At 52.1% G+C, this 138,792-nt stretch overlaps 2 protein-coding genes across 7 annotated transcripts; one reads left to right on the top strand and one right to left on the bottom strand.

Annotated features, from left to right (window-relative positions):
- The first annotated feature begins 25,229 nt into the window (after positions 1-25,229).
- On the top strand, positions 25,230-137,812 carry ECE1 (endothelin converting enzyme 1). Of its 2 annotated transcripts, none has more exons than XM_042952095.1 (19): positions 25,230-25,357; positions 77,469-77,555; positions 85,965-86,106; positions 90,920-91,132; positions 105,325-105,446; positions 107,163-107,309; positions 108,398-108,463; positions 109,499-109,690; positions 115,611-115,753; positions 117,094-117,208; positions 121,965-122,075; positions 123,331-123,429; positions 123,924-124,001; positions 125,515-125,618; positions 129,441-129,551; positions 130,242-130,309; positions 131,128-131,318; positions 134,501-134,596; positions 135,252-137,812. In XM_042952095.1, exons 1-19 carry the CDS (start codon positions 25,355-25,357, stop codon positions 135,426-135,428), a joined length of 2,265 nt encoding a protein of 754 aa, XP_042808029.1. In that variant the 5' UTR covers positions 25,230-25,354; the 3' UTR covers positions 135,429-137,812. The 2 variants fall into 2 exon arrangements, with proteins under 2 accessions (XP_042808029.1, XP_042808028.1); XM_042952094.1 differs by lacking the exon at positions 25,230-25,357 and adding an exon at positions 77,177-77,236.
- Positions 53,117-56,975, bottom strand: LOC122227526. Of its 5 annotated transcripts, none has more exons than XR_006206095.1 (5): positions 55,732-56,975; positions 55,389-55,520; positions 55,075-55,223; positions 54,628-54,758; positions 53,117-53,897 (listed from the first exon to the last, which is right to left on the bottom strand). XR_006206095.1 is itself a non-coding variant. In XM_042952097.1 (4 exons), the coding sequence occupies exons 1-3, from the start codon at positions 56,704-56,706 to the stop codon at positions 55,101-55,103; spliced, it is 1,230 nt and encodes a 409-aa protein (XP_042808031.1). In that variant the 5' UTR covers positions 56,707-56,975; the 3' UTR covers positions 54,184-54,758; positions 55,075-55,100. The 5 variants fall into 5 exon arrangements, 3 of the variants coding, with proteins under 3 accessions (XP_042808031.1, XP_042808032.1, XP_042808033.1); XR_006206096.1 differs by having other exon boundaries at positions 54,696-54,758; XM_042952097.1 differs by lacking the exon at positions 53,117-53,897 and having other exon boundaries at positions 54,184-54,758.
- Positions 137,813-138,792: the final 980 nt, after the last annotated feature.

Below are 138,792 nucleotides of genomic sequence, written 5' to 3'. Positions count from 1 at the left end.
TCCACTCCTTCACCTAGTTAACTACTCTTCACCCTTTAGATCTCACCTCAGAGATCACCTCCTCAGCGAGATCCTACATGACCCTGGAGACCCTGGAGTCTAGGTCAAGTCTTATGGTAAACTCTCTAAAAAAAAACCCATGTTTCTTTCCTGCCAGAAATTTAGTCTAGGCTGTAATTCTGCTCATTCACACAATGACTTGATTAATGTCTGTCTCTTGACTTGACTCTGTGCCCACTAGAGTGAGACCGCATCTGTGCCTGCGCACCAGCCCCTAATTCAGGCAGGGCGCATAGAGGGGGTCAATACAACCTTTGAAGGATAGAGTGAGTGAAATCCAATCTTTCCACCTAAACACACAATGATCACACCAAGAAGTATCTGAGTTATCCCATTTCCGGCCCTGTAAGGCTTTGCTTCCATTCCTTCTCCTTCTTCTTCTTTTTTTTCCTTTCCATTCCTTCTTATATTTCATTGCCTTTTACCAAAGCAATCAATGCTTGTTGTGGAAAACCAGAGAATACAAAAACAAAACAAGGAAGATATACTCCTATACTATTTTGCAAACTACTTTTTATCCTAAGCAATAAAACATGACCAGTAGGCCTCAGAAGGTATATTTCTGTAATATTGTTTTTTCGGCAAAATATCCCATTATATGTAAAGAGCATAGATTTTCTCTCAGTGGGCCTGCTGCATTAGAACATCTGGGAAGCATGTTAAGATACAGATTTCAAACTCTACACTCAGGAGATTCTGATGTGGGTCCCAGGTATTGCTACTTTTATCTATCTATCTATTTATTTAAACATTTATTTCTTTGAGAGACAGAGTGTGAGTGGGGGAGGGGCAGAGAGCGAGGGAGACACAGAATCCGAAGGAGGCTCCAGGCTCTGAGCTGTCAGCACAGAGCCTGACGCAGGGCTTGAACTCACCGACTGTGAGATCGTGACCTGAGCTGAGGTCAGATGCTTAACCAACTGAGCCACCCGGGCGCCCTAAGGTAATGCTACTTTAAAATTTTCCCCTGGAGATTCTGACAGGCATACCAGGGCTGGGAACCACTGATTGAACCAAATCCTCTATATTTTTTGCCACAAAGGGAGGATCCAACACTTTGTTATATCTTTTGTGCAGCAATTAGAATCTTATGCCTGCCCTAGCAAATGTTCTAGATTACTTCAGAAAGCTGATTCTCAGGGTGGTCTTGTACACTGATAAAGATGATCGAGCCATACTGCCAAACTGCCGTCTCACTCAACTTGGTCTCTTCTCCAGAGTTAAGTCAATATTGACTGGATCTGGGAGGGTGAGGCATTGGGTGGGGGAAGCATGATTTTCATTTTTGCTTTTTTTTTTTCTTTAATGCTTATTTATTTTTGAGAGAGAGCCAGTGGGAGAGCGAGGGAGCCAGAGAGAGAGGGAGACAGAGAATCCGAAGCAGGCTCCGTGCTGTCAGTGAAGAGCCCCATGTGGGGCTTGAACTCGAGAGATCACTGTGAGATCACGACCTGAGCTGAAATCAGGAGTCGGAATCTTAACTGACTGAACCACCCAGGTGGCCCATGATTTTCATTTCTTTACTTTATGCCCTTTTGTTGCACTTAGGATGAAATCCAAATCTTGAAGGTTGCCCACCAGGCCCCTTGCCCGCCTCTCCTGCCTTCCTTTCCTCTGGGCCGGGACAGCCCTGGCTTCCATGTGACTCCCTGTGATGCAAGGTGGAGTTGCTATTCCCCTGAATACCTTCCCACATCTCTGGAACATTCTTCTCAGCAAGCCTCCTTGGGTCCTGACACCTTCCTTGGGTCTCAGTTTGAACGTCCTTCTCCAGAGCAGCTTTCTCTGACCTAATCCTGGGTGCCGTCTCCCTCTGTCCTCTCCTACAGCTACCTGTGCTTTATAACCTGCAGGCTCCATCTGGAATATGTTAGCCGTGTGATAATTGACTGTTGTTGGCTCCATTCGCCGGAATACAAGCTCCCTGAGAGCAGAGACAGATACGGCTCTTTGTTTGCTGTGAACCCAGCACTTGCACAACACCTGACATGCGGTAGGTTCTGAGTACATCTTCATTAAAGGGGTCAAAGGAGCAGAGGTGAAAGTTTTACTCTCCCAATTTTTAAAGGGGGTACGGCAGAGGGCTGAAATGTCAAGGGCCTTGCCTGCTGTCACCCAGCGAGTCAGTGGAGCTCTGGGATCTCACCCCAGGTCTGTAGACCCTGCAGAGGGCACCCCCCACCATCCCTACTGAGGTCTCGTGCCGTACCCAAAGTCCCTGGGTGAACAAGGTAGATGCTGGATTCACAGCCTGGCTTCTCCATCTGTTCCTTCTGCTACAACAAACTACAGCATGCGCACTTTGGTTGGGTACCTACTAAGTGCCAGGGACCGTGCTGGAAGCTGGGGAAGCAGAGTGAAGCAGCAGACACATTCCCGCACTCCTGGTGCCCACATCACTTTGGGAGGAGGAGGAAACAAACAGAAAAGTCCAGTAATAATTATGAATCCTGATATCAGCCGCAGAAACTTAGCAAAGTGTCCTAGGCGCCATCCATAGAAGTCCCTGCCTCCGGGCATTTGGGAAGTTTCTTCCACCCCCAGCCTGTCCCTGAGGCCTCCCTGGCTGGCTAATGCTGGCTCCTTTCCCAAGGCCGTCCCCTCTGCCGCATTCCCAAGTGCTCCCTTCAGGCCACCACCAGGGGGCAGCTGTGCTCCGTCTCAGCCCGTTCCCTTGCCAGCCCAGCAAGGGCCTCTTTCCACCAGAATCTCCGACTTGGAGGGCGGGGAGAGGAGGTGCAGGTGAGAAGCAGAAGAGGGGAGAGAAGGGCACTAACAGGTGCCCTGGGCTCCACAGCGAGGGAATCAGCTCTGCCCAGACATAGGGAAGAGTTTCTCAGTTGATTTTCCTCCCATATCTTCCTCCTCTACTTTATCATTCATTCATTCAATAAACGTTTTTTAAATTTTTAGTTAAAAAATTTTTTTTAAGTTTATTGATTTTGAGACAGAAAGTGTGAGCAGGGGAGGGGCAGAGAGAGAGGGAGAGCGAGAGTCCAAGCAGGCTCTGCGCTGTGAGCACAGAGCCAGATGTGGGGCTCGATCCCATGAACCATTAGATCATGACTGAGGAATCAAGAGTCAGATGCTCAACTGACTGAGCCACCCAGGTGACCCTAAACTTTTTTTTTAATGTTTATTTTTGAGAGAGAGAATGCGCAAATGGGGGAGGTACAGAGAGAGAGGAGGACAGAGGGTCCGGAGCAGGCTCCCCTCTGACAGTACAGAATGTCATGAGGTGCTTGAACTCATGAACTGTGAGATCGTGACCTGAGCCATGGCCGGAGCTGAAGTTGAACACTGAATCAACAACTGACTGAGCCACCCAGGTGCTCCAAACTTTTTTTTATTTTATAATCTGAGAGAGAGAGAGAGAGAGAGAGAGAGAGAGAGAGAGAGAATCTTCGGCAGGCTTCACATTCAGCATGGAGCCCAACGTAGGGCTCTATCCCACAACTCTGAGATCACAACTCGAGTTGAAATCAAGAGTCTGACACTCAACTGACTGAGCCACCCAGGCGCCCCTCAATAAACTTTTAAAATAGCTTCATCAGGTAATGGACATTTGGTTTCCCCCCTACTTTTTGGCAACTATGAATAATGCTGCTATCAAAATTTGTGTACAGATTTGTTTTAAATGAGGTATAATTCACATATTCTAAAGTCCACCTTTTTAAAGAAAACAATTCAGTGGTTCTTAGTATATTCACGAGGTTGTGCAACCATCACCACTATCTAATTTCAGAGCGCTTCAGCATCCCCCAGAAGACCACATACTCATTAGCGGTCACACCCCATCACACCCCACCAGACCCTAGAAACCACTAATCTACTTTCTGTCTGTCTCTATGTATTTTCCTGTTCTAGACATTTCATATAAATGAAATCATGTAATATGTGGCCTTTCCTGTCTGGTTCCGTGTATTCAGTACTATATATTTTTGAGGTTTGTTCATGTTATAGCATGAATCATTACTTCATTTCTTTTTGTTGCTAAATAATATTGCATTGTAATGGCATCCCACATTTTCTTTACGTGTTTGTCAGCTGGTAGACATTTGGGCTGTTTTCACTCTTTGGCAATCAGGAACGGTGCTGCGATGAACATTCGTGAACAAGGTTTTATGCGGGCGTATGTTTTCGTATCTCTCGCCCATGTACCTAGGAGTGGGATTGCTGGATCATATGGTAACTCCACGTTAAAGTTTTTTGAGGAACTGACAAACTCCTACTGTACCATTTTTCACACTCTCACCAGCAATGTATCAAAGCTCTCGTTTCTCTACACCCTCACTTTTTTTATTATAGCCATACCAGCAGTATGAAAGGTTACCTCATTGTTCACTCAGTCAACTTTTACCAAACACCTACTGTATGCCAGGCGAACAGGACAGAGATGGTCCCGCCCTCACGGGGGCTCAAAATCCACTTTAGATTTGAATATGAAAGAGCAATGAATACGTTGACAAGTTCAGGAAGCAGTAAGTGCTATGAACATTGGAAACAGACTAATGGATGGCAGGGGAGGGGCAATGGTGGCCCCTCCATCTTCTAGGGGATCAGCGTAAGGGCCTCTCTGAGACAGTGACATCGGTGGTAGGAAATATCAGGGAAGGAGGAGCCTCCCCACTGAGACCTGAGGCTGGGCATCCCAAGTGCAGGGACAGCAGGAGCAAACATCCTGAGACCTGACGAGTTTGGCGTTTTCTGGGAACATTAAGAACACTGTGGCTGGAGCTAAGTGAGCACGAGGGAGAGGGGAGGAGAGGAGGTGGCAGAGGTGGGTGGAGGTGGGTCACGCAGGCCTTGGGAGGCTGCCATGAAGAGTTTGAACCTAATTCTGAACTTGGTGAGAAGCCACTAAAGCAGAGCATTTAGACTCTAAAAATCCCCCTCTTTGTGTAGAGAAGAGGCTCTCGGGGGACAAGGGCAGAGCAGGGGGACCGGTGAGGACCCCCTGACACAGTCCCGGTGAAGGATGGTGGAGGCGAGGAGGAGAGGCTGAGTCTGGACATCCTCTGGAGGTAGAGCAAAATGACTAACCGTGGATCGGATGCAAGGTATGAAGAAGAAACCACTTCTCCCTTCTGGCCCCGAACGTGTAGACCTCCATGTGCTGGTTTGACCCAGGGGACCCCGTGGGACAAGGACAGACATATTTTCTGCCTTCAGCCTGGAGACCCTGGACTCCCCACCGCAGGAAGTTTCAGGGTGGTGGCCAGTCTTTGTCAAGTTCCTGTGGCTTTCCAGGTCCCAGCCTCGGCACTGTGGCAGCTCAAAGAAGACCCTTGCCCTGGCCTCTGGTATTCAAGCCTCACTCCGGCTCTGTTCTCACTGCTGCTGGTCACTCGCCACGCGCCCCATTCATCTCCCCGAAGTCATGCTCCCATGAGCTCATCCAGCCCTCGCAGCCTGTGCCCTTCCCAGTGTTTCCCAGACTCGAGTGAGATGCGAACAGGCTCTCCCAGAGGAAGAAGATCCTCCCCGCCAGACACGGAGTGGAGTCGTTTTCCTCACACTGTTCCTTACAACGTAAAGCTACACACAAACTCCTGCCATGAAACCAAGTTACAACTGAATCACAAACACAGCTGCAAAACCCATAACATTCAGATGAACGCCATTCATATCATGTACCGGATGATGATGTTTCGTGGAATCAAAATCACCCCTGTGGAATTAGGAGGGTTTTACAGACTCTGCTAGTGCGTTGGGCTTTTTGTTCACTTTTGTTTTTACTTTGGAGCTTCTACAAACTTTTTTTTTTTTTTTTTTTTGGTTTGTATTCAGAGATCAAGCCTCGAGCTGAGATCAAGAATCAGATGCTTAACCGAGCCACCCAGGCACTCTAACTTTGGAGCTTCTACAATGCTGTGTGGGCTGACTCAATTTGGCCACCTCTTTCCCCTTTGGGCCTGGGGAGACCTCTCAGGAAGTGAGCACATGGGCTCATCATTGGCCTCCCTTGCTGTGGGCGTGCTGTCCTTGTACGTTTTAAGCTTTAACCGGGACTGTTTTAAGGACCTTCCCGGGCCCCGGCATTCTTACCTTGGGAGGCTCTACCGCACCCCTCGTCAAACATACTAAAATGTACCCACACTCCACAACAAATATAATTTTTTGTTGTTGTTTTAAAAAAGAATTTATTTTGGGGGCACCTGGGTGGCTCAGTCAGTTGGGCATCCAAAATCTTGATTTTGGTTCAGGGCATGATCTCACGGTTCATGGGATGGAACCCTGCTTTGGGTTCCATGCTAACAGCACAGAGCCTGCTTGGGATTCTTTTTTTTTTTTTTTTTAAGTTTATTTATTTTGAGAGAGACAGAGAGAGAGCAAGCGGCAGAGGGGCAGAGAGAGAGGAGGACAGAGAATCTGAAGCAGGCTCTGTGCTGACAGCAGAGAGCCCAACGTGGGGCTCAAACTCACGAACTGTGAGCTCATGACCTGAGCTCAAGTCAGATGTTTAACTGACTGAACCACCCAGACGCCCCCGCCTGGTTGGGATTCTTTCTCCTTCTCTCTCTCTGTCCCTCCCCCCAAATAAATAAATAAACTTAAAAAAATAATAAAAAGGAATTTATTTTTATAATTCTGCAATTGAAATTATTTCAGTTAATAGGGTGTGTGTGTGTGTGTGCGTGTGTGTGTGCGTGTGTGTGTGTGTGTGTGTTATTTCGGTTCTTTCTGTTCTTATTTTAGAGTCAATAAAATTTATTTTTTGGGTCTGAAGATCTCCTAGGCCCCTGGAATTGTCCCAGGCCCAAGGGCTGAGCTCATGGTGCTGGAAAATAAACTGGCCAGGCTGAGGCCTGTGTCTTTCTTTCCTCATCAGCCTGAGACAATTAAAGTAGCGCTGTTGGCACAAACCAGACCCGGAGCACAGCCCCACACGGGCGCTGGAGTAGGGCTGGTGGCCCTGGGCCATGAGGCCGGGTCACGTGGGGGACTCACACTATGCTTATACTCGTTTTGACATTATCACTAAACTCCTACTGGAGCCAGATTCCTGGGACTATACCCGAGGCTCCCAAGGGCCAGAGAGCCCGCGGTGAGGCCCCACGTCCCACGTGAGTCCCGCGTGTTGTACGGGTCGTGCCTTCCAGAGGCTCTTCTGCCCATCCCTCCCTTGCCTGCTACCCAAATGTGCTAGGAGCTTCTCCACGGCCGGCCTTTGGCCCTACTCTTGTCTCTGCCCAGAAGACCCTCCCTGCAGTTTTTTTTTTTTTAATTCTATTTATTTGTTTATTTATTTATTTATTTTTCAGATCTGGAAACTTTATTTTTTTATTTTATTTTAATATATGAAACTTATTGTCAGATTGGTTTCCATACAACACCCAGTGCTCATCCCAAAAGATGCCCTCTTCAATAATTTTTTTTAATGTTTATTTTTATTTTTGAGAGAGAGAGAGACAGAGTGTGAGTGGGGGAGGGGCAGAGAGAGAGGGAGACACAGAATGGGAAGCAGGCTCCAGGCTCCGAGCTGTCAGCACAGAGCCCGACACGGGGCTTGAACTCACAAGCTATGGGATCATGACCTGAGCCGAAGTCTGACGCTTAACCGACTGAGCCACCCAGGCACCTCTCCCTGCAGTTTTTAAAATTAATTAATTAATTAATTAAGGACTGTGAGAGTTATATTTTTATTATTTTTATTTCTATTATTTTTTCATTTTCATTTTCATTTTTATTATTTGTAGTCTACACAGTAGTTTCTTTTCTTCCTTTTGTTACAATACCACCACCATTTTTTTCTCACGGGAAAGCCCTTCTGAGATCCCGGTGATTCGTTCAGACATAGGCACCCGACGCAAGCCAAACCTCAGGTGTTGTACCTTCTGTTCCTCTTGAGGTTGTGATTACAGACGTGTGCGTATATACGTGAATTGCATATGTATCTATATTTGGCCCCCCTGCCCTTGGATATTTCATGCTTCACAGAGCAACAAGTTGGGAAGGTCTGAGGTGGGTGGCCCGTGGAGAGCTAGGAGCGTTCTGTCTGGTGCATGTATCTACGGGTGAGAAGTAGTCCTAGGAAGACAATGAAGCAAGAGTCCAACATCACGTCTTTCTCATTGTGAGTCTTTGGAACTTCCTATCCATTTGGGTCTTGGTTCAGAGCTGAGAGTCGGTGGAATCCAACTGGCTTCCTTACTGAACCAAGAGTGGCATCTACAGCTGCCTGCAGGTTCTTAGACTCTTACTTGCTTCAAGGTTTTAAACCATTGCACAGGTGATACATGTTCATTATAGGAAAATCAGAAAATACAGACATAGGAGAATAAAAATAATCTGTGATCTTGTTAACACAGAAATTCTTGTGATTCACTGATTATTTGCTATATACATACAATACTCTTTAAATTTTATTTTATTTTTTATTTTTTTATTTTTTTTAATTTTTTTTTTTAACGTTTATTTATTTTTGAGACAGAGAGAGACAGAGCGTGAACGGGGGAGGGTCAGAGAGAGGGAGACACAGAATCCGAAACAGGCTCCAGGCTCCGAGCTGTCAGCACAGAGCCTGACGCGGGGCTTGAACTCACGGACCGTGAGATCATGACCTGAGCCGAAGTCGGCCGCTCAACCGACTGAGCCACCCAGGCGCCCCAATACTCTTTAAATTTTAGTTCTCCGCATATGTTTTTAATGTTTATTTATTTATTTATTTAGAGAGAGCACAAGCAGGGGAAGGGCAGAGAGAGAGGGAGAGAGAATCCCAAGCAGGCTCCACGCTGCCAGCACAGACCCCGATGCAAGGCTCGAACTCACAAACCATGAGATCATGACCTGAGCCAAAACCAAGAGTCGGACTCTTAACCCACTGAGCCACCTAGGCGCCGCTAAAGAGATTTCATTTTCAAGTAACCTCTACACCTAACATGGGGCTCAAACTCACAACCCTGAGATCGAGAGTCGTGTGCTCTATCCACTGAGCCAGCCAGGCGCCCCTACCCATGTATTTATTTATATTAACTGAGTTTTGACGAATCTTAACATTTTTAGCATGTTTACCTCACCCCCCCCCCCTTAAAAAAAACACCTAACAGATATGGTTGAAGCCCCCTGGGTGGTCCTTTCCCATTCCTCCCAGGTACCCCCTCCACCCCAAGTCAGTCTCTCTCACACGTTTGGGGTTTATTCTCATGCACACTGTGGATATTGTTACTTCCGATGAACAGCAGAATTCTGCTTACATTCCTTCTGCAACTTGCCTCTGACTTTATAGCATTATGTTCTAGAGTTGTGTTCGTGCTGCTCCCCGACACCCTAGTTTGTTCATTCATGTTGCCATCCCCAGTTCTGGGGGATGAGCCAACCAGTTTCTTTCCTTACTCCACTGATGATTACTTTTGCAAACCATGCTACAGAACATTCTGGTTACAAGTCTTCTTGTGTATGGGAAGGAATACAGATCTCTCTGGGATAAATACCCAAAAAAGAATTGCTGACTTGCCGGGTATATGCAATGTCATAACCTTCTTTTTGCTTAATTCAGCCACAAATCATGAACACTTTTCCATTCCAATAGATATCCTGCGTCGATATATTTTTAATGGCTAAAGACATTCTGCCAAAACCTTCTCAGCATAATTATGATGGGCATAATTAGCTTCTATTAAAATCTACTCTGCAAGGGAATATCTTTACAGCTGCATTTTTGTGCATATTTTGTAATTATTTCTGTAGGAGAAATTCCTAAAGGTAGAACTTCTGGATCAAAGGGATATGTGTTTTCAAGACCAGCTTCCCTGAGAATTCTTTTTTTTTTTCTCTTTTTTCTTTTTGAGAATTTAAAAAGAAAATTTTTTTTATGTTTACTTATTTTTGAGAATGGGGGAGGGGAGGGGCAGAGAGGGAGACACAGAATCCAAGGCAGACTCCAGGCTCTGAACTATGAGCACAGAGCCCAACGCAGGGCTTGAACTCACAAACTGCAAGATCATGACCTGAGCTGAAGTCGGACGCTTAACCTACTGGGCCACCCAGGGACCCCTTCTTTTTGAGAATTCTTGAACCAACTGTTCCTTCCACTACCTTCCACCTCCTACAGGGGTAAGAGGGCCTGTTTCCCTCAACTCTAGCCTGCTTAGGTCCTTAAAAGCATTGGCCTCTGGAAATCTCACCCGATGTTATACCCTAACCTCTCCTGCCCCTTTCTCCTGGCCAGTGAACTCCCACAACCCCTAATGACTCCTGTATGGCACCCATCATGCCCTCATTTCCTCTGCAGCCATTTGTGTGTGACTTATCTTGCCCTCCAGATGTAAACATTTTAATACCAAAAACTAATTTCTTCACTATTATTCTTTCCTAATTTATACGCCACCAAGCAACATTTACAGCATCGACAGTAAACCACACATACAGACTGTTAAAAAAAAATACACGGACCACTGGAAATATTCGATAAAAATATTCTAAGTCAAGTTACTGTTTTTCCATTTCATTCTACCCAGCAAACATTTGCTGAGAAAGCACCCTGGGGTAGGACTGTGCTGGGCTCCAGGGAGCTGGAAGCAAACAGGCCCTGGTACCTGCCCTTCAGGAGTTCACAGTCAACCTGATGTTGCTCAGAGCATCCTCTCTGCCAAGGCAAGAAAGGAAACGATGTATTGTCTCTGATTCGTGATTGAGGAATGAAGGCCATTTCAGCTGGAAAAGATGCTCTACCCCGGCCTTAAAGTACAAGACAGATTTGTAACATAGGTGCCATGTGGATCTATGTTTGGGACGATCTCTTTAGCAGACTTTTATGGACAACGCGGAGCAGCTCTGTTCTGGGTGGAGTTCATTCCTCCACCATCTTCCAGAGAGCCAAGGGCATTGTGATGTCTTAAGACATCATTCTTTAAGGGTCCTTCTTGGGGATGAGGATGGGGGTTCCACCAATCTGGCCGTGGTATCCAGTGTTCTGCTAGTTTAATGTCATTCCCAGAGGAGGACAGCCACTGGCTGCCTCACACAGCCTCCCAAGAGCTGTGAAGTAGCACAATGTTGGGCTCCTAGTAGGGGCCCAACCACACGCTGATTCAGCCGACATTTATTTTATTCATTTTATTGAGCACTTACTATGTGGCAGGTACTCAGGCTACATCCTGGGGATAGTTTGGTAAATAAAAAGACGTGGTGCCACTTCATGCATTGCTGGTGGGAATGTAAAGTGATACGGCCACTTGGGAAAACAGTCGGGTAGTCTCTGAAGAAGGTGAACATACGCTTAGCGTATAACCCAGCAACTCTGCCCACAGGTGTGTACATTTCAGCCGAGGGAAATGAAGTATCTGTCCACACAGAGACTTGTACGCAAATGTTCACAGGGGCACGATTCTGCAGACAAAAACTAGAGGCAATCCAGAAGTCAAAGAGGTGAATGAATGGATAAAAAAATCCACATCCACAGAATACTAGCCGGCAATAAAAAGGAACAAACTATCGACACGCGACAGCAGGACAAAGCTCAGAGACTTCATGCGAAGAAGCCAGACCCAGCTCATGTATTGGATGATGTGCCATTTCCAGAAAAGGGAGAACCGAGGGAGACAGAAAGCATATCAGTGACGGCCCAGGGATGAGGGTGACAGCAGGGATGGACTGTAAGCAAATGAGGGAATTTGCAGGGTGATAGAGGTTCTAAAACTGGACCGAGGTGATGTTCACACAACTCTGTTAATTTACTAAAAATAATTGCATTATAACCTTAAAATGGGTAAATTTTGTGGTAAGTAAGGGACTCCTCGTGAAGAGACAGGACAAAACACAAAAGACACGGTCATCCCTACCTTTCTAGGCTTTACAGTCTAACTGGAGAGACAAACAGTAAGTCATCAACAGCTAAGCATAGAGTGATACATTCTTTTTTTAAAATTAAATTAAATTTTTAATGTTTATTTTATTTTTGAGAGAGAGAGAGAGAGAGAGAGAAGAGGAGGAGGAGGAGCAGAGAGAGAGAGAGGGAGAGAGAGAATCCCAAGCAGGATCCATGCTATCAGCACAGAGCCTGATGTGGGGCTTGAACTCATGAACCATGAGATCATGCATGACCTGAGCCAAAGTCGGGTGCTTAACCGATTGAGCCACCCAGGTGCCCCTTTATTTTTTATTTTAGAGACAGAGAGAGAGAGAGTGTGAGCAGGGGAGAGGGGCAGAGGGGGAGAGAGAGAATACCTGCCACATAGTAAGTGCTCAATAAAATCCAACATGGGGGTCAATCCCATGACCCTGGAATCATGACCTGAGCTGAAACCAAGAATCAGATGCTCAGCTAAACCGACTAAACCACCCAGGAGCCCCTAGAATGATACATTCTGACAAATAGAAGAACAGGGGGCATAGTGACAGAGAATGAAGGGGGAGCCTCCTGAGAGATGGTGGCCCCAGAAGGCCCATGTGAAGGTTGACAGGGGGACTCAGGCCTGCAAGCAAGAGTGAAGGGGAAGGTGCTCCAGGTGAGGACCGGCACGGCCAAAGCCCCACTGAGAAGTCTGTGAGCTGTGCTTTTACACACATATCTTGCAGTGTCTCGCAAAGGTGCCTTGACCTGCAAAGACCATGTGCACATGAGTGATGGGGCAGGTGTTTAAAACAGGGTCTGCTTGTGCCTTAAGTCGGGACCAGCTTCCCTGCCAGCGTGTTCTTGCGGCCAGTGCCGGCACCCCCCAGTTACACACAAGCCGCCCGCTGCTGCCCTGGGTGTGGGGCACAGTGGGAAATGGAGGTGCCTGGGCACGTGCTAGGTGAGCACATGGCTGCGGTATGGGTGACGTTATGCTGCCCCAACACCTGCTCCCCAAGCCGTGAGTCATGGGGCAGCGGTGGTTGTAGGATGCCCCCCGACGGGCCCCACCCAGGCTCGGGCAGTCTAGGCTGCCAGGGGAGCCACAGACTCTAAGTGGACCCGCCCACACCTCTTCTGCTCGTCCAGGACCTGATGCTCCCGAGGGCAGACCTGGGTTCTAAGCCCCACGGTACCACTTCCTAGCTGTATGACTTTGGACTTCACCGAGCCTTGCTCTCCTCATTTGCTGGATGAAGATGTTGTAGGGGAAAGAGTGGATCTGGGATTAGAACCCACATCTGCTGGGTTCCAGATAGGCCTCAGGGAGAGAGGCTGGTCCAGCGATCCCAGCCCAGAGCGTGCAATCAAACCATGTGGGAGTTTTATAGACTTCGGGACCCACTCAGAGATTCAGGGTTAACTGATCCGAGGTGAGGCCCAGGCACTGGTACATTTTAAAGCTCCTCAGACGATTTGAATAGGCTGCCAGTGTTGAGAATCACTGATCTAGCCCCTTCATTTTATAGATTAGGAGACCGACGCCCAGAGATTCTGGGTGACTGTCCCCATCCCAGGGTCCTCTGGCCTTTTGCAGCGGCTGCTGGAGCCTCTGAATTCTGCCCTCCACGTGGAGGAACCGCAGTGAGGATGTACAAAGCCACAGGTAAGAGCAGGATCTTTGGAGTCAGATAGAGGTGGGTGCCATCCTAGGTTGTCACTTACAGGCTGTGTGATGTGGGGCAAGGCACTTCACCTCTCTGACCCTCAGGATCTTCATCTATGAAAATAGGGGTTACGTAGGGGCACCTGGGTGGCTCAGTTGGTTAAGCATCCGACTTCAGCTGGAGTCATGATCTCGCAGTTCGTGGGTCTGGGCCTCACGTCGGGCTCTGGGCTGACAAATCAGAGCCTGGAGCCTGCTTCTGATTCTGTGTCTCCCTCTCTCTGCCCTCCCCCTGCTCTCTCTCTGTCTTTCTCTCTCTCTCTCTCTCTCTCTCTCTCAAGAATAAACATTTAAAAAATAAAAAAAAAATAAAAAGAAAACAGGGGTTATGTGAAGGCTAAACAAGATGGTGTAGGCAAGGAGGAGGTGCTCATTAAACAGGTTGCATCCACCAGAGGAGAACTTCAGTACAGTCTGATAGACGTTACTGAGCACCAACCCCAGTCTGGTCCCACTTCTGGGGCTACAGAGCTGGGGTCACACAGGGGAGACCAGTGGACTCAACAGAGTGAACAGACAGGGCAAGACAGAGTGGGGGCACTGCATCAGCAGGAAGCCGGTGGCTGCGAGAGCCCTAATCAGACTCGAGACACGGAAGGCAGGTGTGAGGTCCAGGGGTCCAGGGGTGGCTGCATCAGGGACCTCTTCCCTTCAGGAGTGAACATTCATTAACTATCTTACGCTAAATCTTTTGCTTTTGTTAACTCATTCAAACTTCGTTTTGCTTTTAATTTTTAAATGTTTTATTTATTCTTACAAGAGAGAGGCAGAGCACGATCAGGGGAGGGGCAGAGAAAGATGAAGACCCAGAATCCGAAGCAGGCTCCAGGCTCCGGGCCGTCAGCACAGAGCCTGACACGGGGCTCAAGCCCACGAACTGTGAGACCATGACCTGAGCTGAAGTCAGACGCTCAACCGACTGAGCCACCTACGCACCCCAACTCACTTAAACTTCTAAACGTGCCTTCAGGGAAGGTAATATCGCTCCCATTTTAAATATTTATTTATTATTTATTTTGAGAGTAGGAGAGGGGCAGAGAGAGAGAGAGAATTCCAAGCAGGCTCCGTGCTGTCAGCATAGAGCCTGACGCAAGGCTCTATCCCATGAACTGTGAGATCACGACCTGAGCTGAAATCAAGAGTCATACACTCGACCGACTGTTGAGTGAGCCACCCAGGTGCCCCTATCACTCCCATTTTACAGATGAAGTTCAGAGAAGTAGGCAGTGTGGTCCACTCTCACATGAGAATCTATTCAGAGAGTTTGACTCCGGAGTGGAAGCTCACCCCATGGTCCCCAGCCCGAGTCAGATGGTCATTTTTGTGGGTCCAGGCCCACCCACTGGCCTGGTTGGAGCCCTGAGTCTTCCTCCGTGGTTCTGAGTGGCTGGGCAGCCCCTGGGGAGTTCCCAACGGAGTCAGCAGAGCTGAGCAGCCCGGTCTGCTTTAAGGGCACCTGGGTCAAAGCCTTTGCCTGCCCTCACCTGCACCCCTGGCCCTAAGGTTGTAGCTGCATCCAGCACAGACACCCAGGGGCGGGATACAGCCCCTGGCCTGGGGCTGCCAGGCTCCGCCTCGCCTCTGAGACCAGCTCCCCAGGGCAGTTCCTGAGAATGTGAGTATTCAGGCTTCAGGATGAAAGCCGCTTCACCGAAGGACAGGCCCGGCCTGGCTCTCCCCAGCCCCAGCTCAGCACTGTCCTCACTGTTCTAGACGCTCCAACCACGGAAACTTCCTCCTGTGTTCCTGCTCCCTTCCCATGTCTGGGTCTCTGCACAGGCCCTTCCCACTGCCAGAAAACTCTTTCCTTCCTGCTGACTGGCACACTCCTTCCTCCACACCCAGCTACTCCCTCTAGCGCCCCTGACCTCCCACCATGTCAAATGTTCTGGCACCAAGCGCCTCTTCTCTATGTGACCGGTCACCGTTCCGCCATCTTCTCCCTCCTACCTGACCCACTTTCCCCCACCGTGACCCAGTCCGATGTCCTATCCTGTGTCCTCCACCATCTGGCTCTCTCCAGCTGTCAACCGACACATTCACATTACAAACTGTTTTTGTTTATAACCAATATCTCCTCCATTTACAAAAATGCAAAGAGGTAGCCTTTGGGTGTTAAAGCAAACGCTGTAAAAAAAAAAAATCAATTTAAAAAGAGAGATGGAAAGTCATTAGAAAGAGAGAGGGAGAAATTTATCAGGTGTCTGGATGGAATTAGTTAATTATGTAAATATACAACCTACCCAAGGGCTTCCTAGTAGCCAAGGCAAAAAGGAAAATGTATTAGATTATAGTAGTCTGGTTTGGGGGTGACTTGGTTCCCTAAAAAAAAAAAATACATTCTTACTTCCGTAACTGAAAGGGGCTGCTATCAAAGTGCTGCTATCGGCAAGGAAGGCCTTTGAGGATGTGGTTTTCCACTCTCTCTGCACTCCTGTCCCCTCTGGCAGTCTCCCTGGGTTCTTCTCAGCTCATTCTCAGGCATTTCTTCTGCTTCGCTGCTCCAGCCTGGCCTACTTTCTCAGCTGCTTCCCTCTGGGCTCTGCAAAAGTAGTGGGTCTGCTATACACAGAGGTGTTCAGACTTGGACCAGGTGACCTCAGGGGAGGGGGACCCGTGGGGGACCTGCCAAGGAAATCCAGAAACCGCAAAGGGGACTGGAATAGATCACTTTTCACGTCTTGTTCAGGTCCAGCCCTCAGGGGCTGTGAATTTGTGCCTGGGTAACTGAGACTCCAACACAGTTCATCAAATCCCAAGACACAACGTGAAAATTGTGTCACCCTGGATTAGTGCTGTGTCCCACTCAGCTTTGGGTGCTTAATGGAGAAAATACTGGTGATCCCACAAAGAATTGGGGGTGGGTCCTGTGACAGCGTATGCCTGCCTTTGTTTATGTACATCTCTACCTGATCACAAGCAGAAAGGGATTTGAAGCTGCTTGCAAAAAAATAGATAACAAATTAAAAAAAAAAATGACATTTACCAGAAGATTAAAATAATTGACAAGTATCTCATTTCAGCATCCCCACCTGCTGGCTGTGTGACCCCAGGCAAGTTGCTTCGCCACTCTGAGCCTCAAATTCCTGGTTTGTAAAATGGGGTAATAGTAGTACCTACCCCCATTAGTTATTATAGAATTAAATAAATTCATATGAGAGAGTCCTTAGCACAGTTCCTGGCATATAGTAAGTAGGCAATACATTTTAGCCGTTATTATTATGTAATCTCAATTTTTGTTTATAAAAAGTAGTCTGGGAAAAGCTGGACCACCTGGAGGCTAGTCTCAGCCTCCTATTGAATTAGAAACACCAGGTCCTCCTCCCAAAGAAATCTTGAAAAGCAATTTTTTTTTTTTTTGGAAAAGCAATTTAAACATGTATTCAATTCATTTGAAAATGTTAAAGTAGGTCTCATTTATAATCTCAATAAAGCTTGCTGAAGTTCGCTTTCCTCTCCCTCTTTCTTTTTCTAGCCTTCCCTCTCACCCTCTGCACACAGGACAGCGGCCCCCAAATCTGTGTTCTGATTCCTCAACTCCTCTCTCAAAGCCCAGTCTGCACTGGTTTTACATCGTTGGTCCCTTGCGCCAACTTCTCCCTATCTTTTCCCAACTCAGCCACCTCTGCCCTGGCTGTCCTAGCTTGTTTCTTTCCCTCTCTCCACCTGTTCCCCAGATCCCCAGGATAAAGCCAGGCTGCAGCTGCCTGACCTGCAGTTTCCTTCCTGAGAGTAAGGGAGGGAGGGGAGGCTATAACAGGTGGATAGTGTTTTTCCTTTCACAGACTGGACAAACATCTGTTAATACAGCTCAAGGCAGAATCACATCAAGGAGTTAGCAGTGGTTCGTATCAGAGGAGTGGGCAATGGGGGATTTTTTTCCTGTTGTATTCGTTTCTGTATTGTTTGCATTATTTTACAATGAGCATTTATTAAGTTTGAACTCGGAGAAGACACAGATTTATTATATTTTTGGAATTATGTAAGGAAATCAGGGCAAAGGGAGAAATAGTAGAAAAAGTAAAGCAAACGCAGAGTTAACGGGAGTACCCAAAATGCATTCTGTTGCTCCTATATTTAAATCATGGAAAATCCCCAGTAGGAGGCCCGGCACACACTTGATAAATAGAGGCCATTGTTGGCGATGTCTTAATGGACCTCCAATTCCTCCCAGAAACTCAAACTGCCCAACTAAATTAGAGTAGCCGGTGGCCCATGGGGAAGGGGTCAGGCTGGGACATCCTGGTCCCCAGGCGACCTCTCTGTGGGGTTAGAGGAGTCAAGAAATAGTCTAATTGGGTCTGACTGGCTCTACCTGCCCCCTCCCCTGCCAGCATCCTAGTGGGCTCCTTCCAATGTCTTCCTGACTCCACCTTCTTTGACAGGCTGGTGTGTGAGTGTCAGGGAGTCTGTTCCTGGAGAGTCTGGTGTTCTCTGCTGGGAGTTCTACACTGTAGATTCTCCTCAGTTATGGAAGAAGAAATAAAATCAAAATTTAAGAGCCCTTATAACGAGTCTCATTCTGTCTGCATGCCTGTGGGCTGTTCAGTTTGTCCAGACTCTATCTGCCTTGGTCCGTGGTATGAATCCAAAAGAAAAACCACAAGAAATTGGTCAACCGCTAAGGATTCTTTGGGCACCAAATGTATACTAGACATTACTGGGCATCTGTTCTGTACAAGATGACGGCACAGGCAAAGCAGAGAATAATACCGATAGTAATCATTACCATTTATTGAAAGCCTGCGAAATGCAAGCCTCTCCACAAATTCTGGGGCATTTTTCTTGGACCCTGGTGAATCCTGAGGTTGGGCTGGCTGGAAACCACAGTCAGATTCAAATGCCAGGTACTTCTGGGGCCCTCGCTATCTGTGGTCTGGCCAGTCAGAACCGTTGGCCACAGTGATTGGCAGAGGAACAGACACATGTCTCCATAAGAGCTAATGAGACTCGGTAGAATTTTGTTAAGACTCAGGGGAATTTTGTTAAGAAAAGGGAGTCCTGGGGCGCCTGGGTGGCTCAGTCGATTAAGCGTCTGACTTTGGCTCAGGTCACAATCTCACAGTTTGTGAGTTCGAGCCCTGTGTCGGGCTCTGTGCTGACAGCTTGGAGCCTGGAGCCTGCTTGGGATTCTGTGTCTCCCTCTCTCTTTGCCCCTCCCCTGCTTGTGCTCTGTCTCTCTCTGTCTATCAAAAATAAATAAAATGTAAAAAAAAAATTTAATAAAAAAATTTATTTTTAAGTAGTCTCTACACCCAGCATGGGGCTCGAAATCACATCCTGGAGGTAAACAGTCGCATGCTCCACCAACTGAGCCAGGCAGGTGTCCCAAGAGTCCTATTTCTGTTGAGGTTGCTGAGAGACAAGGATGCATGCCTGGTGCTGCTGGCAGCCATCTTGTGATCATGAGGAAAGAGAATGAAGCCACAGAGAGGAAAACAGTCTTGAGAGATGGGTAGTGACATTGAATCCTGACCACCTCATCTATGTTCCTCAGTGCAACTGTGCCTAAATCTAGCTGTACCTCTGTATTTTTCAGTTTAAGTTGGATTTTTTGCCAGGGTTTTGAGCCCTGATGCTCTAACTGAGCAATCATAGTGCCCAGAGACCTGAATATTTGGAGGAGGCACCCCTCGCCACTCATTCTATAGGACTATGACAAGGGAAACATGTTCTCCTGCCATACAACCACCCGTGTCTCCGTCAGAGAGCCCACAAATGCCAAAAGAAGCAGCAGAATGCCAGCAAAGGAGCAAATCTTCTCAGAGTAGCTGTGCCTTCTTAGGGAAATCGCTCTCCCTCTCTGAATGTTAATTTTTGTCACTTGCAATATGGGGTGGGGTGGGAATCATAGCATCTAGTGCATAGAATTGTTCCCAGAAGGCTGTTTAGAAGCGGTGAGCTCTGTGGGTCCCTAAGGAGTTGGGGGTTAGATTCAGAGTTGGCAGCAAATCTTTTTTCTTGTTCTTCCCTGGGCAGCATAAGATTAGAGATGGCCTCTCCTGGTAGAATGGAAAGGAGTCAGCCAGGGGTGCCTGGGTGGCTCAGTCGGTGAAGCGTCCCACTTCAGCTCAGGTCATGATCTCAGTTTGTGGGTTCGAGCCCCGCGTCGGGCTCTGTGCTGACAGCTCGGAGCCTGGAGCCTGCTTCGGATTCTGTGTCTCCCTCTCTCTCTCTGCCCCTACCCCACTCATGCTCTGTCTGTCTATCTGTCTCTCTCTCTCAAAAATAAATAAACACATTTAAAAGAAATTTAAAAATAAAAATAAAAAAAGGACTCAGCCACAACATTGGAGGCTTTGTTTCTAGTCCTGGTTCTGCCCAGGGAGTGAATTTGGGCAAAGCTCCTCCCTGCTGTCCACATGTTCCTTTCAGAAGTGAGGAAGCCATGACCACTCTCCTCTGTTTCTTCCCACAGCCAGGATCCCATCTTGTTTGTGCTGTTTCCCCACTGCTCAACCCGGTTTCTGCCTCGCTGATAGAGCATTTCAGAATGTCCATTGCATGAGTGAAGAAAATGTGGTCAGGATGCATGACCTTTCTTTTTTGTTTTTGGAACATGTTGTTGGAATAAAATATACAGGCATACCCCCTTTGGGGTTTTTTTTTATAGCTTAAATTTTTTTTAATGTTTATTTTTGAGAGAGAGAGAGAGAGAGAGAGAGACCGCATGAGTGGGGGAGGAACAGAAAAAGAGGGAGACACAGAATCTGGAGCAGGCTCCAGGCTCTGAGCTGTCAGCCCAGAGCCCAACGCAGGGCTGGAAACCACGAACTGTGAGATCATGACCTGAACTGAAGTCGAACGCTTAACTGACTGAGCCACACAGATGCCCCTGTGCTTGTTTTTTAAATTTATTTTTAAATTTTTTATTTTTGAGAGAGAGAAAGAGAGAGCTGCATGAGCGAGGTGGCAGAGAGAGGGAGACAGAGGAGCCAAAGCGGGCTCTGCACGGACAGCAGAGAGGGGCTTGAACTCACGAACCACGCGATCATGACCGGAGCCAAAGTCAGACGCTTAACTGACTGAGCCACCCAGGCACCCCAGTGTTTATTTATTTTCGGCTCTGTGCTGATAGCAGAGAGCCTGATGTAGGGCTTGAACTCATGAACCATTCATGACCTAAGCCAAAGTCGGACACTTAACCCACTGAGCCACCCAGGCGCCCCTATTGTGCTTTGTAGAGATTGCATTTTTTACAAATTGAAGGTTTGTGGCAACCCTGTGTCGAGTAAGTCTATGGGTGCCATTTTCCAACAGTATTTGTTCACTTTGTGTCTCTGTGTCCCATTTTAGTGACTTTTTCATTATTAATTTTTAAGTTTTGTTTATTTCAGTAATCTCTACTCCATGTGGGGCTCGAAATCACAACCCCAAGATCAAGAGTCCCATGCTGTTCTTCTGACTGAGCCAGCCAGCACCCCAAATTACACGTTTCATTATTTTTCATTATTATATCTGTTATAGTGAACTGTGATCATTGATCTTTGATGTTTATTGTAATGGTTTGGGGGCACCACGGACCGTGCCCATATATGACAGCAAACCTCATCAATAAGCATCGTGTGTGTTATGGCTGCTCCACTTATCAGCCATCCCCCTGCCTCTCTCCCTCTCCCTGGGTCTCCCTATTCACTGAGGCACAACAGTATTGAAATTAGGCCATTTAATAACCCTACAGTGGTCTCTAAGTGTTCAAATGAAAGGAAGAGTCACACGTCTCTTACTTTACATCAAAAGCTAGAAATGACTCAGCTCAGTGAGGAAGGCATATTGCAAGCTGAGATAGGCTGAGAGCGAGGCTTCCTGCACTGGTTAGCCAAGTCGTGAATGCAAGGGAAAAATTCTCAAAGGAAATGAGAAGCGCTACTCCAGTGAACACACAAATGATAAGAAAGTGAAACAGTCTTATTGCTGAGAAGAAGAAAGTTTGAGTGGCCTGGATAGAAGCCCACACCAGCCACAACAAGCCCTGAAGCCAGAGCCTAATCCAGAGCAAGGCCCTCCCTCTTTTCAGCTCTATGAAGGCTGAATGAGGGGAGGAGGTTGGAGAAGAAAGTCCAAAGCTGGCAGAGGTCGGTTCACAAGATTTAAGGGAAGAAGACATCTCCATAGCATAAAGGTGCAAAATGAAGCAGCAAGTGGTGATGTAGAAGCTGCCGCAAGTTAGATCTAGCTGAGATATGGATAAAGGTGGCTACACTGAATAACAGACTTCCATGTAGATAAAACAGCCTTGTATTAGAAGACGATGCCATGTAGGATTCTCATAGCTGGAGAGGAGAAGTCAATGCTGGGTTTCGAAGCTTCAAAGGACAGGCTGACTCTCTTGTCAGGGGCTAATGCAGCTGGTGGCTTGAGGTTGAAGCCTCTGCTCATGTACCACTTTCAAAATCCCAGGTCCCTCAAGAGTCATGCTAAATCTACTCTGCAGTCTAGAAAGGGAACAACAAAGACTGGGTGACAGCACATCTGTTCATGATGGTTTGCTGAATATTTTAAGCCCACTGTTGATTCCTATTGCTCAGGGAAAAAAAACCTTCATTTCAAGACATTACTGCTCATTGACAACGCACCTGGTCACCCGAGAGCTCCGATGAAGATGTACAACGAGATTAAAGTTGTTTTCATGCCTGCTAATTAATATATCATCCCTTCAGCAGCCCATGGATCAAGGTCTTGGCATTTAAGATTATTTGATGCTGTTTAATATACTTATTTAATATTGAAGATTATTTAATAATATCCAAATTATTTGGATCTGGGCAAAGTAAGTTGAAAACTGTCTGGGAAGGATTCACTATTCCAGATGCCAATGAGAACATTCAAGATTCATGGGAAGAGGTCAAAATATCAACATTCACAGGAGTTTGGAAGAAGTTGATTCCCACCCTCACGGATGACGTGAGGGGTTCAAGACGTCAGCAGAGGGATCAGCTGCCCATGGGGTGGAAACAGCAAGAGAACTAGAATTAGAAGTGGAGCCTGAAAGGGGGACTGGATGGCTGCCATGTCATGATGAACCTCAAGCAGATGAGGACTTGCTTCTTATGGAAGAGCAAAGATCACGGTTTCTTGAGATGGAATCTACTCCTGGGGAAGATGCTGTGAAGATTGTTGAAAAGACAACAATGGATTTAGAATATTACATAAATATTACTTGGTTGATAAAGCAGTGGCAGGTTTGAGAGGATTGACTTCCAATTTTGAAAGAAGTTCTACTGTGGGTAAAATACTATCAAACAGCATCGCATGTTACAGAGAAACTGTTCATGAAAGGAAGAGCCCATCAATAAGGCAAACTTCACTGATGTCTTATTTTAAGAAACTGCCACCAACAAAAGACAAAAAAAGAAATTGCCACAGCCACCCCAGCCTTCAGCACCCTGAAGGTGCTGACCTGACCATCCTGATCAGTCACCAACCATCAGCGTAGAGGTAAGACCCTCCACCAGCAACAGATTATGACTCATCGAAAGCTCATAATGTTTAGCATTTTCCAGCAATGGAGTATCTTTTAACTAAGGTATGTACATTGGGTTCTTTTTTTAGGTATGATGCCTTTTGCACACTTAGCAGACTACAGTATAGTGTAAACATAACTTTAAATGTACTAGGAAACCAAAAAATTCATTTGACTTGCTTTACTGCGGTATTCGTTTCATGGTGGTGGTTTTGAACCAAACCTGCAATGTCTCCAAGCATGCTTATTTCTGAACTTTGTATAAATGGGACGATGCTTAACATTTTCCAGTGGTTTGTAGTTTACAAGGGACTTGCGTGTACATTAACTTGTTAAATCCTCACATCAGTACAGGGAGGTGGGCAGGAATACAGAGGAGAAAACTGAGGCCCAGAGAAGAGAAGGGAATCCCCCACGATCACATTGTTGGATAACTGGGTTCCAATTTTGTGTTTTCCTGGATCTCAAAATCCAGGCCTCAGGCTACACCTCCCAGGAAGATACTTGAGGAATTGCCAGGAATCTGAGACTGGCTCAGGCCTGGGCAGCTGATGGTATGTTACCCAACCTCCAGGGTGGAGAGAGTGTCTGGGACAGAGACCTGGGCAAGGCCCAACCCGCCCCCCTCTCTACCATGCTTCCTGTCTCCTGCACTCAACATGCTACGTGAATTTTGACAGGTGGCCCTACTCCTTACATCCTTCCCTCCACCTGAAAGAATTCAGAGTACTCTTGAAGGGAAGGGGGGAGATTTACGTCCACAGAGCCCCTCCCTGCCCTCTAGGTTGCCACACACACTGCCCAGGAACAGATGGTCCCCTAGAAATCCTGGCATTGTGTGCCTAGACCTTCCCTCTTCTGCACGCGCAGTCATTCTGAGCCAGCTCCTGAGCAGGGGTTGCTGTCCCCTGTTCTTACCCTCCCTCCTGGCACTAGATGTCCTCTCTCCCAGAATCCACCTGTTCCCAGCCAATTCAACGCCCTTACCACCAGTCTCACGGCTGGTGGGCAAGATTCCGCACGTCTTTCCTTCTTGCCTTATGAACGGCTTCTACCTCCTTCAAAGCCCAAACCCCATCTCCTCCAGGAGGGCTTTGTCTCTCCAGAATACACATTCATTACACCCCTTACACCTTGGTTTCTCTTTCTCAACACAACATGAATACAAGTGATCACAAAGTCACACAAACAAAACACTTTTGCTGCACACACAAGGTTTTTATCTCTTTCCACAAACTAGGTAGGCTACATCCACAGTGTACCGAATCACAGCCAAGCCTCCTTGTGTGTGCACATGTACACATGCACCCACAACACCACAAAACCACAGGGATTTGGTCTCTGTAACAGGGACACAGTCTCTACCATATCACATGCATGTACAACAGGCCCATAAGGCACAGGTCACACATCATACAGATACACAGACACCCTGCCGCTCCCTCCTCCTTCACTCACTCTCTTATACAACACACATGTAGAGACAGTCTCTCCCCCGGACGCCCAAAATGCACAGGCATGGAGAGCCATCGGTCCTCCTCGCTGCTTCCCTCCCACTCCTTCTCTCGCCCTGCTCTCTTAAAACACACACACACACACACACACACACACACACACACACACACACACACACACACGCAAGCTTGAAGTAACAAACCCCAAATATAGCCAGTCTGCCTTTCGGTCGCAAATAAACACACAGGCACGCGGGATCCACGCCTCCCCCGCTTTTTCTCTGTCCTCTTCTCCCCCTCCTCCCCTCTTGCGCGCGCGCGCGCACACGCACACACACACACACACACACACACACACACACACCCCACATAAATACACGCGCAGCTGCAGCGCCCTGGGTCACACTCCCGAGCAGGCGCCAGGCAGGAGACAAAGGTCGCCGAGGCTCCTGGCGCCGCGCACCCGCCGCAGCGGAGCCGCTCCCTGGGCTCCGCCTGCCCCCGAAGCCTGGCTCAGCGAGGGCTCACCCCGCACCCCGCACCCCGCAGCCCGAGACTCCGCCCGCGCGGGCCGCGGGGTCCCCACGCAGCCGCGCTCCCTGCCCGGCGCGCCTGGGGTTAAGGAGGTTGTGCGGGGCGGGGTCGAGGGCAGGCTCGGGGCGTGATTGGCTGCGCGGCCCGGCCCCCGCGTCCTGCCATTGGCCGCTCGGCGGGCCCGCCTCCCCGAGTCTAGGCGCCGGAGCCGCGCTCGCCCGCGGGGAGCCGAGCGCGCGGCCGGGGCCAGCCAGCCGCGCCGACCGAGGAGCGCTGCCTGGAGCCGAGAGCTGGGATCCGGCCCGGGGAGCTGCGCGGTGCAGGAGCGGAGCGCGCGAGCTATGGTGAGTGCCCCGCCCCGCCTGGACGGCCCCGGCGGCGGCGCAGCGGTGGGACTCGGCCGCGCTCGCGGGGGGCTGGGCGCCGGCTGCGGCTCTCGCTCGGGAGGCGAGGAGTCGGGGGGCGCGCGGGCCGGGCTCGGCTGGCCGGGCGGCGCCGCCTCGGTTCCGTCGGGGGCCGCGCCGAGCTTGCTTCTGGGCGGCTGGCCCCAGCCGGGTTTGGAGGGCTCGGGGTGGCCGATTCGCTTCGGGGACACTTGGTGCAGTTGGGGTCTGGGGCGTCCGGAAGTCCTGGCTGGGCGTGGAGACCCCGGGCATTCCGGCTGGGTCCTTAGCGGGGTCGGGGTTGGTTAGGGAGCCGGTGGATCCAATTGGACCTGAGTGTCCCGGGACGCTGAGGTCGGTCTGGTGCTGAGGCTCGGCTTGGGGCATCGTGGGTGGCCGAGCCCAGCGCATTCGGAGGGTTCGGTCGAGGGCACTCGGGGACTGTCTATCCCACTATGGCCTACGGGAGTGGAGAATGGAGGCAGCTAGATTGGCGGCTGTCAGAGACCAGGGGACACTTGAGGACCCTGCATTCAGTGATCCGGTCTCCCCAGCATCTCCCCGTAATGGGTCCTCGGAGGAGGGGGTTGCTGAAGGGGTTAGTCAGCGACACCAAGGAGAAGGGACATGGCTGGGAGATTTCATGGGGGTTTCTGAAGCCCCAGAGAGAAACTCATGTGGTTGAGGCTGGGCTTTTTGGAGCTCTTTTAGGGAGGGGTGTTTTCTCTGGAAGGAAAAGCTTGGACCTTTCAATCACCTCCCTAGAGAGGTGACCTCCCTAGATCACTTCTGCATCTTGGGGGCGGAGGCCACCTACTTCTCTTTGCTTTCTTTCCCCTGGGCAAGCCCTTCTGATTCTGTCTCCTAGTCCTGCTCTGTGCCCTGTGAAGTGAGTACAGGTCACCATGTAGGGCCTGAGGAGGGCATGTGCCAGCGATGATGGCTGCCAGTCCCAGCGGTACAGCCACCTCTGTTTCTCTGTGATGCTGCTGCCAAGCCTGAAGGGGCCCAGGTGGGGGCAAGATGGGACCCCTGTAGACATGAAGAGTCCCCCAGTGATTCCCCAGGACCAACCTCTGCTCCGCCCAGAGCTGGAGTCCCCTTACAACATCCCTTTCCCTTCCTCTCCCTCTCCTCTTCCTGCCAATATCTGCCTCCCCCTTTGCCATCACTTGCCTGTTCAGAGTCAGAAGTAATGAGATTATGGCTTAGAGACCATCTTGGATCCAACCTACCTCCTTGGTCAGGAATCTCTCCCCTGGAATGCTCTACTTGGATGGTTCCAGTGGCAGGGAACTCGCACCCTAAGGCCACCCTATGGCCTGGCCCTTGATTTAAAGTCTCAGCACATAGGCAATTAAAGGGGGTGAGACATTGAGGTCATATCATTTGCTCTGCCTCCAAACCCACCCTGACGTACGTTACTCAGAAAGAGAATTTTTTCCTCCTTAGAAACCACTAAAGAAAGAGAGGGCACCTCACCTTGGACACACTTTTCCGAGCCTTACAACCAAAAAACCTGCCAGGTTTTAGCATCAAACGGATTCAGGTTCAGAGCCCGGCTCTTCCACTTCCCCACAGGGACTTGGATCAAGTCAAACCCTCACCTTTAACTATCAGTTTCCTCATCTGTGAGAAGAGTTGAAAAGTCTTACTTGCAGGGGTGGAGTGGGGATTTGGTGCGATAACACAGCGGGAGTGCTTGCTCAAATACAGCTTCGTTTCCTTTCTTGTACAGTCTTAAACTCAAATTGGGAAGTTGTGTGTGACATCTGTTTGTTAGTCTGGAAGAAGGATTACAGTGTATCATGTTGTCGGGAGAAGAAGGGGACAGTGAGACTTAAGAATCACTTCTTTGTTCATCATTCAGTGAAGATTCATTGAACACTTACTATATGCCCTGTGCGGAGGAGGAACAACTGTCACAAATACTGTTAGGGGAGCTTCTGCCAGTGTGTAAATGTTTGCCAGGATCCTCATGCTAGGTGGCATATCTTCGGGAGGGGCAGAGGTATCATGCCAGGCGAGGGCCCCCTCCTGGCTGGAGAGATGAGGGAAAGCTTCACTGAGCAAGTGACATCTGAATTGGAAAGAACATCCAGGTAGAGAAACCCGTGTGAACAGAGGACCAGGGCGTGAGACACAGGAAATTCTCTCGGAAAGGCCAGAAGGGAGCTTGCCTGGCACCTGGGCATGAGAGAGCCAGGAAGGAGGAGAGAACGTGGTCAAGGGATGTTGGTGGGGCCAGATGGCCAAAGGCTTAGGCTGAGGAGTGGATTGTAGACCCAGTGCGCACGCGTGTGTGTGTGTGTGGGGGGGGGGGGGTTGGGTGGCAGTGGGGGAGGGGGAGATGGGGTGGAGGTGGACATCAGGCCTCTTTGGCCCCTGTCATTTGGTTTCCCCTGAACACTAGTTCCTGTGCTCATTCCTGAGGTGGGGGTGATTCAGGGCAGCTAAAGAGTTTATTCCTTGGATCTCCTGCTCCATGAGTTTTAAACAAACCCCGCATTCCCTCTCCTCCAGTGTAGCCAAGTTTCTTTCCCCTGGCCCCCAGGTTCCAAATGGGGCTCCTTTGGAGGGTGGGTGGGGCTGTTCCCTCTTGTCCTGGCTGAATCTCCCCGATGGTTCCTAGCTACTCACCCAGGGTAGTTCTTAAAGTCCTCAGGTGGACCTCAGTGCAGGCTTGGCCTGAGGGTTCTAAGAAGGCTTTTTCTATCTCCTGTCTTCAGTTGTTTCATACCACCCAGCAGCAGGCACAGAGAGGTGAAGGAGATTGCCTAGAGTCACACAGCAAGATAGGGTCAAACATACCTCCTATATATTTAGAGGGTTACCAGGCAGACAGGTTGGGGAGAAAGAGACTCAACCCAGTGTTCCCAGTCTGCTGTTGTGGCTTCTTGAGAATGTTCCTTCACATTCCAACCTAGGGGCTGAGCTTAAAGCCACGGCTGAGGGTTGGGAATCATCTTTACTGTGAGTGGCCGGGTTGAGGACAGGGTCCAGTGCCTAGGTTTGAACACTGGATGTACCTCCAGCTTGCTGCATGACCTTGGATCAACTATTCCCCCTCTCTGCACCTCCTTTCCTACCAAGTGGGGCAGATTTGTTTTCTTAGTGGGATTATCATGAGGGTACAATCTAGGATACTATGTGGAATGCTTAAGAACTTAAGGTAAAGTGTTACTATTTGAAGATGCTAGGCCAGCCACATGTCCCCTGAACCAGTCTCTACTGGCTTCCCAGAGCCCGGTGGTACCCTTCCACGTGCAGCCAGCATCTACGCTCATAACCGGATTACTCAGGTTTCCTGACGTCGCTAAGATTTTTGGTAGACAGACCCGTTGTTCATTTTTGTTAAAGAATAAATAGGTGGTTTCCTAGACAGAATTGGAGAGACCAGACCCCATCAGGGGAGCGACAAGATTTGAGGAGTGAGAGGGCTACAGGGTGGGTTTGACAGAAGGTTTCGGGCATTAGCCAAGACATAACCCGCTTGGCTAAAGTCCACACTTTGATGTCTACAGCCAGGGAGGAACCATCAGCAAATGTTTATGAGTTTTTGTGTTTCTGCCCCATTTTTTTCCTTTTTTAGTTCACTAGGTGAGCACCCCTAGCACATTCATTCGTTCATTCACCAACCAAGTCCGCCTGGCACAATACCAGGCATCGGGGCTGCAGTCAGGGTGAAAGAGACCGATAGGTCTCTCTTCCACAGTGTGGCAGACAGGCAGGCAGATAAGGAGCAGGAAATTAGCAGTGCAATTGCTGTTGCCAAGGGGACACACGGTACTGTAGAGCAGATAAGGGAACCTCACCTGGGGATCAGACAAGGCTCCTCGAGGACATGGCATTAAAGTTGTGGCCTGAAGAATGAATGGGACCTGGCAGAGCATTCCAGGCGGAGGGAGCCGTCTGTGCAAGATGGGACAAAATGTGTGTTCCGGAATTAATTCGTCTGGGGGCTCAGAAAATGATGCTCGGGAGGTGGCTGGGGCAGGTGCACGCAGCTGGGGTCTTGTTAAAGGTTTGGGGCTCGATCCTAAGGACAGTGGGGAGCCACCCTTGAGTTCAGAGCGAGGGGAGTGATGTCGTCAGAGTTGTGTTCTAAGATGGTCACACAAGCTGCTTCGGGGTAGGAGTGGTGAGGCTGGGAGCTGGAAAACCAGTTGGAGTGGCCCTGGGAGAGTTGGTGGTGGTCTAGACACTAGTCGCTGCCCCCTCCACGCCACCCACACCCCCAGCATGCTGCCCAGAGTGGGCGGTGAAGAGAGGTTGCACAAAGCCCCTTTCCGCGTGGACATTGACCGTCCTCCCCACCTCCTTTCCTGCAAATAATGTGTGGGGCTCCTGGCCTCAAGGAACTTTGATCTAATAGAGGAGAAGGACGAAGTTCCCAAGTGGCTCTAAAATAAGGTAGAATATGACATTACCAACCTGGGGATACAACTGCAGAGTCACCCCGGCCATGAGTATCAGGGAAAGCTTCCCAGAAGAGGTGGCATTTGTGCTTCCTCTGGCAACAGTTAGTGGAATGGAGTGCTTCGTAGGAGCCAAGTTTTAGAGTAATGAAAATAAGGAGGTGCTGTCCTGTCCTTAAAGAGTTTTGCTCTGGGCCAGGTTTAACGAACAACCAATGTTGATTGAATCCCACTGTCAGTAGGGGTCTAGAGCCTGGGGATTCTGCCCTTTTCCCAGATGCCCCAAGGACAGGGGTGGCAGAAATATCCACAGGCCTGTCTTGGCTCACTGACAAGCCTGGGAATGACTCTCTCCTCCCCACAGAGCTGTTGGGGGATTCCTTGGGGGGAGATGTAAACAGGGGAACAAGTTTCTGAAGACTATTCAGGAAATTAGCTGAGGGAGGATCTAACTTCGGGGCTCAGAGACGGAGAGGGGGCCCTGGCTGCTAGATCTTACAACTGTAGAGTGCTTGGTTGTAACCATCTGATGCAACTTCCCCATTTTATAGGTGGAAAGATCAAGGGGCAAGATGAGGATCTCCTGTGTGCCTGGCACTTAAATGTAAACCTCTCCGACCTTCACGTGAACCCCAGGAAGTAGGTTTATCTCCGTTACAGAGCTGTGGAAGTTGACACTCAAAGATCACTTAGGGAATTAGGGACTGGAACCAGGCAGCGGCCTCCTGATTCCTCAAGATTCTGGCTTCAGTCCCAAGTTGCCACCCACTTCAGAAACTCTGCCCTCCTAGGAAAGCCCCCCTGGGGATGGGAATGGGGCTGTTGGGCAGTGGCCAGAGGCAGTGGGAGCTGATTGGGGCTGGACGGTGGCCAGGCTGGAATGTTGATACTTATCTTTCACCTTTGCACAGCACTTGACAGTTACTGAAGCCCTTTCCTCCCCATTCACGGACTGTTCTTGGGTCCCAGTGCCAGTCAGTGGCAGAGCTAGGACGGAAACTCAGCCCTGTGACTCCCAGCTCAGACCCCAGCTCCCCAGCTCCCCAGCTCCCCAGCTCCCGGCATTGCCCTGTGGGCCGCAGCCCAGGTCTCCAGCAGCCCCCTGACCGAAGATGTCCCGGGCTCCCTGCCCACTTGCCCCTAGGAGCATATGAGCAGCAGCTCCTGGCCCGCAAGCCTCCTCCCCTCTGGGCAGGATGGAACGGGACAGGACGGGGTGAGTGTGGGGTGGGTGTGGGGCGGCCGCCAGGCGGAGTAGGGTTACAGTGTAAACACTGTCATGTCAATATTTACCTCTGCCTGGAACCAGGCCTCCCTGCCTCCCACACGCTGCCCATCCAGGTGCACGTGGCCTGCTCCAAGGCCCTGGTCACTGAAAGCCAGGCCAAGGGTGGACATGGAGCTTTCAGGCCAAGCTCTGCCACCAGCTTTTTGTGTGGCCCTGAGCTGGGGGCTCTCCCTTCCTGGGCCTTAGTTTTTCCATCTGTAAAGCGATGCGGCCGGAACAGACCTACTCAGGGGGCATTTTCGGTGATAACGGGCAGGATTACAAGCATCACACTCCGGTTCAGAGCCCAGGGCTCAAGGCCGGGCAGACCTGGGTTTGAATCCCAGTGCTATCACTTCCTCCCCGTGAGACCCGGGAAGCCACCGCACCCCATTGAGTTCCAGTTTGTGTGTACAATGAGATCCTAACTAACTGTACCTGTTTTAGGGTTAGGGTGAGGCTTCACGAGACAGGCTCAAGCCCTTGGCACAGGCTACGAACTGAGTAAGCGGTGGCAATGGAGGTGGTGGCTGTTATTCCAAATAAACATTTCATGATTCTCTGAGTCCAGACACTGGGTTACGTCACTCGTGAACTGGAGCCAAGGGTGGGGTCTCTGACCGCAAGCCCGCCTGGCACTCTGGGGCCGCAGGCCGGGTCAGGGGAGCCCAGGAGCGGAGAAAGCCGCTCGGTCCACGCCACCACTCACCCCTCGCCCCCAACACATAGCTGCCCGGCCTCTGGGGCTCCTTCTCATCGGGCAGAAGTCCAGGGCTGAAATGACCTCAGAGATATGTGGCAGTGAGGGGGTGAGGGAGAGTGGAGGAGGCGGAAGGCGGAGGAAGAACGCATTTCCTAAGCAGCTATTTCACAGAAGTTCAGTGCTCATGCGGTGTTCGGTGTTCAGCCGGAGAGGAAGGGGTGCAGGGGGTGCCTGGGACCAGCAACCTCAAGGTGTGGGGAAGGGAGACGGGGGGGTGGAGACTGCTCCCTCACGTTTTGCTGTGTCACTTCAGACACTCGGTCACCTCTCCGAGATTCGTTTTCCTCACCTCTGATCTGGAGATAGTGGGACCTCTTCTGTACAGTGGTTGGAAGTGTTAATCACACGCTGTTTCGGAAGAAGCCAGCTCAGTCCCAGCACAGCCTCTTTCATGGTCGTGGTCATGAGGACGATATGCCAGTCCTGTTCCGCGGGTCTGTGTGCTTCCCGAGGGCAAGACTGTGCATATTTTTAAATTGTGGTACAATTTCTTAAGTAAGATGCACACATCTTGCGCAGCTCAGTTTTTACAAATGTATATGCCTGCAGGGGGACCTGGGTGGCTCATTTGGTTAAGCATCGGACTCTTCATTTCCGCTCAGGTCACAATCTCGAAGTTCGTGAGTTCCAACCCCACATCGGGCTCTGTGCTGGCAGCATGGAGCCTGCTTCAGATTCTCTCTCCCCACCCCCTCCCTCTGTTCCTCCCCTGCTTGTGCTCTCTGTCTCTCTCTCCCCCTCCCCCTCCCCCCCCAAAATATATACACCGGCAGAACCAGGACCTAGATCAAAACATAGGACATTTTCTCCTCCCCGGAGAGGTCCCATATACTCCCTTCCATCCCTCTCTGTGACAGGTGGCCACTAATCTGCTTTATGTCACCCTAGTTTTGCCTGGTTTTGAACTTTATCTGCATGAACTCATAATAGGTACTCTTGGGTCTGGTTTCCTTCAGCCTCAGATAACAGTGAATGGTGTTCAGTTTGCCCACGTTGCCGCACATGCCGGAATGTGCTCCTTTCAGGCTGCACGGTGTCCCATTGGGCAGAGGCACACGTGCGTCCACGGATGACACTCCTGCCTGGGCAGCTGTGACATTCCTGTTTTTCTCTTGGTGGACCTACACACTCCTTTCTCGTGGCTGGATCCTGGGAGTAGACCTGCAGAGTCAGAGGGTCTGTGTGTATTTCACTGTCATGGGACCCACCACGTGGTTCTCCAGGGAGGTGTCTGTTTCTGCGTGTGCTGTTCACCTCTGCCGACAGGCCCAAGATCTAGCCTGGAGTAGACTCTTGATGAATGTTTTTTGAAAGGAGGAAGGAATGTGAGTCTTTTCTTTGTCCAGGTGGTTCAGATCCACTCTGCCAGCCCTCCTCTGCCCTCGGGGCCTGGCAGTGCTCTCTCCCTAGAACCTGGGCTTTGGGTTTCCCCTGTCATTTCTCAGGGGAGGGAGGGGCCTCTGGCTCTGGAGACCCCAGACCGTGAGGTTCTGCCGGGCTGTGTAACCTCAGGTAGATCCCTTCCCTGCCCTGTCCTAGGTTTCCCCTTCTGCACAACATGGGGTAGATTGAAGGTTTCCCCAGCTCCCCAGTTTCTAGTGGGCTCCCTTTATTTGGGAGGCATTCACGGCATGCTTCTTCATCTCCAGGATTGTACCTGCCCCACTGGCGAGCCCCAGCTGCCCCGTATCTCCAAAGAAGGACCATTGAGGAAGTAGGCAGGCCCTTCATTCTTGCTGTCCTTGGTAGGAGCCTCACTGTGAATAAGTCCTCTCTGGGTGAGAGCCCCCCAAAGTGGGCCCCTGGAAGCCTTGTCCACGGAGGCTTTGCAGAAATGGCCTTGGTATCAGGAAGACCTGGGTCTGCATCCTGTGTGACCTTAGGCAAGTCAGTCCACCACTCTGAACTGCAGCATCCTCACCTGCACAGTTGAAAGGATGAAATGAGGTCCCACCTCATTGTAGGGACCAAAGTGGATGAGGCAGTAAAATCCCTGCCCTTGAGGAGAGGTATTCTAGGTGAGGGAGCCAGAGACTACACAAGCAAACCAACCAACCACAAAGATCACTTCGGAGAAAGGGAAGAAAACAGAGTGATGTGGTGGAGAGTTAGCTGCGAGGTGGGGAGGGAGCTCCTCAAATGGGTGGGCAAGGAAGGAGGTGACATTAAGCCGAGTCCTGAAGGATGAGGAGAGGGCAGCTGGGCAAAGATGTGGGAGGGGAGAGTTCTGAACCGAGAAACAGCAGTGCAAAGGGCCCGAGACAGGGACATGCGGTTTGGATGTTATGGGCAGTAAGAAGGCTGACGTGGCTGAGCAGAGAGAGCAAGGGAAGAGGGGTGGGAAAAGGTGGGCATGGAGGGCCTTGTCAGGTGTGGGGACAGGGGCTGGAGGAGTTGGCATTTCATCCTAAGAGTGATGGGAAGCCACTGCTGGGCTCCAAGCTGGTGTGTGTGTGTGTGTGTGTGTGTGTGTGTGTGTGTGTGTGTGTGTGTGTAAGAGAGAGTGAGAGAGAGAGAGAGTGTGACTGGTTTTGGCAAGGTTCTGGATGCTGTGTGGATGAACCGCAGGGGCAGGAGTGAGGCAGGGAGGCGGGCGGCAGGTAAAAGGGGAGCAGGACCCTAGTACTTTGACCTGTCCTGAAGGGGAGACTTCTCTTACGCTAGGATCTGAGATTTTAGCAACTACTTAGAAGGATGGAGAGAGGGAGACAGGGTATCTCAGATGGCACAGGACCTTCTGGCCGCAGAGCATGGTGGGCAAAAATCGCCTTTGGAACCCAACAGAGGTTCTCGTCTTAAAACTTCCCCTTGAACTTAGCCCTCCAGAGTGAGATCTCGGGATTCTCCCAGAGTGACCGCTTTCCCACCACCCCAGGTCACGGGGACCCAGAGAAATGAGCCGGAAGGGCACAGAGCCAGAGCCTGCCTCCCCCACTTCCGCACACCCTGCCGAGAAGTGAGGGCAGAGGAAGTGGTGGCTGCCCCGGGGATGCCCGGCCCCTCTGCCCTCTGGGCTCCCGCTCCCACGGCCCGGCGCGAGGGAATCTTGTGGCTTTGTGGTTCTGGGTGTTCCAGCTGCTTCAGATCATAAGGCAGCCGTGAGAAGGCACTAGCTCATCTTTTTCTGCATGGCTGCTCCACTTGCTGCTGGGCTTCCCAGAGTGGGGTGGGGGGGGGAGACAGCGAGAGGGCGTGGCAGTTCGCAGGGTCACCGAAGGGCTGAGACACCTTCTGAACCAACCTCTCCTGGGGAGACAAAGGCTCAGGACGGAACAGGGAGGAGATTTGCCTGAGGCCTCACAGGGAGTTGGAAGCAGGACTTAGATCTTCATCTCCTGGACTCCTAATTCAGTGCTCTTTCTGTTTAACATGTGGGTTTTACAGTCAACAGACGTGGCTTCTAGTCCCAGCTGGGTGACCTTGAGCCAGTGACTCTCTGAGCCTCGGTTTTCTGCCCCGCGGAAGGGGATAATAGTACCCCCTTTCTCATGGATTGGTTGAAACGATTCATATAAAGCTCCTGGGATGGTGCACATAGTAGGTCCTCAGTAAGGGGGAGCCGTTATTAACATTATCACCGTTGTGGCTCTGTCATTCTAAGCCTGGTGACGTGCTGGGAAGAACAGGTGTGTGTGGCCTTCTCTTGCCCTGATTTCTGGTTCTGGTGAATGCACTTAAGCAGGGGAGGGGAGGAAATTCCACCATCACCCCACCCCACTGCTGCTTGCTTATTTTACTTTCCCATATAGTTAGGAGACCCTTTAACAAGGTTCTTAATTACCAACACCACCCCAACACACACACACACACACACACACACACACACACACACACACACGGCTCAGGTAGGCTGGAGCTGTTGTGTCTGCCTCCAGCCTGCACAGAGAGCCGACATAGACTAAATGCAGGCCTAGGATGGAACATCGCGTGGCTTCCCACCTTCTGCGACAGGTCCCTACCACACACTCGCTGATTCCTGTTTGTACGGTGGGGCCTAAGGGTTAAGAGCAGGGGCTATGGGATTGACTTGAACTTGAACCCAGCATCCACCCACCACTTAGTTGTTGTAAAGGGCCTTTTAGCAGGTGAGTTTTTCTCTCTGAGCCTTGGGCTTCCCGCTTGTGAAGTGGGGGTCACAACTTCCTCCCTGGGTGATGGCAGACATGAAATGAGAGACGATGCCATCGGAGCATGTGTGGTGCATATACTCAGTGCTTGACTCAAAGAGGCGGGTGTCACTCAGAGCAACATTGACACATGTCCCAAATCCATTAAGCCTATTCCTCTTTCCACAGCTATCCTTAGATGTTTTCTCGATCACCCCCCACCCACCTGTCATGCACTCCCACAGCCCCTGTCACTTCCCACCCCGACTGCCTTCTGTCAGGGCGTAAGTCACCTTGGATGCAGTTTTCCACCCTGTCACATCTCCCTGCGTCGACACAGATCAAGAGCTTGAGCTCTGGGGCCAGCCTGCGTAGGTTTGAATCCCAGCTCTGCCAATTACCCAAGGAACCTCAAGCAAAGTCCTTAATTTTGAGCCTTTGTCTCTGCCTAAGGAAAATGGGAACCATAATAGTACCAAACTCAGAGTAATTCCTGTGCAGTGTAGGATCCAGGCCTACCATACAGGAAGTGCCTAGTATATGTTAACTGGTTTTATTCCCAGATGGAGTTCTAGTAGTGCCCCTGCCTTTTCCGCTCTGTATTCCTAGCGCCTGGCAAGGGTGGGATCGGGAGGGATCTGGGGCGATGTGTAGGGGTGTGCGTTACGGGCAATGGGGAGTTGCCTTACCAGTGAAATGGGCCTCCCTGGAAGGACTGTGCTTGGGGCCTTGGTCAAGGACTCAGGTTACATGGCGAGCTTGTTTGCTTGGCAGAGATCCCCCACAACCCTGCTCTGTGTCACCCTTCACTGGGAGGACGTGCAGACACAGCTCTTCCTAGGGAGCCCCAGTCCATGAGTGAGACCGGGCAACACGGCTCTGATACCGTTAGACCACGATCGATCAGCACAGGGCCGGGCCCGCTGCTTCAGGGGAGACCTTCTGGGCCCGGCGACACCTGGTGATTCCGCGGGCGGAAATGATATAATATTAACTTCTGCCTACATTAGGGTGTTCTTCAGTAATCTTTAGTCTTTTCCTGCCAGCAGTGTTTAATAGCTTAGCTATCATGTGATGATAATGGTGTTTATTGAGTTACTTGCTGTGTGCCAGGCACGATGCTGAATGTTTTATGTGACAAATTCACTTAGTCCTCATAGCAACCCTGTGAGGTATTTATTATCAGCCCCATTTTATAGGGGGTGAGACGAAGGCACAGAGAGGCAGTGTATCTCTTGGAGTCAGTAAGTGGCAGAGCAAGATTTGAACCCCAGGCAATTTGGTCACACAGCCCATTCTTAGCTACTGTGCTAGAGTGCTTCGTCTATAACTGACTTTGCCCCACAGCCCTTATGACCGACCAGGCAGTCTCATGGACTCTGAGCACTTCCCCTTCCATGGGAGGCCTTGCAGTCAGCACAGGTGGAGGAATTACTATTAGGTCTTTCTGCACAGCCTTCCTTAAGCATCAGCTCCGCGACGAGCAGATTCAGACCTCCAGGAGAAAGGGATCTGGAAGTTAAAACCCTAAAAAAACAGAAGAGCCTGTATCAGGGAGAGGCACAGGGAGTCAAGTAGGAGGCATTCAGTGGGGAAAGGAAGGGAGCTCAGAAGGCTGAGAAAGTTGGAATTCAAATGGAATCAGCATTTGCTGAGTGCATCTTTTGTGCCAGGTGTGAGGGTGCCCTCAAGGAACTCCCAGGCCTGTGGCAAAGATAGACAAGTCAACAGGTAAATTCCTGAATAGTATTTGAGTGTGTGGGCAGGAGCCTTTGAGGGCCCGGAGAAGTGGATGACTAAGTTGGCCCTGGGAGGTGATACTTGAGTTGGGTCTCGAAGGATGAGCAGGAGTTTGCCAGCCAGGTGCAGCCAGTAGTTGGCAGAGCGAGAATTTAAACCCAAACAGCTTGTCTTCAGAGTCTGTGTTCTCACCCACCATGGCTTGCTTGTCTCCACTACTCTGCAAGGCCTGACCCTGAGAGATGTGACCCTTCTGGTCCCAGGTCCCTCAGTGTGGGCCCTGGGCAACTATCTAGCCGTTTCCCATACAACCCCTGCTTCTGTTCCTTGGAAACCTGGCCGACTCTCCTTTTCTGCAAAGGAACTGGGTGGTTGACCAACCTTTCAGAGAGGGTCTCTGCCTGTTCTAGGTGGCCAGGAATTGTGGTGTCTGAGAAGGACCCAGATTCCACCACCAGTGCTCTTGTGGCGGCCCAGGAGGCTTGGGGAGGTAGTGAAGCACTTCCTGTTTTGTTTTTCACCCTCCCCCCTCTTCCTCCCACTGAGCACCTGAAATGTACTTTGCATAAGGCACTTCCTCAGATTATCCCAACAACCTTGGCAGGTCGAGGTTGTTTGTCGCCATTTTAAAAGTGAGGAAGGCAGCTCAGAGAGGTTGGGCCACATGTCTGAGGTCCCACAGCTAAGCAAGTAGGTAGAAAGACCAAAATTTATACTGTGATTTGTCTAAGCCCAAGGCCTGTGCTTCAGCCATTAGGAAGCATACCAGTTTCTGATAGACCGTGTGCCTTTCTGCTGACTGATGCTTTAACCCTGTTATAACAGATAACCTCTGGGCTTAGAAGCAGGGCCCCCAGGAGTTGCCGGTTCCAGGTAACAGCGATACGATTGCATTAGTTGCCATGCTTCTCAAACTCGAGTATGCGTGAAAACCACCAGAGATTCTGATTGCTAATGCAAATTTCATTGCCCTTGTCCCAGACATTCTGATTCAGTAAGTTTGAAGTGTAGGGACCTACATTTCTGACACACTCCCAGATTCTGATGCTGGTGGGCCATAGATCACACTTTGGAAATCCTGACGTATTACCTTGTCTGCTCTGGGCTCCGTGTTGTCCTGGGCATTTTATTTTGTCTTTCAGCCGTCAGAACATTGCTTGGTGGCAGAAATTGATGCAAAAGGAGGCAGGGTGTCCTGAAAGAGATTTCTGCCAGTCATAATGAAGACATTTTTTTAAAAAATATTTATTTTTGAGAGAGAGAGAGAGAGAGTGTGTGTGTGTGTGTGGGGGGGGGGGGGGGGGGGATGGGGCAGAGAGAGAGGGAGACAGGATCCAGAGTGGGGTCTGCACAGCAGTGAGCCTGATGCAGGGCTCGAACTCACTAACCGTGAGATCATGACCTGAGCCAAAGTTGGACGATCAACCGACTGAGCCCCCCGGGCACCCCATAATGAAGACATTTATAACCAAAGTGTCCAAAGTTTTAACTTAATCCTCAGATTAACAGAATCAGCCTGGCTGGCTCAGTTGACTGAGCACGAGACTCTTGATCTTGGGGTTGTGGGTTTGAGCCTGATGTTGGGTGGGGAGATTATTTAAAAATAGGATCTTAAACAAACAAACAAGATTAGGAAACTGAGGCTCAGAGAAGTTAGGTGACTTGCCCAAAGACAGTTTGTAGTAGCAGAGCTGGGATTATAACCCAGATGCCTCAGCTGCCAAGGCTGCCAAAGTAACCCCCACACTGCCTCTTTTGCAGACTCTCGCATACAGATTCTTGGAAGCACAGAATCTAGCTCCTCCCACCAGGTAAATATGGGAAGATTAATGGTGACAATAGCTACCATTTATTGAACACCCGTTATGTGCAGGCATAAGGTAGAGAATGGTGAGCACACAGACATGGTCTTAGGTAATCTCATGGATCTCTAATTATCAGCAGGGTGCTATGTGAGTTTATATCAGAGGGGCCCCTCCAAGGCAGAGGCTCAGGGGACCAGCATCAGGGAAGACATCTGTGAGGAAGAAATATTTGAGAAGAGATCTGAAGGATGGGGTAAGCTAACCAGGTTAGAAGATGGAGAGAAAGATTCTAGGCCAAGGGAATAGCATGTGCAAAGGTCTTGAGGTAGGTGACCTCTATAGCACGTTCATGGTAGCTGGAGTAGAAATCAAGAGCAAGTATGACCCAAGGTAAGCTGAGAGGTAGTCAGGGGCTGGGCCCCACAAGCAGTGTAAACCAGGTAAGAGACTTAGGCCTCATCCCAAGAGCAGTGGAAGTCTCTGTGTGTATGCGTATGTATTTTCAAATGAATAAATTTTAGGCTTTTATTTTCTTTGACACCAAAGACCCCATTTGAGCTGGAAAAAGAACAGAAGGCAAACATTTATAACCAGCAGGGTGGAGGGTTCAGCGGGGCCTGGAAGGGGTGCCAGCAGGGAGGCGACAGGATCTGACTTGCCTTTTTATCAAACTCACTCTGGCTGTCCGCTGGGGATGAGGGGGCAAAAGTGGGGGTGGGAAGTGGTTCAGCCCAGGCCGGTGGTAGTAGCGGTAAGAGAGAGAGGCAGACGGAGACACTGAGGGGTAGGATTGACAGGGCTTGGCGATTGGTTGGGGTGGGGCCGGGGATCCAGCCCACCGCTCTGACAGGTGGGAACAGAGCCTACAAAGGTGTGTGAGCTGCCGTGGGTCAGGGTCACGTAGCTCAGCATCAAAACTCCTGACTGACCCAGGGCCTTCCAGGAAAACTCTGACTCAGGGCCCCGATTCCCGGCAGCTACTTCAGCAAAGTTCTTCCAGGCTTTCTGGTGGCTGTGCCCCCTCTCCGTGTCCCCCCCCCCCCCAAAGACTCTGGTGGCTTCCAGGGAGGGGGATGCTTTGTGCGCACAGATTCTGTCTTTGAAGCCTCTGTTGGGGGAGGGGAGAGGGGTGGTGCTCTGACCTCCAGATTCTTTCTCTGTGACCTCTGCACTGAAGCCCTCCCCAGGCTTTTGAAGGAGCCCACAGAACCCGGGCTGGGCGGGGGCTGGAGCCACTGTGTACAAACAGCCCCTCACTGGGTGGGGTGGGGTGTTCCAAGGCTTGGAGGAGATGCCCTGCCATGGGGAGAAAGGAGTCACAGAGCCAAAGCCTGGGCCTGCCTCGTTGCCCAGTGGGGTCTTCCCAGAGGCCAGCAGATGCCCTTTCATCCAAACCTCTGAAAGTGGAAGCTGCTGGCTGCCGTTTTAAGATTTCTGTTTTCTTCCCCTAGTTAACCTTGTCTGGCACATAAGACCACTGAGATGTTCAATTAAATGACTTTCCAGCTCTGCAGGTCCCCCCCTCCCGCCCCACCGTGGTCTAAACCCTCCAGGGATCCAGGATCCAAGATAACTCCCCTGTCATGAAACTCATCCCCTCTGTTTCTGAGCCCCTATTTTTCTTAGGATTTGGAATCTCTTTGGGGTTCAGGCTCCTTTTTTTCTCATCAGGGTCTGGAGCCCACTCACCTCACCTTATTCCCTGAGCATTGCCCTGGAACTTGGACTTGGGCCTGATCTCTGGGGGCTGGGTCCGCTGCTGTCCTAGAGACCCAAGACCCACAGTCTTCTGGGTTCCTGAATCTCCCCAGGGACTGGCCCTTTCTCGCCCTGACACACAGTAGGCACTCAAGAAATGCCCTCTCTTCCTCCTGCTACCCCACCCCCCAGGCCCTCGCTTTGTGTTGTCTCCTTAGCCTCCTCCCCCTCCCCAACATGGGTATTTTTGCTCAGGGAATAGTGTTCTGTGGGGCAACTGAGCCTGGAAAGTAGCTATTGTTGGCTCAGAATGTTGGGTGGAAGAAGGATGAAGGCTGAGAAGGGGCAGGAAAAACAGATCTACCCACTCAGCCCCCTGGTCCTGCTGGGTCAGGGTGAGGCAGGTTTAGGACAAGTCTAAGAAAGTTCCCTTCCCACATTAGGGAGCTGCGATCTGGAAATCACGGCACTAGTGTAAAATGGGCAGCAGGTTTGGAAATGAGGTAGGTTAGTGCAAGAGCCACGAGTGGCTTCATGGAGAAGCCAGGATCTCCTTGAACCTCTGGCCAACATCAGGAGGACAGTACCGGGACCCCTTTATAACTCTTTGTAACACCTGTTCTCATTGTTCTCCGACCTGTCTGCTCCATGGAACAGGACATAGGAACCACGGTTCCCTGAGCATTAACTTTTGAGGGCCATGGGGGAGCAGCACATTTCATTTCATTAGGATGGACTCTCAAGAGATGGGTCCTGTTGTGTCCCCGTTTAACAGATGAGGAAGCTGAGGCTGGGTGAGGCAAGGCGACTCCACAAGGCCATGCTGCTTAGAAGCGGCAGACCCAGTATCGTGGCCGACTCCAGAGCCAGAATTTCTTGTAGGGTCCCGTGGAGTATCCAATATCAGGGTGGAGGCTGGGTGTGCTTATGGCCTAGGAAGGCCACTGGGAGGGACAAGAGGAGGCCGGCAAAGGAGGACGAGCAGAAGGCTGCTCTGGAGCCCCATCTGGGGGTCTCCCTGGAGGGGAGCAGTTGGTACCCTCGGGGGAGGCAGGCAGCCGGAAGCACATTTGGAGCTGCCTCCCAGCCACTCACACCCTTTTGCCTCTTGTCTCTCCTGGAGGGGAAGTCCGCCTTGGCACGCCTGCCCTCGGCAGATGCCAAGCAAAGGATGAGCGGAGGAGGGCACAGCTTCATGGGGCCGAAGTAGAGAGGGGCTCGGGATGGAGGACAAGCCTTCTTGTAGCCAGTCTCGTGTTCATGTGGTCCCTGGGGACACATCTCTGCGTGTTGAATGCCAGCTAAAGGAGAAGTAGAATTTAACATCTAAAATTACCCTTTGCAGTCAGTTCCAACCCCCAGCTGCTGTGTTGTGCTTCTTTAAAGAATAAAACCCAGAACGAAATGCGAGTGAGCATTTGCACTGGTGGTCTCTGATCCATCCACCGAAGAGATTTCTTAATGGGAACCGTTTTTCCCTTCTTTGGTGGTTTGCGCGTTCACCCGCTGTCCCCAGGTGGCGGTGAGTCAGCCGTAAAGCTCATTCAGGAAGGTCCAGAGGAGTTTTCTTCTGCATCAAGGTCCGTTTGAGCAATGCCAGGCGACACCCAGTGACATGCTCCAGGGTGGGTTGGGAGATCCTCTGGCTATTTGTGTGTGCCACCTCCGCCTCCGTTTGTCCCCTGACTTCCTGGGGCCCTGAGCCACTCAGCCACCGCGGGCAAGCTGATGAGTGATCCTCGGGTTCCTCCAGCCTGACTCAGCCCAGGCCTGGCCGTCTCTGGGGAAATGTGAGTCATTGCTTCAACCCTGAAATGTTTCTCTTTATGTGGAAAGAAGGGGGAAAGGTTCGGGGGTGAGGAGACCCCCTCTTGGTCCCCTCCAAATTTGTTTCTCAGCTACGAAGAGTGCCGTAACCGTGGATGGAGGGGGCAGCCTGACGCGGTTAAGTCACTAAACCGAATCTCCGCGGCCATCGAGGTCATCCTGGACAGAACCGTGCTGGGCTGAACAGGTGGAGGGACCCTCCTGTCGACCAACACTGGCCCCTCTCCCCCTTCCTCTGCCCACCCGGTGCCCTCAGGGGGGCATGCGGCCCATTCTGTCCCTTAACCTCTCGAACCTGATCGAGTTAAGAAGGTACATGGAGGGAAGGTACGGCAACACCCTACTAATTAGTAGCGGCTGTTGGAAGGGTTTGGCAATCTGGCTTCAGCAAAGGAGTGAGCCGAGGTGGGTTCCATCAGTTAGTGACGTCTGCCAGGGCCCGGGGTGGGGCGGTGGGGCTCCTAACCACCTTCCCCAGAGAGGAACCGAGGGGCCTGTGTCCAGTTGTAGGTCTGGGAGCCCCCATTCTTTTCTAGGTGACCTTAAGTCAATTGTTTTAACCTCTTTAGGGCTCACTTTCTCATCTGTAAAACAGGGCAAATAAATACCACCCACAGTTGTGAAAAATAAATGAGAAACCACCTGCAAAGTGTTTCCTTTGAGTCTTTACTTAGATGTCGCTTGAGGGTGACATTGGGGCCACCCTGATGAAAAATGCCCACCCTTCCCATTTTCCGTCCCCCCTCCCCTGCCCCCCCACTTGATTTTTCTCCTTAGCACTTACCATAATTCGGTCCCCCTGCCTCTGCCTTCTCTCCAAGTTAGCGTATCCACTCTTGAGGCTTCATGCTTAACTTTTCTTTATTTAATTACTATTTTTTAAATATTTATTTGTTTTTGAGAGAGAGCACGCACATGCGAATGGGGAAGGGGCAGAGAGAGAGAGAGAGAGAGAGAGGGAATCCCAAGCAGGCTGTTCACTGTCAAGCTCACTAATTGTGAGATCAACACCTGAGCAGAAATCAAGAGCCGGACACTTAACTGACTGAGGCACCCAGGCTTTTGTTTTATTTTATTAAAAAATTTTTTAAATGTTTTAATTTTACTTTTGAGACAGAGAGAGACAGAGCACCAGCAGGGGGCGGGGGGGTGGTTCAGAGAGAAAAGGAGACACAGAATCGAAGCAGGCTCTAGGCTCCAAGCTGTCAGCACAGAGCCTGACATGGGGCTCGAACCCACAAACCGCGAGATCATGAGCCAAAGTCGGATGCTTAACCAACTGAGTCACTCAGGTGCCCCTGTTTTTGTCTTAAATAAGCATCTGATTTTGAAATGATTGCAGATGCACAGACAAGTTGCAAAGATGATAAGAATTCTCGTGTACCCCTCACCCAGTTTCCCCTAATGGGAACGTGTACTCGACCACAGTGCATCTGTCAGCGCTAGGCAACCGACAGGGGGACATCACAGTTCACTAAACCACACACTCTACTTGGATTTCCCCGGTTCTTACAGCGAGGTCCTTTCTCTCTTCCAGGATCCCATCCAGGGCATCACAGGACATTTAGTTGACCAAGTTCTTTCAACATCATGCTTCCCTCCCTTCCTCTTCCTCCCACTCCTCACCCTTGCTGGCCTCTGTCGGCCACCTTTGCCTGGATTAGGTCAGAGCCTGCTTTCTGGCCTCCCGGCCTCCAGCCTGGCCCTCCAAGCTTTCCTCCTCAGCCATCTTTCTGAGACACATGGCTAGCCCGGTCACTGCCCTGCTTCAAACCCTTCCATTGCTCCCCATGACTCTGGGAGCGAGTCAGACTCCTTCATGGGAATTCTGGGGTGTTCGAAGCCCGATTCCGTGCCTGGGCCTTGCGTGTTTCTCTACCTGTTCTCTGGCCTTCCCCCAGCCTGTCCTCCCTGCTTCTCCCACACAGCCTGCTCAGCATTCCCACCTCCACCCCTTTGCCCTCTTTGTCAGTTTCCTGCCGTCAGGCTGTGAGCCCCACGAGTGTAGAGACCTTGCCTGGCTTGTTCGCCACTGTCCCTGTGGCACCTTGGACAGTGTCTGGCATGTGGTAGGCACCTGACAAATACCTGTGAGGAGGGCGTGGGGGCAGGTAAGCTCTTGATCAGATCATCTCAGACAAGCATGAAACTGCAGCAGTGACAAATGCCCTGAAGTCCTGGGGCTTGGGGGTGGGGTGGGGTGGGATTTGACCTCGTAAAGGTCAGAGGGGGCTTCTCTGCAGACGTGACACTCACTGTGATCTGAAGGAGAGGTGAGGTTGATTAGGTGGGAGGGGAGGAGCATTCCAGGCACAGGGAACAGTGTGTGCAAGGGCCCTGGGGCTTAAGGGATTGGAAAGGACGAAAGAAAAGCAGAGTCACTGGGGCCTGGGGTGGGGAGGCTGCAGATGTTGTGAAATGAGGCTCACCAGGGTGGCAAGGCCAGAGCCTGGGGTGCCTGTAGTTTTATGTTTAATTTTGGAGCAATAAGGGACCATTGAATGGGGTCAGAGAGTGAGAGAGCGTAGACAGAGAGAGAGATGGTGGGAAATAGAAGGAAAAGACAGGAAGAGAGGAAGAACGGTGACTTTGTCCCTGCATCCAAGCTGCATGACTCCACACACGTCGTGTCATCTGCCTGAGCTTCGGGCTCCTGGTCTGTAAAGTGGGGGCAGCACCACCTACTTTGCAGGGTTGTTGGGTGGATGAAATGCCAGACACGGAAAGCCCTTTACCGGAAAGCCCTTTACCCCCCGTCATGGTGCCTAGTCCAGCGTCTGATAAATATCAGGTCTCCGCCCTCCCTCTGTCACCCACCCCCACTTACAAGCAAGCTGTGACAGTCATTAAAAGGCCCTCGTTCACAGCTCAGCTGTCCTCTTTGCTCAGGGCTCTTCCTGGCTCTTCCCTTCTTCCCTCCTGTCTCAGGAGCCAGGTGGGTCTCAGGAGCCCAACCAGACCTGCCTCCTGCTCTAACCAACAAGACCCTGGGATCCCGACGGCCTGTTTCTCCCAGAGTGCTGCACGGACCAGTGAGCTATGGGAAAGCCAGCTGGTGTGGAAAGGTGGTTCTGATAACTCACGCGTCCGCCCCGCCCCGGCCACCTGTCCGCTTGCTCTGTGCTAGCAATGACCGCATTTCCCAAGGACGCTGCTGTAGATGCTCTGTCGTTGTTACCCTGTTTAAGCCACAGGCAGTCATACAAGGCACAAATCAGTGTCTGCTTTTCACGGATGAGGAAACTGAGGCCCAAAGAGATGACATGATATCTCCAGGTTCCCGTAGCTTGTTGGTAGCAGAAATGGATTGAAAACTGGTCTGTGTAACTCAGAGACCCACCGTCCTGCACTGCCCCCTGTTGGAGATCGTTGGAGATCAAGGACACTGGGATTAGCAATCAGTGTTTCTTTTTTAAAAACTTTTTTTAAATGTTTATTTATTTTTGAGAGAGAGGGGGGAGCATGAGCAGGGGAGGGACAGAGAGAGAGAGAGAGAGACAGAGGACCTGAAGCAGGCTCCATGCTGACCACCCTGAGCCCTATGCGGGGCTCGAACTCGTGAACTGCGCGATCACGACCTGAGCCGAAGTCGGAGGCTTACCTGACCGAGCCACCCAGGTGCCCCAGCAGCCAGTGTTTCTTAATGCAGGTGCTGTTGGCATTTTGAGAGAAGCAGTTTGTGTTATTTTGCAAGACTGTTGCACACACTGCGGGAATTTAACAACTATGGCCCCTGGGATTAAATGCTCGTACTCCCCAGTCATCTAACAACCAAAAATGCTGCCATGTATATACTGAAACTCCTCAGAGGGGCAGAACTGCCTCAGATTGAGGCCCGCTGATAATCCAATAAAAGGTACGGTAACCTTAATACCAGCTAATATCGAGGGTTTCGTATGGGCTACGTGCTTAACCTACATACTTTCATTTAGTCTTGTCAGATATAGATACCATTAATAGACCCATTTTACAGACGAGGAAATCAAGGGTCAGAAACAGGTTAAGTGATTTGCCCAAGGTCACACATCTCATTAGCAGTAGGATTTGAACTTGTGCTTCTGTCTTAAAGAAAAGGCCCAGAGAAGGCAGATGCTTTACCAAAGGTCACACAGCAAGTGAGTATCAGGGATGAGATTTGAACTCAGGACTTGTAGAGCAGTGTTCTTTTCATTCTATACGATGCTTAGAAGGACAGAGACGAGCCCCGCTGACTGGCTGCTGGCAAGAGGAGCCACTGGCCCGTGGATGAGGGAGGATTTCTGCCACCCTCAGCCTGGGCCCGGGCCCTGGGGACCTTGAAGTCTTGGGTCCACCACTGTCCCGTCCACCTAGACAGCTCTCTTGTATTTGCTTGCACCCCAGTTCCCTCATTCTTCTCTGTCCCTCTCTCACCCCTGACCTTGTGCCCTGGCCTGGGCCCATCACCTGCATCTCTGACCTCACTCCCCTCCGTCTCGGGAGCTGTCCTTATCTTTTGTGGGGTGGGACAGTGCAGAGGCTCAGGTGACAAAACTGGTGTGCCGAAGTGCTAGCTTGACACCAGCCATGGCATGCAGGCTCAGGAAGTGTTGGCCGACTCTGAGCCCCCTTGTCCTTCCTGACTCTGTTCTCTGGCTGTCCCTCTGTCTGTCCTTCCTCTGATTCTCCTCACCGTCTCTAGCTGGCTCACCGTCTCCTCGCCTACCCAGCTGTTTAGGCCAGCCTCACTCCCAGGGCTCAACAGCACCACCTCCCGGTCTTCTGTGCTGACAGTTGGCACTGTCATTTTTGTCGCGAGGTCTGGAGCCTTGGAATGGGGCGCATGGGAGGAAGGTCCCTGGCATAGCCCCACTTTGAGCCCTTGGCCTGCCTTGTGCACTGGCCTGGTGAGAGAAGCTGACTGGCCTTCTGCCCTCACAGCGTCCTCTGGTGTTTCCATGGCACCCGTGCCGCCAGGATCCCCTGGCTTCTGCCGGGCAGAGGACCACCGAATTCCCCACAGGGTGCCCGCAGTCATGGAAAGGAAACGTCTGTTAGGAGGCCAGAAGTGGGCAGCACTGACCTGTCCCTAACCCTTACGGAGGGGAGCATTTCTCAGCTCAGCGAGGGTGTGGGGTCTTGTGGCTTCACCCCCACATACCCCTGCCCCCAGCCCGTCTCCCTCGAAGCCACCGTGAGACTTCACTCTGAGCCTTGGTTTCCTCATCTGTAAATGGAGATACGATACCCATCTCAGAAGTTGTCCAGCTGCGCAGGTGAGCCATGTGGGGGCAGTGGTCAGTGAGCCTGGGGAAGTGCCCTGGGAGCCTCAGGGAGGCGGGGACACAGGTCCAGACCAAGGAGAGCTAGCCAGGGACACAGCTCTGTTCCATTCGGACTCGGGAATCAGGCGGATCTACCCCTTTTGAGCAGAATGGTCTTGAGGAAGCGCCCTTCCCTCTCTAAGCCTCAGTTTCTCTTTCTCTAAAATGAAGATAATGCTTCCCATGTGACAGGATTTCTAGGAAAACAGAATAAGAAAAGCCCAGTGCCTGGCCCAGTATACAGTAGGTGCTCATTAAGTGTTGATTACTGTTGAAGGCACTGACTGGCCACAGGGAAGGATATCTCCCGTGGTCAGCCCTGTCTGCCCAGGCGTAGATCCCTAACAGACCCCCTTCGTGGGCAGGGCTGCTGGCGCCCCCAGGACTTGTGTCTCCCATGAGGGATTCCTCTTGTGTTACTCACACAAAGACTTCCCCAGGAAGGCCGAGCCCCTCTCTGTAAATGTCCCAGCCTGTTATCTGGCCTTCCCTGAAGGTCCTTATCGATTTCTGGTTTGTGTTAGGTTGTTTGTGTCGTGTCTTATCTCTCTCAGGAGACAGGGGCAGCCTGGTGAGTCAGAGTGGCCTGGGTTTGAGTCCCCAGCTCTGTCACTGATCGGCTGTGGGACGCCACCGGGCAAGTGATATCACCCCTCAGAACCTTGGTTTCCTCCTTTATAAAGTGAGGATAATAATACCTCCTGCACAGGATGGTCACGAAAATGCCTGCCGGAACCTGGCACGGGACAGGTGATGCAACGCCGAGGGCTTCTCCAAGCCTTCTTCCCCTTCTCCAAACCGGGAGGCCCACAGCAGCAGCAGGCCCCTGTGCCCTCTGACCCAGGGCAGGAGAAGAACGTTGCCTGCGATCTGCCCCAGACATTGGGGTAGTGGTGGCAGCACAGCTGAGCCCCAGGCTGCTGGCAGCTCCCACTACTCCCGTGGCCTAGAGGAGGCTGGGACCTCAGGAAGAAGCGTCCCCACAATGGTGGAGGGGTGGAGGGAAGACACCAGTGAGGTTCCTGCAGGGACATGGGCGAGTGTGGAGGTCAAGGGCACAAGCTGTGGATCAGGCACACACTTCCTCCAGCTGCCAGGGGGCTGTGTGACCCCGTATACATGACTCAACCTCTCTGAGCCTCAATTCTCCACCTGAGAAATGGGACTAATAATGCACCCTATCTCCTCAGGTTGCTGTGTGACGTGATGAGATCATGCATGGAAAGTGCTTGGCACGATCTGGCCAGGAATTTCCTATTATTTATTTTTAAGACGTGCTCTCGGGGCCCACTGACTTTCTAGCTAAATTCCTGAATTACCCGTAAGACAGTAATCATTTTTTTCTTTTCTTTTCTTTTTTAATTTTTTTTAACGTTTATTTATTTTTGAGACAGAGAGAGACAGAGCATGAACGGGGGAGGGTCAAAGAGAGGGAGACACAGAATCTGAAACAGGCTCCAGGCTCTGAGCTGTCAGCACAGAGCCCGACGCGGGGCTCGAACTCACGGACCGTGAGATCATGACCTGAGCCGAAGTCGGCCGCTTAACCGACTGAGCCACCCAGGCGCCCCCAGTAATCATTTTTTAAGAGCTTAGTTTTTCAGTACCTTCCATGAGCCAGGCACTGTGCTTTGTGCCTTCCTCACACTACCCCGTTTAATTTTCACTGTCCCTGTTGTCCCCACTTTATAGGAAACCGAGCCTCTGAGAAGTGGGGTGACGTGCCCGAGCCAGGAGGAAGCCCGAGCTTCCCTGAGTGTTCTCTCACTTCGCCCCGGCTCTAGAGACAGCTGTGGACTGGCTTGGGGTATCTTGCCAGGTAGCAGCTGGACGCAGCAAGTCCCAAACACAATTCATGGGGAGAATCTATAAACAGAGGATCTGGAGTAGGGTGGAGGCCTGAGGAATGAAGACCAGCCTGGGAGGCAAGCGGTCTGCGGGAAGCCGGAGGCAGGAGCCGTGTGACTGTGGGTGTTTATTCAGCCTGTTCCAGGCAGGCAGGGGGCCCCGACTGGCCAATGTAAACATCCGGACTGCTTGTTAGCCTGGTGGGGGGCTGAGCAAGCCGGGGAACCAGCAACCAGGATCTCCTGGTGCCAGCCTGGTGCCAGGGGTACCGTGCTGGACAGACGGAGAGGCAGCATGCAGCCAGCATTTATTGAGCACCTAGTATGTGCCGGCTCATTTACACACATCTTATCACATCTTCACAACAGCCCTGTTTGGTCTGTCTTATTATTTGTACTTAGCTGATGAGGAAACTGAGACCCTGGAGTTGTATGGGCTCAGCTCCGTCAAAGCCTGCAAAATCTGATGGGCCGAGAAGGGGTGTGAAAGCGTAGCATGGGCAGTATTCCCCGTGCAGCCACCTCTGCTGGGGGCACGCTTTCCACGCACACTGTTAGGATCCTGATTCACTTTCCCACGGAGACGCGTCCACCTGGTAGCTGTAATTACCTCCTTCATTGACTTTTGAGCACATCACGGTGTGTGGGACTGGCCGGGTGGAAGAGGCCTTGGGGGGACTGGCCACATCACCCAGGGAAGGGGATTTTGCCGGTTCTGGTTATGCAGGCATGTGGAGCAGGTCTGATAGATTGGGGAGAACTTAGATATCATCCACCCGTTTTGCAGATGGAGAAATGGAAGCCCACAGAAGGGAGAGGTTGGCTCCCAAAGATTCACTGAGTGGCTGAGACAGAGTCTCAGTCTCCAAGTCTGCAGGGAGGATACCCCTAGTCCAGGCTGCTCTTTATTTTTTTAAAAATTTTTTAAATATTTATTTGGAGACAGAGAGAGACAGAACATGAATGGGGGAGGGTCAGAGAGAGAAGGAGACACAGAATCCAAAACAGGCTCCAGGCTCTGAGCTGTCAGCACAGAGCCCGACACGGGGCTCGAACCCACAACCCGTGAGATCATGACCTGAGCTGAAGTCGGACACTTAACTGACTGAGCCACCCAGGCGCCCCGGGCTGCTCTTTATTAACGAGGGTGGGACCGGGTTAGGACGCAGCGGGGATGAAGTCAGTGTGTTATCCAGATGCATCACAATCTCAAATAAAATGTCACAGCCACTCGCCCCCCACCCCCCTTTGGCTGCCCTCTTGGGCCCCAGAAATGTCCCTGGACTCTCGGGAACTACGATAAACTCTTTCACGTGTGCCGGCAGGGTAGCCTCACTGGGTTCGCGTGCCTGAGGGTCTGTGTGAAGGATCCTTGCTCCTGTCTTCCTGCCGCTTTCTGCCCAGGTCCTGCCCTGCCCCCTACACGTGTCCCCTCACCCTACTTCATCTTGGAGTCCCAACAGGACTGCCATCTTAGGTTGTACCAAAATCGGGAGGAATCGTTTAAATACATAAATCTTTAAATATCAATGTGTCTGGACACCTGGGATGTGCCATCGGACGCCTTTGAGCTGCACCTTTGGGACGCAGACCCTGTCCGCAGGTATCCTCCATCCCCGCTCTTAGAAGGAGGTGGCACGGCGGCCCTGAGTTACAGTTTGAGGTTACATTCCGAGCCTGGATTTGAACCAGGAGACAGACGCCTGGGCTCCGTGCTCTGGGCCGTACCTGCTGATACCTGGGACCTGTGAGAGTTACTCCAGAGGATTTATTTGGGTACAAGGTGGCTAAGACTCCCCCTTGAGAATGATGAGCGGGGTCTCAGGAGTGGCTGGGGAGGACTGGGCAGGGAGGAGGCCAGCTTTCCTGCCCAGCTCACAAAAGGGAGGGGTCCCCAGAAGCCCAGGAACAGTCTGAGACGAGAGTGGGAAGTTAGAGGGAGTCCAGCCAGCCCAGGCCTGTGACTGTACGTATCCTGGTCAAGGGATCAAGGTTGGCCAATCCCCAGAGCCCCAGATGCGTCACCAGTTAAGAATCACTGAAGGCCGCTCTGGCCTCGAGACAAGTAAACCCTCCCCCCCCGCCCCCCGCCCCCAGTCGGAGGCCTGTGGACTGATGCTTCTTCTCTGCCTGTTCATTTTAGGAGATACCCCCACCCCCACCCCCGCCAGCAAGAACAATAGCGGCTGTCATGTGCCAGGCCGCCCTACTGTGCACAGGCCCTTTACAAACACAACCTCAACAAACATAACTCTTCTCAGAAGAGTCCTGGGAGCTGTTACGATCCCCACTTCACAGAAGAGGAAACTGAGCTCATATAACAGCAAAGCACTGGTCTGGCTTTGAATCCCAGTCTGCCTGTCTCCAAAGCCCCATGCCTTCTTTTGGTGTGTGACACAGTATTTCAGACACATAAAAAGCACAGCGTTCAGTAAAAACAAACATTGGCCAACCAACCATCCAGTTTAAGAAATAAAACATTCCAAATGCAGTTTAATCCCCCAACATGTGCCTACCTGATCCCATTCCCTACCACCCTGTCTTCTAGAAGAAACTACTTCTGTGAACGACTGCCTTGCTACCTTGACTGGATGTTTCTGCCTCCCCAAATGGTACACAGTATTGCTCACGTGCTTTAAAACTTTGCATCGTTAGCAGGAAGCTGTGTTTCCTTCTGCAGCTGGCTCTTCCCTCTTCTGTCTGTGTTTGAGTCGTGTGCAGTTCGCGTTCAGTGCTGACTAGTATTCCACTGTGTGCACCTGCCAGGGCTTATCCGGGCTGCTCTAGACAACCGGGGGGGTTGTTTCTCACTCACTACTTCTTTTCTTTTTCTTAAATGTTTATCTATTTTTGAGAGAGAGAGAGAGCACACAAGTGGGGAGGGGCAGAGAGACGGAGACACAAAATCCAAAGCAGGCTCTAGGCTCGACGCTATCAGCACAGAGCCTGATGCGGGACTCGAACCCACAAACTGCCTGGTCATGACCTGAGCTGAAGTTGGATACTTCACTGACTGAGCCGCCCAGGCACCCCTCTGGTTCACTATTTCGACGATGCTGTGGGGCTTCCTTGTCCATGTCTCTTGGTGACCACAGGAAAGTTTCCAAGGTGTATATGGGTTATTGATGTTAAGGAGTGGGACAAGATCAGATAAGCCCCCCATATCATAGGACTCTTTGCTGAGAGAATTGGCCAACAATCTGAAGGGGCCCCTGCTCTGAAAATTAAAGGCCTCTTAAGAACTCTGTTTCGTTTGCTGCTGTGAACAGCACCATGAACAGTGCCTGGCACATAGTAGGTGTGCAGTCACGATCTGTCGAGTGAATGAGTGGACGTGTGGCCAGTGTGAGACGTGGTGATGATCTCAATAGCCCGCTCTGAGGATGTGAGGAGGGCTTCTTCCATTTGACAGCTGAGCTGACGAAGGCTTTGAAGAGGTGGAGTCCCCATAGTGCCACAGCCCGTTCCCAAGTTGGCCAACTCCAGAGCCTGTACTCTTTCCCCAGCCTAGTTCTCCCCTGGGGCTGCCCATGTACACAGAGAGCATATTCTCAGAAGCCAGGAATACAGAGCAAACAGGAGCTGCTTCTAATGGCTAGTCACCTGGATACAAATGTTTAGGGCTTTCGAAGTCATCCTGGAGGCTGGTCGAGTGAGGCAGGGCCAGCTGATTGTCACTTTGGTCTGAATGCCACCATGGGGTTGGTGGTGAGTGGCACCTCCCGTCTGGGGCCGATCCACGGGGGAACTGCAAAGGTTGGGACCGTGCTAAGCTTAGGATCCAGATGCATGTGGTGGGAGAGCCCCATCACGCAGGAGGCAGCCTGATCTGCCTGGAGCATGAGCAGAACTGCCTTCAAATCCCGGGCTTGCCACTTACTAGCTGTGTGACATTAGGTAAGTCTGTCAAGCTCTCTGAGCTTTATCATCTCCATCTGTTAAATAGGGATAGTGACTCTCTCTTGCAGAGCTATTGATAGTTTTAGAATTGAGTATAACAACCTTAGCACAGTGCCCACAAGGTTGTTATTACAGTATGGCGGGGGGGGGGGAGGGTATTTTAACTAGAGATACATACAGATCACTAAAGGTGCACACAGTTGGGACAGCTTAGGACACAGAGGAGGACTTCATGGAGGAGATGACATTTGGTCTGGGTTCTGAAGGGTGAGTAAGAGTTCTCCAAGCTAAGAAGTAAGTTATGGGTCAGGCAACCTCTGTATGTCCTGTATTAGACTTGGTGTTGAGAAGGGTGTCTTACAAACAAACAAGTGCTAGTCAGTTTGATAGAGATACATGACCCTGTGAAGTTGGTGCAGGCCCGGTGCTGACTAAATAGACAAATTGAGAACCAGTGATGCCTGGGTCAGAGGAGCACGCCAAGACTATGGGCTGGCGCATTCGAGAAGTCTTCCTGGTGGGGGTGGAGGGTAAGAGTCAGATGGGAAAGGAACACACGACAGAGAGGGGTGCCTCACACTTGATTTCCTGGTTGGACTGGGTCAGGAAAGGGGTGTCCCCAGCCTGGCAGGGATGAAGGACAGACCTCAAGGGTCCTGGGGGTGGTCCCGCTGCATCCCTGTCACCAAGGCTTGTGCTGTTCTCTCCCCTGGAAGAGAAGAAACGTTCCCAATTGTTAATTGTGCAGTTGCAAATTGGCTCCTGGGCTGGCTGAGCAGGAGCCAAGCCCTAGGGTGAGGAGGAGGAGGAGCTGGGCTGGACAACTATAGAGCCAGGAGTTCGGGGGGCCCAGGAGGGGGTTTGGGAATGCCGCTGGGTGCTGGTGACTGCCCCAGGCAGGGACACCTCCCGGGCCAGAATTCCCACGGTGTGCCGCAGGATCCTGCGGTGCCTAAGAGCTGGGTAGACCTGGTTTTGAATGATGGCCTCTCGCCGGCTGTGTGGCCTGGGCCTGGTTACTTAACCTCTCTGTGCCTCCACGTCTCGCCTGTCATGCGGGGTAGTAGTTGGCACAGGACCTTGGAATGAAGTCCTTGCTCACGAAGTGGTGTTCGTGGCTGCTGCTGTGGCTGCTGTTACTCGTTCGCAGCAGCGGGGCCTTCACTGCTGCCACCTGCATGACACAGGTCACACTCAGGTTGAACCCTGGGGTCATTCTGGCCACCCATACTGCCTCTCCAGGAGCCAGAACGCTGCTGTGCCCGTGCCCTTAGAAGGTGGTAGAACTCGAATTCCTGTGTGCCTTTGTCTTTTTGTGAGTTATCTCCTTATTTCTTACCAGCCAGCCCCACAAAGTAGGTTTGCATCCCCGTTGGGTAGGTGAGGAAACATGCTCAGAGAGGTGAAGCCACTCTCCCAGGATCACGCAGCAGTAAGTCACAGGGGTCCACAACCTTTGCTCTTCCCACTGCTAGATGGGGGGGAGAGCTTGTGCCGCGGAATCGTGGCCTGCGCCTTCCCGCCCTTTAGTCACCCCTCCGCTCCCTTTCCTGTCGTGTCCCTGCCTCTGGTTCTCCGCCCCCTCCTCGGCTCCGCTCTGCGCCTGGGGACCACTCTGGGCCAAGGCTGCAGATGGGGCAGCATGTGTCCTCTTGAGCCAGTACAGCCCCTGCTCCCCCCACCGTCAGCAGGAGTCGGGCCTCCTCTCCCTGCTCGGCATTTCCTCCCAGGCTCCCCCCAGCCTCCCGGGCAAGCACGACACATGTGTGGTGAGGGGGGGTAATGGGGACCAGATGCGAGGCCGAGCCTGGGGTGGGCTTTGTGAGGCGGACATTCCTGGTCACTGAGGCAACGCCAGCTCGGTAGCATCTGGTTTGGCAAGAGTCCACCCCGATTGGCCGGGGCTGCGTGGGGGCGTCACCCTCCCACGAGGCCTGGGCAGTGTGGCAGGTGGGGACCAGCACTTCCTGCTGAGACAGGATTTCAAAGTCCGGGAGGGAATAGCGGGGGGCAGAGCGGCGGAGGGAAAACAACAGGGGGTTCAGCGGCAGACAGGCTTGGCGTCTGGCCTTGGCTCTGCCAGTGGTGGCACCCACCCCACGGATGTGCGCCAGAATCCAGCAAAGAGCAGTACCGAGTGCCTCGGGCTTTCGCTCTTTCTCCTGCCACACGTGAGAGCGGTGTTCTTGGTGTCCCGTTCTCCTGATAAACTGAGGCACAGGGTGGTCGTGCCACTTGCCCAGGTCAGACACGTAGGAGGAGGCAGAGCTGGGATCCGAACCCCGGGCCTCCTGGGTCCCGAGTCCACCGCTCTCCTGCTGCCATGCCGTCCTGCCTCCCCGTGAGGGTGACGATGTACAGGGAAAGGGCCGCGCCACCTGGCGATGCTGGCTTGCCCCAGAAGCCCGTGTCGTATGGGCCTGCCGAACGGAGGCGCGGATGGACGCCGGGAACGCCCCTGCACGTGCGGTGAGGGGAGCTGCCGGGCTTGTGACCCTCTGGGTCCTGCAGGCGGGCAGCCGGCCAGACCCACTGTGGCCCTGAGAGGGGCAGGGAGCCCCACTCTGAAAGCCGTGGCCCCCATCCCTCCAGGCCCTACCGCACGCCGCACGCTTGGTCCACGTTCTCTTACTCCTCACAACCACCCGCTTGACCATAGTATCGTGTGTCTTCGCAAGAAGCTGGTTGGAACGTCGGTCCAACTCACCGCAAAGCTGGAGTCCTTTCCCACGGGTGCACCAGCTTCCTGAGGGATGGGTTCCAGTGTCCTTGTCACAGGTTTTTTTTTTGTTTTTTTTTTTAAAAGATGATTTAGACGATTGCAGGCAGAGGATCCGGGTGGGATCAAAAGATCCTGGTTGGCCCCGTGGGCAACTGCCTCTTCTCCTTGTGTCTTTTCTTCCTCTTTTTTTTTTTTTTTTTTTTTTTTTTTTAGTGTTTATTTATTTTTGAGAGAGGGAGTGTGAGCGGGTTAGGGGCAGAGAGAGGGGGAGACACAGAATCCGAAGCAGGCTCCAGGTTCTGAGCCGTCAGCACAGAGTCCGACGCGGGGCTCGAACCCACAGACCACCTGGGCTCAAGTCGGATGCTTGACCAACTGAGCCACCCAGATGACCCTCATCTTCCTCTTTTGTTGAAAGCGGTTTACCTTCAAGGGGGCAGAGCTGAATGCCGGGAGGCCAGGGTAACTAGAGCCGTGGCCCTTTAAGACTGCCTGGTCCAGTGGGTGGGACAGCCACGTACCCAGTCCCAGGTCATCCGGCAGCATGGTGGGATCTGGTGGGGGTGTGCAGGGTGCCATGGGAGCACAGGGCAAGGAATTTGCAGAGCCAGGGTGCCAGGGCCACGGCATGGACACAGATGGTGTCTGTCTAGCTGCTCTTCCCTCTCCTCCTGCTAACGGCGGCCCCTTTGGGAGTAGTCAGTGCCAATCATAGGGCCTTGCCTCTTGCTTCTTCACCAGGAGGACACATGAGCCAGGCCTGGCCAATCAGACTTGTTCCCTAGGACTGTGTTTCAACACAGGGAGAAAGAAGGGTTCTCTTCTCTAGAAGAGAGGTTCTAGAAGAGGGTTCTCTTCTCTAGAGAAGAGATCGGGTGAGCCTGCCTGATCTCAACTCAGGAGGTGAGAATGAGGATAACACACCAAGGGGAGGAGGGGGAGGGGAGAGAACCCACCAGCATCATCTGAGCTCCTGGGTCTCTTCCTGTCTCAGGCATGAGCCTCCCTCCTTTTCAGGCAGTGCAAGTCAGGGTGTTTGCTTTGATACAAAACCCAGTTCTTTCTGGATTTCTGTCACTTACAAGGCTGAGGGTCTTGAGCAAGGAGGCTTCACAGAGGAGGTGACATTTGAACTAGGTGTTGGAGGGGTTTTGGGAGACAAACAGCAGTGGCAAGGTTTTGCCAGGCAAAGGAAGCTTGGGGGAAAGACGTGATCATGACCTGTCTAGGGGGTGGCAGATGATGATGCCTGGGCAGATGTTAAAGGGCCTCATGTGCAGAGCTTGGATGCATTGATCCATCCATCCACCCATCCATCCATCCATCCATCCATCCATCCATCTAAGCAGTCCGGTACTGTGTATCAGGCACCGTTGTGAGCACTTCACAAAGAACAAATTTCATCCTCCTAACAACCCAGTGAGGTAGGTACTGTTATTTCCCCAATTTACAGGTGAGAAAATGGAGGCACAGAGAGGTTGAGTAACTTGCTCAAAGTTGTGTCGTGGGTAAACAACGGAGCCAGAATTTGAACCCAAGCAGTTTAGCTCTAGAGTTTATCTTCTTAACCACAGAGCAGGGGTGACCACCCCTGACTCCGGCCCAGAGTTCTTTCTGTGGAACTTCTGTGCCTTGCGCCCCAGTGGGGACGGACACATGCCCATGCCCAACCCGTGGGAGCCCCGGTGTAGCTGGATGATGAACAGGGGAAGCCAGGAGGGTCCTGTGGATTCTCTCACAGGCGGTAGGGTGCTCCCCTGGCCCATTTCCAGTCCCGGCTAGCCAGGAGCTAGGGCCAGGCTCCTGCTGGGCACTCCCTGTCCTGCAGTTTCCAGAAACAGTGAATGACAGGCTCCAGCTGGGTCTGGCTAAGCCCTCGGCAGGAGGTCGATAACATGAAGGAGCTCTGGCTTCCAGCCCAGGTACTGGAGAGTTTTTAAAGCCGTTTCTGACAGGGGAGGCCCTGGGTGGCAGGAAGGGGAGTCCTGGGTATTGTCAGCATCAGTCCGTGGCCCCTGCTTGCCTCAGGCTCAAGCACCTCCCACGTGCCAAGGGCTCCCCTTCTATTTAATGGAGGCAGGGAGTACCAACCCCATTTTACAAAGGAGGAGTTTGGGGCTCAGTGAGTCTAAGTGACTTGCCCAGGGTTGCACAGCCGCATTCCCTAGATCCATGTGACAGGCTCTGGACAGCCTCACTCCTGCCTCTTTAGCCTCATCCCTGACCTAGGGATTCTGGAACACACACCAGAGCTCAGGTCTTCTGGCCCTTCCCACAGGACACCTTTCCTCATCTTATCTCCAATTTACAGAAGGAATTTTCCCCAGTGAGAGTGTTTTTCCATTCCTCCAAGGGAGGAGCCCAGCAGCCCCTGGGAATCCTACACGAGTGGTCTCTGGGGTCAGAGACTAAGGGGACTAAGGCTTCTGATTATGCCCCCCTTTCTGGCCCTGGCAGGATATGGGAGAGAGGAGGCCAGTCAGTCTTGAGAGCCTTCATAAACGCTTGTAAAAGGAAACCACTGAGGAAGGAGGCACTTCAGCCGGGGGCAAAGGAAACACCATTTAGGTTGTGCCTCAAAAGAAAAAGATGAGGCCTCTGTGACTAGAGCAGGGAACAGGGTTCTCCAGGTGGAGGAGACCACGTAAGCAAGGGCCCGGAGTTAGAGAAGTAGAAGGCGCACTCTAGGGGAAGGGTGGCGGTTCCCATGTGGGTGGGAGGAGCTGGGTGATGGTTCTGTGCGGGAGTGGGGCAGGCAGATTTCTAGAGGTCACCCGTTCTGAACCCTCTGGGAGGAACCAGAAGGGATGTGACCCATCGGGGTCTTGGGAAACCAGTGAGCCAGCCTCCTCCTCTCTTTTGAACCAAGATCTTTCTCCCACATCTCTGCCCCACAAGGATGCTCACGGCAGGCCCGGGCTCCCAAGTGGGCGGGGGCCTCTCCCCTGGGCCCACAAAGGCTTATCTGTCCCTTCCCATTTCCTGTCTGGAACGGCAGCCCCCCCTCCCCCAAAGGGGGCACCACCATCGAGGCAGGGCTGGGCTGGGCTGGTGAGGCAGAGCTCCCGGCCCCAAGTTGTTTTCATCAGTGGGTCAAAGAATGCCACACTCTGTTCTAGAACTGGAACCCCAGAGCTGGTGGCGACAGTGACCAGACTGGCTCCTGGGGTGCAACGAAAGGTGCCCCCATGCTCCCAACATCCTCATGTCAGTGGGCACAACGATGATGTTTGAATGCCATCTTTTATGTTTGAACAGCCACTGCGGGTGACACTTTCCACACAGTGTCTCAGTGGCCACTCCTGTCAACGCTGCAAGGAAGCTGCTACTATCTTCATGGTGTGGAGGGGGAAACTGAGGCTCCAAGAGGTGGCATGACTGGCTCAGGGTCCCAGTTCCCGAACAGCTAAGCTGGATGTGTCCCACTTCAAAATCTGTGTTTCCACCCATGACATGGAGATCCTGACTCCCACCCCTCGGAGTTGCTGTGAAGAGAAAAGCGAATTAAGGGGAGTGAACCCCCATGAGGAGAGATAAAGCGCGGCAGCCAGTGTCGCACGACCCTGGCTGTGGAAGCGTGGACAGGAGTCCTGAGCAGCAGGTGGCCCAGGAGCTGACACCCCGGACCTAGAAGGGAGAGGGTCTGGATGCAGGGACGCAACGGGCCGTCAGCTGCCCTTGGCCATTCTAGGCCCAGGCAGGCTCAGTCCTCACTACACGGCCCTTAGCATTCATGGCGAAGGCATGCAGGGCTTTGGAAGGAGCACTGGACTGAGGGTCCAGAGGCCTGGCTTCTGGTCCTGGCCGTACCCCTGATTCAGCTTACTCAGGGGGCTTCCTCTTGGGGCCTCGGTTAGTTCATCTGTAGGATAGGACAGGATGCTCCTTGCACACAATGCTTGGTGCTCTCTCTGGGGCTTTGCTCTTGCTGTTCCCTCTGCCTGAAGTGCCCTTCTCCCAGCTGACACCTGTCATTCTGCTTTCAGTCTACATGTCACCTGCTCACAGAGGCCTTCCCTGACCCCTCCCCAGGAGTTCACTACCACGCCACCCTGCTGTATGTTATGACCCAGCGAGGCAGTCGGTCACCGCCTCTGCAGTGAGGCATTCAGGATACTGTGTAGGATTAGGGACTCTAGAGTCGGATCGCCTGTGTTCAAATCTCAAGTGCCACCACTTAGAGCCACACGATCTTGGCCATAACCTCTCTGTGCCTCAGTTTCGTCACCTATAAAATGGGGTCATTAATAACACATATTATTATTTTTGTTAAGATGAAATAAGAAATGCATTAACAATTAGCACTTGTAGAGCTTGGCACACAGCACTCAATAAACGCTAGACGCTGTTATTATAACTCTTAGCAACATTGTTTAGCGTTGGTCTCACCAATTAAAATCCACGCTCCTGACAAGGACTTTGTCTTGTTCAATGGTGTGCATGAAGCACGGAGCTCATTCCCTGGCACACAGTAGGTGCTGAATAAAGATTTGCTGAATAAGCAAACAGGTAGATGGGCACTGACATCCCCCACTTCTGGCAGCTCCCGTGTGGATGAAGAGGGGGACAGATGGGTGCTGGGAAGACGGACTTCGGCCAGCACCTTGCTCAGGGCCCAGCCAGCCCTCTCCGCTCCCGACAGAACCCATGGTGGGCCCCATCCTGGCCTGCCCTGATAGGGGTCCGCACCCTGAGGATAGTGGAGTCTCTCTAGGGATCCAGGCAGCTCCTGTCTCAGCCACCGTGACCACAGCAGTGTCGGTGGGTGTCTGATGCTATTTCTCAGCTCGAGTTCTGGCAGCCAGGCGTGGGGGCTAACGTAGATTTTTCCCTATGCTCAGCAGCCCTCCCTCCTGAGCCCGCAGAGTTGGGCCCAGCCTGTTTCCTTGATCACTGCCACCCCCTCCCCAGGTTCAAAAGCTACTCTCACAAACAGAAACACCCCCAGCGGCCCCTCCCATCACTCCCACGCCTCCCACCTGTTCTAGACTCCAGAATGGGCCTGCTGGCACATCAGTTCTCCCGCAGGCCCCTGGTCCTCTGAGCGGCCGTGAGGACACTGGTTTTACGTGCCCAGGTCTGGGAGGGAGATAGTGCTGTGCCAGCGTCTCTGCACAAGGCTCACAGGGGCTCACAGGGGAGATTTGCTGGAGGCCCCACAGTCGTCAAGGACCAGAGTCCTGGGTTTCAAACCCGGGCCTCACTGCTTGCTTCTTCTGCCTTCATTCGTTCATCCAACTCATGTTTACTGAGCACCTAACTCTGTGTCGTTTGCTGTGAGGCTGTGATCACGGTGCCCACCCTGGCGGGTGATCCGGAAGTTACTGCAGCTTTGTAACTAGTGCGTACCCCAGTGCTGTTCAATAGAACTTTCTGCGATAGGGAAGTGTTCCGTGTCTGTGCCATCCATCAACCACGCATGGCTGTTGAGCCCTTGAAACGTGGCTGGTGCAGGGGCACGTGGGTGGCTCAGTCCGTTAAGCGTCCAACTTCAGCTCAGGTCCCGACCTCACCGCTCCCGAGTTCGAGCCCGGCGTCGGGCTCTGTGCTGACAGCTCGGAGCCTGGAGCCTGCTTCGGATTCTGTGTCTCCATCTGTCTCTGCCCTTCCCCTGCTCATGCTCTGTCTCTCTCCTTCTCAAAAATAAATAAACATTAAAAGAAAAAAGAAAGAAACGTGGCTGGTGCAAATGAGGAATTGAATTTTTTACTTTAATTTTATTTTAATTGACTTTAGTTTCAGTGCCGCATGTGGCTTGCTGGCTTCTGTGTTGCACGTCACGGGTCTGTGTGCAGTTCTTTGAAGATCAGTCATGGCCTTAGACCATAGGTCTCCAGCTCCAATATGAGCAGGGGAACCCACTTGTCTTCCTGGGGACACCTTAGGCTGTGTCTTCTTTGGCGTGTTTCAGTATATTAAATTCACGGGTGTTCTCTTTACACCACAAAGGAATCACTCACCGTTTGCTTTGAAACATGAGACCCTCCTGCCCCATCTTTCCGTTTTCGCTTTTTTCTTCTTATCACGGTGTAAGTTTCATAGAGTGAAAGGCACAGACCGGAAGCAAACAGTTTGATGAGTTTTGACAAAGGTAGACACCCGTGAAAACACAGTGGGCTCGAGATACGGGACATTTCCAGAGCATTCCATTCCCCCAGAAAGTTCCCTCCTGCCTCTTTCCAGTAAGTCCTGTCCTCAGAGGCAACGGTTATATTCTAACATCTGTCACCATAGATTTGTTTTGCCCTGTTTAAGCCTCACGTAAGGTATTTTCCCACCTTTTTTTTTTTTTTTTAATTTTTAACATTTTATTTATTTTTTTGAGAGAGAGAAAGACAGAGTACGAGCGGCGGGGCGGGGGAAACACAGAGAGAGAGGGAAACACAGAATCCGAAGCAGGTTCCAGGCTCCGAGCTGTCAGCACAGAGCCCGATGCAGGGCTCGAACTCACAAACCGAGAGATCATGACCTGAGCCCAAGTCGGACACTTAACCGAGTGAGCCACCCAGGCACCCCGGTATTTTCCCACTTTTGACTAAGACAAGGGTACAAGAAATTCTTCTCTTTCTCTTCGTTACAAAAAACAGAGCACTAGCATGATGACAAGGGGCAGCTGACCCCGGGCCACATTGCAGAGGAGCCAGGAAGGGGTGGGGTGGGAGGGCTGTGGTGTCCCGGAGACTCGTGGCCTGTGCCAAGGGGGCAGCCACTCCTCGGCTCCAGGGGAAAGCTGAAAATACTGATTTTCATGTAAAGTCTCCTAAATGTTGATATTTCAAAACCTTGTACTGCACCGCAGGCCGAATAATTCACATCTGTGGGCCAGACCTGTGGGCTTCCCGTGTGTGAGTCCTGCCTCGGGCTAATCAGCATGTTAGTAATAGTAATAGCTGATATTTGTTAAGTGATTCCTTTGTTTGAGGTCCTGTCCTAAGTGCTTGATGTTATTAAGTCATCTAACCCCCCTAACAATTTATTAATAAATCCATTTTACAGATGAGTAAGCTGCACCATAGGAAGGGATTAAGGGACCTGCCCAGGGTTACAGAGAGTGAGGACTTGGCTGGGCTTTGACCCCTGGCTGATTCCCAAGTCTGCGCTCCTCACCACCGCCCACATTCCCCTCGGGAGGCAGGGTGCAGGGGAGAGGCCAGCAGGGGCGGGCACACCACTTGGGGTGCAGCGTCGCTAGCCACCCTGGACAGGCAGTGAGAGTGCACCTCGGCCCCGCCTGCCAGGACTGCCCTGGCACGGGCAGTTTTCAAGTTCAGACACCTTGGCTGTCAGTTGGTGGAGTCCCGATTTCAGGAAGTGCCGGGAAAGCAGCCAGGGGCGGGGTTGGGAAGACAGAAGGCTGGCTGCCCCTTGATGAGGCTGTCAGGGAGCGCTGGGCAAGTGGGGGCAGAAGTAGCAGGAACCCGGCAGGGGGAGAGCCCGGGCTCGGGGTGGGGGTGGGCAGGGGAGAAGGGAAGAATCAGCCAGGGGAGCCTACGGCCAGGCCAGGCTGCTGCCGCCCTGGGGAGCTGGTGGCAGGAGCATCCTGGACGGTGCACCCATGCCCCCCCCCCCCGCCCCGCCCCCGCCCTGGCCTCCTTTCTGCACATCATCGTCCAGACAAGCCTATCACTTGGGGAAGGAAGATAAGAATCATCAGGCAAAACAGTGCTGCGTTTCCATCATCCCCTCCCACCTTGGGCGGGGGGGCGGGGGGGGGGGGGAGCGGTGCACAAGAGGAACCTGAGGCCCAGAGGGCACAGCCAGGAGCCAAACCCGGACTGGCTTCTTTCTACTCCAGTGCTCTTTGTGCTCCGTTTGGTCCTGTCCCTCAGGACTTGGTGTGGTGGGGAAAGAGGGTCTGTGGTCCCTGGCAGGCAAGTGTCCCAGAAGCTTGACGGGAAGGGCAGGGACAGGCCAGACCCTCCTGTCTGTTGTGTGTGTCACTGAACCAGGCTGGCATGAAGTAAGTGATAAATAAGCATTTGCCATTGTTTTTGTTTGTTTGTTTTTTCCCAATTTGATCTTCACACCCACCTTTGAGATATGTATTCTTTTTCTTTTTAATGGTTATTTCTGAGACAGAGAGAGAGAGAGAGCGCACACACACACACACACACACGTGGGGGAGGGGCAGCGAGAGAGGGAGAGAGAATCTAAAGCAGGCTCTGCCCTAACAGCAGAGAGCCCGACGCGGGCCTCGACCCCACAAACCGAGAGATCATGACCTGAGCCAAAGTCGGACACTTAACCGACTGAGCCACCCAGGTGCCCCAAGGTATGTGTTCTTATCTTATGTCCCCCATTTTACCAGTGAGAAAGCCAGGCTCAGAGAGGTAGAAAGTCATTGGCAGGAGTAAATGAGTGATGTATGTAGGGTGCTTCACATCATTCTGGTGCACAGCAAAGGGCTGTGGGCCATGGGCCAGAGCAGGGATGAGGTGGCAGGACTGGCTAAGGAGGACCTCTCGGAGGAGGTGACATGGCCCAGCCTCTCGGGCTGCTGGTTCTCCTCTGGGTAAGGTGGTTTCCTGCATAAGACGTGTGCTGGTTGGGTGTCCTCACTCTGAGAATGCCACCTCCCACCAGAGCAGCAAGTCACATGGGCTGATACCCCAGGCCTTCACAAGCCTTCTGGCAGGCTCCACACCAAGGGAGACCTCTGGGCCTGGCTCCACATCCCGTGCATTGTGAAGGGGCAGCCTGGCCTTGGGGCGGTCACGTCACTTCTCTGAGCCTCAGTTTCCTCATCTGTCAAATGGGGACAGTGCTACCCACCACGCAGAGCTGTGGTGGGGGCCTGGCATATGTTAGGTACTCAGTAAACAGGTACTGCGGAACCGCTGGGAAACAGCTATTGAATCGAACTGGACTTTTTTTTTTTTTTTTAATTTTTTTTTTCAACGTTTTTTATTTATTTTTGGGACAGAGAGAGACAGAGCATGAACGGGGGAGGGGCAGAGAGAGAGGGAGACACAGAATCGGAAACAGGCTCCAGGCTCCGAGCCATCAGCCCAGAGCCTGACGCGGGGCTCGAACTCACGGACCGCGAGATCGTGACCTGGCTGAAGTCGGACGCTTAACCGACTGCGCCACCCAGGCGCCCCCGAACTGGACTTTTAAAGTCAAAGGACAGACAAATCCCCAGTCTAGCTTGATCCGTGCTTGAGCACAGAACCAAAACCTGCCAACTGCTGCGTCTGAAGCTGCGTGCTTCAGAGGATCAGGAGTCCCTCACCCTTCTTCAGCTGTGTCTACACTGGATGAGGGCGCTAGCGAGCAAGTTTGTCTTTAGTTATTCCTCAGACTCAAGAGCTGCCAACACTTGCTGAGCACTTGCTGTTTGCCAGGCACTATGCTAAGGCCCTTACGTTGTCATTTGACACAGGAGGAAACAGGCTCAGTATCTGAACCCTGGGGACTCAGCCAGTACGTGGTGGAGTTGAGACTTGACCCTGTGCAGCCTGGCTCCAGACTCTGTGCTCCTAGGAAGAGAAAATAATCTACTAGAAATCAGCAAAAAGGGTCAATTTGGGGCAGTCTTTCACAATTGCAAGGGCTTTACATGCGCATGATTCAGTTCTGGCCTGATGTCACCAGATGACAACGGTGTTATCACTTCGTGTCTTCCAGTTGACGACAGTGAGGCCCAGACAGGTGGGGCTGGAATGTGGGTCCAGGGCTGTTTCCCTTCTTCTTCTTCTTTTTTTTTAAGATTTTATTTTTAAGTGATCTCTACACCGAACGTGGGGCTCAAACTCACAACCCCGAGATCAAGAGTTGAAGAGTCACGTGCTCCACTCAGGCGCCCCTTCCCCTTGTCTCCCAGCCTCCACTGGGGGGAGACAGCTATCGGCTTGAATGGTGGCAGGCGGCAGGTCCCTGTGAGCTCCACTGTGGGCACGGCCCAACCTGCCCCACGGCCCCCACGCGCCCACCCCGCGGGGCAAACACCACCCGAGCCCCAGGCCACCACTTCCTGTATCCACATCATCTTCGATCTCAGAGCTTTAGAGCCAGTAGTTCTCAGAAAGAAATATAAATGAGTGATTTTCAAAATCCACCCCGTGGAGCCCTTGAGGAAGCCGGTTTGGGGTCAAGATACGGGATCATTGAACGTAAGTGGCAACTCCGCTTAGATCTCTTTTGTAGTTTGGGTTGGGTTGCCATGGCAACCTTTTAATTAATTTATTTTAAGTTCGTGTCTTTATTTTGAGAGAGAAAGAGAGTGTGCCTGTGTGCATGGGCACATGGGGAGAGGAGCAGAGAGGGAGAGGGAGAGAGAGAATCCCAAGCAGGCTCCGCACTGTCAGTGCAGAGCCTGATGCAGGGCTCCAACTCGTGAACCATGAGATCATGACCTGAGCCAAAATCAAGTCGAATGCCTGACCGACTGAGCCACCCCGACACCTGGCAATGTTAACTCTTCAAAATAAAGGGCTCTATGGGGTTAAAAATATATGTGCTTGCGAACCACCGTTCTAATCTAGCAAACTGCCTCCCCATTTTACAGGTGGAAAAACTGACTTCAAAGCCCATGCTTTCCCCATAGGTAATAAAAATATTCAGGCACCGTTCTAGGTTTTTTAGCTTGCTGAACCCTCCCACCCCTTTGAGGGCAACACTTTTGTCTTCATTTTACAGATGAGGACACTGAGGTTCAGATGGCAAAGTGGTTTGCCCCAACATTAGAATCCAAGGAACCCAGCTCCCAAGTCCATGCTTTCAGCAATGCCCAGCTTGACAGGCACACCCTGTTTGTGTCCTGAGGGGAAGTCAGCATCCGACTTGGGGCCAGAATGTAGATCTCCTGCCTCCCAGCCCACACCCAAGCCTACTGTCTAGAACACCACCTGGGCCGGATGGGGAGATGAGCAGCCCTGTGTGAACCTTGGCTCTGTTCTTCCCTGGCTGTGTGACCTTGGACAAGTGAATGGACCTCTCTGAGCCTGTTTCCTCGCTTTAGAAAAGGGAGAATGGGGGCCACATCACAGGGTTATCATGAACGTTAAACAGGATCATTCACCTGAGTTGGTTGGCACGGGGTCTGGCACAACTGTGAGGGCCCCAGCCACCCTCAGTTCATGGATCCAAGGAGTCCCCAAAACCTCCAGCCCCACCTTCTTCGCCCTCCCTCTTCCCTGCCCTCACTACCCACCTCTGTAACACAGATACTAATTACAGCCATTTCCACGATCTGCTTCCTGGTTGAGCCTAATTATGAGACAGCTCCGTCATTACCATTACAAATATCATTAAGTGAGACGGATTAACTTTGTCCTAAGCTTTATGTGATGAGATCAGCAAATTGTTCAGGCACACTGGGTTTCCTCCGCTTGGGACTTACCCAGACTGGTCACCCTGCGCAGCTTAGGGCCAGCTGCAAGGTTCTGGTCTGTTTTGATCTTGGTGCTTAGAGAAGATCGGAGTGAGTGAGCTGGCCCGTTAACCCAGCCGAGAGGTGAGGCCTGTGGCGGGAAGGATGGAGCGGGTTGGGGCTGCCATCTCACGTGTTGTCATGGCGAAACCATAAGCTCTGGGCGTCGATACAGCTGGGCTGCAATCTGAGCTTCGTTATTTACCAGGTGTAGGGCTCTGAGCCTGTTCCCTCCCCACCTTACAGTTGTTCTGCGCTGGGCAGTGGGGAAGAGTCAAGGACATTCTGTGTGCCAGCAAGTGCCAGGCCCGGCACCTGGCATGTCATAGGTCCTTCTAATTGTTGCTTCCCTTCCCGTCTTCTGTCATTTTCAGTATGACGGGGTTCAGGGCTTTCTGAACCCACCCACCAACCACCCACGCTCGTGTTTACCAAGCTGCCTCTCTGCAAGCACTGGACAGAGGACTTTCTGTGTCTCATTTGAGTTGATATGTATAAAGACCCTGTGGGGCAGGTACCATCATCATCTCCACTTGATAGACGAGAAACCCACAGAAAGGAAGTGGCATGACTTTGTGAAGGTCACACAGCTGCCCTTGGCTGCCAGTCACTATGTTGGGATGAGATATTAGAAGGTCGTGCAGGGTGCTGCTGGGGAGCACAGAGGAGAGGTCACAGTGAAGTCCAAGAAGGCTGCCTGGAGGAAGAGGCATGTGAGCTGAAGAGTCGGTGGGGAGGAGGGGGGAATGAGAGAGAGGAGAGGCCTGGCAGGCAGAGGGCAGTGGCTATGCAGAGGCCTGGCAGCAGGAAGCACGGTGTGTTTAGGGGACTGACCATACATATTTTACTGAGATTCGAGTATGTGAGGGGGGACTGGTAAGAAAGAAGCCCAGAAGGAACCAGGAGCCAGACCCCAGCAGGGAGGGCAGGTTGAAAGCCAGGCCAAGGCCCCTGTTTTTTTTCTGCCAGTTCCAGAGAGCCAACCTGTGAAGGAGGAGGCTGACTGGACCATATCAGTTAGTTTAGAAAGTTCGGCTTGGAGCCAGCTGGGAGAGGAGACACTAGGGGGAGTGATAAGCAGAGCTCAAGCTGGTTAAGGGGCCAACCAGGGAAGGCTTCCAGGGGGAGGAGGGGCAGACCCAAGCCCCCCACCCCCAAAGGGGCAGAGGTGACAGACGGAAGCTGTCCCGTGCAGGGGTGGAGAGAGGCCACGTACCTCGGTCAGCAGTGTAATGTGCGGCCCGTGTCAGGGAGGAGGGAGGAGGTTACCGGCCAGCTCTGGGGCTTGGGCGTGGGCTAGCCTCCTCAGCAGCACTCAGGCGGTTGGTTGGCAACACCAGGTAGATTCTGAGTGCCTCCCAGGGCCCCCAGGCAGGTGAGTCAACGTGGGGCCAAGTAGGAGAGTGTTTTCCAGCTCCCTACATGTGTAGGCACGTCTCTTCTGCCAGCACATTAGGGGAGCTCGGCCTGCGACTCTGGTCCAGACCAGGGCGATTGACTCATGGGCTGTTAGGGCTGCTACCTTCTCTGAGGAGGCGGTGAGCAGCCTTGGTCTCCCATGTACATTCTGTACCCTCGGCCTCCTGTCTGTTGCAGAGTCGCACCTGTAGGCCTCCCCTGCCTCCAGCTCCTGTCTACCTTTCCATGTCTGGCCTCCAGCACCAAGTGAAGTCTCCTTCCCCAGCCTCCACTGCCACTTACATCATCCCTCTGTCTCAGAACACAACCAGGGCAGGCTGTAGTCTCCAAAGGAGACCTCCAAAGGAGGTCAGCCTAGGGAGCCGGGCCCCAGGAAGGTGGCCCAAGAAGGGAGGAAGAGGCCATGAGAGGGTCAGGAAGATCTGGGTTCAAGTCCCAGTTCTGTCACCAACTGGCAAGCTGCTTCCTTTCTCTGGCCTTGGTTTCTACATCTGTAAAATGGGGGTCCCAGGGCTTATTCCACAGGGTGCTCATGAGATACATATAAGATAAGGATATAATAGAGCCTTGAGACCTGGGCAGTGCTGGGCTTGTGTCCACGTCGATGACTCTATTTTCTGTTTTAGAGGGCAGCAGTTGTGGTTTTTTAAAAAAATAAACATTTTGGGGCACCTGGCTGGCTCAGTCAGTTAGGCACCCAACTCTTGATTTCGGCTCAGGTCATGATCTCACAGTTCAGAGTTCAAGCCCCACCTCAGGCTCTGTGCTGACAGCACAGAGCCTACTTGGGATTCTCTCTCTCCTTCTCTCTCTGCCCCTACCATGCTCACACTCTCTGCATCTCTCTCTCTCTCTCTCTCTCTCTCTCAAAAACAAATAAACATTTAAAAAATATTTCGTTTTAGGGGCGCCTGGGTGGCTCAGTCGGTTGGGCGTCCGACTTCGGCTCAGGTCATGATCTCACGGTCCATGAGTTCGAGCCCCGCGTCGGGCTCTGTGCTGACCGCTCAGAGCCTGGAGCCTGTTTCAGATTCTGTGTCTCCCTCTCTCTCTGATCCTCCCCTGTTCATGCTCTGTCTCTCTCTGTCTCAAAAATAAATAAACGTTAAAAAAAAAAAATTAAAAAAAATATTTCGTTTTAGAACAGTTTAGATTTATAGCATTTTTGAGAAAATGGTTGAGAGAATTCCCTTACACTGCAATATTGATGCATTATTACCAGCTGAAGTCTGTACCTTATTCAGATTTCTCTTGTTCACTAATGTCCCTTTTCTGTTCTCGGATCCCCACCCCAATACATTCAGGAGTCATGGCTCCTTAACTCCTCTCGGCTGTGACAGTTTCTCGGACTTGCCTTGTTTGTTGACAACTGCCTTGACCTTGACAGTTTTGAGGAATACTGTCAGGTATTTTGTAGAATGTTTCTTAGTTGGTATTTGTCTGATGTTTTTCTCCTTATTAGACTGGCAATAATATGCCCTGGGGAGGAAGGGCACAGAGGTAAAGTACCCCTCCCATCACGTATCAAGAGTGCCTACTATCACGCTGGACTTACCACTGATGTTAACCTCGATCAGCAGGAAGTTGGTTATTTTTGTCCTGAGTACAGCAGCACAGCTAAAGTAGGGCCAGTGTTGGCTGAACTACGGTTGCGATCAGAAACAGGGGCAAAGGCAGAAGTAAATGGAAAAGTGGTGAAGAAAAATAAAGAGGAGCAGGTATGAGGTGAAATCACTTGGGGATGGGATATGATGCTTACATGCCAGGCAGTTCACAACAACCCTTTTTTACAGATGAGGAAACTGAGGTCCAAAAGGGGAAATGAGCTCAGGAACCTGGGATTGGACCCAGGTCTGTGTTGGCTGCCTCACCCACACTGTTGAAAAAGTTCCTTGGGGTGCCTGGGTGGCTCAGTCAGTTAAGCATCTGACTCTGGGTTTTAGCTCGGGTCATGATCTCATGGTTCATGGGATCAAGCCCCATATTGGGCTCTATGAGGAAGTATGGATCCCACTTGGGATTCTCTCTCTCCCTCTTTCTCTGCCCCTCCCCCACTCGCATGCATGCTCTCTCTCAAAATAAATAAATAAACATTTTTAAAAATTATAAAAAAAAAAAAAGAAGAAGAAGAAAGTTCTTGAAACTGTGTTCCCCGCAGCGTGGATGAGGGAAGGGGCGTTCCTGAATCAGGTTGTTTATAATTCACTTTATTCCACAAAGGATTCATGATGGATTATGACTAAAACTCATTCAATAAAATACTATACAATAGAAATGGAAAATCAGAGCAGAGAAAACAGACTGAAAAATGTGGACAAGGAAGAAGCTGAACATAAAGACCAGGAAAGTACCCATAGCTGAGTTTCTGATTTGCCGGTCAGCTTCCTGGCAGCCAAGGCGAAAAAGGGTCTGGGACAATTGCTATGATGCCTATTATCAAAAAGCAAAAAAGCTGTTCATTCCTTTAAGAACTTTGTGGTAAATTTAAAAAGAGATTAATCATATGGAAATTTCTCCTGTAAAAGACCAAGCAGTGTAATAGATGATACAATAGTAATAAACGTCATGTAGCATCGTCTTTAGGAGGGACAGTCCTATTTTCACTATCTTGTTCGTGCCCATAACTGTTCTGTTTGATTTTACTTGATTGTCATCAAGCAACTCTACTCTTTCTTCTTTGTTGCGGTCACAGATGCTTATGCCCTTGTGAAAATCCAGGATACAAATTAACCAATTAACTGGGCGCCTGGGTGGCTCAGGGTTGAGCGTCTGACTCTTGATTTCAGCTCAGGTCATGACCTCACGGTTGGCGGAATCAAGCCCCACGTCTGCTTGGGATTCTCTCTCTCTCCGTCTCTCTCTGCCTCTCCCCTGCTCGCTCTCTCTCTCTCTCTCTCTCTCTCTCTCAAAATAAATAAATAAACTTAAAAAAAATTTAACCGGTTATCTATATACCAGGTTATGTTCTAGGCACTGGGGATGGAAAGTAGTAAGATGATTGTTGCCTACTCCCCTAGGTCCTCTCCATCCCAGGGATGGAGATGCCCAGACAAGGCCTGAACATCAGTGCAGTTGCCACTTGGTGGAGGGGGTGGCGGGCACACCACAGGGAAGGAGGCAGGGAGGACCAGATGTCAGAGGAGATTGACCAGAGATGGAGAGCACTGGTTGGGAGGGGGCCCAGTCTTGGGAGAGGAGAGATCGGCTGCTGGTCCCTCGGGGGTGGGACCAAGTCCTACCGGGAGCTGCCCCCTCAGCTTGCAGCACAGGCCTGACCTGCGTCAAGGACTCGATGGACTCCTGTGGGTGGTCAACGCCTGCAGGGCTGGGTCAGGGTTGGGGGACAGCCGCTCACCTGAGGGGCATATGGAGGATGGACCTGGAGAGGGAGGAGTTTAGAGTTTGTTCTTTCGGTGGTGGGGGTCAAGGGAAAGTTTGCAGCCCTCATGTTTTGTAAGTAATGAAGAAGTAAATAAGGGCAATTCACACTTAGTGAGCACAAGCTGTGTGCCCGGCCCGCTCTAAGCACTTCGTCTGTATCAACTCACTTAAATATGTATGACAGCAGTCCTGCGAGAGAGGTATTACAATCACCACCCCCACTCGCCAGATGAGCGACTGAGGCACAGAGAGGCTGTCACTGGGAATCCAGAGCACAGGTGCAGATCTAGAGCTCTTACCCACTCTGTGGTTGTGTCTGTTAAATAACAGTATTGAACTAACACACAGTGCAAGTGTGTATTAGATGACATATAAGGACAGCACGGATCCCAGCCAATTATGAGCCCCCGAGGCAGGAACTGACGGAGCCAAGGCTTAGAAACAACACGAAAACAGCTTGGAGGGTGTGGCCAAGGAGTCGCGGGCCTCGGAATGTCGCTCGCGACTGCTCTTCCTGCCTCTGACACACTCCAAGTCTCCATGAAGATTCCCCGCCTTGGGCAAACCAACCACAGAACCATCTGAGTGACTAACGCGGTCACAGCACGCAGGATCACACCCGTGTGTCACTGGGCCAGAGGCCTTTGTTGTCAGAAACGTGAGGGTTCTCCAATATTCCTCGTTTCTGTTCACCCCCGGGGTGGGGTTTCCAGAGCGGGGCACCAGCGCCCACGCCTCTGGCTTTCATCGCCTTCTGTGTGCAGCTGCGGGCCTGGGGACGAGCTGTGGTCCCCACTCCTCCGTACTTGGTCTCCACCGAGCCCTTCTCGTGAACACTGAGGGGCCCGGTGAGGAAAAGCAGATCAAGGCAGACTCCCTGCAAAGCAGTTGTGTTCTTCTCCTTTCCCGGAAGCTCATGGGGTGGGGCGGGACACCTGCAATGAGACGGAATAAGCACGGCCACCCTGCCGGCTCGGGGCCTGGACTCCACTCCGTGAGGGCCCCACCTGAAGGAGCAGCTCCCCCTTCCACAGGGAGCACGGGACTAGGAGCACAGGGCCAGGTGCAGGGCCTTACTAGCCGTGAGGCTGGGGTTCCTGGAGGCGGCAGCATGAGCTGAGGCATCTCACTCTGCAGCCGGGCCGACCTGGGCCACCTGGGCGGCTGGGGAGGGGACTGTCACATCCCGCCTCCTCCCTAATCCTCAGTCTTCTCACTGGGAAAGTGGAGGTGATGGTTCCCTGCCCCCGCCCCCAGCAGGGCATCTAGGGGTCAGGAGAGGCGCTTTTTTTGTGCAGCACAGAGCAGGTGCTGTTTTCTCCCTGCCCAGGGCCTCCGCTCCCTCTGGCCTCCCACTTCTCCTATAACATGGAAGTGATACCTGCCGAGGCTGAGGCTCCAGGTAGTTGTGGGGACCCAACAAGACCGTGAAGGGAAGGCCCCTTCCGGCTCCGGGTGGGGACAAACATACGGCTGCCATTGTTGTTGGGAGTGCCACTCACTCACTGACTGGAGCCTCTGTGCTCCTCACCGAGCCAGCCAAGCCATTCCCACTTCTGAGGCAGGCGTTTTAGGAGGGGCACCTCAGCTTTTGTGCACTGGAACATAAACAAGTCTCCATCTGAGCGGGTTTCTGCTTGGGAGGTATGTGAGCTGTGTTCATCATCCATCCACAAACGGGCTGCAGTGGGCCGGCCGGCCCCCGTGGCCTGGCCTTGGCCCCTGGGATGGGTTTCCAGCCTCCCTCCTTTGCCTCCTACCTTCGCTCCAACACCCACGGAGGCCCCGGCCGCGGCCTAGGCCCCGGGGGGTACGGGACCTGAGGAGCCCTGGCCCCCGCTTCAAGGTTCTCTCGTTTGGAGTGCTGTGGGCTTCAACAGAAGGAAGCACGGGGTGGGGGCCTGGGGTGGGGGGGGACACTGAGCAGGGGGCCAGAGGCTCCCTTGTCTGGAGGGTGGTGAGGAGAGCTTCCCAGAAGGGGTGATCTCTGAAATGAGACAGAAGAAGGAGCCACTGCCTCTCTGCACCCAGGCAAGTTACCTGCCCGAGCCTCAGTTTCAGGCTCTGTACAAGGGGCCAGTAATACTCAGAGGGAAGGGCCAGAGGCTTAAATGAGATGATGGATGAAACATTAGCTGCTGTGCCCGGCTGTGTGGTGAATCGAACTTCTTTTTCAAGGGTCTTTTCCTTGGGCGGTTGACACTTGTTACTTAATGTAACCGAGTGTCCTCGTTTCAGAAAAAGTCCAGCTGTAATCCAGCGTGAAGTGAAGAAGCGCGGGAGTCCTTTCTCTGTGTCTCCAGTGGGTAACGGGAACTCCTCCACCCAGTGGGAGCGGGGCAGAAGATTCCAGAATTAAAATTCTTCCCATGCACCCTGCCTCCCCCCAGGGCCTGTGCCCATTAGATATGTTTCCTTTATCCTTAGACATTGCAAAATTAGATTGTCAAGAACTTCAGGGCACTGCCCCAGAGTAATTTTCACTTCCCCTGTACTTGTTCCAGTATCGATTTGAACTGTCTATCGAGCATCTACTGTATGCGAGGTGATAGGGATTCTCTGTGCCAAACAGCGTCCCAGGCTCATGATGCTTGTGGTGGGAAGGGAGGGATCGATGTAAAAAAAATAATGATGCTGATGACAACAGGGCTGCAGTAAATACTATAAAGGGAAAAAAAGGGGTATGTGGAAGAGAATTTGAGGGGCTACTTAAGAGTGGTTAGGACACTGGACGAGGTGGCAGTTTAAGCTGAGGTCTGAAGCAGGGACTGGTCATGGGAGGAGTAGAGATGAGTAAAGAATGTTCCAGATAGAGGGAGCAGCAGCCGTAAAGATCTTGGGAGAGGAGAGAAACTTGAGAATCTGAGGAACTGCGTGAAGGCCAAAGAAGTTGGGGCCTAGTGAGTGAGGTGGGGAGCAGCATGAGACGAGGGTCAGGGGTGGCCCCAGGGGCCGTGGGGGACTGGTAAAGGGACTGCCCTTGCAGAGTTTCAAACAAGGGCATAGCGAGATCAGAATTTCCTTTTAATTTTTTTTAATGTTTATTCATTTTTGAGAGAGAGAGAGAGAGAGAGAGAGAACATGAGCAGGGAGGGAGGGCGTTGTGGGTGGGGAGCAGAGAGAGAGAGGGAGACACAGAATCCGAAGCAGGCTCCAGGCTCTGAGCTGTCAGCACAGAGCCCGACGCGGGGCTTGAACTCATGAACCGCGAGATCGTGACCTGAGCCGAAGTCGGCCGCTTACCAACTGAGCCACCCAGGCACCCCCAGAATTTCCTTTTAAAGGTTCACTCTGGGTGCTGAGAGGCCCAGAGTAGAAGTGGGAGACTGCCAGGAGCTGTTGCTGTGACCCTAGGCAGTCACCTCGCCGTTGGAGCCAGATTCTGTGCACATATGTGTGGCTGTGAGAACCAGATAATGGGAATCAACAGACGTGCATTGTGGAAAGCTGAAAAATGTACAAATGCAGGGGACTCCAGGTCTTACTGGAAGTGGAGGGTCCTTTGGGAAACTTGCCGGCTAGTTTCTCTGAGGTGGGAGGCACGGAGCCCCTGGAGTCCCTACCTGAGTGCACCCACGCCCGAGAGAGCCCACTTTTCCAGCCCAGGTCACAGGGACTGGGGAGGGAGCACCTGCTTGAGTCTCTGGACTGCTGACAGGGAGGGTGGAGGGAGGGGTGGCTGGGTCACCTTCCTGGTGACTTCCGAAGTCTGGAGTTTTCTGAAATTCTCTGGCTTATAAGGCCCCTGAGCTAGAGGAAGGGGGAAATGAGAGGGGAGACACCTGTCTTTTTTATTCCCCCTCTTTCCCTCCCCCCACCCCCCCCCCACCCCCCGTCTTTCTATCTCTGATGGGGACACTTACTTGAGGCACCTAAGGGCCACTGGTGGGTGGAACCTCTCTGTTGACAGTCGTGATCCAAATTAGGGGCATTTTCCTCGTACTTGACTCCCGTATCCGCCACCCACTTTACTGAAGGGAGAGTTGAGGTTTCCTAGGAGGAGGGGCTGCCCCGAGACCTCTTACTGCCTGCTAGGGGGTGGCGGTGGGGGACCTCCACCTACCCCGGGTCACCCTGCGGGGCCAGGGAGGGAACCGGGAACCGCGCGCGGATCGGCCCCGCCCGCCAAGGTGTCGTGTTGCCGTCCGGGCCCCCGCAGCCCGGCCCGCCCCGGCCAGCCTGTCGCCCCGGGCTCCCTGGCGGTGGGGACCGAGCGTCGCGGGGCGCAGGATGCGGAGCGGATGGCCGGATGGCCGCAGCGCTGCGGGCGCTGCGGGCGCTGCGGGCGCTGGGGGTGAGGCGCGGCGTTGCATAAGCGGGATGGGGGGGGAGGGGGGCGGGGAGGGGGCGGAGGGAGGCGGGACCCCCCTCCCCCGCCGCGGGCCGGTCCTTGGGCCGGTCTCGGTGTCCCGGCCGGCCGGGGCGGGGCGGGGCGCGCGGTGGCGCCGGGCCGCTTCCCCATTCTCCCCATTCGTGCGAGAGCCATGGAGGCGCTGAGGGAGTCCGTGCTGCACTTGGCTTTGCAGATGTCGACCTACAAGCGGGCCACGCTGGACGAGGAGGACCTGGTCGACTCGCTGTCCGAGGGCGAAGTGTACCCGAACGGCCTGCAGGTAGGAGCCCTGGCCCGCTGCGAGCCCCCAAGGCAGCCGGGCATGCGCGCTGCTGTCGCCCCCGCCCCCATCCCTGCCAGCCCGGGAGGGGGCCGTGCCAACCTGGCAGCTCTGGGCTCCGTGGGGAAGAGGACTTTCTGGGACAGAAGTGGTCCGGAGGTGCTGGGCTCCTTCCACCCGTGTCCTCTCCCCAGCCCCGGCTGCCCCTAAATCCTCCTGCCACCTGCTAGTGGGACTTCCACCCCTTGGCAGAGTTGAAGCACCCTATGGAACTGAACTGGACCGATTACCTTTCACACAAAAGGCAGCCGCCGAGTGCCGAGGAACTTGCCCAGGGTCACATAGTCCAATAATGGCAGAGTTTAAAACTGTCCCAGGTTTGGCTCGGAAAGCCCTGTGTCCCTGGAAACCCCTCAGTGCTGCGCAAACCAGGATGGTTAGTCACCCTCTCTGGTCGGCATGACCCCATTCTTCACTTCCTGCGTTTCCTGCAGGGAGGAGCCCATCTTCTGCCTCCTCTTTCCTCCCCTTTGCAGCCCACTCACAAAACCCAGTTTCTCCCCTCCCCACGGTCTGCCCCTGTGGGACTCAAACCTGCCCACCGCCTCCCTACCTTGCAGCTGCTCTTCTCTCCCTGCAAGGCTGAGCTGGGGTAGTGTTGAACAGGACCTCAGCCCTGGTGAGGTTTGGACCCAGGCGGGTGGATGGGAACGAGTTGGAAGTGTCAGGGACACCCAGGGGGACCTTGATCCAACTCCTAGGAAGCCAGCTCGCAGAGAGGAGCAGGGCATCTCAGTCCGAGGATTTCTGCCAGGTTAACCAAGGGAGGAATTGGGGAGCGTGTTGGGGCCAAGCATTGAGCTGCCACCAAATCACAATTCACCCGGGGGCAAACTTAGGGTGCATGCAAACTCACACCTCTTAGAAGCTGGAATGGGGTGCCTGGGTGGCTCAGCTGGTTAAGCGTTTGACTTCAGCTCAGGTCATGATCTTGCAGTCCTTGAGTTAGAGCCCCACGTTGGGTTCTGTGCTGACAGCTCAGAGCCTGAAGTCTGTCTCCCTCTTTCTGTCCCTTCCCCATTCATGCTGTCTCTCTGTCTCTCAAAAATGAATAAATGTTGGGTATTGAGGAGGGCACCTTTTGGGATGAGCACTGGGTGTTGTATGGAAACCAATTTGACAATAAATTTCATATATTAAAAAAAAATGAATAAATGTTAACACTTTTTAAAAATAATAATAATGTTCAAGATTTTAAAAATAATAACAATACCAATAAAGGGAAACAGCATTGATGGAGTCCTTCCTACAGTTAATTAAGTAGGCCCAGGGAGATCCCAACTCATGATTCCAAGTGGTCTGCCCGCTAGAATATGGCACCCTTACCTACATCATCCCACTTCACTTTCAGGACCACCCACGTGGGGGGATTACTGTTCCTACTTACAGATGAGGAAACAGGTTCTGAATGGGGATACAACTTGCCTTAAGTCACTAAGAGCTAGAAATCTGGGAGTGAGAAATCAACTCAGTCTTCCTAAAACCTCTTCCCTGGGACCCTTCTTGAGAGGCTAAATCCAGCAGGAAATTAAATTTCTGTGGCAGGCACTTTTCCCTTCACAAATCAAAACAGAATCTAATCAGCAACCTTTTCAGTCTCATATTGCCCAGAAGGTTCTAAATATATCAGCACAAACACATTTCAGAATTCACCGCAAAATAATATGTGGCGTTGTCATCACCATAATAGGACAGGTAGCCCCCATAGGTAGAGCGTTTTTCATGTCACAGAGTGTGTTCATCTGCCCGAGGCTGCCTAGCAGAGTGGAAGCTGGGGTCCCAGGTTTCATGGTCTTGGCTGAGCTGCTTAATCACGAAACTGTAAAATGGGATTTGGAGAAAGTAAATGTAATTCCTATTATGGGGCCTGCTAGGATTATTGTTGTTTTTATGACATATGAGGTAAGGGCCCCCTGGCTATGTTACAGATGATGAAGCTGAGTCTCGTGGAGGTTGGGGACATTCCTGTGGTCATAGAGCTGTCATGTGGGATGGAGTACAGTGTTGCCGTCCCTACACCAATCTGCCAAACTGGGCACATTGTCTACTTTTTATACAGGAAAAGCCAAAAATGTTGAAAGGACTTGGGGCATTTCTTTGGGTACCCAACCCGGCTTCTCTTGAACCCCCTTGACTTCCCCAAGGCAAGTGTGAACTAGCCAGTGCTTGAATCAAGAACTTGATCAACTTACAAAGCAGAGTTTTCTATTAATTTTGTTTTTAATCATTAAGGTTTTCCCCCCTCCTAATTTAAAAACTTTACATGCTTATTTGTAAAAAACAAACAAACAAACAAACAAACAAACAAAATTCAAGTGTAGAGGTGCCTGGCTGGCTCAGTTGGTGGAGCATGCAACTCTTGATGTCAGGGTTGTGAGTTCAAGTCTCACACCGAGTATAGAGATTACTTAAGCAGAAAATCTTAAAAACAAATAGTCTAACATATTATATATATATATATATATATATATATATATATATATATATATATATATATATGACTTAAAAAGAAACAGTAATAGTCTTTGTATAATAGTATTTGTATTTGTCTTAAAAACAAATAGTCTAACATTATATATATATATATATATATATATATATATATATATATGTATTACTTAAAAAGAAACAGTAATTCCAGCATTTGGAGATAACTACTTCTAGTTTTCCACATTTGCATGCATATATTTTTAAACATAATTGAGCTCACTCTGAGTACACGATGTTGTACTATGCTTTTTTTCATTTAATGCCACTTCATAAGTATTTTTCTATGTTGTTTAAAAACTTCCAAAACATGCTGCCATTGAAAACTAAAATGCCTCTTGTTACCAGTAGATAAAAATATATTTACTCAGTGTGCTAAGGTTGGAAGATAAACCTGGTAACTTTAACATTGCAGGTGACCGACCACCCTTTAGCCTTTCGGATGATTTCCTATGCCCTGACACTAAAGACGTAATGGCTCCTTCAAGTTTAAGATTTAAAAAATGGCCCCTGTCCCCCCACCCCCAACTCTCCATCTTTGATGGGCAGCTATAAAAATAAGCTACTTGATTTTTCGCAACTTTGAAGCCCATTATTCTAGAATACCAAAGTTATCTATACCAATACTAACAAATGAAAACCTTGAATGAAACTTGACCCCTTCGTTACTGAATATGCTGACCAAATACTGAATTTAGCTGGACCCCCGTTCTACCTGTTTTTCTTTTCCTTTGTCTCATATTTAGGCCCCAGTGAATTGTGATCCACTGAGTGCCGAATTTAAAGCCGGATAGGCCCCAGGACAGATCCTCAGCTTTGCCTCTTATGGGCTGTGAGACCTAAAAGCAACTCACGGAAACAGCTTTTTTTTTTTTTTTTGTCAAATGGGGTTAATATTATTTATCAACAGTTGTTGGCAAAGATTAGAATGAGGCAGTGTAAGTGAAAGCATTTTGCATAGTGCTCAGAAAATGGACTGGGTTGCTATCGGAATTATCGTGACTCACCAGGTGTGAGATCTCAGTGATGCCCTGAATATAACCACCCTGCTCTCTGGAGCCTCTGCTCTGCTCGGGCCGGCTGCCTGGCCTCCCCAGCAGCCCAGCACACACCATTTCAGTGACTCAAAGGGAAATAGCTAAAGTGATACCTGTAGCCTAAACTGGAGAGCCGGTGGCCGTGACTGTTACCAAAGCCTGTGAAACCCATCCTGTTGCTCGTAAAAAATCAATTGTTTCAAGAGAAGAGAAAGCTGAGATATTTAATTCTTAGTGGTGGTTTTCTCATTTTTCTCTCCCTGCCACACACAGGCCTGTCCTTCGAGGGCGATTTCAGGCACGAGCCCGCTCAGTACTTTATAAAGACCTCTGTGCTCACCAGCAGGTCATTTCTGCTCATCTCCCCATTTGGGCCTTACACTCCTGGCTTTCAAGTTCTTCTAGAATTTGAGATGGCCAGACCTGGAACCTCATCTAGCTTCCTCATTTTAAAGATAGGAGATGGAGGTTCAGAGACTGCCCAGCGACACAGACACACATACATGCAGGGGTCTTGATAAAGTCGAGGCGGACCTTTGACGCCCCCCTTTTCTCACACCTTTGGTAGCTGGGTGTTCCTTCCGGGAAGAAAAGAGAGCTGGAAACGTGCTTCTTCTAAAAACTAGACTTTGGTTCCTGTTTAGATGGAAGGAGCCCTCCACCCCACAGCAGGTACTGGTATAAGCTACTATCAGTCATTGGAAGAGTGTCTGGCATGAGGGCAGGGGACAGGTAGGGCTCAGGGAAGAGGTGGGAGGACAAGAAGACATTATAGTTTTGCTCTGGGCTGGCCTCCATGGCCTCAGCTGGAAGTCCTCGATATAAAAACTTCACTGGTCATGGTCTGTCTGCTCTGAGAGACTGACTGGAAGCAGGCAGCCCGGTCACCCTGCCAGCCCTCGTGGGGTGGCCAGGCTCTTGGGCTGCAGCGGGGATGGGCTCCCTGCCAAACCCTTGGCCAGACTGACTCCTGTTTGCCTCTCTGCACAGCCCAGGTCGCTGGGGGACCTGGCAGTGGCTCAGGAAGAACCTCTGCCTCTTTTCCTGACCCCCTGCTTCCTCTGAAAATCAGGCTTTGCCCCACTCCCCTCCCCTTCTCCTGCTGGCTTGTCTCCTGGGCCCCAGGCAGTCAGGTCCCGTCCTTGCCTGCAGAACTCGTTCTTGCTGTAAGCCTAGGTGAGCCAAGCACTCCCTTCTGTAACCGAATATTTATCCCTCATTAGGGCTTTGTTCCCTTGGCTGTGGAAACCCTGGGAACCCCTAGGCTGGACAGCTCAATCTCTTTCTCTCTCTCTCTCTGTTTCTCTGGCTTTGCTTATCTCTTTCCTCCTCTGTCTCCCTCTCCACCTCTCTCTTTTGAGGGCATCCTTTTCCTTCGGTTTTCTCTCTCTGCCTCACGTGACAATAAATAGGATATTAAGCCCACCCATGAGCTGAGCATTTAAAGTAATTTTCAGCACCATCTTCCGGGCTTTGGCAGCTCTGCTCCTTGGCTGATGGCCACTCCCAGTTACCTCTCTCGAGACGGAGTGGGCTGCCTGACTCAAATGCCCCCAGCCTCCGAGTCGCTGCAGACCGGCTCCGGTCATCAACTTGCCCTCATTTCCAAGAGGAATGTGAGAAACCGCTTGTGTCCTCCCCTTGCTGTGACCTCAACTTGCTGGATGCTCTGAAGGAGGCAGGGCGAGGACCACAGGGCTCAGAGAGAAGGGCCTCGCAGCCTGGCCCTGTCCACCGCTCCAGGAATTGGACGGCTTCTCCTGGAGAGGCCCCTGGATCTGGGCGCAGTGCCTCCGGGGGACTTCTGCCCCAGAGGGGTGTCTCTGGATTCCTTCTGCCCTCAGAGACGAGGCTTGTCAAGAAACCAGCAGGCCCTCAGCTAGTTCAGTGTGAGTTGAGCGAAGAACATGACAAAGGTTAAAAATCCTATTTTCAAGTCCTGTTTGCCGTTTCTTCCTGGAACTGCATTCGTAATTTAATTCGGACTTAATTTTGATTCACTTTTGCAGTGAGCACCATCTGTTTGCTTGACGCTAAACAATGAGGCTCGGCTCTATTGATGTTCCTCAGGGGCAGCGCGGCCGTGGGGCTGAGGCCGCGGGTTCTGGAGACAGAGAGGTTTCTTTCACGGTTCTCTCTCCTCCCCTACTTCCTGTGTTTCTTCTGGAGCTGCTACTGTAGTACCTTCTCTTAAGGATGCTGTGAAAAGAGAGTAGCCTCATCCAGCAACCAAACAGAATCAGCACGAAGCCAGGCACGGGGAGAGAACTCAAGTGTTGGCTACTTTTATGACTCTTTTCTCCTCCTCTCTGTTCCTTTCATCTTCTTCCCTCCCTTTCTTGCCTCCTTCCCTCCCTTTCACCATATTCCTCACAGCAAGGTGTTGCTCTCTCCGCAGATGGTAAGTCGGCCCGCTCCCCCAGGCCTGATGGCTGTGCTCCCTGGCTTCCGAGAGCCGGCACCAGGCAGAGGGGTGCTTCTTAAACCAAGGCCTCCCTGCTTCTTTGCCTTTCACCCCCTCGCCCCATGAGCTGGGCCATGGTACGGGAGGCTGAGAAGCCTCAGGTGGAGGCAGACGGTGAGACGGGCCAGGGCCAGTGTGGCAGGAGGGGTGAAATGTCAGTGCGAGAATTGATGCTGAGGAGAAAGCACTTTATAAACCTTCCAGTGCTGGGAACACGTTTAGCAGCGTCCCAGCTGACTCTGCACCAGGCCCTCCCGGCCCAGAGTTTTCACTTCACAGCAGGAGCCTGGTCAGAATCTTCGTTTCTCACATTTTTTTTAAAATATCTATTTTAATCTGTATTTATTTTTGAGAGAGAGTGAGAGAGAGAGAGAGAGAGAGAGCAGGGGAGGAACAGAGAGAGAGGGAGACACAGAATCCGAAGCAGGCTCCAGGCTCCGAGCTGTCAGCACAGAGCCCGACACGGGGCTTGAACCCACGAACCGCGAGATCATGACCCGAACCGAGGTTGGACGCATAACCGACTGAGCCACCCGGGCGTCCCTCGTTTCTCACATTTTTGAAACCATTCTTGAGAAAGGGGTTTCAGGAGGCGGCACCCTTCCCTCTACCTGACACAGCTGTTTCGGTATCGGGAGCCGCCTCGCCCTCCTCGGAAATATGACTAGGCCCCAAGTTCCTTTTGTTGGTCTTAGAACATAATTTTTTTCTTTTTTTGTCCTCCACATAAAGTCCTTGTGTTCCCCTTTCTCTGGTGTAGCAGTTCCCAGTCATTTCCTGCCCAGAAAATACCCAGGATGAGCATGAGGCCGCGTGGTGCCTTTCCCTAAGGTGACCAACCTCAGACCCCCAAGTGCCAGTGTAAGGCTCCCTGAGGGCTGTGACTTGGCTCCCGGGGACAGCCACCCCCTGAGCTTTTAGGGAGGCACTTGCAGGTCAGAATCTGAGTCTCCTCATCTCCCCTGGCAGGTCCCCACCCGTCGCCCCCACCCCACCCCACCCCGGCAACAACAGGTCTCCCCGCCTGCGTGCCCACACCCCAGCAAGCCTCACTCCCTTCACCTTGGTGTTTCCAAAGGGCAACTCCAGTCATGTCATTCCAGCCCTCCAGAAGATGTCTTCGTTCTTTAAATGGGCTTGTGGTGCCCTTAGGATCTAGGCCTTGCCCCCTCTCTCCATTCTTTCCCCATCAGCCAGCCAGTCCTACTTATTCCTCAACACCCAGCACAAGCGTCTGCATCTCCAGGAAGCCTTCCCTGACTGGACGCCCCCACCCCCACCCCCACCCCTTCCCACCCTAGTCTGTTTCTGTATCTGCCTTCCTGCTGGACTGTGAGCAGCTGAAAGCGAGGGAGTCTATCTTCCTCCCAGCATTTCCAACATGGCCCTGAGCCGGTGCTCAGCTGTTGGCACACCACCGTGTCACTAAGCCGAGCCCCACCTTTGGGGGACGCCTCCTGTCCTGTGGCCCTGGCTTTTGCAGGAAGCACCTCTTGGAATGGAGGGGGGCTCCCCCGAGCTGGTCTGGGGTGTGAAGGCCTGGGCTGAGGGCTCCGAGTGCTGTTGGCCAGTTTGTCTCTCCTCAGCCCTAAGGGCCCCGCCACGCCCTCCACTTCCTCTCATTGTGCCTCCCTTCCTGTTTAGCTAGATTGTTAGGCCGGGGACATTTTTCCTCCCTTTGAGGGCCTGCCTCAGTGGAGCTATCTCTCCCTTGCGTCTCCCCTGACACCTCCCAGACTCGAGTCCCTGATCCCCTGGTGGGCTCTGGAATCAACAGACGTGGGTTCAAACCCATCTCTCCCCATTTAGCTGTGTGATGAGAGGCAGGGGTCTCGCCCTCTCTGAACTTCGGTTTCCTCATCTGTAAAGGAGAACTAATAACACAGCCCTCACGGGACTCGGAGGGAGCAATGAGCTAAGGATGTCTGCACTCCTGGGAAGTGTGAGCTGTGGTTGTGTCATCCTGGCCTGCCGGTGCGGGGGCTCTGAGAAGAGCCCAGCTGGACGCTCACTGGATGCCAAGTCCAAACATCCTGTTCTTTTTTGAACTCCTTACTGGAGAAACAGGGAAGAGCTCTTCTTTTTTTTTTCTTCGACCCGTATCGGGTAACACAAAAAACACAAGTCCGGCTGGGTTGAGTGGCTTGACTCTAGCATTTAGGAGCTAATCCGAGCTGCTGAGCAGGGTGGCTGTTCCCTTCCTGGATTAGGACTGATTCCGTGGGAACCGGACCACCCCTGAGGCCAAGGGCAGCCCTGATGGCTCCCCGGGGCCCGAGCCTGTCGAGGAGCCCCTTGCTCCTGGGGAGCGGGGGGCCCAGGCTCACGTCCTCCCCGCCCCTCCTGCCTCCTTCCCTGCAGGTGAACTTCCGCAGCCCCCGGAGTGGCCAGAGATGCTGGGCTGCGCGGACCCAGATGGAGAAGCGACTGGTGGTGCTGGTGGCACTTCTGGCGGCCGGACTGACGGCCTGCTTGGCAGCCCTGGGCATTCAGTACCGGACAAGTAGGTGCCTCTGTGTTTCGATGCGGGCTTGACTCTCTCCTGCCTTCGGCTCTGTCCAGCCACTTGTGCAAGAGGGCTTCCCTGCTCAAGCCGGGACTGGCCTTCAAGGCCAAGGAGAGAGTGGGTCTGGGCGGCTCGGTGCTGAGATGGACTGGGGCACGGGAGGTGGACAGCGTGGGTGGTGTAAAGGTTTTGGACGTGAGTCCAAACACTGGCCCAGCCGTTCATTGTCTGTGTGGCCTTGGACAAGTCACTTAGTCTCCCAGAGCCTGTGTCCTCTCTACTGTGAATGGGGAAAATGGTGTCCAATTTGGGGCTGGCTCTGAGGATTAGAGATAATGTCTATCACATACCTGGTGCCTATTAGGACTTCTTTAACCTGAGCTCTGAGTGCTGTTATTGTTAGGATGTGGGCTGATTAGATGCACAGTCTGGCACTGCCCATCATCCTTAGTTCCAACAAAATAGCAACAATAGCTTCCGTTTACTTAATACTTTCCGTGGACCCAACACCCCACCTCTTCTTCACACACATAATCTCATTTCCTCCTCACAGCAACCCTTTGAGGTGTGGTTACTTTGGGCCCCGTTTTACACCTGAGGAAACTGAGGCAGTGAGACAAAGTGACTTGCTCAAGGTTACATGGCTGGTGCAGAAGTGACTAGGGCAGCCGGATTTCAACTGGAGGCTGGCACGCCCCACCTGCCTTTGTGATTGGGGTGCACCCCAGTGCGTGTTAGAACCCCCAGAACAGCTGTCCTGTCACGGCCCAGCCGCCCTCTGTGTACTTCATTTGTACACATTATTATCACATTTCTGTATCGTACCTTGTCTAGCGGCATGATCGGGCCCCTCTGATCCTGCTGTCAGGTTTGAGGCTGGCCGTCTGTGTTTGGCTGAGAGGATCTAGTCAAGTACTTCATGTAGAGTTGATGCTCAGTAAGCACTTATGGAACTGGAAAGGGTGGAGTCAAGATAAGAAACAAGGATGGGGAGTCCTGCCGATTCCAGGGTCTCTCACACCCTTGTGCCCCAACATCTAGCTTTCCGATGGCAGGTGGTCCATCTGAGCAGCCTCTGGGGGCTTTGCTCGGGGTCCAACCCCACCTACTTGGTCACCTGATTACTCATCCCGTCAGAGAGATTATGACCCCTCACGGGATCTGGGAGCATTCACTCCAGGCTTCTCTGGGCCTTCCCCACTGTGAAGTAGCTGGCCTGCGTGGCTGGCCATGTTAGACTAGGAGGGGGAAGGAGTTTGAGGGCCTGGACGGAGGGCAGGACCTCATCCGAGTCATCCTTTCAGCCCCCTCGATCAGGCTCTCTGAGAGTGCCCCAGGAGTTCCCAGAAATTAGAAGGGAGCCGCCAAGGGCTGGATCCCAGGTGGGGCCCACAGGGAGCAGTCTTGCTTCGGCCTGTATCAGGGCCCCCTGAGGACCGCAGGAGGGGGTCCCCAGTCTGGACCGGGATGAAAGGACCTCTCCGCCCAGGTGGGCCTGGATGGGGGATCTCATGAGCCCTGAGCCAACTGATGTGTCTTCATCGGCTGCCTCGACCAGGGAAAGCAATGGCCATCCCAGATATTGACAGTAACCTCATGCCTGTCAGCAGGTGCTGGCATTGGCCACACCTGAGCAAACATCAGGCTAGTCGAAGCACATTCTCTGATGATTCTGAAAGACCATCTCAAAGTTATGTCTGGGCCCTTACATACATATTTGTCTACCCTCACCCTGCACCCCGCTTTCCAGAAACTTGCAGGCGCTTTACAAACAGTGGCAACAAAGCACACCGATTCTCCCAGAAAATATTCTTAAGTGTCTTACTCGGTGTTGAGGCCCAGCACTGCCCAGACAGGTGTCTGTGAACTAGATCTGGGGCTGTTCCTGCTTTCTCGACTGATCACACACATCCTCAAAGGAAGAAATATTTTCCGCCTCTGCAGGTGGTGACCAAGCCCTGGACAAAGCTCATTTCATTCACTCATTCATTCATTCATTCATTCAACAAACACATATCGGACAGCTGTTAGGTACCAAGTACCGTGCCGAGCAAAGACTATGTGAATGTGAGTAAGGTGCTGGCCCTACCCTCAAGCTCACGTTCCAGCTGGGGAGGGAGACAGGGAGACAGTCATGACACAGCATAGTCTGTGCTCAGAGAGCGGACAGCCAGGCAGCCAGCCAAGGGGCCCAGCAAAGAATGAGGGTCTGGGAAGGTTTTCCTCAACAGCTGAAGCCTTGAAAGTGTTGACCGTGATGTTAGGTGGTGGGGGGGCCTGGAAACAATTAATTGATCAAATACGTGTTAAGCCCCTGCTGGGTCAGGAATAGCGAGAAAAGATCTACAAACCATTAAGCAGGTAAACAACCAATTGTTGCTTAAGCGCTAGCTTGGTACCTAGCAGACTGGGTGCTTTCGTGAAGAACTCAGGCCTCTCAGAGTAACTCCTGGAGACTGGTTTCTTCCTTTGTGTTTAAACCCAAGTCCTCTCATGATAACCTCAAAAACCATTCATCCAGGATCTCCCCACCCCCCAACCCATGGTCTCTCCCACGCACGCTGGCATGCAGATTCTGACATGTCTTGTTCCCCAAGAATCACCATCTTGCAATCTGTCTTCTGGGCATTCCCACAAGCCAAGATTTTGTCAGGCTTCACTTCCTGTAGTTTGTTGTATAAAAACAATAGGTATTCTTTTCCTTTCCCGAATATGAAGTTCTACCATAATAGTGAATAGGCTTTTTCAAACTACGCAGAAATGCTCTTCCCCTTCCCCCCACCCACCCTAAAGATTCTAGGAGATGTATTTTCCTTAGTGGGGAGTGGGCCGTGCGACTTGGAACTGAGATGGTCTCACCTAGAGACAGTTAAATGGCACCATATCCCTGCCGCTTCCTTTCTCTGTTTTCCTGCCTGACATGCTGGTAATTTGTAATTGTTGTATAGTTCTCTCCAAACAAGTAATTACCTCACAATAAGGTTACCTTGATTTTTATGCTATCGTGTGGCTCCTGTGAGCCCTGCCAGACTTGGTGCCTGTCATCGGATATTAAAAAGCCCACAGGCCACCCCAGCCGGGCTGGTGCCAGACTCTGTATCCTTTCCTGCTCTCTGAAGGTTGGGCTGGAAACATCGGGCCCAGCCACGAAGGCGGCCATCATCGCAGTGAAGTCAGGTCCACTGTGCTTCCTCGCTTCTAGGTGGAGAAACTGAGGCTCAGGGAGATGAGGTCACCTGCACAAGTCTCAGCCAGAATCAGAAAGCTGGGATTTAACCCAGGTCTCAGAGCCTCCAGCCCCGGCCCTGCCACACTCCTCCCTGTGTGGTAGGGATGCTGAACTTGAGAGAAGGGCCGCCCCAGACCCGATGTGACCGGCAAAGAGGCGGTGAGGGAAAACTGAGAACCTGGCCTTGGAGTTGCTGCAGCAGAACAGAGCTGGTTCAGCCTCGGCTCTCCCCCTCGGCCGGGTGACCGCGTTCCATTCATTCACACAGAGCCTCAGTTTCCTTCTCTTTGAACCGGGCGTCACAGCCTGCAGTGAGGCCTGAATGAGATAACACACGCGTGTAAAGTCCCTCTTGTTGCCCGTGTGGCATGTCAGCGGACGATCCAGCTGGGCCTGTGTTCTTAGTCACGAGGCTGGATCTCTGGCTGCTAAGGCTGCCCAGTTTAGTTCCTCTGCTGGAGCCCTCTGACCAATGCTGAGGCAGGGGTCCGGCCCCTCTTCTTGCCTCTGACCTTCGATGAGCCCTCACTGCCTCCGCCCCATGTCCTAGGAGAGCCGGGTCAGAGGCAGCTGATTCACTGGGGGCACTTACAGTATCCGGTGGCCCTCCCCATGGCCCACCTGCACCGGTTACCATCCCTCCTTAGGGAGGCACCTGGCAGATGCCTCCTGTCATTGCTGGGATAGCACCCCTCCAGGCCTATAGGAGACAGAACAGAGGAAGGATGGGGTACCTTGGCTATTGAACAAGGTACTTAACTTCTCTGTGCCTCAGTTTCCTCGTATATAAAAATGGCCTTGAGCAAAATGGTCTCTTAGGTTTGTTTTGGTTTTGTTTCTTTGAGAGTCAATGAGATCATCTCCCACCTTGTACTCAGTGGGAATGATTTGTCATAGTTTTTTCTGTTCCTAATAGGCTCTCCTTCATCTTAAGTCCTGGCACCATATTGTCTGTATCACCCAGTTGTCATGGACCAAATATACTCAGTTTATGTTTATAGAATAAATGACAGACATTTCTCCTCCCGTCGTGATTTAACTTTTCTTGTATAATGTCTGTATCCCAGCTAAATTATTAGCTCTTGAAGGAAAGACTATGCCTTTTATATCCTTCACCGCACACACGCACATGCACACACACACACGCACGCACACACACACCTGCGCACACACACTGTCACACCATACTCAATAAGACCCTGGAAGAAACTCAGTAATTATTTTGTTGAATAAATGATTGCATGAATGAATGAATCAACTTGTTGAGCATCAGGGAATAATAAAAAAAATCAATGAATATTTATGAAAGGAAGGACTGATTAAGAGAAACACCTCTGTTCTGGGTACTTTTCGAGCTGCAGAAAGCATTTTAAAAAGGGAGCTAAAAAAAAAGTCATATTTTATAAGCCAGGAAATTGTTAATCTACTGAAATCATTTGTCTCTAGAAGTCTAGTGACCATCCAGCTCCAAATCCAGTTGGTCAAGGCTGGGGTGGGCCATGGCACCCCAGGCCACCTGCACTGTATTCCCACAGCCTTCTCCCTGCCCTTCACTGGCCTCTTATCCTTGACCCCTGCCAGGAACCCCCCCAGTGTGCCTAAGTGAGGCCTGCGTCTCTGTGACCAGCTCCATCTTGAGTTCTATGGACCCCACGGTGGACCCCTGCCAGGACTTCTTCACCTACGCCTGTGGCGGCTGGATCAAAGCCAACCCCGTGCCTGACGGCCACTCACGCTGGGGGACCTTTAGCAACCTCTGGGAACACAACCAAGCCATCATCAAGCACCTCCTCGGTAAGCACCCAGCAGGGAGGCCAGTGCGTGGGCTGCAGAGGGGAGCCGTCAGCTGGACCTACCTGGCCAGGCCTGGTTAGAGCAAGAGCTTGACACAAGGGAAGACCAGAGGCTTTGGAGTTGATGAAGCCGGGTTAAAATGTCTGCCCCGTCACTCATTGCGTGGTCCAGAGTAAGTTACTTGTCTCTGAGCCTCAGTCCCTTCATCTATAAAAACGGGGCCAATACACAGAGATGAAAGGTACAGCACAGGGAACGTAGTCAGTGGTACCATCATAGCCTTGTGTGGGGACAGACAGTAGCTCCTTGTGCAGTGAACACAGCACGGTGTGTAGGCTTGTCGAATCACTGTGTTGTACACCTGGGACTAACGTAACATGGTGTGTCGACTATACTTTAACTAAAAGAATTTCTTTTAATATTTTTTTATTTTGAGAGAGAGAGAGAGAGAGAGTCCTAAGCATGGACGCGGGGCTTGATCTCACGACTGTGAGCCGAAATCAAGAGTCGGATGCTTACCTGACTGAGCCACCCAAGTGCCCCCAAAAGAAATTTTTTTTTAATGGGACTAATAATACCCAAACTTCGGAGTTTTGAGAACTATACAGCACACGTGTAAAGGGTTCGCGCAGTATGTGCGGCGCATAGTAGGTTCGCGAGGACTGGTAGCTGTGGCCCTTGCTTTTGTGGCTTTAAGCTGTGGCTTAGTTTGGACTGGAATTGGCTGTGAGCTTTGAAAGTTGTGAGCCAAGGGAACCAAGGTGAACACACTTGGTCAGACTTTAAGGTTGCGAGCAGATTAAAGTTAGAACAGTCTAACTGAGAGTTTATGCATTGCAGGCAGGGCCGTCCCTTGGCCTCGTGGTGGTGGGGCTTGCACGATAACCGTCTAACTGAAGTTCTCCTCTTTGCACCTTGTTGGGCCTCGGACACCTCTAGTTGATCTTGGTGTTGGTGGTTTCATCCTTAGGTTAGAGCCCCACGTCTGTCTTGTTTGCAGGGTTAACCGTGGATACTGTTTGTCGAATTAACACCCAGCCCCCGGGGGTGGAAGGAAGTGCCCTTGCTGCTGGGTGAGGCCCACCCACCATGTCTCCTTGGCCCACTGTGGCTCCTGGGCAGGCCCCCCTCTGCAGCCCCCTCTGCAGTCCAACTTGCAGCTTGTCTCCCTGAGGATCAGAGCAGGGTAGTGTGTGGAGGCGGGGCTGAAGGAACTCAGTATGTCAGGGACAGCAGAGCCCCCACACTCTGTATGCTGTCTAGGTACCTCTGAAAGGGGACACCGCCTTTGAGTTCAGAACTAGAAGTTCATATTTGCTTAAGAGGCAAATATGTCTATGGTAGCCAGATTAGAATTCAGGATGTCCCTTCTCTAGCACCTAAAGACAGCCAAGGGCTTGGCACAGACCAACAACCAATGCAGGAGAATAGTCCAAGTAGGAAACAAGATGGCCTAGGGCCTCTCCGTTAGTCACCAGGACCTGGGTTCAAATCCTGCCTCTGCCACTTATTCTGTGATCTCAGGTCAGTGACATGGCCTCCCAGGGCTTCTCCTCTCATCAGTATAATGGGAACCGTGCCTCCTCCAGGTTACAAAAATAAAGTGGGAAAAATGTATTTAAAGTGCATTGCCAGGGCACCTGGGTGTCAGTCAGTTAAGCGTCTGACTCTCGATCTCGGCTCAGCTCATGATCTCATGGTTCATGGGAGGGAGCCCCACATCATCAGGCTCTCCGCCGACAGCACGGAGCCTGCTTGGGATTTTCTCTTTCCCTTTCTCTCTGCCCCTCCCCCACTCTCACACCCACACGCAGTCTCTCTAAATAAATAAATATAACTAAAAAAAAATAAAGCTCATTGCCTAGGCCTGGCATAGCGGGGCGGCTGCTGTGTATGTTAGTGTCGTAGTTATGATTCACCTTCGACCTTTGCACAGTCCTTTACAGTTTACAGAGCTCTTTTTGTAGATGTCGCCTTATTCGATCCTGTAGGTAGGAACGGGGAAGGTATCATTCACCCCACTTGATAGATGAGGAAACTAAAGTCCAGAGGCATCCACAAGACAGACTAGTAGGTGGCATGGCTGGGACTTGCCTGAATCGGGGCCAGGTGTCCTTCCCCCCCACCGTCTCACCCCACCTCCTTCAGATATAAGGGGCGGCTATGACTCCCGCCCATCTTGCTGGCAGTGCGGGGCATTGAGGGTCTGAAGGAAGGAGAGAAGGAAACTGATGTTTGAGTGTCTGCTGCTTGCCATGCTGTGTACCAGGTTCTTTTTTTTTTTTTCTTTAATGTTTTTATTTATTTTTGAGACAGAGAGAGACAGAGCGTGAGCAGGGAAGGGGCAGAGAGAGAGGGAGACACAGAATCTGAAGCAGGCTCCAGGCTCTGAGCTGTCAGCACAGAGCCCGACGCGGGGCTCGAACTCACGGACTGCGAGATCGTGACCTGAGCTGAAGTCGGACGCTTAACCGACTGAGCCACCCAGGCGCCCCTGTACCAGGTTCTTTATATCCATTGCCTCCTTCATCCTCACAGCCTCCCTGGGACTTAGGAACTCTTGTTCCCTTTTTATAGATAAGGAAACAGGTTCAGAGACATTAAGTGACTTTGCTGAGGATACATTGCTGGTCCTGGATGGAGACGGGCTCCAGCCCTGGGGAGCAGTTAGCACCGAGAGGAGACGGAGAAGACAGGCAGAGAGGCCTTCTAACTTTCCAGCGTAGGCCCAGGACTGGCCCTCCTGTGTGGTGCCCACGGCCCATGCTCCTGCCAGTCCTTATCAGGAGGACCTTGGGTCTTTGCCAGGACTGAGTCCATGCCCCATCCCCCATCCCCCGACCCTCCCCCCAGCTGGCAGGGGCCATGAGGAGTGGGCTCTAGTCCCGCGCTCTGGCCTTAACATCCATCCTATCCCTGAGAGTCAAGGTGCAGGTGGAGAGCTGTGCTGTGCTGGGCACGGAACAGGCAGAACCATGCGTTCAAGCCCCTGACCCTGCGGCCGGGGTCTGGTAGGATCAGGACGCCAGACTGCAGGGTTTTGAAGTCAGGCAGCCTTGACACGCTAGCTTATCACTTGTGTGGCCTTGGACAAGTGACCCGCCTCCTCTCCGGCTTAGTTTCGTTATCTCTAAAATGGGGGTAATGATGCCATCTAACCCAAGGTTACCATGAGTATGGGCTTATAAGTGCTAGGTCAGCGTGCTTAGCACAGAGCTTGGCACCTAGTAAGTGCTCACCAAAGCAGTGCCACCTTCTCGGTGTCCCGAGTGAGCGCCAGCCCAGACCTCCCCCTGACAAGCCGTGCGACCACAGAGAAGCTACTGGGCTCCTCGTCTGTAAGGTGGGAACTGACTCAGAGCATTGATGGCAATGTTGTAAGGATTAGTGCGGTGGCTGAAGAAAACCTCATTATTGCTAATTTTACTTCTTTTAGAGGCACTGATGTGGACCTAGTTATTAGGGAAAGAGGTACAAGGCATATCCATGACCATGCTAGGTTGTTTACTTGTATTATTTTATTTAAGCTGTGGATGTATATACCCACTGTACAGACGAGACTCACAAATACCTAGGAAGTAGTGAGATTTAGCCCCGGAGCTGTGGGGCCTCAAACCTGCACTCTTTTTCTACCGACTCCCCTGAGTCAGATTCACCATGCAGAGGCCACAGAGCGGCCCAGAAGCACGATTCACCAACCTCCTTTTTCCCAGTGGCAGCTTGATTAAGCTCTCCAGTCTAGGTGGGACCTGGCCCCAGCCTGATGAACACAGCAGGTGAGGTCACCCCCAAATCCTACTGAACAGAAGCTTATGACCAGAAGGACTATCCTGGAGTCCCCTTCCTGCCAGGCTCACTCTTGGGAATTAGTCTGGAAACAGCCCCTCACCTGTGGGCCTTGATATCTGGGATTTTGACACCTGGAAACCCCCGAAGGGGCAGGAGGCAGGTGAGTGGGTGACAAAAAAATGCGGGAACATGGGCCAGTGCATTCCTGGGCTCAAGGCCAGACTGGTTTCAGCTTCTGCAGGACATAGGGGTCAGCCAGCTGGCCTCAGGAGCGGGACCGGAGCTGATGGGGAGTGGAGTGTGCAGGGGGTGCCCAGGCTGGCCAAGCTGGCTTAGGGCAGACTCCTCTGGAAGGAGAAGGAGCATTCAGAGTGCTGGTGAGTATTGTGTCGGCTGGCCAGGCTGACCTTGGGCGAGCCACTCCTTTCTCCGAACAGTGAATTCACTCTGGCCCCCTCAGAGGATATCCAGGCAGACCTGTAGCAGGTGGACTGAAGTCTGCCAGATGCCACTGTGACATGTCCTTGCAGCTCACGGGCTGGGAGGGCTGACCTCAGCTTCATGGGACAGAGGTGCCTCACCCAAGAGACACTCTGCCACCCACCCAAGTTGCCGGCTTGGGCTGTCCTCGTAGGCCTTGGGGAGGCAAGAGCATGGCCTCCCTTCATCAGGGGAGGGATGCAGCTAGACCTCTCACCCTTAGGCTGGGCCTTGCCCCAGGCTTTCCAGCTTGTGCTCTTAATGCAGATTATGCTGCTGCCTGGACTACCTGCCTCACCCCTTCCAATCCTACGGGACTTTTCTCAAACCTGCTTCCTCCAGGGCGCCCGGGTAGCTCAGTCGGTTGGGCGTCCAACTTCGGCTCAGATCATGATCTCACAGTCCGTGAGTTCGAGCCCCGCGTCAGGCTCTGTGCTGACAGCTCAGAGCCTGGAGCCTGCTTCCCAGTCTGTGTCTCCCTCTCTCTCTGCCCCTTCCCTGCTCATGCTCTGTCTCTCTCTGTCTCAAAAATAAATAAAAACATTTAAAAACAAAAAACAAAAACCTGCTTCCTCCGCGAGGCCTTCTGTGGCTACCAAAGGGCCTCTCTGAGTTTGAGCTACAATTGTGCTCTATGTGCCTGTCATATTTACTGTATTTTATAAGATTAATGCATGCAAAATCAATGCCTGGTTTTTGTAACAATTTGAGCAACCCGTATTCCACAAGGAATTTGTGGTCTCCCTTCTTTCTACCCCAGCGCCAGTCTGCCTGAGAAATAGAGACAGAATCATTCCATCAGTATTAAATTTGTCCATGTCAGTGACTTGGCAATTAATCGTGTCGCCCTGTGATATGTCTTGCACTTTTATTTTGGTTCGTTTTCCCGGTAGCTGCTGTCTAGCTTTGTTGCATCTTCCCATGCGTATTGGAAACTCTGTGGACAAGCTGTGTCCAACACGCTCTCCATCTGCAGCAGCGTGCCCGTCTTTCACGTTCTGAGGACGGGAGTGGGTGTCCAGGGCTTCTCCAGGCTGGCTGGACTGCTTCGGTGCTGCCAACCTGGAGGAAAGGAAAGGAACGCAGAGAGAGCTCACGTCCCTGACCTCAGCCACTCGCTTGTGGGACCTCAGGCACATTACTCAACCTCTTGCCTATAAATTGGGCGTGATAGTAATAACACCCGTTGGTGGAAGCTGTTAGGACCAGATGCACACTCACAGCCACACCCACACAGAGAGGAAGCAGTTCGTTTTCTCAGGATGGCTTAAGAATGCTTGGGTTCAAATGCCAACGCATCGCATATAAGCTTTGCCTCCCTAGACAAGTTCCTTCCTCTCCCTGGGCCTCACTCTCTTTCCCCGTGAAATGGGGGGGATAGTATCACCTCAGGCTGTCAGCGTGGTGATGAGTAGAGCTCGGCCAGGACTTGGCCTGCAGCAGATACCAGTCGTGGTAATGATCTCATCATTTACTATTGTTCTTCTGCAGAAAAAGATGCTTCGTTTATCTGCTCCCACACTTCTGCTCACAGGATGGGGGCCTGTGACGGCCTGAACTGAGTCTGTGGTTTTATCTAAAACCAGTGCAGATCTTGCCGTGATGTGGAGTCCCACATGCTCCTGGCCAGATGGTCTTTCTGAGCACAGGGACCACAGAACCACAGAATTCCCAGGAACCCCCATCTCTGCAGCCCGCCCAGCTGCTGGAGATCGGTTTCCTCCCTGGGAGCGATGTGGGAGAGGGTGTTCCAATAAAAACTTACAGAGGAAGAAGTGGGCCGATTAAACGGTGTGCTGTCTTTCCTCTTTGAGACTTTGGGGAAGTGACTGAGGGAGTTTCTCGAACTCAGGGTCCCTGGAAGGAAGTACCCAGGCAATTGGGAGGCCTGTTGTCTGGCCCTGGGGTGCCAAATGATTTTCATACCGTGGGGGCCCTGGAAGTGCCGCCATATTCAAACATGGCCTCCATCTCCATCCTGGGAGCTATACTGTTGAGCAGCTAGGCTGCTCCCATGGAACCTTCTTCTGGAAAGTAAGCGCAAGCAGGGATGTCTCTGAGGAGTCCAAGGTTTTCCTCATGAGAAAACTAAATGTGGCTCATTTCACTTTGAACCAAAGCCTCCTCCCTCGGGCTGTTGTGATCAGTACCTTTCTTTGCAGAGCTCCCAGAATATTCCATCATTCATTCCTTCATTCAGCAGTTAATATGTTATACACCAGCTGTGTGCCAGACATCACTAGGTGCAGGGATTGTGTAAGAAATAAGACAGCCCTTTCTTGTGGAACTTATGTTGTAGCAAGGAAGACAGTAAACAGTAAACAAATAAACAAGTAAATAAGGAATGTTGTGAAGCATTAGGGCTTTGAAACCAATCACATAGGATGCAGGGCCATGAAGGTAAGAGGCCACTGTCACTACACCAGTCAAAGAGGGATGGGCTTTCAGAAGAGGGACATTTGAACCGAAGCTTGAATTAATCATGAGAGAATGGACCACGTGGATGTGAGGAGAAGATTATTCCAGGCAGGACAGTGAGCACAGTGGTCCTGGGGCAGGGGTCTGGGAGCAAGAGGGAGAGGGGCTGGAGACAGACCAGGGGGTGGAGACCCCCATCAAGGGCATTGTTTCTCAACCTTTTTTCATCAATTGCCCCCTCCCTAAAAGGTTTTTTTCTGCTGGAAACGTCCGACTTTAGCTCAGGTCATGATCTCACAGTTCGTGAGTTTGAGCCCCATGTCGGGCTCTGTGCTGACAGCTTGGAGCCTGGAGCCTGCTTTGGATTCTGGGTCTCCCTCCCTCTCTGCCCCTCCCCTGCTCGTGCTCTGTCTCTGTCTCTCAAAAATGAATAAATGTCAAAAAATTTTTTTTAATATTTTTTCTGCTTTATTTTTTTTAGTTCAATTTCTTTAAAGAGATAAACTAAAACAGCTCATGCATTTCTCCCATCACCCCACCCACCAACTCTGGCAACCACTTATCTGTTCTCTAGATCTATGAGCTTGGTTTTTAAAATATATAGTATATACAATATATTTTTTTAATTTGTCTTTGTCTAACTTCCTTCACTTAGCATAATATCCTCGAGTTTCATCCATGTCATCACAAATGGCAAGATTTCCTTCTTTTTTATGAATGAATAATATTCCTGGTGTGTGTGTGTATGTGTGTGTATACCACATTTTCTCTATCCGTTCATCCATCAGTGGGCACTTAGGTTGTCTCAATATCTTGGCTATTGTAAATAATGCTGCAGTGAACGTGGGGTGCATATGTTTTTGAGGTAGTGTTTTTGCTGACTTAGGGTACATATCTAGAAGTAGAATCGCTGGATTATAGGGTCGTTCTATTTTTAATTTTTTGAGGAACCTCCATACTGTTTTCCACAGCGGCTGCACCAATTTATATTCCCACCAACGGTGCATGAGGGTTTCCTTTTCCCCACGTCCTCACCAATACTTGTTATTTGTCTTTTCGATACTAGTCGTTCTGACAGGTATGAGGTGGTCTCTCCTTGTGGTTTTGGTTTGCATTTCCTGATGATGAGTCATGTTGAACACCTTTTCATGTGTCTGTCGGCCATCTGTATGTCTTCTTTGGAAAAATGTCTATTTATATCTCCTGTCCATTTTTTAAAATGTATTTATTTTTGAGAGAGAGAGAAAGAAAATGAGTAGGGGAAGGTCAGAGAGAGAGAGGGAATCCCAGGCACAAGCCTGACACAGGACTCGAACCCACAAACTGTGAGATCATGAACCGTGAGCCAAAACCAAGAGTGTGATGCTCAGCAAACCGAGCCACCCAGCCACCCCTCTTCTGTCCATTTTTTAATAAGATAATAATTATTATTTTTTTTGCTGTTGAATCATATGAGTTTTTTATATATTTTGGATATAAGCCCCTTATCAGATGTGTGATTTGTACATATTTCCTCCCATTTAGTAGGTTGCCTTTTTCATTTTGTGGATGGTTTCCTCTGCTGTGCCCATACTGTCTTCATTATCAGGGAAATCAGGAAGCATGATGCCTCCAGCTTTTTTCTCCTTTCTTACTCTGGGGGAGCCTGGGTGGCTCAGTCGGTTAAGCATCCAACTCTTGATCTCAGCTCAGGTCTTGATCTCAGGGTCATGATTTCAAGCCCCATGTGGAGCCTACTTTAAAAAAAAAAAAGATTACTCTGGCTATTCAGGGTCTTTCATGGTTCCATACAGATTTTAGGATTATGTGTTCTGTCTCTGTAAAAAAATGCCGTTGGAATTCTGATAAGGATTGCATTGAATCTGTACATTGCTTCTGGTAGTATGGACAGCATAACAGTATTAATTCTTCCAGTCTATAAACACAGAATATCTTTCCATTTAAGCGTCTTCTCCAATTTCTTTCACCAATATCTTGTCGTTTTCAATATACAGCTCTTTCAACTTCTTGGTTAAATTTATTCCTATATATTTTATTCTTTTTGATGTAATTGTAAATGGGACTGTTTTCTTAATTTCTCTTTTTGATAGTTCATTATTAGTGTAGTATAGAAATACAACAGGGACACCTGGGCGGCTCATTCGGTTAAGCGTTTGATGATTTCGGCTCAGGTCATGATCTCATGGTTCATGAGTTCGAGCCCTGAATCAGGCTCTGCACTAATAATGCAGTGCCTGCTTGGGATTCTCTGTCTCCCTCTCTCTCTCTGCCCCTCCTCCACTTGCACTCTCTCTCTCTCTCTGTCTCTAATAAACTTAAAAAAAAAAAAGAAAAAAAGAAATATAACAGACTTTTGCGTATTTATGTTGTATCTTGCAACTTTATTGGATTTGTTTATTAGTTCTGACAGGTTTTTGATGGAGTCTTTACGGTTTTCTGTATATAATATCACGTTCTCTGCATTATAGCAACAGTGTTACTTCTTCCATTCCCTTTTTTTTTTCAAAGTTAAAAGACATTTATTCTCTCATTCACCATATTCACAGAACAAAAGATTTATAACTTGTGTTTAACTTGATAGATTTAAGTATTTCTTCCTTTCCAATTCAGATGCCTTTTATTTCTTTTTCTTAGCTAATTGTTCTGACTATAGCTTTCAGTGCTATGTTGAATAGAAGTGGCAAGAGTGGGCATCCTAGTCTTTACCTGATCTTAGAGGAAAAGCTTTCACCAGTGAGTATGAGGTTAGCTGTGGGCCTTTATCATGTGGAGGCACATTCCCTCTATACTTTGTTGACAGTTTTTATCATAAATGGATATTGAATTTTGTCAAATGCTTTTTCTGCATCTGTTGAGATGATATAATTTTTATCCTTCATCGTGGACATTGAACCATCCTTGCATCCCTGGAATAAATGCTACTTGCTTGTGGTGTATGATCCTTTTAATGTTTTATTGAGTTCTGTTTGCTCATATTTTGTTGAGGATTTTTGCGTCTATGTTCATCAGGAATGTTGGCCTATAATTTTCTTTTCTTGGGGCATCTTCAGTTTCGGTATCAGGGTAATGCTGGCCTTGCGAAGTAAGTTTGGAAGAGTCATCTCTTCTGTCTTTTGGAAGAGTTTGAGAAAGATTGGTCCCTTAATTCTTTGTTGAATGTTTGGTAGAACTCACCGGTGAAGCTGTCTGGTCCTAGACTTTTGTTTGTTGAGAGGCTTTTGATTACTGATTCAATCTCCTTACCAGTAATTGGTCTGTTCAGATTTTCTGTTTCATCGTGATTCAGTCTTGGTAGGCTGTGTATTTTTAAGAATCTATCCATTTCGTCCATGAAGTCCAGTAAGAATATAAGAGATACTACTACTCACAGTTTATGTACTATATGTACACGTGAAAGCGTAAGATATTTCTGCTCCCTAAGAGCTAATTCTCTCCCCCTTCGGGGGCAGTATTGTCCCTGTTGAGAATGCGCGACATAGAGCCTTATAGGCAGTTTTAAGGGATTTGTGTGCTCCAGAGTATATTTGAACTCAGAGTCGTTCAAGACACTTGCTCTATAAAGTCCACACCCAGGGTTCCACCTCAGCGTCTACTAGACCGTCTCCAGCTAAAAATGTTGGAAACCGAACTGCTTATCCCCCTCCCCATCCCTCGACCCCTTGCTCAGGTCAAGGAAATGCAGTGGCATCTGAGACTCCTCTTTCTCTCATACTCCAACTGCTTCTCGCCCCTTCTCTGCTGTCGCCCCAGCCCAAGCCCGCACCATCGCTCACCTCGTCTGTTGCAGTGGCCTGCCACCTGGCCGTCTTGCTTCACCTCTGTTTCCCCAGTGCCTTCACCTCTGTTTCCCCAGTGCCTTCCAGGTCATACGTGCCCCACGGGAGAGGATGAAAGAGAGGAGAGGGGAGAGGGTGCTGAGGGTTGTCCCAGTGGGCTCCATGAACCAGAGGGAGGCAGGGGGAGCCATGGAGGAGCTGGACCTTCTCCCAGAGCTCCTGCCCCAGCCGGTGTCACTGTGGGAATACAGGGGATGTGAATGCCGATTCCTGGTGAGGCCTGTGCCCCTGGCCCTTCCTGCCACACCTGCCTCATTTCCTGCCTGTGCCAGTCTCCATCAGGCACTGACCTCATCGCCCTCTCGGCGCCCAGGTACGGCATCCTTCCTCATCAGACAGACACTGGGCTCGGTTCTCCCAGCAAATACTGCTGGGGGCTACTCTGTGCCCTCCTCTGAGTTCAGGCGAGGAAACGGACAAGTAGGATGCAAACTAGTGGGTGAAGCGGCCCAAGCACAGGCCCCCGTGTCCCCGCCACATTGAGCTCAGCCTTCAGCCCAGAGTTCGGGCAAGGGGTTCCCTGGGGCCTCCCCCGCCATCCTTTCTCAGGGCCTCCTGTCCTCACAGCGTTTGCCCTCCGTGCGGTCAGATGCTTTGTGATCATCTCATTGCTGTCTGTCTCACCTACCAGCCTACAGGCCTTCTTTGGACAGACGCGTATCCGCGTGGTCTGCTGCACTCTCCCCCCAGCCCGGCAGCCACCAAACCTTAGGAACTCAATAAACATTTGTGAAATAACAAGTGAATGTGAGATCCAGGGTGTGGAGCTCAGAGGAAGGAAGTTTGAACTCATTACGGGCAGCCTCTCAGCAAAGGAGAGCGGGAGGGTGTGTGTGCCTGAAGCACACATTCTGTCCGCCTGGCGATAATGCAGAGAAAGATGGGCACCTGGAACTCTCTAGAATGAGCACAGCCAGGCTGTTCCTCCGGAGCCTTTCTTTGGGCCTCTTATCTCAGTGGCCTTGGTGCAGCAGGGGAGGGAGATGCCAGGCCCTCTCATTGGCCAGAGTACACAGAGCACACTCCCCCATCACCGACCCTGGCATTTCAGGGTCACGGCCAGAGCCACATATGGAAGATGAGACGCTACTTTCGGGCTCTGGCAAGCAATGATGATTCTTTTGCTTTCCCTTCTAACAGCCCAGCTGCTGGGAGGCATTGTCATAGAAACAAGGCTTCTGGGGGGGTGGGTGGACACCCCCCTTTTGCTTTCCCTGAAGTTCTGCTTCCTGAGTCTGAGGAGCAGGGAGAGGTCCAGCTCTCCCCATTTCTGCCCTCCCCTCCGGAAGGCTTCCTTTCGTGTTCCAGAAGGGAATAGGGACGCGCAGGTGTTTCTAGGCTTCAGCGGCATGGCAGGCTGTGGCTTCCAGGGCTGTGTGGACCCTCCACAGCCCCTCGTCACTCAGGCCCCTGGACCACTGTCTCTCTCAGGGTTCTGTCTCTGCATCTCCCTTCAGACTAGCTCAGGCTGGTCCCATGCCCTCTTCAGGGCCATCACCCTGACTTCAGCAAGATGGGGGTTGATGCTCTCTGACCAGAGAAAACCGTGGTGCTGGTTATGGTAAGAATTGGGGGGAGGGCAGGTGGGCTTTTGCAACAGGGCTGGGAGAGCCAAAGTGACCCACGCTGGAAGTCAAGTCAGGAGCTGACGGGTGCCCCCTGCACCACAGGCCGCTCCAAATGGATATCTTTTCTCTAGATAGCATGCCCTTGTGTGCCTCTCGTGTTTCCCCAGACTCTCCAATTCCATCCAAACCCAAGGCTCTTTCCCCTCATTTCTACCTGGTGAATAACTTCTTACCTTTAAAAGAACCAGCTCGGGGAGCCTGGCTGGCTTAGTCCGTGGAACATACACCTGATCTAGGGGTTGTCAGTTCGAGCCCCACAGTGGGTGTAGAGCCTACTAAAAAAATTGTTTTTAATATTTTTTTATTGTTTTTTACACTTATTGATTTTTTGAGAGATAGAGCACAAATTGGGGAGGGGCAGAGAGAGGAGACACAGGATCCGAAGCAGGCTCCAGGCTCCGAGCTGTCAGCACAGAGCCCGACGCGGGGCTCAAAATCACAAACCGTGAGATCATGACCTGAGCTGAAGTTGGACGCTTAACCGACTGAGCCACCCAGGTGCCCCTAAAAAATATTTTTAATAAAAAATAAATAAAAGAACTGGCTTAGAGCTAGAGTCCCCCTGACCCCACCTCACCCCACCAAAGGGTGTGAATTTTCTTTGGGCTCCATAGCCATTTGCATTAACCAAAGCACCTCCGTGTCTCCCGGTCATTTCTTTGCTTGGCTGTGTTCACTACTAGACCATGAACTCCCTGGAGGCAGAGACTACCTGGGTCCTATTCATGTCTGTAAAACTGGAGCCAAGCCCAGTGCCTGGCACTCAATAGGTGCTCCATGTTGGGGCCTTCATGAAAGAACGTCTCCAGAGAGGCTCCACAGGAAAGATGGCCTCCGGGAGAGGCCTTGAAGCGTGTAGGATTTTGACAGTGTCCCATACAGGGGGCCAAGGGGACGTTTTTCTTCGTGTGTTTTCTTGTCTGTTATCTGTGTCGTCATACTAGAAAGGAAGAAGCACCGGGACGGGGACATTGTCTTTTGTGTCCCCGAAGCTTGTGCAGTACCTAGCACAGAGTGAGCATCTAGCATCTATTTAGTGGATGAGTGGATAAGGTTCTACCAGAAAAGTCTTCATGGAGGAGGTGGGGCTTGGGGGAGTCTTTGAAGGAAGCAAGAGAAGGAGTTTCTGGGTCCAGGAGAAGTGAATTTGAAATGAGGAAAGGTGACTGTGGAGCAGTGAGGAAGGGGTTCCCCAGGGAGGCAGCAAAGTGGACAGACAGAATTGAGGGGGTCAGGGACCCAGGCGTTGTCTGGAGCAGGGCTCTGAGATGAAGGCTCAGGCATGGGAGCTCCGGCAGGTAGTAGGTCCTTCACGACCTGAACAGCAGGACGTGGTCACCTTCCCTGGGTATAAGCAGGGCCCTGCCCTGTGCTGGTGCACGTACAGGAGTGTGGCCCTCGGCAGGCGGCTCCTGGACCGGGACACTGAGGACAGGGAGAGGGGGACCAAGGTCTCCCAGGCGTCCCGGTGTAAGGATAGAGGTGCTGACTGTTGAGTTAGGAAGAGACACGGCAAAAGCACTCTGCGTGAACTGTAAATCTGATGAACAGCCTGGACCCTCAGGGGAGAAAGGGAGACGGAAACTCCTAGGGAATGAGGCCTTGGAAGCTTCCATTCAGCTCCAGGCTTTATCCCAAGAGAAGTCATCTGGGATCTGAAAACCAAGACAGGCCTCTGTCCCACACACCAGGCGGGGGTGTCTGGGCCACGTGTTAGCCAGCAGGGAAAGCAGGGTGTCCTTCTGGGTGGCCCATGCTGCCAGCCTAGGGACATGTCTGCGAACCTGCCTGGCAGACAGGGAGACACATGGTATGCTTTTCTTATTCGCACTCAGCAAAAATTAGGAAGCACCTCATTTCCCAGGATCTGCCCAGGGGCAGTCATATACCCGCTGTGACTGAGTCTTTGTGGCTACCCGACAGGGAGAAGTCCTAGGTCTTTTTACAGCTGAGAACACCGAGGCTCTGAGAAGGACTCCCTCAGTGCTACCCACTGAGCAACTGAGGGCGTGTTGCAAACTGCTATCCCTTGTCATTCCAGAAAATTCCACAGCCAGTGTGAGCGAGGCAGAAAGGAAGGCCCAAGTATACTACCGTGCATGTATGAATGAAACCAGGATCGAGGAGCTTAAGGCCAAGCCCCTGATGGAGCTGATTGAGAAGGTGAGTTCTTGGAGCAGGCTCTCATGATCTCCTCCAGCCTGAGCCACCTGCCTCCGCCCCTCTGGCTGCCACCCCAGCTCGCAGGTACCACTGGGGCCTGGCGACCTCACATCTCCAACCACCGCACCCAGCTGGACTGTAGAACCTGTCGGGGCTAAGTGTGTCTGGGTGTGTGTGTGTGTGTGTGTGTGTGTGTGTGTGTGTGTGCGCGCGTGCACGTGCTCATGTGTACGCATGCGTCTCTGTGGGTGGGGATATCTGTATTTGTGTCAGGGTACGCGTCAGCACCTGTTGTGGATGTGTGCCACACGTATGTATGCCTCTCTGCATCTGTGTGTGGGATGGGGGCCGTATTTGTAGAAAAAGCATTTCTCTACCTTGTTGCTTCCCTTTCCGCAGAGGGTGTGTTTTTGTGAAGAGGGGTATGTTCCAGAAGGACCAACTGAAAGTCTCAGATCTGAAGCAGAACCCCCTCCCCGCCCCGCCCCAGGGCACCTGGGTGGCTCAGTTGGTTGAGCGTCTGACTCTTGATTTCCGCTCGGGTCGTGATCCCAGGTAGTGGGCTCAAGCCTTGTCAGCTCCGTGCTGAGCGTGAAACCTGCTTCAGATTCTCTCCCTCTGCCCCTCTCCCCACTCTCTTTCTCTCTCTTAAAAAAAAAAAAAGAAGAAGAAGAAGAAGAACCCTCTCCTCCCCCGTGAGGAGGGCCCCAGTTACCCCAGGCCTCCCATTCTCTCACGGGGGAGGACTCTTTCTTGCTGGGCACCTCCCAGTCAGCCTTGGATGGACTCTGCAGGGGCTGCCTATGACTGGCCAGGCTGCCTGACACCCACAGAGGGTGGCCATGGATGTTTTCCAGCTGTCTCATGCTCCCTCAGGGCCCCGCCTCCTGGCTTGGCTCTGAGAAGTCATTGCAGCAGGATGGGGAGCTGTGGACACCGGAGACCAGACAGTCCTCCCCTCTGGCACTGGTCCCACATGCCAGTGTGTGCCAAGCCAGAGACACCGAGGAGGTTACAAAATCCCATCTCCGGGGCACCTGGCTGGCTCAGTTGGTAGAGCATGTGACTCTTGATCTCGGGGTCGTGAGTTTGAGCCCTGTGTTGGGTATAGAGCCTACTTGAAAACAAAACTCCCAGGGGCACCTGGGTGGCTCAGTCGGTTAGGCATCTGACCTCGGCTCAGGTCATGGTCTCACGGTTCATGAGTTTGAGCCCCGCGTCGGGCTCTGCGCTGACAGTGTGGAGCCTGCCTGGGATTCTCTCTCTCATGCTCTAAATAAATAAATAAATAAATAAATAAATAAATAAATAAACTTAAAAAAAAAAAAAAAAAGAGTCCAAGCTCTGAGAGACACAAGAGACCATGGCTTTATCAACCTTTTTAAAAATACAGACTTTTTTTTTTCCATAGGCACAATTGAATTTTGTGCACAAGTGAATCCACATGAGTCAGTATTCAAAAAGTGAACAGGGTGTGGGAGAAGTCTCCTTTCCATCCCCGTCCCCAAGAGAGCAGCTGCCACGTGGATTCATTGCTCGCTCGTTTAGGGCAAATCTCGTTCCACCCAGCGTCTCCTGTTGCTGGCCAGACACTCGACGAAGACCATCCCTTTCATTTGCTCTTGAGGCTCAGAGACAAGTCCGTGGCAGGAGCAGAATTCACACCCGGGTCTCCTGCCACCTCTTCACCTCCCCCTTCCCTCTCTCTGCCCGCAGCTAGGGGGCTGGAACATCACAGGCCCCTGGGACAAGGACAACTTCCAGGACACCCTGCAGGTGGTCACCTCCCACTACCGCACGTCTCCCTTCTTCTCTGTCTACGTCAGTGCCGACTCCAAGAATTCCAACAGCAACGTGATCCAGGTGAGCTGGCCTGGGTCCCCAGGAAGACGAATGGGCATGTTTTGCATTTAACCTGTTCTGAGTTTTGCAAGGGCCGGAGTAGGGGCAGACTTGCCCTGGGCGACAGGCCTCTGGTTTCTGAGCCTGGATTATTTCTGGAGACTCTGAACCGTGAGATTTTTGTCGGCAACAAGTCACGAAAGAGCAGGCTGCCGTCCTCGGGTAGGTGGGGTCAGTGTAGCACAGACGGGTCTCCGGGGTTCTGATCGGTCACCGTGGGCCCCCAGAGTGATGCCAACTCCTGGACACAGCTAAAGCCACCTCCCGGTTCCCTCACCTCAGCCTCCGCCCTTTGTGGCTCTGCTTGGAATGGCTTGGAGTCCCTCTCTTCCTGCCGGAGCCTGCCCTGGACTTTGTATCGGCACCCCCAGGGAAGCCCCGGCCCTGATCTGCCCACCCTCAGATGAGGAAGCGAGGAGCCCAGGCTGGGGGCCGTGAAGGCCGAGTTCCCATCCAGTTCTGCCTCTCACTCAGCATGTGACCTCGGGCAAGTGCCTCAACCGCTCTGAGCTGCAGTTTCCTTCTCAAACGAATTGTAACAACACCTCGTCTAGGCTCTGAGAGTTGCTGTCAGGAACTGACCCTCCCCTACCTGCCAGACCCTCAGCATGTCCTCCCCTGGCTCTCTCCTTGGAGTCCTCATTCCAGCTCTGAGGGCTAGGTATTATTTCCCCTATTTTCCATGCGAAGAACTAAGGACCAGAAAGGTTCAGTGACTTGACTAAGGCTACAGGGGTCTTAACCACTGCACCGTCTTGGGAAGTGTTTAATTAAGTAGAAGCGCCATGCCAAGCCTAAGAGCTGTTTAGAGGGAGGGTGGCTCTAGCCCTTCGGAAGGGCCCAGAATCCCCGTGTCCGGGCAGCTATGCAGCCAGACATGTGTCTGTTCCCACGCCGGCTGGCCCCACCCCAGAGGGGTCCTCCGCTACCAGCTCCTGCTCTGGCTGGGACCCAGGCCGGTCCTGTGTTGCCATGTGCCAGCTGTCCCCACAGCAGGTGGTGTGTATGTGCGACAGGAGACCCCCTCTCACTCCTGCCTTTCTCTCCAGGTGGACCAGTCTGGCCTGGGCTTACCCTCAAGGGACTATTACCTGAACAAAACTGAAAACGAGAAGGTGAGTGTGCTTCTTCTTCAGAGAGAGTGGCTCCCAGCCCACGCCCTGTGACGTTTTACCCTCTCAGTGTCCCCTCCACAGCACACCTGTGCGGGTCTTTGAAGCTGGAGTTGCACTGACGAATCAGTTATCTGATGGATGATAGGCAGTCCCTGGCAGAAACAGACTGGCTGTTTCCCATTCAGGCATCGTGGGCACAATAGGCAGGGGATGGGCAGGTGTCTTTTGTCCCCACTGTAGAGCGAGACAGCAGTAATGGCCATGGCCATCTGTGGGTGCTAAGCCTCTTATATACTTACCTCTTCCCCCGCCCCCCCAGTAACCCCGCAGATACAGAACGTCTCTGAACTTCATTCACCTCATCTGCCATGTGGGTATTATTTTACCTTGCCTTTTATAGAGGAGAGAGCAAGGCCCAGAGATGCTAAGTGACCCGCCCAAGGTCACAGAGGGGTGAGGCTGAGATTCACATCCAGACCAGCTAACTCCAAAACCCATGCCTCTCATGATGTCCCGGAGAAACCTCGTCTGTGGTTCATCATGTCTCCATTCATCCTGCCCACTTGTATTGGGCGTGCACCTACCAAGTGCCTGATGCTGGGGGGAGAGTGGGGACTGAGACAGTCATGGTCCCCGCTTAGAGTCTAGCAGGGGAGGCAGACGTTAATGAACTAACCACCCAGTTGGAGGCATAATGACAAATTGTGATAGCTCAAGGGTGAGCTGAGAAAGTCGAACACGGGAACCTAATTTGGATCTGGGGACATGGTAGAGGAGGGCAGCTCAGAAAAAGTGTGTTGTAAGAACCGAAGGATGGTCTGTGGGTAGCTTTCCCGTGATGGGTGTCCGAGCGGGAGTGTGGGTGGGGAACAGCAGGGTCCCCCACCCACTCGAGCACCTGAGGGCTTCGTCCCGAGTTCCGTGGGCAGCCGGTCTGCGGACTTCCCGCACTGGGCTGGCCCTGCCCCACCCGCCACCCGTGTCCAGCGTGCAGCAGGTGACACGACTGATAGACTGCGGGTGCTGGGCCCACAGGTGCTGACGGGATACCTGAACTACATGGTCCAGCTGGGGAAGCTGCTGGGTGGAGGGGACGAGGCCACCATCCGGCCCCAGATGCAACAGATTCTGGACTTTGAGACGGCACTGGCCAACATCACCATCCCCCAGGAGAAGCGCCGGGACGAGGAGCTCATCTACCACAAAGTGACAGCCGCCGAATTGCAGGTAACGTGAGCTCCGGTTGACGTGGAGCCCAGGGGAGGTGCAGGGCTTCAGGACGTAGGGTGCTGGGCTGAGGCTTTTATACCCACTTCATCAGGTCCCCAGAACAACCCTAAGGAGCAAGGATGGTTGTCACCCCAGTTCACAGATGGGAAAACCGAGGCTCAGAGAGGCTAAGTTATCTGCTGAAGGCCACACAGCTTTTCTGTAACAACAGCATTTACCTGGGGAGGCTCTGTGGTCATAACGATAATAGCTCACACTGATTGGGCATTTCCATGCTCAAGCCCCAGTCACATCGAGCCTGGTGTATATACAGCAAACAATAGACCTGAGAGGTGGGTTCTGTAGTCACTTCTCCCTTTTCCAAGCCAGGAGGTTAAGTGACATGTTCAAGTCCCTGAGGCTCCCTGAGTGCCAGGGGAGCTGGACATTGGACTCACGCGTGGCTCATGGCATCTGTTCTTGACCACGATCCCTGGCAACCTCCTGGAGGTGAGAGGGGGTTTCTCTCTGTCACCTGGTGTAACCCATTGGAAAGCAAGTGGCCCCTCTGCTGAAGGCTGCCCCCTGGTGGCTCCTTGAGGCTTGCAGGTGGTGAGTTGACTGCCAGTTCCGTCTTCCCAGTTCACCATGTGTTGGCGTCTGGCTTTATCCCAGGTCCCCAGGGTCGCAGAGGAATGAGCCAGGTGGCCTTGGCCAGTCTTCCTGTTTCCTGCCATTGCCTAGGAAGCCTCGGTGAGGCCTGCTTCTCCGCTGGGGAGGGTGACTAGGCCAGTGTGTAGGGGTTGCACCGAGATGTCTCCTCCGTCCTTGTCTACCTTGACCAGCCAGGTCCCGCCCACCCATTGGAGTTGGCTCATGCGCTCTCTTTTCAGAAAGAACACCTCGGTCCCTACCCTTTTTCACCCTCCATTCCTTGCTCTGACAGGTATAAGGCCACCGTCAGGGCCTTGCTCTCTACTTCCAGGGTAGAGAGGAACACCAACCAGGAAGCAGTCCCAGACTCCCTGCTGAGTGCTCTGGGTGAAAGAAGGAGGGCACTAGGACCCGAGTAGGGGGAAGTCAGGGAAGGTGAGTGGGATGTGTGGGCAAGAGCAGCACCAGGCCGACAGGGTGTCCCAGGTGGAGATACAGCCCAGGCAAAGCTGGGGATGAAGGTGAGAGAGTCTCTTCTGGGTGCCAGCTGCCCTTCGGGTCCCCGGAGGAGCTGGCATCGGGGTGAGTGGTGTGCATGAGTTGTTACAGAGATCAGCAGCCTGTGTCGGGGACCATCTGGCACCGTGTTGCCACTCTGAGGTCCGGAGGTCAACGGAGATGCTGTCTGTGCAGTGATTTGGTTTGCTCCAGCTGTCCGCTTCTCAACGCAAGAAGGGCCTCAGCAGCAGCCCAGCCCCCCACGGTGGCCATAATGCCAACCGACCACCCCCAGGGAAGCAGAGGAGACACAGTAGCCCTGAGCACATCTGCCCCAGCGTGGCTTCCGGGCTCTACCCCAGGGCACCTTATAACATTGCTTTTGCTCTGATCTTCGAGCAAGACAGGAAAGGCTTTTCCTCCCCCGCTGCTGCAGAGCCCTCCACGTAGGGGAGGACTTTAGCAAAGGTACAGGCCCTGGGCTTGGAGTCAGAAGACTGCTCTGGCCCAGCCCCACTAGGAGCTGTGTGACCTTGGGCAAGTCGCAAGACCCCCATGTGAGCCTTTGTTTCCTTCCTCACTCATTCACACCTGCTTTATTCCAGAACACAAGAGACAAATGAGAGGCAGCCCCTGTCCCCATAAGGTGGACTGGTTCTTTAGTCACAGAGTTCTTTGAGAACAAATTGAAAACTCTGGAGTGTCTCCCAGGGGAACAGGGCATGTGTGCATATTAAAAAATTATGTCTAGCATTTAAAGATTAAGTCCTGGAGCCCTGAAACCTAGTATCCTCCAAAAGAATCTCTTCCTGGCCTGCCCACAGGGTTTAAGAGGATGAGATGAGGCAAAGGATGAGATTTCATTTTGTAAGCTCATGTGCACAATTCAAATGTACTGTAGTAATCATTATTCGTGTTATTCCTTTGTTGTTGATGATGCCAGCCCACGTCTCTAACACTAAACCAATTTGATTTATTCCAGCCTTGGACAGAGAATGCCTTGCTATTCCCTGGTAGCTGGAAATTTGGTTTTCTTCCTACACCCCAGGTGACTCAGGGAAAGGTGTGCCAGCCTTCACAGTATGTGTCCAGGCTAACCCCACCAGAATAGAGTGGTTCCAGGCCAGCCCCCATCAGAGTCTGAATTCAGAGCCACGAATCAGACATCCTTCTGTTCCTTCTCTGGGGGCCTGAGGCCCTTCTCATTCCTTTCTAAGACCTTCCATATCAGAAGTTGTTTGAGGGGTGCCTGGGTGGCTCAGTTGGTTAAGCGTCCGACTCTTGGTTTCAGCTCAGGTTGTGATCTCACAGTTGCATGAATTCGAGCCCCGCACCGGGCTCTGCGCTAACAGCATGAAGCCTTCTTGGGATTCTGTCTCTCTCCCTCTCTGCCCCTCCCCTGCTTGCGCTCTCTCTCTCTCTCAAAATAAATAAACTTAAAAATTAAAAATAAGAAAAAGTTGTTTGAGCATGAGTCCTGTCCTCTGCTCTAAATTCTCCAGCTGAGATCATGTCTGATAGCATCTTCCTTTTCTCTCTTATTTTGCAAGCCTACTTGAGCTGGCTGGTTGGTGACCAGCAGTACTCTTTGGCTGCAGGTTTGGAAAATAGAGCTGACTGGTGTGCCCCAAAGGATTTGAGTCACAAGTGGAATGTCCCGGTCGGTTAAAACAGCCGTCTCTATGGATACAGATCTAGGCACACATGTTTAAGTTAGGCGTTCACTAAAGCAAGATTGAAAATGTGAAAATTCTGTTCAACACACACCTTATCTGGAGTTATGGGAATTTGCTTGCACGGAACACCTGCTCTCCCAGACGAAACAGGCGTGTGTCAAGTGCACAGGGATTTATCACCACCTGATGTCTGTACCCTGATTAGAATGTTCCAGTCTCCTGCAGTTTGTGAAGCTCTCGTTCATTGTGTAAACAATGACATTTTGTAAACCTGGTGAATTTCCCAGGCGTCTTTGCCAGCAGATCATGCAGGCAGGTGTCTCTAAGCGTTGAGCCCTATTTGACCGTCTCACCTGGACACCTCCCAGTTTTGCAGCCACAGAAATTGTTAAAGAGAAGCCCCAGAGGTTACCTGCCTAGGGGATTCTTGCCAGAGAGAAAGAGTTAATGGACAAGCTAGGGAGAAAGGCAGCTCAGGTTTAAAGAGCAGGCCATCCCCATGAGGTACAGAGCAACCAACCACGGTGAGGTGGGGGGGGGGGGGTGCAGAATGTTGTCCCCATTTTATTTGTATTTATATTTGTGTTGGGGGGGCCATTTTAGAGAAAAGCTACAGAACGGCTTGAGGTCCCAGAACAAGTTCATGGTGAGGACTCTGATCCGTGTCTCCTCTTGGAGTCGGGTGGGCAGGGATGTGTGGGAGCCCGCCGGGCACGCCTCTTTGGAATCCTGTCTAGAGCATCTCTGACAAAAACCACCGAGGGAGTTTGTGGTAGGTCCTGATGCCACTATGAATCGCCTCCCTGCCCTCTAAGAGCTGGCACACCGCTGCCTGTGGGAGCTGCCCTCTTCTGTCCTCGGAGGTCCTTATTCCCCAAGAGCTGAGTTGCCCTTTGAAACCGGAGAGACGAGGGAGCCTAGATTTTAGACCTGAACACACTAGCTAACTACGTGAACTCAGAAAGGTCACCTTAGCTCATCTGCAAAGTCAGCATCTGTTAAGGGGAGGGCTTTATGACTGCTTTCTCACTGAGGGTATCGTAGGTAGTTACCAACAGGTTATAGGTTCATCTGATGTTGTAGATTGATTTTACATTGTACATTATTGATTGATTTTACCATATGAAGGCCGATTGTAATGTGTCTCCTGCAGCCTTTGTCTTCAGTTCTGCCCTTTTGCAAGGGAACAGAGAACAGAATTTATTATCCTTCAAGCCCAGGCCCACGCTTGGGAGACCTTGAGAATGATTACAATAGTTAATATCGATTGAGTGCTTGTTAAGTGCTGGCTACCATTCTCTGTGACTGACACATATCAGCACTTTTGCTGTATAACACAGTATATGTTTGCATCTTGTAAAATTACAGGGCGGAAAAGTAAGAACAACAGGTCGTGTGGGAGAAATAGGACTTAGAGCGTTCCAGGGCCCTGCAGTTTATGAAGCTCTCATTAATTGTATAAACAACTCCAATTAGATTCAAAAGTTGTGCCACTTGAAAGACATCACGCTAAGTGAAACAAACCAGTCACAGAGACAAATACTGTATGGTTCCACTTACATGAGGTAGCGAGAGACGCCAAATTCATAGAGACAAAAAGTAGAATAATGGTTACTGGGGGCCCAGTAGGGAGGGAACTAGGGGGGATTCTTGTTTAATAGGTGCAGAGTTTCAGTTTTGCAAGATGGAATCTGGAGATGGACGGTGACGGTACTTAATGTCGCTGAACTGCATGCTTAAAAATGGTTTTGATGGTAAACTTCATGTTTGTGTATTTGACCACAGTTAAACCCAGAAGTTGTGCAAGTCTGTAACCAAAACAATAACTGGAACCTGGAGAGAGCTCAGCACGCCTGGAGGCTGCCTGGCGGGCAGTGGAGGAAGGCTGCTGTGGGCACAGAGACCGCGCAGGCGGATGGGCTCTGCGCAGTGGGGGCTGCTGCCGCTAGGCGGGCTGAGAGCAGGCTACCTGCTCGAAGCTGGAAGTTACTGGAAGCCGGAGTGCAGAGGGAGCTCTGGCATCGGCCGTCGTTTTAAATGATCTTATGGGCACCTGGGTGGCTCAGTTGGTCAAGCATCCGACTCCTGGTTTAGGTTCAGGTCATGATCCCAGGGTTGCAAGGTGGAGGCCCGTGTCGGGGCTCTGTGCTGAGGGTGGAGCCTGCTTAGGATCGTCTCTCTCTCTCTCCCCCACCCCCCGGCCTCTCTCCCCAGCTCATGCACTCTCTCTCTCTCTCTCTCTCTCTCTCTCTAAACAATAAAAATAAATAAAAATAAATGATCGTAAAATAGAGCTGACCAGCCAGCCTCCTGTGCATCAGCAGAGCTGGGGGCTTCTCCTTCCTTGCTGGAGGTTGTCAGTCTAAGCTTATTTTTTCAGATCCCGTGCCCAAGAAAAATCACCCATGGCCCGAAGCATTTGCACATTTTACTGCTATCATTCTCGAATTTACCGGTCGTATAGCCTAATCACCTAGTAATTGGTATGATGGAAGTGCATGTTGAATGGAACAGACAGCATTAACCTGTTTAATCCTTACACTAACCCCATGGCGTGAGTTCTGTTATGATGAGGAGATCCCTTTTCAGACGAGACCCCGAGGCACAGAGTGGTTCATCCACTTACTCAAGGTTACACAGCTAGTAAGTAAGAGAGCTGGAATACGAACCCAGGCGGTTTGGCTCTGGACGCTACAGAGCTTTCCGTTATAGGCCCGTCTGGGCTCAGTTTCTTCATCGATATACTGGGGACAGTGGCGCCTCCCACCTAGGCCTCTCATGAGGTCCCGCTGAGAGAAGACGTGTGAGTCGTTTGCAGTGGTACCTGGCACAGGAGGGGCTTGCAGAATGGTAGCTACTGCTGCTGTCACTGTGTCCCCTTTATTCCGTCCCAGCTCCGTTTCAAGTTGAAGTTGGTGTTTGGCTCCTTAGAATTCTGTCGAGAGCATCTCTGACGAAAGCCAGAGACCTCAGTTCGACATCTGCACAGGGCGCTGTCCGTGCCCAGCTCTTCGGAGGCATGGTGCCGCCTTCCTCGAAAGAGCACCCTGGAGCCTTGGGCGTGGAGGAGAAACAGCCCAGCCAGAGTCACACGGTCTCTTCCCTTCCAGGCCTTGGCGCCAGCCATCAACTGGCTGCCCTTTCTCAACACCATCTTCTACCCCGTGGAGATCAATGAGTCCGAGCCTATTGTTGTCTACGACAAGGAGTACCTGGGGCAGGTCTCCACCCTCATCAACAACACGGACAAATGGTAAGGGACGGCCAGGCAGCCCTTGGGGTCACACCCTCCTGCTGCGGACAAATGGTAAGGGACGGCCAGGCAGCCCTTGGGGTCACACCCTCCTGCTGCCACCGCTGTCCTCTTCTCCCGCCAGATAGGTGTGGCCAGCGGGTGACAGACTGACTCAAGAGCGTGGGCCCTGGGGAGAGGCAGCCCTTCAAATCCCAGCCCCTCCCCCACCAGCTCTGTCCCCTTGGGCAAGTTTCTCGCCCTCGCCTGGTTCATGCTCCGCATCATAAAATGGGGCTGGAAACAGCACCTACCTGGTGGGGATATGCCAGAGCCGAGTGAGGGTATGACTTGGGATGGGGCTCAGTGAATGTTCGCTCATATTTGTAGTTAATACTTCTGATTTTTTTTAATTTTAAAGATTCGTTGGAGAGGTTTTTGAAAACTACAGAAAAAATAGAAAAAACTTAAACTTACCCAAACACTGCTGTTGATTCTATGGGGTGTGTGTGTGTGTGTGTGTGTGTGTGTGTGCGCGCACGCACGTGTGTCAGGGAGAGAGAGGTGAATTTTCTAATACATGGTTCCTTTTTTCCCCATTGTTGTGACCACATGTGTAATCTGCTTTTCTCTTGACCTTTGTCAAGAGCATTTTCCCCATGTTATCCCGCACTCTCTGTGGACCTCATTCTTCAAGGCTGCACAGTATTCCACCAAGTATACATATGATTATTTACTCAACCCTTCCCCTATTGTCAGACATTTAGGTTGGTTCCAGTTTGAGGCTAGATGCTCACCGTTGTGAACATCTCTTTGTACCAAGGTGGCTTCTTTGCAAAGGTGACAAAAGCCACAGAGGATTCTCTGTGCCCTGAGGGAGGGGGCAGTGAGCTCTTTCACGCAGACCGTGGCGGGGCTGGCCAGAGCTTCCTTTCCTGCCCCTCCTATTCTTAGGGCCCCTTCCCTGACGCTGGCCCTCTGGCCGGGACATCTCCAAGCTGGGGACATGGCAGCCTCCTCCCTGCTCCAGCCCAGCAGTACACAGCATCCAGGGGGCATCTCCATGCTGCCCTTCCACGGCTTCCAGACAAAAAGCAGCTATGCAACAAGCGTGTATTGAGGACGTGTGATGTACAAATCACCTCACTAGGCACTGAGGGGTTTTCAAAAGAGGACCCAGGCTCTGCCTTGAAGAGCTGACATTCCCTGTTAGTGAGCAGTAACCTGCCAGACTGGGGCAGGTGGGGGAAAGAGCCTGCTAGCTGAAGGCCGGTTCTGAGCGCCCCCTAAAGGTCATTGGGGGAAGTGCTGTGATGCTCTCAGCTCTGGGCCCTTCTGAGCTGTCTGATCTCTTGCCCCAGCCTGCTCAACAACTACATGATCTGGAACCTGGTGCGGAAGACAAGTTCCTTCCTTGATCAGCGCTTTCAGGACGCCGACGAGAAGTTCATGGAAGTCATGTATGGGACCAAGAAGGTGAGCCTCTGTGACTGCATTCCTATGCACGTGCTGAGTACCTACTGTGTGCCAGGCCCTGGGTTGGAGGCTCTTGTGACCTTAGTGTCCTCTAGGGCCGTGGAACTCATGAGGGAGGATCTAAGCTAGCTGGGGATGGACAGAAGCTTCCAGAAGGAGATGATTACATCCAATCTCAAAGGGTAAAGAGGAATCTTAGAGAGTTAGCTACTTTACGGCAAAAGGTGGCTTCTGTTTTCTTCCTTCCAACTCCTTCTCAATGCTGGTGATAATAAACACTTTCCTGTAACTCCAGTGATCTTAATATCCCTATGAGGTGGGTGTGATCATCATCCCCATTTTATACAGGGGACCTCCAGTAATACTGCTGCTTCTCCATAAACATAAAACACTCGGTGCAACACCTGGTTCGTGGTAAGTCCGCACATGTGTTCACTGCTGTCATGCTCCCTGGCCCCGAGGGCCCATTCTTCCAGAGGTCCCAGGGCTCCAGGACCCTCACTCCCCCCCTCTCAGGGCCCCACCCTAGGTGGGAAGTTTCCCAGACACTTCCACTTTTTCCCCAAGGAGGTCACCCTCTCATTCATGTAGCCCACAGACATGTATTCATAGGACATGAGTCCCTTGTGGGAACACAGAGACAAGTGAGGTGGCATCTGTGCCCCAAGAGCCCACATCGTGAGGTCCTCATATGTGCTGATGGGACGCACACCAAGTCAGGGCCCCAGGGAGGTGCCCCAGCCATAGACCAATAGAGGGCGAGGCGCTAAGCTTGCCCAGTGCACCCACCCAGGACAGCAGCTAACAAGACCCCAGGGGACGGGCAGAGCTGGCTCCGGCCGCCCTGCCCCCATGGCCCTTCCTAGAGTCCAATGTAGTGGACAGAGCTGGATAAGGGCTGGCAGAGAATGATGGGATGTGGGTGCTGGCCTCCGGTCCTAGAGTTCATCCTGGGAAGAGTTCTCCTTTTCTTTACCCTCCCCATATATACCCACCTCTGGCAGGAAGGGGACGGAAGGAGAGGGTGGCTGGGAACAGGCCCTGCTCCTGACAAGAGGGGCCTCTGGGGGCACCAAAGGACCTCAGCTATGAGAGCCACGTGGCCCTGCAGACAAGGACCAGGGGAAGGATTGGCTGCTTTGCTCAGCTGACCCGCCTTCCTGCTCCACCTGTACCTACCTTGGACCGGCCCTGGGTGAGCCCTGGGTCACAGACATGACGAGACATGGACTCTGTCCCCTGGAGCACTTGGCTTCCCACGGGACTTTATTCAGGAAGGGTCTGACCGGGACTGGGGATGGCAGTTACAGAGATGCCTCTGTGTGGGGATCATGTACCTGCATCATTGCTTACCCACTGGGTACAGATGAGGAAACAGGCTCTAGGTGGTGAAGGGTTTCCCAAGTCACCCAGCAAGGAGGCAGCCAAACTCCAATTCAAACCCAGCTCTGGATGATGGTGACATCTTGGCACTTTCAGCCACTCACTGATGCTAACGATGATCATCAGAATAATAAAAGACATCATTACTAGATGTTGCCTTTTGTAGGCATTATGTCACCAAGTTCCTATAACAGCTCTGTGTGTTCGGAACTATTCTCATCAGCCCATTTTATAGATAAAGAAACTGAGGCTCCATGAGGGGAAAGGACGATTCAAAGTCACACAGCTCATTAGTGGCGAGTGGGTTCTCAAACCTAGCACAGTTGATTCCACAGCCCCCACCCGAACTCTGCTCCACTCAGCCTCTGCTCTGCAGAAGCCAGAAGTCAAAATTGAGCTTCCTGGTGGTTGCCAGGGGCTGGGGGCAGGGAGGCGGGCATGGGGAGTTGTTCAATGGGTAGTTGTTCAATGGGTGTGAAGTTTCACATTTGCAAGATGAAAAGTTCTGGCGATTGGTTGCACAGCAATGTGAATATGCTTAGCACCACTGACCTATACACTTAAAGCAGCTAGAATGGTAAATCTTCTGTGTATTTTACCACGATAGGTAGGTAGGTAGGTAGGTAGATAGATACATAGATACATAGGGAGAGCTTCCCTGGGCGAGTCTCAGAGTGCAGGGTGCTGCTCTAATCAGTGGGATGCTAAGAGCTGGTGGAGCCCAGAAAGGCTTTGCCAGAAGCCAGGGCAACTGGGAGCCCCTAGAGGTGGGAGGCTGTGAGCCAGGGTCACGATATGCCCCATGCATGGTATACGGAAACAGCACAGAACTTTGGTCAGAAGATCTGTGTTTGAAATGCTTCTTCTAACCACACAGCCTTGGGCAAATCACTTCATTGGAGCAGAAGACTCAGTCTTCCCAAATGTAAAAAGGAATACTTAATCCCTGCCCTGCCCTACTGACCAGGGCACCGTCTGGGATCACACAAAGGTATTCCCACAAAGTCTGTCCTAAAGGCTAAAGCACTCCACACCCTGCACTTTGTCTGCAAAGAGGAGCACAGAACCTGCCTCGTGGGGTTATTATGAGGATTATATGAGCTGTGGCCCACATTATGAGGATTATATGAGCTACGGCCCACACCCGATAAACACTCAGCTGGCACACACTAGTCTTGCTGCCATTGTTGCTGTTATTATGTGTCTGTCTCTCCCACTGGGTGCTCTGGGTGTTTCTATTGAGCCCCTCGAAGGCAGAGCTCACGGCTGATTCGCCTCTAGGTTCCAAGCACCTAGCGCTCTCAGGGTGCAAAAGAACTGCCCGGAGAGCACTGGGCATGTGAATGAATGAGTGAGTGAATGAATGAATGGGTTTATGCAAAAGCTCTCCTGAGAAGGCATCAGGGCCTAGGGCCCCCACGGAGCCTGGGAGTTCGAGTCCCCCTCCCCCCCGGTCCTGACCTTCTGCGTGGGTGGCCTCGGCCAGATGTGGCCACAGCCATGTCCAGCTGTGGGAGGGCACAGCATCTAAATGGACACATGGGTGGGAAAGCTTAAAAGGACTTGGGCCACTCAACTTGTGGAAGGCTGAGATGCCTTTTACTTCCTCCCCTTCTTCCTTCTTTCCTGGAAGAAATTTCTTTAAGGTAGAATTTACGTACCGTAAAATGAACGGGGTACACGAAGTACACAGTGTAGTGAGTTTTGACAAATGAAGTCGCCCATGTAACCAGCACCCCAATCGAGATAGAGAACATTCCTGTCACCCACTTATCCAGTGTCCTTGGAACAGAAGGTTCCTTCAGTCCCCCAAGTGGGTGTGGACAGGTGTGGGTGGAATTGCACACTGTGGGCTCTTTCATGTCTGGCTGCTTTTGCTCAGCTAATGGCTGTGAAATGCCTCCATATTGTGTGTCACGCTCCTTCCGGTTGCCAAGTAGTGTGCTGTTGTATAAAAATACCACATTTTGTTTATCCGTCTGCCTGTTGGTGGGCATTTGCTTGTTTTCAGTTGGAAAACTATCATGAAGCAGGCTGCCCCAAGCCTGGTGGTTGTTACCACCTGTTCTTCAGGGTCAGGAGGCCACATGAGGGATTTACACGAGCAGGGTGAGCAGGGCCACCACTCATGATCATGGGGACCATGCACAGCCAGCAGGCTGGAGGGGCAGGAGAGCAAGCGGGGCTCGAACCAGCGTGGGTGTGCTTCCCCTGAGCTCTGTGGGGCTACAGCCTAAGGCCACCCATTTCCAGCTCCCCATAGGTGCCCTGGGGGCTGGTGGGCTGGTGGGCTGGCAGGCTTGTGGGCAAGACCACGGGCTACCAAGGCATGTGCGTCCTGCAGCATCACTGTGCTGGTCCTTCCTCTAGGAGGCTTTAAATGGGGTTGGGGGGGCGCCTGAGTGGCTCAGTCGGTTAAGCGGCCGACTTCGGCTCAGGTCATGATCTCACGGTCCGTGAGTTTGAGCCCCGCGTCGGGCTCTGTGCTGACAGCTCGGAGCCTGGAACCTGTTTCAGATTCTGTGTCTCCCTCTCTCTGACCCTCCCCCGTTCATGCTCTGTCTCTTTCTGTCTCAAAAAAAAAATAAATAAATAAATTAAAAAAATAAAATAAATAAATGGGGTTGGGTCCTGGAGCGTCTGGGTGGCCCAGCCGGTTAAGCGTCCGCCTTCGGGTCAGGTCATGATCTCACAGTTCGTGGGCTTGAGCCCCGCATCTGGCTCTGTGCTGACAGCTCAGAGCCTGGAGCTGCTTTGGATTCTGTGTCTCCCTCTCTCTCTGCCTCTCCCCCACTCATACTCTGTCTCTCTCTCTCTCTCAAAAAATAAACAAACATTAAAAAAGAAAATGGGGTTGGGTCTGGCCTTCTGGGAAGGTTTTCCTGTTGCACAAGAATAGACACAGTAATTTCTCAAGTCTTTGCCACCAGGATTCTTAGCCTCCCCCAAGGGGCAGGGCGAGGTAGGGGTGGGGGGTGGGGCGTGCGAGCAGGCATGTCAGAGTTCTGTCACTGTAACACCCCTCGCTCGCTGTGGGACCCTGGACCGGCGACTTCCCCTTGCAGAGTTTCTGTGTCTGTTTCCTCATCTGTCAAGGCCCACATCCCTGCCTTCCAGGTTCGTTCTGATGGCTCCTTAAGATCCCATTTATGACATGCTGTACACAGAGCCTGGCATTCAGGAAATCATAGATGGCGGCAATGAGGAATATTCTGTGGCCTCTTGATCCAGTGCCTAAAATAACTTCCACTGCGTCAGAAAAGGTCTCCTGGAGGTTCTGGAAGGAAGCAGCCCCAGCCGCTGCTGCCTCCTGGACGGACAAGGGTTGGGAAGAAGGACAGGACCAAGTAACCCCTGTCCCTTGTGTTTCCAGACCTGTCTTCCCCGGTGGAAGTTCTGCGTGAGCGACACAGAGAACAACTTGGGCTTCGCCCTGGGCCCTATGTTTGTCAAAGCGACCTTTGCGGAGGACAGCAAGAGTATAGTGAGTGCCTCGTCTTGCACACAGGCTGTGACATCGCACCTGCTCTAGCCCTTCGTGAACCGGACAGCCCACACTTCTGTCTGCTCTGGACCTTTCCTACTCCGGGCCAGGGCTCCAGCCTTGACTCAAAGTTCCTGTTGTCCGAAGGCTTGAATGCCAGGAGTTATTTGGGATAGCTCTGTAATTGAGTGGCAGGCACTGTAGCTGTATTGCCCTTTAACCCTGCAAGGCCATTCCAGCCATCCCTGCCTCTACCTCCAAGGGGAACGAGGGGCCCAACGAGCTGGTGTTGGCAGAGCAGCTCTGGCCTGGAGGGTGACATTTTTCTTACCCTGTGGGTGACGGGTTTGTTCTGGACACGCAGAGGAACATCATGGCTAGGTGTGTGAAGACAGCCGGGCCCCAGTCCAGATCCTGGATCCATCACCTCCTGGTGGGGTGACTTGGGACAGTTTTTCTCCCTTCACCGTTAACTTGGTAGTGGGGCTGTCCGTCCCGCACGCAAAACAAGGGCTCAGTGAGTGGTAGCTATTATATTATTATTATTATGTTATTGTTACAGTTTTTGTTCCTGATTTTAATTATGTAGGTATTATCTGCAGTCAGATGTTAGCAAAGGGAGACTCCCATTCCTTAGGCGACTCGACTCGCCTGTGAGCAGCTGATACAGAATCTTCGTCTAGTTCTGTCAGCCGTCAGCCCCTCTGCTCTTTCTGCTGCACGACTTCCTCCCCCTGCTCTAGCATCTTTGACCTCCGGGTCTGCCTGTGACATTATCGCCCTCAAGAGAAGCTGGTCATCTCCAGCCTGAGCACAGCATTTCTGAGACTGCTTCTCAGAACTCGGGTTCTGTAGATTTTAAAACCCATTCCATCAATAAAGAAATCCTGTGGGCCAGTAAGTCTGAGAAAGACTAATAAGACTTTTATACTCTCCAGAAGAACCACGGTGCATGTTGTACGCCAAAGGTTCTGAAAAGTCCTGCAGAGGAGAGACTTTTCCAGCTTCCCCAAAGCTTGTCCTACGCATATTTGGCCACGGAGCTCTGTTTATGGAGGTCCAGTCTTGTCCTGCAGGACTTCAGTGTTCTGAGGAACAAGGTTGGGGAAGTGGCTGGGGCTCCCCTTCTTCACCCAGCACTCACAGCCTGAGGTTTTGAGCTGTGATCTGAGTTTCGACTCTGGCCCGGGCCTCCCTTCTGCCTGGGGTGTCTGTCCAGTGCCCAGCCCTCACTGGTCAGCTTCTCTCTCCTCAGGCCAGCGAGATAATCCTAGAGATCAAGAAGGCATTTGAGGAAAGCCTGAACACACTGAAGTGGATGGATGAGGACACTCGGAGATCAGCCAAGGAGAAGGTGAGGCTGGCCCGGTGCCTGAAGGGATGGCTGAGGCTTCCCGCCCGTGGGGCCACAGCCACGGACGGAGGAGGGTGCGTGAAGGGAGACCAGTCCCAGCTAGTAAGCCCGGCATGGACGCTGTCCTGCCCTCAGGGGGTGAACAGTCCAGCAGGAGGGAGGGACAGCCTTGACCGCATGATTGCATTAATAACTGTGTAAAAACAGACCGTGTTGAGCATGTGAGAGAAAAATGCAGGGAGATGTGACATGTCTAACGAAGAGGGAGGGACTTGATAGAGTCCAGTGGGGGACAGCCAGGAAAGGCTTCCCTCGGGACGTGACATTTAAGCAGAGGGCCAAAGGGTAAGTAGAAGTCGGGCAAGAGAGGAACATTTCCAGAAAGAGATGTGGAAACCCCAAGCAGGAGGACCTGCCCATGTCCCTTTGGTCCAGAGCCCGAGGCCAGCCAGCCCTGCTGAGGGCTCAGTGTCCGCCATATCTCTCCTGTCTAGGCAGACGCAATCTACAACATGATAGGCTACCCCAACTTCATCATGGACCCCAAGGAGCTCGACAAAGTGTTCAATGACGTGAGTGGCTCCCACCCTGCCCCCTTGCGTTCCCAAATGCCCCTGGAGGTCCGCAGTTGGGGACGAGCAGAGGCAGGCTGGGTCCAGGTGGGATGCTGGAGGCACCTTGACCGTCAGGACATCTCAAGATGCGGTGGTGGGAGGTGTGGGGATGGGTTCTCTGCTCCTCCCCTCCTGGGCCCGCCTCCCCCGAGCCTCTGTCAGTCAGTGCCCAGCCCTCAGTGCCAAATGGTGCCACGTGCCCTGCCAGACACTCCATTTCATGGGCAGCTCCATTGAATGAGTGGGAATCATGGAGGTGAGCAGACCCTGGAAGGGACAGACAGAATCGATGCCCCTAAAATATCAGGGAGCCCCTCATACCACCTTTTCCTTCCCAGGCCCCCAAGTTGCCTCCTCTCCCCAGGGGCCTCCCCCACCTTCCCAGAAAAACCTGGACCTCATTTGGACCTTAAATGCTAATGGGAAAGAGGAAGCATGAATCCCAAATGCACATTTAAGCTTAAATGAGGCAACAGGGGTGCTTGATATATTCCTGGGAGTTGGAACTTTTGGCAGGTCATTCCTTTAAATGGATTGTATTTCTGCCCTGAAAGATAGTTTTATATCTTTTTGTGATTGAAATTTGTGAATTCAGGCATTTTTGCAATTATAGTAACCTCTCATCATGGCTCTATTTAAAACCCAAGAATATTAAAACTACTTCTGAGAATATGGGACTGACTCATTCTGCAGCGTGTTTCCTTCAGAATAATTTAAGATGCCCCAGGGTGTCACAATACAGGATCCGGAGGCTCTTGCGGACAGCCCACAGGATCAGAGTCCTGTCCCCAGGGCCCCAGCGTCTTACCAGAGCCCTGACGAAAAGCCAGAAAGCCCTGGAGCCGATCTGAGGGAGAACCTTGCCCCCTGAAAAGAGCTGAAAGGCTGGGCTGAGTGCTAAGGAAAATGTGCAGTGATGCCTGTCCCCTGACATGTCAGAGACAGATCCCGGCTTGATTCATGTGCTATCCAGAGTGGTAGCTACAAGCCACTGCTGTTTAATTAATGAAAATCGAAATACATTAACATTTAATTAAATGTAAAAGTCACACTAGCCACGTTTGAAATGCTCACATGTGGCTGGTATCTACCATACTGGATAACGCAGGCATAGAACATGTCCCTCGTCGTGGATTGGACATCACTGGAGGGATTTCCTGCCTAAGGCCCAGGCGCTGCTGCAGGCCGTGATACTGCTTGGTATTGAGTGGTCCTGGTGAAGTTCTTACCGTGTCCTCGAAAGGGAGAGGGGAGGGTGCCGGGCCCCAGCAGGGTCAGGGCCAAGGCAGGAAGCCACCAAGCCTGCAGTCCCGAGCCCTCCATTCCATCCTCTGACCTGTGGACCAATCCCTTAACCTCGTGGGGTCTCAGCTTCCTCAGTTTTAGAAGAAGGGGTTTGCCTTTCGAGGAGCTGGGGGGCCTCCTGGCCTGGGTACGCTCTGATCTTGTGATTTCGCTTCGTCTTGTCCAGTACACGGCAGTTCCGGACCTCTACTTCGAGAATGCCATGCGGTTTTTCAACTTCTCCTGGAGGGTCACTGCTGACCAGCTCAGGAAAGCTCCCAACAGAGACCAGTGAGTCCCTGGGCCTTGCTGGGAGGAAGTAGCTCCCACAACACAGGGTGCTCTGGGCTGAGCTTGCCTTTGTCGCACATGCACCACGTGCCCACCGTGACTCTCCTAAGTGCCGTCTGAGGAGTGGGTACCGTGGTTTTCCCACTTTTCAGATGCAGAGACCAGGGACCAAGGAAGTGTGCCCGGCCAGGAGCTGGGACTGGCCCAGGTCTGTGTGCCCCCGGTGCCCAGCCTGTTGGCAGAGTAGTGGCCTCTAGACTTGAGCGGGCCGGCCTCACGTCCTGGTTCCACAGCTTCAGTGTTTAGAGCCTTTGCCTTGTTATCTGCAGATAAGATGGGAGGAGCCCATGGACAGTCAAGTGTGAGAACTTCGCAGGAGTGTCTGGCCCAGAGGAGGCCCTCGGTTAGGGAGGATTCCAGACGGGCCCCCAACAGCTGTGGTTCCCAAACCTCACTGCATATCAGGACCCTCTGGGGAAGTTGTGTGTGTGTGTGTGTGTGTGTGTGTGTGTGTGTGTGTGTTTTCCTGAAGAAGGTTTTTTTTTTTTTTAATGTTTATTTGTGAGAGGGAGACTGCGCATACGCACGTGGGAGGGGCAGAGAGAGAGGGAGACAGAGGGTTCCAAAGGGACTCTGCGCTGACAGCAGAGAGCCCGATATGGTATTCGAACTCACGAACCGTGAGATCATAACCTGAGCCGAAACCAAGAGTTGGACGTTCAACCCACTGAGCCACCCAGGCGCCCCTCCTGGGGAAGTTTTTTTAAATACAGCTTTCGCCTGGACCTCAAACCTTCTTCAAATAATCTGGAATGAGCTCTGGCATCTGTCATTTTTTGAGCAGTCTCCTTGGAAAAATCTTCTGTTGTCAACGCAGCTCTAGTTCTCAAAATAAGCTCCCTCCACGCCGAAAACATTTTGCAGAATAAATCTTACCAAGGTGGAAGCAACTTCTCTTTGCCTCTGGTGCCCCCTCGTGGCCAACCGAGGTTTGAACATCTCTGTTTCCTCTGTCTCCAGACTATGGCCCAGATACTGCCACAAGGTTCCGAATTTATCTGAAGTCTTTAATTTAACTTAAAATTTATCATTTAAATTCTGCCTCCTGCCCGTTCATGTAACCATGTGTTTTTAAAAAATATGAATTTTCAATTTCCCAGTATCTTTCCATGGCCTCAGTTACCCACCAACACATCTCTGTGGCGCTTACCTGGAGGAGACAGAGTGAACTGTCTAAGCTCCTGGAGAAAACGTCCTTCCTGTCTCACTCTGCTCCTTTTTTTTTTTAAGTTTATTTATTTTGAGAGAGAGAGAGAGAGAGCGTGAGCGCCTCAGTGGGGGAGGGCAGAGAGAGAGGGAGAGAGTGAATCCCAAGCCGACTCCACATTGTCAGCGCAGAGCCTGATGCAGGACTCGAACTCACAAACCGTGAGATCATGACCTGAGCTGAAACCAAGAGTTGGACACAACCAACTGACTCAGGCACCCCAGCACTCCACTCCTTACTGAACTCCCCCCCCAACAATACCAGAAAAATTGTCAAGTGGACAGATGTTTCTACCACTAGGTTCCCTTCTACATTCTTTGTTTTTAAATTTTTTTTTAGGTTTTATTTATTTATTTATTTATTTTTTTTTTTAAAGAATTGTTTTTTCAACGTTTATTTATTTTTGAGACAGAGAGAGACAGAGCATGAACGGGGGAGGGTCAGAGAGAGGGAGACACAGAATCCGAAACAGGCTCCAGGCTCTGAGCTGTCAGCATAGAGCCTGACACGGGGCTTGAACTCACGGACCGCGAGATCGTGACCTGAGCCGAAGTCGGCCGCTTAACCGACTGAGCCACCCAGGCGCCCCAGTCTTTTCTGATACTTGTGCACACTCTTTGTCGATACTACACCAAAACTCAGCAAGTAATAATTTGTTAAAGGTTAATCGCACTGTGGAACCTGAACCCATAGTCATGAACTTTTCCTACTCTGTTACACTAAAACCCATCAGTCTGTCTTGCACTGTGAATGGGTCTTGTAGCCAGCCCTAATTTGTAACATCACACATCGGTCATTTGGGAAACAACGGCCCCGCTGACTTTTACATACCTTCCCCCCAAATCCACATTTGTTCTTATCACTGTTGACCTCCTGAGAAAAGTCTTTAAGTATTGGGAAGCTGTCAAGTTTGGAGGGACTGATACAAGTTCTTGTAATTTTACTAATTAAGTAATTAATTTTGCTTGAAACTTCAAAGTTTCTTTTTAATTTTTAAAAAATTCTGCGGCGCCTGGATGGCTCAATCGGTTAAGCATCTGACTTCGGATCAGGTCATGATCTCAACGGTTCGTGAATTCAGGCCCCTCATCAGGCTCCGTGCTCATCGTGTGGAGCCTGCTTGGGATTCTCTCTCTCTCTCTCTCTCTCTCTCTCTCTCTGCCCCTCCCCAACTCACAATTTCTCTCTCTCTCAAAATAAATCAATAAACTTAATTTTTTTTTTTTTAGTTTTTTAGTTTTTATTTTTGTAAGTAAGCTCTATACCCAAGCTCTGTTTTTGTAAGTAAGCTCATAACCCATAGATCAAGAGTTGCATGCTCTGGGGGGCACCTGGGTGGCTCAGTCAGTTAAGCATCCGGCTTCAGCTCAGGTCATGATCTCACAGTTCGTGGGTTTGAGCCCTGCATCAGGCTCTGTGTGGACAGCTCAGAGCCTGGAGCCTGCTTTGAATACAGTGTCTCCCTCTCTCTCTCTGCCCCTTCCCTGCTTGCGCTCTCTCTCTCTCCCTCTCTGTCTCTCAAAAATAAGTAAATATTTAAAAAAAGAAAAAAAGATGTTCCTAAATGGGGCGTCTGCATGGCTCAGTTCAGTTAAGCCATTGACTCCTGATTTCAGCTCGGATCATGATCTCACAGTTCGTGAGTTCGAGCCCCCATTGGGCTCCGCATTCACAGTGTGGAGCCTGCTTGGAATTCTCAATCTCCCTCTCTCTCTCTCTCTCTCTCTCTCTCTCTCTCTCTGCCTCTCTGCCTCCCCACTCACCCACCCAAAATAAGTAAATAAACTTGAAAGAAAGAAAGAAAGAGAGAGAGAGAGAGAGAGAGAAGGGAGCAAGGAAGAAAGAAAAATGTTCCCAAATGGAATGGGGTTTTTCTTCCTGGTGAGGAGCATGGTGACCACTGGAGCAGCTGGGCCCCTGTCTTGAGTCACACTTAGGCTCCAGCAGCTTTACCCACTGTTGCAAATGTCAACATGTCACAAAGGCAAGTAACGATTTAACATTATCATGAAAATAGCTTTGACCTTGCAGACCCCCCCCCAAGGGAATTGAGGGCCCCTCCCAGTGTCCACAGACCACACTTCGAGAGATGCTTTGCAGCAGTGGCCTTCCTTCCTTCCTTCCTTCCTTCCTTTTTTAATTTTAATGTTTGTTTTTGAGAGAGAGACAGACAGAGCATGAGCAGGGGAGAGGCAGAGAGAGAGGGAGACAGAATCCGAAGCAGGCTCCAGGCTCTGAGCTGTCAGCACAGAGCCCGACACAGGGCTTGAACTTACGGACTGTGAGATCATGACCCGAGCCGAAGTCGGATGCCTAACTGACTGAGCCACCCAGGCGCCCGTGGCCTGTCTCTCTTTGTAAGAGGCTCACTGTTCCTCCGTGTGTGTGACATCGGATTTCACCAATCCCTTGTCTGCAGACAGTTGGGGTTTTTCTGGCTTTTCCCTCCAAAACAGTGATGCTAAGGATGTCCTTGTACTTGTGTGCACTTGGGGCCGGGGTTAAGGCTCCTGATGTCCTCCAGACCGGCTGACCCCACCTGTGTGTCCTTGCAGGTGGAGCATGACTCCGCCCATGGTCAACGCCTACTACTCGCCCACCAAGAATGAGATCGTGTTTCCTGCCGGCATCCTGCAGGCGCCATTCTACACCCGCTCCTCACCCAAGTAGGATGCTTGGGGTGCTCCCGTCCCGTCTCCTTCCCCTGCCCCTCAGTGGACGCCCGGCCCAGCCCTGTGGCCCACAGCCACACTGAGTGCTCTTTGTCCCAGTGGCCCGGGCAGCTTGGGACGTCCACTCCCCCCACCCCCCCACCCCACCCCGTGCTTCCCTCCAGGGGTCTCCAGGATCCAGAAGCCCTTCCACAGTGGGGATTTGGGGGCATGTCATGGAGTCAGGAGCCCCATCTAGGGGAATGCCCCTCCAATGGTATCTTAGAGCCATCACGGCCGGGGAGGTGGAGGGGTGAGGGCCCTGTCTCACACAGACAAGGTATGGGGCCCTGACTTTGAATCCCAGGTCTGCTCTTTGCTCACTGCGTGGCCCGTGGACAAGGTGATCAAGCCATTCCAAGTGGCTTGCTCATTCATAGATCGGTCATTAATGCCGAACCCTTTTGAGGGGACCAAAGAGGACAGTGCCGTTCTGTGGAGCATCACATACAGTGCTTGGCACCCACTGAGCACAGGCTGACCACAGCCCGCTTGCCCAGCCTCTCCGTGGCCTCAGGGGACTGGCTGGAAGTTCAAGCTGCGGCCATGTCCCTGCAGAGCGCCACAGGACCCTGCTGTTTCTCCAGACACAGGAAGCCGTGTCCCCTTGTGACGTCACCCTCACTCTTGTTTCCTCCCCTCCAGGGCCTTAAACTTTGGTGGCATTGGTGTTGTCGTGGGCCACGAGCTGACTCATGCTTTTGATGATCAAGGTACGACTCCCTGGGGCCCCCTTCAGACCGGGCACATTGACTCCTGGCCCCACTGCTTCTGCTTTGCTCTCGTCGCTTCCAACAGTCTGGAGGCAGATGGATCTGGGTTCAGTCCTGGCCCTGCCTCCCGTCATCTGAATGAACTTTAACAAGTCCTGTCATTCTCCAGGCCTCCTCGTCCTTGTCTGTGAAGTGGGCATGGCAATTCCGACCTCATGGGGTGATGTGGGGACTGTGTCAGACACAGGGGGTTCCTGGGAGGTGTCCCATACTCAGGAGTGGGTGTTAGTAGTCCTCAGGGAGCACAATTTCTCCTCCACTCCAGAGACTTCTCTGGCCCCACCGCCAGCAGAGGAGTTGAAGTCATTTACCTCCTCATCAGAAAATGTCCAGAATTCTCATTCCCTCCTGCCTTGGGGATTCCAAGGCCAAAAAGGAAGAGGCGGGACTTTAGAGGCCGGGGCCTGTCTGTGACCCCAGTGCTGCTGGCTCCATTTACCCCTTCCTGGGCTCAGGGAACAAGGCCCTTCGCCAGCCTTGACAATGACTCCCGCTCCGCTGAAATTGTGGACAAGCTGACCCTTGGCCTGCATCCCGTTCCTCCATTCTCTCACCCCCACCTGCCACCCAGCCCACATGGCTCATCCTCCCAGCTCCTCTGGCCCCCAGACCGGCACCATCTCCCCAGTGCTGGTGGGTAGCAGGGAGGTGGGCGGGTGGAGCCATTTCTCACTGGGAGGAGAGGCTCCGTTAGCAGCTACGCGTGCCAGCTCTGCCTCTCCTTCCCCTTGACCTGACGCTTCCTTCTGAACCCACAGGACGAGAGTACGACAAGGATGGGAACCTTCGGCCCTGGTGGAAGAACTCGTCCGTGGAGGCTTTCAAGCAGCAGACCGAGTGCATGGTGGGCCAGTACAGCAACTACAGTGTGAACGGGGAGCCAGTGAACGGCCGGCACACCCTCGGGGAGAACATCGCCGACAACGGGGGCCTCAAGGCGGCCTATCGGGTAAGAGCTCACCCCCCGCACATGCCCCGGCCCAAGTCTGGGTCTGTGCAGGTGTCTCCTCAGTAAAGGGTCATTAGAGACCAGCTTGGGCAGACTGTAGCCACTCCATGAGCTGTTTCCCCGTCTGCAAAATGGACGAGAACTGATGGAGAAGCTTGCGGAAGTCCCTAGCACAGAGCGTGGCACACAGAGGGCTTTCCAGCCTTGAGTCTGGCCCAACTAGGAGACATAGGAGAGGGCTTAGGTTGGACCTACCTGACGATCTTTTCAAGGAAAGCCACCACTAATTCACACAGCAGTGGACCCGGGAGGGAAGGGGAGGGGGGACACCGTCATGGAGCCAGTTCTGGGTTCAAGTCCTGGCTCTGGAGTAAGTCACTTAGCCTCCTCGAGTCCCAGTGTGCTTGACTGTGAACACCTACTCCCTACATCGCTGGCGTGGCAGAACGTTGACACAGATAGGGGCATCTGGGTGGCTCAGTCGGTTAAGAGTCTGACTTCAGCTCAGGTCATGATCTCGCAGTTCCTGGGTTTGAGACCCACGTCGGGCTCTGAGCTGACAGCTCGGAGTCTGAAGCCTGCTTCAGATTCTGTGTCTCCCTCTATCTCTGCCCCTCTCCTGCTTCGCTCTGTCTCTGTCTCTCAAAAGTGAATAAATGTTTAAAAATTTTTTTTAAAAAAAGAAAGTTGGGCACAGAGTGACACTCCGAAAGGTCAGCTGAGCTGGAAGGGAGAGAGAGCAGAGGCCACGAGAAGAGAAGATGTCTCTCAAAAGAGCAATACAGAGCCTCCTTCTCACTGTGACAGTAAGAGCAGAAATAAATAAATGAGGTGCCATTTATTGAGGCCTTATTATGTGCCAGACTCTGCTCAGTACCCCCACAACTTTACCATTAGGTATTACAGCCCCCATTTTGCAGGTGAGGAAACTGAGCCCAGAAACACTCAGTAACCTGCCTGAAGTCCAGGAGTCAGTGAAAATGTACTGAAAACCTTCTGCCCACCATGGGCTGCCTTAGGCACTGGAGATTTTGTGCCAAGACAGACAGGAATCATGCTCTCACAAAACTCACAATTTTGTGGGGCAGGGGAGGGGGAAGAAAGCCAATACACAAGTAAACAAATAAGATAATTTCAAGTACTGATAAGACGAAGAATATAAAATAGGGCAAGGTAGTGAAACATAAGGGGGGAGGGTGGTCAGGGTAGGCCTTCTGGAGGGGATGACATTGGAATTGAGACCTTGAATGACGAGGAAGAGGCAGGGAAAGCTGGAATAGAATAGTCCGTGCAAATGGACACAGCCCGGCATGGTCAAAGACAGGAAGACAGGCAGGGGTGGAGCGGAGGGAGAGGATGTTGGAGGAGTGATCGGGATCAGAGCTCACCAGGTCTGGGTCAACGGCTTCAGGAGCTTGGGTTTTGGGGTGCCTGGGTAGCTCAGTCGGTTAAGCGTCCGACTTCGGCTCAGGTCACGATCTCACGGTCTGTGAGTTCGAGCCCCGCGTCAGGCTCTGGGCTGATGGCTCAGAGCCTGGAGCCTGTTTCGGATTCTGTGTCTCCCTCTCTCTCTGCCCCTCCCCCGTTCATGCTCTGTCTCTCTCTGTCTCAAAAATAAATAAACGTTAAAAAAAAAAAAATTAAAAAAAAAAAGGAGCTTGGGTTTTGTTCTGTACGATGGGAGCTGCCGCACGATTTTTAAAAAGAAGAATGACACGATCTAATTTATCCTTTAAAACAAGGGTCAGCAAACCTACACCCTGTGGGCCAAATCCAGCTTTCAGCCTGTTTTTGTAAATGAAAAATTTAGGGGGACACAGCCAGGCCCGTTCACTTCCACGTTGTCTGCAGCTGCTTTCACACTGACAACGCCAGAACTGAGTAGTTTCAACTAGACCCTTTGGCCTCCAAAACTGAAACTATTTACTTCACGGGAAAGTTTGCCAACCCCCACTATGAGGATGGCTTAAGATGCTGTGTCAGGAGGGGATTGGAATTGGACCAGCTCGAGGCAAGGAGTCTAGTTAGAAAGCTGTGTGAGATTATCCGGCAAGAGAAGGGATAAAGCCATGGCAAGGGTAAGAAGTGGTCAGATTTGGATTGTTTGGATGATTGAAAGAGAAGCTCAGGGGGCCTGGCTCCCTCGGTCAGAAGAGTGTGTGACACTTGATCTCGGGGTTGTGAGTTCGAGCCCCACATTGAATGTAGAGATTACTTAACGATAAAATCTGGGGCGCCTGGCTCAGTCGGTTAAGCGTCCGACTTTAGCTCAGGTCATAATCTTACAGTTCGTGAGTTTAAGCCCCGCATTGGACTCTGTGCTGACAGCTCAGAGCCTGGAGCCCGCTTTGGATTCTGTGTCTCCCTCTCTCTGCTCCTCCCCCCGCTCATGCTCTGTCTCTCTGTCTCTCTCTCAAGAATAAATACTAAAAAATTTTTTTAATAAAATCTTTTTTAAATTATTTATTTATTTATTCTGAGAGAGAGAGAGAGGGAGAGAGAGCAGGGGAGGCACAGAAAGGGAGGGAGAGAGAAAGAATCCCAAGCAGGTTCCGTGCTGTCAGCACAGAGCCCGACGTGGGGCTCGATCCTACGAAATGTGAGATCATGACTTGAGCTGAAATCAAGAGTTGAATGCTCGACCAACTGAGCCACCCAGGCGCCCCCAAAATGAAATCTTTAAAAAAACAAAAGGAAGAAAGAAAAAAAGAGAAGCTCAAAGAACTCTGGGGCTGGAGTCTGAGTAACTAGACGGTTGGTGGTACCATTTACTGTGGTGGGAAGGCATATGTGCGTGCACGTGCGTGTGCGTGCGTGTGCGTGTGCGTGGGCGTGTACAACCTCTCATTCCGCTGTGCCATGTTAGCTCTGGGATGCATCGTGGAAATCCAGCTGAAGCAGTTGAATAAACAAGTCAGGGAAGAGGCTGGAGCTGGAAGGAGGCACTTGAGAGCTGTGGGCGTGTCGGTGGTATCTAAGCCGTAGGGTTGAACGCGCTCCCCTTCAGGATGAGTGCGGGTGAAGATCACTCCTCTAGCCTGAGCTGAGGTCCAGACTCCGCAGTGTGAGTCCCCGCCCCAGCAGGGTAGAGCTTCCCGGGATCTCCCGCACTGGCCTTCCATTGTCGCCCCGTTTGCTCCTGTGTCGAGGGAGCCGCTGAGCTTTGTTTTCTCTGCTCCCAGGCCTACCAGAACTGGGTGGAGAAGAACGGGGCTGAGCAAACGTTGCCCACCCTGGGCCTCACCAACAACCAGCTCTTCTTCCTGGGCTTTGCACAGGTGAGTTTGTTAGAGGAAAAAAACGCCAAACTCAGGCACATTCTGCCATCTTGAAGCTCCAAGAGCTCCGAGAGCCAAAAGGCAAGTTCCCCTCAATTGATAACCTTCTAGTTCATTGGCCCGTCCATCGGGCATCCAGTTTGTAAGGTGAGCTTCCTGCCATTAGAGAAATCCAGTGAATGCCATTAAAAGGTCTCCAGTATCAGGTAGATAAGAGGACAGGTAAGTGCTAAGGGCCTCCTGGTTCAGGGATTCTAGAAGTTTCCTGAACTCAAAATGCCCCAGGATGTCCCTTGAGTTGGCATTAATGTATAGTCTTCTGTTGGTGCCCAGAGCCATAGTTTTTTGTTCTGCCCAGGAGGTGAGTGATGTGGACTCAGTTCAAGGTTTTCAGACTGGTTTTAGGGCAGAACCTTTTGTTCAGATGAAATCTAATGCAGAGGCCCAGGACAGACCCAGGTAACTGCAGTAGAGGATGCTGGGATGGGGGACATCCCAGCCCAGCGTCTCTTCCCCACTCGCTCGGCAGCCCCAGCTGACTCCTGAGGCTCTCAGAACCAGGCGGGGGCCCATCCCCCTACTGCCGTGGACGGGGGCAGTCCGGCAGCCTCAGGGCCCCATAGTGACCCAGCTTCTCCTTTGTTGCCTCACAAAGGTCTGGTGCTCTGTCCGCACGCCCGAGAGCTCCCACGAAGGCCTCATCACCGATCCTCACAGCCCCTCCCGCTTCCGGGTCATTGGCTCCGTCTCCAACTCCAAGGAGTTCTCAGAACACTTCCACTGCCCCCCTGGCTCGCCCATGAACCCTCATCACAAGTGCGAAGTCTGGTGAGGGTGGGAGCACCTCGAGCCGAGACAGAGGATGAGCCCCCAGGTGGGGCCAACAAGGCCATCTCTCCATCCAGCGTCCAGGGCACCGCCCCGCCCCCCTGGCCACCCAGGGCCCCCCTACCCCGCACTGGAGGGTTTTCAGCCGGAACTGAGCCTACGATGTGGGTTCTCAACACAATCCGAGATTCGATCCCCTGTGAAGACCCTGGCATCCCAGGCACATGTGCGTCAACTCCGGTGGGCATTTGGGTATCAGGCTGGTTGCTCACCAGGCCTGGGCCCCACGCTGACAAGGGCAGTGGACGCAACCCCCCGCCCACATCCGGAGCCAGAAGCACCAGAAATGCCACTGTGTCAAATGCTTTAAAGATATATTTTTGGGGAAACTATTTTTTAAACATTGTGGAATACACTGGAAATGTTCAGGGAAATAATGAATTTAAAACACTTTTTTTTTTTTTTAAGGAAAGGATTGGTATATTTATTATATTCTGTTTTTCTAAATAACCTGTGGATAAGGGAAGCCCCACTGATTTACCCCTCTCCTCCTCACTCGCCGTGAGGTTGCCTGAGGCAGCCATCCCCAGCCACTGAGCGCGTCCCCAAGTAGAGAGCTGCCCTTGGCATTTACAGTTTCAGCCTCTGTCACCTGGTTTTGCGGTCACAGGGTGTAGAGAGGAGAGGTGTGGAGGCCAGGAAGGGGCAGAGGCCAGCTCACGGGCACCGCCCCTCGCAGCTTGCCTGCCTCTGTCCCCAGAGTCCAACAGTGGGAACCCCAACTAGGACGGTCTGATCCCCAAAGTTGCAGCAGGGAATTGATGGCTGCAGCAGGATGAGGCCAGGTCCTGGCCTTCAAACCCATCCTGGGGCACCCCGATGCCCTGGCCCGGACAGCAGAAGGCCTGTAAGACCTGGCCCTCCATCAGATCCTCTCTGCCATGCCGTAGATAGCCCCTCTCTGTCCCTCTTCTGGCCTCTGCATGTGTGTCCCAGGGTCTGGTTCCCTGTCTACAGCAGCCCTCCCAGCCTGGCCACTTCAGGGTCTGCCTTGCTGACCCGTTTCTGCAGAGGAAGGAGAAAAGAGAAGACCGCTCTCCTGTCCCACAGGGCCCAGATCCTCCCTCTGAGCTCCGTCCTGCACCCCTGGCCCGGGTTTGGCTCCAGGGACCACATGCAGCCCCGCCTGCCCGCCCTCCATCTCCAGTGCCTTATCTGAGGCTGCAGCCCAGGCTCTACCCCAAGGAGACAACCCCCTACCAGGTGCCCCTTTGCTTCCTCAGTGAAGCCTTCAAGTGTCCTGACTATAATGCAAGGCCATACCCCCTACTCCCAGTGCCCACAGAGCTGCCCCTCACGGCGCCCTGGGAGCTCTAGCCTACAGGGCAGTGGCACCAAGGTCAGGAATCTGAAGGACTCCTGAACTTGCCCTGAGCCCCATCCCACCCTCAGCCCCTTGGGTTGAATCAAGACGATACTTGTAACTAGAGGGACTCCTCATCTGGAGATGTTTTCAGCCAAGGCAGACTGAGGAAAAGGTTCCCCCAATGTGATCAGTCTAGCCTGTGGGGTCAGGGAACCAGGAGTGGCTTCCCTCCTTGAAACTGTGGTGCAGGCGCTCTCTCTGGGGGAAGCAGGCACCTGTGACTGAGGCCAGAGCAGCCAGTGCTCACCCTGGCTCTCCCTTCTCGGCAGCCCACGGCCTGGTCGTGCCCCGTCACCTCACCCCGGAAGTTAGAATCCTCCCTGCTCAAGAGGACCAGCCAGATCAGCCTCGGCACTGAGGTGGGGTGGGGTCCAGATGAGGCCCCTGGTCCCCGAAAGCAGCAGTCCTGGTCGCTTTTCAGAGACGTAGGACAGGAGCCAGAGAAGGAGCTAGAGTTGGGGGCTTCCACACAGAGTTTGGATTTCCCAGCCCTAGTGCCCTCCAGGTACCTCCTCTACCCACCTCGTCCTGCCTTCCCGCCTTCCCCGTGGGCGGTCACAGTCCTCAGGGGTGTCTGTCCTCACCTTGGGCTGGGACCTCCCAACCAGAAGCAAGTGTCCCAGAGCTGAGGGTCCAGCCAGAGGGAATGTAGACCACATTCATTTCTTCAGGGTGTCCTGGGAATAGGCAGGGGCCAAGGGGGAGGAGGGCTCAGGCCCAGCAGGGACAGAAGCAAAGGGATCACCCCCACTGTCCCTGCCGAGCTGAAAACAAGGCTGAGGTGGACAGCTGCCCCGTGAGAGACCCCTCCCCTGAGGCCCGGGAGCCATAGGTCTGGCTTCTCTGCGGCTACTTGGATGTGGGGTTTGGGGCTGGGAATCTATTTTTTGTATTCTTACGTTTTGTGCTACTGTAGTTTCGGTGTGGCACTATTGTAACTGAAATAAACGACTTGTACCGAGCGCCATGTGACTGAGTGTGTGGCCTCCGAGGACAGTGCTTGGAGGCTATGGGAGGGCTCCTGGCCAGCACAGAGCTGCCCACCGTCGCATGTGCATGGGGGCCAGCTGCACCCCTCCCCAGAGCAGAGGACTTGGACCCTGACAAGTGCCAGAAGGTTACTCAGTGCCTGTGCCCATCTGGCCGTCCTTCCTCCATCAATATGATCATGTGAGCACTCCCTGCTAGTGACAATGATGCATGTCCCCACTGTGCCCAAGGGGCATCCTAGAAAAATTGAATTTTCTGTTATCTTGGAGCAAAGAGTGTCGGCAGTGGGTTTCCAGGCCTCAGATGCTTGGCAGGGCAGACAGTAGATGAAATCAGAGAAGTTCAAGGAAAAGTGTCTGACATATACTCATGCCTCCTCCTGAGTTTTGCATACATTCTTCCTTCTCCCTAGAATGTTCTCTGACTTCTCTGCCTGATACACTCCTACTCATCCTTCAATGCCCAGCTCAGCATAACTTCTTCTAGGAAGCCCTTCCTGACCTCCAGTCCAGATCAGGTAGGATCACACAGGCTTCACTCTCCTACCAGAATGTATTAGTGCCAGGGCCTGCCGTAACAGAGTACCACAAACTTGGTGGCTTATTGCAACAAAAATTTATTGTCTCACACTTCTGGAGGCTAGAGTGCAAGATCAAGGGGTCAACAAAGTTGATCCTTCTGAAGAATGGGAGGAAGAATCTGTTCCAGGCCTCTTGCCTAGCTTCTGGCAATCTGCTGGCCATCTTTGGCACTCCTTGGCTTATAGAAGCATCACCAATCTCTGCCTTCATCTTTAGATGGTGTTCTCCCTGTGTGCACGTCTGGTATGTGTCTGAATCTCCCCCCCCCCCCTTTTCATAAGGACACCAGTCATATTAGATCAGGGCCCACCCTGATAACCTCATTTTAACTAATTACATCTGCAGTGATCCTAGAAGATCATATTCTGAGG

Source organism: Panthera leo, chromosome C1 (genome assembly GCF_018350215.1).
Source record: "Panthera leo isolate Ple1 chromosome C1, P.leo_Ple1_pat1.1, whole genome shotgun sequence".
Classification (NCBI taxonomy): domain Eukaryota; kingdom Metazoa; phylum Chordata; class Mammalia; order Carnivora; family Felidae; genus Panthera; species Panthera leo.
The sequence above is the reverse complement of the archived record's forward strand: the minus strand, read 5'-3'. Positions and strand labels throughout refer to the sequence as shown.

Bases quoted from the DNA above. Each gene is read 5' to 3' on its own strand.
- LOC122227526 (XM_042952097.1), bottom strand. From the start codon at position 56,706: ATGGTCAAGCGGGTGGTTGTGAGGAGTAAGAGAACGTGGACCAAGCGT. The intron at 55,521-55,731 runs GTGGGGGGAGCA...CCCCCCATCTAG, and splicing joins AGGCCCGACTCCTGCTGACG to CAGTGGGAAGAGCAAAGGTT. The intron at 55,224-55,388 runs GTAAGAAATAAG...TGTGTCATGCAG, and splicing joins CTACTTTGTGGGGCTGGCTG to GTGGCAGCAGTGAAGGCCCC.
- ECE1 (XM_042952094.1), top strand. From the start codon at position 77,192: ATGGCCGCAGCGCTGCGGGCGCTGCGGGCGCTGCGGGCGCTGGGG. The intron at 77,237-77,468 runs GTGAGGCGCGGC...TTGGCTTTGCAG, and splicing joins GGGCGCTGCGGGCGCTGGGG to ATGTCGACCTACAAGCGGGC. The intron at 105,447-107,162 runs GTGAGTTCTTGG...CTCTGCCCGCAG, and splicing joins TGATGGAGCTGATTGAGAAG to CTAGGGGGCTGGAACATCAC.